The following is a 144,179-nucleotide window of genomic DNA, read 5'->3' on the forward strand; positions in this document are numbered from 1 at the left end:
AGTTGATTGTAATTTGAGGCATTATAAAAAGTTATAAGCATGAAATAAGCCATCAAACAACTGAATGATGTCAGCAAATGGGCACACAAGTAATATTTGACTGATTACAGACACTCAGCCTATTTGAAATTAGAACTCTTCTGAGCCCTGAGTGTATTTCTAGCTCTACTACAATAGGAGCAGTAAAGGAAAAGAACAATTCACCTGCCAAATGCAGCTGATGTGCTGTAGATATGTCTATGATTATAATCTGTATGGTTAAATAAACACACATGGTGACTTCCTGTTATTCTTGAGTGCATGGACCAATTTTTTAAATTTTCGTAGGATGACATGTTGCACTGAATACGACATCTCTAATGTATAAAGTAACTTCTGCCACACAACTACAAAGCACAAATGATGCACTAGAGGGCCAGAGGAGCCTACATTATAAAGACATAAAACGCTTTTAATAAATGTTAACCATTAACTTTGTCCTCCTTTTTCCACCTGAAAAGGTTAAATTAATAATCTACCATCCAACTCTCCCACTATAACAAAATGAGATTTGCCTTGTGGTTGAACAAATTATTTTGCTCTTACATTTTATGAGCAAATTTCAACTCTGGCTGAGGACTTTATTTGCATGTAAAAATCCTTCCTATCCGCTCAAATATTTCCTGCCTGTATCTCTACTAAATCTACCTCATAAAAAGGCAAAAGCCCCAAAAAATAGTCTTTAAACCTGAATTAATTGATTTGTTCTGCCACTTGGGGGCAGTTGAACAAGCTGCAAAGACAACACTGGCAAATTTTCACCTTATAAAGTTGTAGCAGCAGCTGCATTAGCAATCAGTTGGTTCTCATTTAGAGACATGTTTTTGAACACCTGGTGAGTGTAAGTCCAATATTCACTCTCCTCTTAGCTCTGCCAACTCCTGGGGGAAATATCTGGCTCTTTAGCTGCTAAATGCTCCATTAGGTTCGCCAGTCGCTAACCTCGTCTGTGTGCTGTTTTGTGCAGTGAGTCTGTCGAGGCTTTTTTTTTTTTTTTGCTGAAAGCTGCTGTCTGCTGTGGATGTGAGTAAAGCTGATGAGAGTGAAGGGACTGAACTAAAACAGTAAAATTGTAAAACTTGGAACAATTAGCTTAAAGATGCCAAAAAGCTCCATTGAGCTGAGGGTATCCCCAGAGCTGGGTGGTAACTTTGTCTCAATGAGAGATATATATATGGGTCAGTGACAAATAAGGGTTGGCAAGATGAGGAGTTTCAAAAATAGCTTAAAAAATTGTCTTAAAAGCAGCATCAGGTTTGTTAAAATGTACATTTTGTATTTTTGTTGGTTTTATGTCATTTGAAATGACATTTACCAAAAGTAAGACTGAATGCTCGTGAAAATGTCAAATGGTGTAACCACAAAAGAATGATAAATATTAAATATTTTATCCACCTACAGTGTTTTTAAGTGTACTTATACAAGTAATACAAATAATAACTTTGTACAAAAATAAATACTTTTTAAATTTAAATGGTTCTTGATTTATATGATTCCCAAAATTAAATTATTTATTTAATATAAAAAGTTAAAATGTAAGATCATGCCAAACTAATTGATATGGTGTTTTATTGAGAATTTAGTGTTTTTAAGCAAGTTGAATTATTTGGTACAATGTTTTTATGGTTACACCACTTAGACATTTTTGCCATAATCCTCTAATATATTCTCTCAAAATAGATTAAAAGCAGAAATGTTATGCTGGGTCATTTAACCCCTTTTAATTTGACTTAACCGCATGAACCCAAAAAACATCGTTGATCCATACATAGTGATTTGATCCATGCAGATTGTATATAAATGACACACTGTCCAATAATAAGTGTTTAAAAAGTAAATGCATATTTAAAGCACTACTGATGCTACGAGGATTATAGGAATACATTCAGGATATTTGATAGGGGAGTGACACTGCATTAGTGGGCCTCACTGCCAGCAGTGACCCCTCAAACCACTGGAGGCTCCATCAAGTAACATTTGTGACTGACATCATGAGAGATGAGTAACATTTTGCTGAACGGGGCAAGGTCAGCAATGTTTGGGTTTCGTGCGAACAGAATGACACATCTGACGTGTGTGCCCAGGAGCCATGCAGTGCGTGGTTAATCTAGCTGTGGCTGTTTTTTTACTCCTCCTCGCTGCTGGATGGTGATTCAGCACTGAAGCTTTTACATTTGCGGTTCTAAACGCCTGGCATTGGTCCTGGGAAAATTTCCCGTGGTGCGCGCAGTGTCACGACCTGGCTCAAGGGTGAGGACAAAGAAGAGAGGATGATGAACAGATGACTTTTAACAAAAGATTTATTTCACAAAATACGATATAGAAGTGTAGGGAACAAAGAAAAGAAATACAAGGAAAAATCTAACCTAACAACAAACCACAGAGAGAGAGAGAGAGAGTGATTTTATCCACCAGCCTATAGAATAACACATTAGTCTTTATACCACATCTTCTATAACAACCCATATGACCGTTCCACCTTAAGGACGTGGGCTACACACTTGCCTTTTAAAGATAAGAGTTTATCAAAAAATCTGACCATGTGTTGCACTCTACATGACATGTACTTTACGTGTCCTTTCTCACAAGAGATAAGTTAAAAATACATTTCCTCTGCTCGCTGAAATAAAAGCGTCCACAAAGAATGAATGTGAGTTCAGGGTTAATGTCTTTTGATCCTCTTTCTCTCTCTGTCCTCTACCCCCTGCCATCTGAAAGAGGGTCAAAGATGACATGTTCAAATGCAAGGAGCCACCGGGGGTTTCACCAGACACAGCTGAAATATGAACGCTGCATTATACATCCACCCTTGATGGATACTGTCACCAATGATCTGTAAAAACAGGTTTTACAGGGTAAAAACATGTGGGTATACAGAGTTCATACTGCTATAAAAACAGGCTGGGTGTTAGACATACTGTAAGTTAAGAGACGGTGGATAAGAAAAAGCTGGCTATATATCACAAATCCCATTTTGCAGATGACAGCGGCAATTGCTTTTATCAAGTGGTTCAGGCTTACTTAGATGTGCTGAATTCAAAGCTGTGGAAATTGTCAGCAAAAACACAATCCCACCCCACAGCAAATAAGGCGTTTCCCATTTCTGCAGTGTCAGTTGCATAAAAAACAGTGAGCAGCCCTGATGAATCTTCCTCTCCTTCATTGTTTTCTGTTCTCTCAAATCGCCTGTCAAAAGATCCACGAGAATTTCATTTTTATGACATTTGCAGAGGAGAGATTCAAAGCCCAGATGCTGTCGAGAAAAGGCACTGATATCCACAGAGATCCTGAGAATATGCTATTACTGTTTCCCCACAACCCAAAACACACAATTGAAAGTTTCAGAGAGAAGGGGGATGGCGTCAGACATAGCTCAGAGACATGGTTACTGGACTGTTCAATACTATACGAAGAGTTTTTCTCTGGAGACCACTGAACCCTTCCTGGAGAGCAGTGCAGCAGACTTCTCCTCTGTGGTAGCCTTCAAGGTGCAGAAGATAAGGAAAATGAAAAATGACACTGGGGAAGCTGAGACATGCTTTTTTTTCCAAAGCATTGTTTATTTGGATTTTCTGTCCTCCTCAGAGGTGGAAAATTTCACACAAAAATCGTTTCATATCAATATAATCACTGTGAGGCGGAGTAAATCTACATTCTGCTTTCACATAGAGTTTGACTTTGTTAAAGGCATAATATGTTATTTCTGCCTCCAGCGGTCTCTCAATCAAAACAACAACAAAAGACGGAGTTTGATGACGTTGTGAAGTAGTGTGGGATCATGGGAGTTCATTGTTAAATAATGGAGTCAGCTTCTCTCGGTTAAAATTCCTTGTGTAAAGTGTTCATTGTTCAGTTTTTTATCAGCAGCAGAATTATCTGCAGAGGTTTCCTCCTCTCCAAAACAAACGGATTAAAACTGGAGGGAAAAAAACACTGAATAAAGCAGTTTCACTTTAAAAATCAGTGTTTCTCTGATGCTGTTTGGCAAACACAGGACATCCGGAGGGGCTGCGAGCTGAGCTGCAGCTAACGTTTGCTCAGCTTGTTTCTCTGACAACTTAAGATCAAGATGTTCAGGAGGTTTTTACTGGGAGCTGAATTATCTGCAGTGGTCTCCTCCCCAAAAATAAATGTACAGGCGGATTAAAACCGGTAAAAAAAACTGAATTAAGTTCCAGGTTAAAAATCTGTGTTTCTCCAAGGCTGTTTGGCAGACACAGAATGTCTAGGTGTTTGCTCAGCTTGTTTCTCTGATAACTTAAAATCCAGACATCCAATGACTAGAATCCTTAATCCGGTTAGAAGATACCCCTAAAAATGACAAAGATCTAAAAAGTCTATTTACAAAAAAAAAATGTTGCTTTAAACTGAATAAAAGTCAATTTATGACAGTTTCTGGCAGATAACCATTGTCTACGCATATACTCTTTGATAGACGCCACTGTGGCAGGCAACCACAACACTGAAGCATGCACATAAGATCACCACCACTTGGTATGATTAATATACAAATATATATGAGAGGTCTAGACAGTCGACCAAATAAAACACAGCATTACCTTGATTAACATTAGATTTCTCTGGGTTTGAAAATTGTGTGAAACATTTGGGATAATGTAAGTACACAACTGAACAAAATATTACATAAGTCTAGTCTTTTTAAACATTGTAATGCAGAATTCCTAATTATCATAGCTTTAAACTTTGACATGTGCTGTTGACCAACTGCCCACTATCTTCATATCTGAATCAATCATTCATCTGACCTTGGACATTTTGGACATACCTGAATGTCCAAATTGAGAAAGCTATCATACTAGCTGTGCTGCTCCTTCAAATGTTATGTAACCCTTGTTAGAGTATAAACAGTGCCTCCAAAGAAATTTGGCATTGTCTGTAGTCAGTCAAGGATGAACAAGTAAGGTGCCTTAAAATAACTATGTTAACTTACTCTGGTTTGCAACCACTACAGTCACCACATCATCAAGTTCCCAACACCACGAGGATTTGCAAATGAATTGCTGGATTGCAGGAAATGAAGCGCTGTGTTAGTTCATGCAGGACATTAAAGTAATACACCCCAACCGAAATCACCCTGAACCAGAATTCCTTATAAGTCAAACACCAATCACAGCCATTCTCACAACAAAGAGGTCCATTTAAATATAACTCCCTCCTACAACAATGCTGCCACTCACACTGATGCTGGCAAAGCTTTGCCTCCACCACCTCAGCCTCCACCTTTCTGGTTTTAGAGTCCCAACATGGCTAAAAGGTCTAACTGGCATTCAATTTCTTGCCCTGGGTTCACTCTTGTATACGGAGGATTTCTGCAATGTGTTCCCTGTAGCTGTTTAGCTTGACATGCTGCTGGGTGATCCAGGGAGCATCTTAGTGTGGTATTTCAATTTGTTGCAATAAATGGTTTAATCTATGACGAGAGTATTCCTGACTGAACTAACTGAATTGAACTATACTGAACTACTACACAGAAATCGTAGGAAGTGGGGTCAAGAGTCTCTGGTCATGCGTGGGACCAGAAACCATGGTTCACTAATATATTCTGCAATTCCATGCTTTAACAACCAGTAATGATCTCTCAGCGTGTGTGAATGGAGTCTACCATTCATATGTTGGATCCAGACTGCCTGCCTAGGAGCAAGGGATTCACATGCATACATGTAACCCAGAACAATGATAACAGCCTCACTGTTTGTTAGCTCAACTGCTGCTTCACAGTAGAAGTGTTCTATTAGTGAACATGGGGTTTCTGTTATTGCGAAGCAGCCACTGTGTCACCACAGTCTGTGATCATAATGTGTCTTCAAAACAAGACAAAACCAATTATTTGGCATTTTTTCATCAGCGGATTATATAAAATTTTTGCAAAGGAGTGCTGGAACAGTGAGGAGCAGCCACAGTGAGCTGTTAGATCGAAGGTTCAGGCGACAGGCTGTACACTTCCAACTCTTCTGCAAGGCAGCACTTTACTGTGTGAAAAACTACTTTCACCTTGTGCAGAATGAAATATTATTGTGGTTACAATTATATTGACTGACCTCTTTTTGGTTAAATATTGAAAAAGTCATCTGAGTTCTTATTTAATGGACAACAAATCTCTCCCTAACCTCAACCAAATGCTTTGAGAATCTAACTGTAACCATAAAAATGTTCATCATGCTTTAGTTGCCAGGAATAAAATACTGATGGGGAGAAGAAAAAGAAGAAATACATTGTGCAGATGCATTCAGTATGCTTACATCCTTGTTCAGTTAGTTTCTATTGAAAATAGAACATTATGTTTAGGAGACAAGGTTGAACTTTGCAACACTGTCTAATTGTTGTGTTTTGAACAAGCTTACATCTCCAGACATTAGTGTCTCAGTCTGCTTATTGCTTCCTTAAGTATTCCGCATTTAAGCAAACTACTAAAAAAAAACCTGTATTTTTCATTTGTTCTGATGCTTAAAATGAGTCCTGCACACTTTAAACTGCACAGTATATTTTAAGCATTAAAGACAATGTTTTCTAACCTTAACCAAGCAGCTTTAGTCGTCTAAATCTCACCAGACCTTAACAATAATGTCCTTGCCATGACCAAGATTTTTCCCTAACCTTAATTAATTGGTTTGCTGTGTGTCCTATTATACTAATGTATAATGAAAATAATGAAAATAATGAAATGATTTTAGAAGCAAAACAACCTTTTTCCCTTCAGGTATGAGGACCTGCTGAAGGACAGAACAGATACTAGATGTATTAGCAGTATGAGGGAGTTGGCTGTCCAGAACATTCAACCATGCATCACATATTTATGTAATTCTAACTGAACCTCTATATACAGCCGAACAACAGACCTAACCTTCACCAAATTTCTAAATTCAAAGCTTGTCCAAAGTTCAGCAACTTTTTATTATCCCTAACTAGCACAACACATCATGACTTCTCTCAAGTTCAGTTATTTTATTATATTCCCATTCTCCAGTGGCCTCCCAATTAACCTCATTTCATTCAACCTGCAGGCAGTGATTATCTGGTGAATACACCCAATTAATAGGCATTTTATAAAAGTATTATTTTGGTTTATGCCTCATCTTGAGGCAATGATGCAATTATGCTTATAATTATGTGTTGTTCTCTCAGAGATATTCCACATGTCATTAGATTTGATGAATTGTGTTTTCTATCTTGTGCACAATGCAGCTGTGTCCACTCTACCGGAGAGACTGGAATAAAAGTTGTGGGAAAAGGATCAAAATCGGCTACCGAACATTTTCTGTTCAGTTTGGGGGCATCTCACCCACTGAGCGGCAGCCTGAGCTGGAATCACAGCTCTACATTTTGAAATTGGCTTCACAGAGGGTTTGGTGCTGCCTGTGTTGGTGATGGTTTCAAAGCGAATGGACAGCATCAGTCCTACCAGCTGAGTTGACTTAAGTCTCCGGCAAGCGTTTGATTCGGAGAGTGGCTGTGTTGGAAAGAACACAACACTTTCCCTCATCCACTTGTTTGCTTTATATTACATGGTTTGTTAAGTTTAAACTCCTGTCCTATCTCTTTTGGACAAGACTTGCAATGACAGAGGTCTTCTGAAACCTGTAGCTTAGCAGTGATGACTGTGGTCAAGTCAAAATGATTTAGAAACTCTGCTTAGAATTGTTGCCTGGCTAAATTGATTGTTTTTAAGGTAATTTTGATCTGTCTGGTGCCACAATTCTGGTTATCCACCAAGTGCTGAATCTCTGCTCAACTTTTTCTCGACCACATGTTCACCATCTTAGTTTAGCTTGTTAGCATTCTTGGATTTGCTAATTAGCGCTGAAAACAAAGTACAGCTGAGGCTTATAGGTAGTGTTGCAGGTGTTTGGTAGATAAAAAGACGAAGAGCCGAAGTCATTAGGATTCATGCTTTAGACCTTGAATGTCTGTTCAAAATTTCATTGCAATTCATCCAGTAGTTATTAGGTATTTCAGTCAGTGAGTGAAATAGTGGTTAAGGCATGGATGACATTAGCATCATCAATATGTATGAAATATAATTAGTCCAGTACTGGATAAACATCTTACATAATTACTGTGTATAAAACTGTGTGTTTGCTTATAGCTTACATTACATAATATGAACCCATCCATATTGATCTAAGGCAGGAAACTGCCATACATCAGAGATGAGGCAAAAAAGCAACTGTCTTCCAACGTACAGTACTGTATGAACTATTACGCCATCCTTATTGTGCGTTCTCTACAGTTTCATCAAGCCATGAAGGAGATTAATGATGTGTGAGGAAGCCCTGTGGAAAGCTCGGCTGTGTGAAGCAGTGGCAGCTCCGGCTCTGTTTACTGTGCTTTGTAGTCACCAGGCCCACAGCCATTTGTCACACTATTGGTGCATCGGCATACAGTAGAGCACACAGCCCGAACTGCTCTCTCATTCATCAAATCGAAAGCTGATGAAAGACTTTTGACTTAAATTAGACAAAACTGAATAGAGCCGTTGCGTTGTCCCAGCATGAGCATCCTTTGTCATTTAAATGCCTAATTTCAAATGACCCACATTGCTGTCCCAGCTCTCTGCAAGCACAGGAAAAATACACAATGACACAAAATTATCATTTAAATGAGAAGTAGTTATGTTATTTGTAACAATATCATTATCTTGAAACATGCCAGGCATAAAATTGCAATGTGATGATTTTCGCTCAAATGATAATTTAAACAAATTAGAATGAAACCAATACGAGCGTTTTGGTTTTAGTCAAGGCTGGAGTGTAAGTGAGTGGTTTGAGAAAATATGTTTTAACATGAAGAACAAAACCAGCCTGAACAATAGGATGACAACAACAACTACTGGAAATTCAATGAGAACAAATATGCACTACATGTGTGGGAGAACATTGAGAGGTTTTTATCCAGCTGTTATTTCTGAATAGACAGTTTTTGTGATCGATTGCTCCGCTGTGTGCTATTCTTGTGATTTTACACAAAATATATGTCCCAGCTGCTATTGAAGGTAACTGGGTCACAGCAACCTTCAAACATACAAAATCAAAATTACATAGAAAATGCTCGGTTTAAGCAACAGAAATAGAGATTTCTTCAGTGATAGAGGCTTTAATAGCTCCTAACACAATGCAGATAGAAAACTAGGCAATGCATTTTCATTTCCAGTCATTCTCTGTTTGTTGTTATACGTTATTCTGTGAAATGTTAATAATTTAAATCTGGAAGGCTTGCAATCAGTGCTGAAACAGATAACAACCTCATTATTGTTTCTAATATGGGATTCAATATACACAGCTTTTACCCTAAAGTAATTTAAAAACACTTCTTATTTTTGAAAGCAAATTAAATAAGACAAAGATTGGCATAATATTTAGCTTAATTAATGAATAAACAAGGCAGTAATTGAAGTTCATATAGAATACTAAATATTAAAATGCTGTTGTGTGGGTTGCAGATTCTCTTTACATCGAGGGATTTTAAAACTGGATTTATTAGTTTTATTGTTCTGTTTAGTTTTGGGAGTTTTGTGCAGGTTTGGCAGAACTCCATAACAAACTAAACTATGGGTTTGATATAGTGGCCTTGTAAAATTGATATCTAACTTGCAAACTATTGCTTGTTTAAACAACCAGCAGACAAAGGGCACCATTACAGTAGAATTCATACGATCCATTTAAGCCCAATATTCATTAATGTTCTAGCTCTGCTTTGATCTCCACCCACATTTTTTGAAATTATACTATTTTGGAGAAATTTCTCACTTACAATTGCTACCTGCTGCTGCTGGAAACAATGTTGTTGAGAGGAGAGCCTGAATTAAACAGTGAAAAAGCCAAAAAATCAAAGCAATGAATTAAATGAGGCTAAAAGCTCTGTGAAGTGGACAGAGACTCCAAAGTTGGGTGATAAATCTGTGTGAGTTTGTCATTACAAGCAACCACTTTCACATTAATCATCACCATTTGACTAATTGTTATACAAGAATGTAGATCAGTACAGATTTAAATCATTAAATACAGAGGAGGTTTTCTTTTCTGCCCCTCTTTTTCTGCCTGTGGAGTGTACAGATGGTACATGATGGAAAGGCTGAGGCTGAGGGAAAGTGGCTACAACCACAAAGTAAATCCAGGGATGCACCAAACATCACAGATCAATAATAATATGTGAAGTGTGTCAGGAGTTGTATTATTCCATCAAGATCATGCTACTGATGAATTCCCAGAGGAGGTGCATTATGAGATCATGTGTGTGCCAAGATGCCGAAATGCTATGCTGATTTAAACAGACACACACTGCATGACTTTTTTTTAATGCCAGAGCCTTGTTTTTTTCTTTTTTTTAGCTGTGACATATTATAATTTGTAAATCTACATTGTAGAGCCTCCATTTTACTGAACTTAAATTAACTCCTGCCCCCTTCCACGCTGATGCTTTAAGGTTGATTTCAAAGAAGGTTCAAGGTGCGAAATATTTCTCTACCCTACTGCTACCTAGAGTACACTTCATAGTCTCAATGTGCCGACACACAGAGAAGAAGAATAGGCCTTAATATACACACTAAACCTTGATCCAGCAAGAACGTATAATCAAGAACAATTCTGTTGTTGTGTGGGATTTTCAAACATCTCATGTGCTTTTCTTCTCCAGTGTACAAATGCAACTTGCAGTAAAGATTGCATGGTGCGCTAGAAATAGTCTGTAAAAATCAGAGAAAACATCTTATATACATGTTGAACTGGTATGCTGTTCAATAAAACTCAGCAGGAGTACATTATCTACATCAACACTACATACTGTAGTTCCTGTATAGGATAAAGCAGGACAGGACATTAAGGGACTGAAAAGGACAGAATACCTTAATAATTCCAAAAGGGGAATTTGTTGTCTTATAGCCAGTGTACTTAGGGACAGGGAACTAATGAATTATAAACAATGCACATAAAAGTAATAACCAACAAAGAGAAAACGGAGAATAGAAGAGCATAAAAGCAGGCTCAGAGGGGCACGTAACCAACTGCAGTGATCCTATTTAAGAGCAAAAAGTATAATATATTTTTTGCTCCTCTCCACATTTATCCTTAAAATTGTGATGTGATGTATGGGAGCTTCTTTATCTTGAGAGAGAGCAGAATTAAAAGCAGCTTTGAACAGAAACCCGAGTCTAAAGCAGAGGCAAATGCTGGAAACACTATCTGCTCCAGATCTCTCAGTCATTAGGACTTGACTGGGACAGATCATGCACATCATTTCGGCTCTCATTATAATATTTAGTGAACACTTTTGACTTGGTAACAGTCAATGTTCAGAATTCCTGCAAGTCCCGTCAGGGATGCTCTACCAGTATTCTCTGCTGTTTAGCCACTTAACAATTCACATCCATTGTGAATGTCTTAAGGCATTTGGACCATTAAGGTTTACATGGTATTGGTTGGCATCAACACAGTCACCTCTTTTTGACACAGGGACTGTAGATTTGTCTACCTTGTGGTGATAATGAAGGAATCCAATCCAATCATTCAATCCTTTCTTCACCTCAATTCATACATGGTAGATTGAGTGGTGTAACTGTTTTCTCTCCTGCAATCACTGTATGTTAGGTTTCCCCTCAGATATTGAGGAAGTGGTAGCACTGAACATTCAAAATGGACGAGTTAAAAGGTTATATTCTGTCATCTTAAGAAGTACATTTTGATGTATTAATGCAAACGCCAAACTAGACATTTTGGTCCAATCCACATTCCATACAAACTGTGCGTGGTATTTGCTGTTGGTATATTAATTGTGACAGCTGCCATTTTCTATCCTTTACCTTGATCATAAAAAGCAGAGATCGTGAGTATATTAAAACCAATTCTATGCGTGATATTCTCTCTCTTTCTTTCTTTTTTTTTTTACATGCTTATTTCAGCTTACTGTTTAAAATGTAAAGGGTATGAGTCAAATTAAAACCAAAATTGACTATTATTACTTTTATTAGGCTATCACTGTTGTTAGATGGTAAGCAGCGGTAGGCTATTTTTAAGACACTGGGCTAATGCTAAGCTAGCTTAGTTATTGAGACGCTAACTCTTATATAAAATAGTTTTAAGCTATTTCATCTAGAAGGCCGTACATTTTAATCTACGCTTCTCTTCTCAACAATGTTTCATCTGTCATTGCTGTGTCCTGCATGGGTGTAGACAGTGTGGCTATGAAAAGGGATAGTTAGGTGGTCCCAAGGATCCCAACATTGTGAAAGAAGTGCTGGATTTGAAACTCCACAACCAGTATCCTGTGTGGTTGACCAGCAGGGTAAGGTTCATCATCAAGAGAAGAGCTGAAATCTTCAGGATAAAGGGTAAAGGTGTACCATATATCATATGGACTGTTGAAAACTGTGATAATCTGCCATAGTAAATAAATCTAATTGTGACATTCAAACGATGTGGACCGGTGGTACATCTGCAGGCACAAAAGAAACAAGGCTAAGCACCTTGCAAAAGTGGTCTGCAGTACTAAAGAAGCCAGTGGAGAAAACCTACAGTGCAATTCTCAGCCAGTATTACTGGCCTGGTATGGAGGATGACATTCTCAAATGAGCTAGTTCATACCCTGAAAATAACGAGCTGGACTACAAATGTGTTCATTATAAGGGTGTATATGAAAAAAGCCTGTCTGTGGTTCTAACACTATTTTTTTGCAGCTGTTGTGAATTAATTTGCTGATAACATTAGCTGATGCTGTATGCTCAAAAGACTATTGCTATTTTTCAGCATGGGGATTCATTTGCAGTTTGTACTTTTGAAATATTTGTCCCTTTAGATTGCGAAGTGTCCTCAGGGCCAATCCATTAGGGCCAATGTTACAGGAAGAAAACATGTAATTCAATTGAGGTAAAGAACACAATGACATATTCTGTAAGCGTTTCACCACATCAATCGTAATGTAATATATTCATGTCTTTTTGTGTTGTTTTTCTCCAAGGTAACAGTGCCTCTTGAACCTCTAGTGATGGACCTGGTGGGTATATTCATACTAACACATGGTAGCAACCAGTACAGATGAGTAATGATTGAATATTTCACCTAATGGGCTAAGGCCTATCCACTAAAGAGCAAAACAGCAGATGAGGCAACACATTGAATCCTTGATTTCTCTTACTTATTTGGTGCACCCAATACAGACCAGGGCTCTGAATTTCAGAACAAGGTACAATAATGATAAATTATAAATCTCCAATATGTGGCAGTGGCAGTGCTGACTGATATCTTGTTTGCCAAACTACACATTTGAAGGTCAACTATGGCTTGTGCAAGAAGCTTGAAATCCAAAGGACCTTGTGCCCCCCCCCCCCCCCCCCCCAAATAAAACTCAAATAACTCAAGGTTTGAGTTATTAAATGACTCTATAGCTCTCATAGAATAAATGGAAATTAGTAATGATACTATCTCAAAATAGGTTTCATGGTCATATATTAGAACCCAAAATGTATCCTGCTTCCTCATGCCTGTTCCTGAATTCTACAATTTAAGGTCTTTAAATAAACTGGTGGCTGCTCATCCCAAAAAGTGGGACAGATTCCTACAATCAACTATGTATGGTCTCGGCTCTGAAAAACAACTGATGAGTTATCACAGCCCCTACTGATGTTTGGGAGGGTGGTGAGGTATCCCTCAGAGGTACCAATGGAGTACAAAGTAAGATGCTCTAACGTTTTACCATAAAAAATGTTCAGATCAACCTCCAATTTTTCCATCAATGTCCTCACTTTAATCTGTGTGTTTTGGCAGGTTACAGAAGACAAAGTCACAGAGCTATTGCTCAAGGAGGAGGTTTGCGAAGGCCTAAAGGAGCCACAATCTGTCTTCAAAGAGGTTAAGGACAATATTTAAAAAGCCAGCAGAAGAAAAGAGGAGACAGGCCAAGAGGAAAACTTCCAGGTGGGAGACCTTGTCCTACAAATGAATATCAGACAAGAATAGAGAAAAGTGGGAAAGATAGAAGCAGACATGCTGGAAACCATCCAAATTATATTTCTTGATGGCATGAGTGCTGCCTTGGTGTCTGAAAAGGGGAAAAAGACATTCAAAATAAACACTGATCACCTCACACATTACATCCAGCCAGAGAAGAGGATCCCTGCCAAATTGAGAAAAATGTTGGAACCCTCTCTTCTGGCTGGTCCATCACAGATAATTCTACCACATAGACACTCCACAGACATGCACCTCATTATACCCAATACCTTCAACATCTTCCCAGTCCCTGGAGCCCTATGATGATGCAGACACCTGTGTGTAAACTGACACCAATTACACCTCAAATGATGCATTTCGCATATGACCGACATTGATATGTTTATGGTAATCAGAAACAAATTAGCTGGGAGGAAAACTAACAACCTATGGTCAAGGATGGGACCGTATAAAATATATTCAGAGGAGATTATGGATTTGGCCCAAGGGAAAGGGTAAAAGAGTGAGGTACATGTTTCTAAAATACTTTTCCTGATGTTCATCTTCAGGATTGTTAGGATAACACAGATCACAATTTACTCTTGTGCTTCTAGATTGTGAATGCATACGTAATGAGAGTGGGAAGGAAAGTGGGCGCACTCATTTTGTACTCCTACTTGATGATTTCAACCCTAACACTATCATATAAATTCCCCTTTAGGCGAGTATGTGTGTTAATTTCTGTTCTTTATTTTTAATTGGACTACTGAAATATGATGTGGCGGCTGGAGCAGTGTGTGACCAAGGACACTGGACACTCATTAAAAGTAAGCTTAGCATATTCAGAGACAACCACGAGACCTTCCAGTAAGGCAGAGTATTGCCTGTAATGTTTAATTTTTAAAGATTCTGTATCTGAATGAGAGGGGGGTCTTGTTCTTGGACCCATTTGGAGCCACCAAAGAACAAATAAATTGGTGAGTGAAATTAATGTTTGTATTAGAAAAAAGCATGTTTTTGTACAATGTGAGAATATTTAGGGATTAACATGGAGCACATTAACATTTAACTAGGTTAATATGATCCTGTCTTTTTGAAGTACCTGATGAACTACTCTTGAATTGAGGTAGTAACATGGATTGCTGAGAAGGTTGGCAGTGATTTGGCAGTGTGGAAATGGGCGTTTTCCACAATCTGAAGCAGCAGGACGCAACATCATGCAGTGTGTTTGCGAGCTAAGTAACTAACTGATTATCTCTCTGTCAATCTGGCATTGTTACATTATAATTATACTTGTCCCAAATCCATAATGTGATGGCTTGCAGAGCAAATTGCGGAACACTGTCCAGTTCCCTGTGCACTAGGAGGGAGGGGGGAGCCAGGTTGAGGCTAGACATTGCAACATTTTTGTTAAAAGATTCAGTTATGCTACACAAGCTAAACCAAATATATTTATAATTAAAATGTCTGCAGACTTTGTTATATGCCTGAATTTTACCTGTACAGATGACCTGTCCTAGCTGTGTCGGGCCTGTGGGGAGGACAGCTCAGGCACTGACTTTGATGAATGGGTAAGAATATTAATTTAACTTCAGACCAACTTTTGTCCGAAAAACTGGGAAGAACCTTGGATGGATTACATCAATATCACAGGGTGAAGTCATATTTACACAGAAGTTTTATTGAAAATATATATTAACTCACCCAACCTGTCACCTAGCCTGCATGTTTTTACACTTTTGGAGGACACCGGAGCACCTGAGGGGAGCTCACTGAATTTAAGGAGAATGTGCTCACTCCAAAGACCCACGACTAGGATTTAAAATCAGAATCAGACACACACTGACATACAGGTTTGAGAAATAGTATGGTATTCTCCATAGTTCACAGGTTTTTCTTTTCCCTTTCACATTGAGTGCACCACATAAAAACTGTGGTATATCACCTCTCCTGTGTTGGAAGTCCAGAGAGAGAGACTGTTTATGCTCTGCATGTTGTCAAATAAAACATATATATTTTATTGATCATTATTGTCATCCTTCCTTATAACATGTCACATTATTGGTTAAGGCAAGATGCTTTTATGACAAGACACAAAGCTAGCATTTTAACCTATTTGTCTTTAATTCATAATATAAAACCCACACGATGGTACAAACACTCCAAGCATCATTCTTAAGGGTTTTAGAAGCATTAAGGTTGTATTATTGCAAGCGTTTCTTAATGATGTCACAACAAGATGGACGTGTGGATTGTCATTTCCTCATGCTTTATCATCATCATATCATGTGAAAAGCTGCAAAGATCAAAGATTGAGTAGTTGACTCCTGCACGAGTTTTCTGTGTTTTAATCCATGAAACCAGAACACAATTTCTGTAATGAGGACCAACGTTAACATTTCAGCAGACTGTTCTGTTGAAAAGACGAAGTAATGTTTTTTTCCTGGTTAGTCGACAATGGGTCCTGACTATCTACGCCCCCGACACATCTGTCTCACGCACCTGGTTCTCATCAGTTAATTCAAACACCAGTTAATCTGTCACACTCGCAATTGTAAGTCAGAGTATGTGTATTTATAGTTCAAATGTTTCTAATGTAGCAGAATTAAAAACATTGTATAAACATTAGCTAATGCATAGATAGATGATATGTGTCCAGATGGATGCAACGTTTATTTAGTCTTCAATTGCACCTCTTTTAAAAGTTTGATGTATCTCAAGAATGAATACTGTACTGTCATGTCATTATAATTGATAGGAATTAGCTTCTTTGCATCTCTTGACTCAACAACAGGATCAGTAGGAACCCCATTCAGAAAAATCATCCTTCAGGTAAATTAAGTTGCTATAGTGTAAATATAACCGTGCACCTGTTTTATTTGGCTACTATTCAGTAAAGCTTTAGAAATTAGGCCAGAACAGCCAAGATGGCATAAACAGGCCACTCTGTATTTTTCAGTTCATTTGTTTAGTAGGATACAAAGATATTAAATCATCACAAGAGGTGTGAAGAGCAGTATATATAGATCCAGACGTCTCAGCCAGACAGAGAGCATCATTTACAACAAGTATATTTTGGTCCATCAGAGAGCATTTGAGTGTAGTGAATGTTATTAATTTTCTTTTAGGCTATTAAAAAATAATATCTATTCATGATTTAAACAACTTTCAAAAGGATGTCTTGAGAGATTTGATGTCCCTCTCTTTATCTAGAGTCTGATGTTGTAGATTGCAAAATGAACAATGAAGAAACGCATTACATTACAAGCAACTGATTCTTTAAGCATTCATTTCTGTGGGTAAACTTGGTATGGGTTGTCATGTTCAACTGCTATGAGTAACCAGTAATTCAAACTAAGTTTGAGTCATCATATTGTATCATTTAAACACTTTGTCAGGCTATTTTGACTCTTCATCGTCATCATGTAATGAGGGAGACTAAATTGCTGTGGAGGATGATTCTGGCACTGAGGTGGATCAAAGTGTTTGCAGAATGATCCGCTCTGGAAGGGATTTGTATTGCCATCAAGGACAGTCATGGTAAATTAAAATAAAACAGCTTGGTTTTGTATTGCATTCACTGAAGTGGTCAATGGAGATGAAACCATTAATTATCTTCAATCTAGTATTAATATTAGCATATGAAATATTAAGACGCTTGTTAGAAAAAGGTTCAACTTAAAGTGACTGATAAGGGATTGAAGTAATGTCTTTGTAACATAACAATGCGGCATAGCAAAGTGGACGTTTTCTCTATTGATTCCTAATTGGTCAGTCAGGAAAGATATTGGCAGAGTTTCTCGCATGGCTGAAAGCAGGAGTCATGTCCAGTGCTGAATTCAATATCCACAATTCAACTGCAAATAAGGAGAGTTGCTTATATCTTTTGGCTTTGAGATTCAGGTGCATCTCAGTCATCACCTCCATCCACACACCACTACCCTCATCAGGTGGGAGTTTCCACTCTGTGCCCATCAGTGGCAGTGACAGTGACATCAAGACCACCCAAGCGAATTAGAAGAAGCACTGCAGAGTTCTATAGTCAGAGAGGAAAGTTTATCATCAGGTGTGTCCATATAGAAATAGTATAAATCATATCTAAGCTGAAATTGTTATGACTGTAAACTTTTTGATTAATTGTATGTATTTGAATGTTGTTTTTTTGCCATTAAACAAACTAAGATAAAAACAAACACGTAAATATGAAATAAATAAGAAAAACTGTATCCTTTCAAGTTTGGCTTTACTTGATCATCATTACCATCATGCTCTTGGTCTAAATAAGAACTGCTAACTATACCTTGAGATGGATGAGATTTTACATTTGCATTTTGTATGCGTATGCTTTCAGAATTACTTGAGTTTTGTACTGACTCTCATGCAACTCTGGAAAGTCATCCAAAGAATACAACGTTCAATTTTGATTATCACAGAGCCATTCCAGAGACCTGTTTGGCCTTGTTAGAAGTATACATTGTAATAAGCGTCACTGTAATTCATTGTTATCATCTTGGGGCTGAATTACCAGTAATTTGTTAATAATCCCTTTGCTGGATTGTGAAAGGACATCAGCAGTTGAGACTGGAGAAGAAAACAGTAATGAAAGGATGGGACTCATATTTCTGCAGTGAAGTGATAATTGTCCAATCCCTATGAAGTGTTGTCAGTAAGTGAGTAAAGGACAAGTTTCCTTTTTTTTTTCTTTTTAAAAAAAAGTTTTTTGCAGGAGAATTCTGGAACAAATTACCATTGGGAATTATCCCCTTGTTCAATGCATTAAAAGACCACATCTCACCTTCATTTCATTTCCTTTTTAATTCAATTTTTGCATGATGATTATGTCAAAATGACTTAGGGGATGCACTTGACACTGTGTTAGGCCCCTTGGATTATTAATGCTCAAAAACATTCTGTTGCCAGTTTATAAGGTCCACCTAGATAAAACTAAAGCAGTCTAATACAGTCCTTAAATAAATCCTCCCTCTCAGCTATTCTGATTCTTGACTTTAATTGGTTCTATAAACAAACTGTTAAAAATAGGTAACTGTTATTTGCTGATAATGAAGTTGAACCTGGATTATGTCTCTATATTAGCTACCGAACAATTTCGAAACTTGTGCCCAACAAACCAAAATCACAAACCGCAAGAGGAGATGGTCCAAGACAGAAAAGGGAGCTGCCTCTGATTGGCGGTCAGCTGGAAGAAGAGCATCATAAAGAAGTCATATATTTGATGAACCACACCAGTGACAGCGAAATCATCCTGCAAAGATGAAGGAGACCTCTGGGTATAGACATCGCCTCATCGCCTCATCCACAACCTCAATGAATCACACGCTACTCTCAGTGTTTCCAAGGTTGCTGGATTCTAAAGTGCTGGTAAGTATTATCCTTTTTTCTGTTACCACAATTCATGACTAAAAGCTCAACGTTTGATTGTCAGATAATATATATTGAACAAAAAATGTTCTTTTCTTTGTGTTGCTGCAAATACTTAAGATTTTCACCTTCTCTTTGTACCAGAGATAGCTTTTTTATTTCCAGCCCGGTGCTCCAGAGTTTGCTAAAGCCTGCCAGGAATCAGTACAATGATGAATCTTGGGGTGCTCCGAACCCTAAAGCCAAAGTCGCCTTCGTCGTTAGCGGCAACCATCCCATTGATGATGATCAGGAACATTCTGACCTGCAGTCTGTTTATCATGAGTTGTGGCAGAATGATAATGATTTCTGATGACTAATACTGGATGAGGATGGAGGATTACCTGCAGAACTAGATTCCATCTCTGCTACAAGCACCTCATGAATAAAATATTTTCTCTCTTCCTGAAGGGGCAGAGGGGGATTTCCTTTTGGAGAGGCTGGCCGCCCCTCCGAGGCCATGGTAGGGGCAACACTATGGAAACAGAGGAGTTCAGACAGAGGTTCTTCACCAGATGACCGCAGTGTGGATGGGCCATGGTGTGGGAGAGGAGTGCCTGGGGGTAGAAGAGGATGGACGGCGCTGGAGAGTTTCTTTCAGGTGGAATGGGGATCACGTGGGTACAGCCCTATGTATAATTGTAAAAATAAATAGGGAAATAGGGAAGATTTACAAGGACAATCACAAAATGGGAGCACAGCAGGAGATGAGGTAATAATATGGGAGAAACCTGGGGAAACGGGAGAGTAGATAGGTCTGTAGACGGCTAAAAAATTATCATTTTAGTAGATGAGAGCAGGATGGTAAAGACACAAGGCATATACCGAGTGAAGTTATCCTTTCACTATCCCTGTTGGAAATGAATTAATGATCTTGTGTTTTGGAGGGAATTTTACATTCATTTTAAGTTTGCAACATCATTTTAAGAGAAAACTGCATTACCAGTAATTTTATTTAATATTTTTTTCTCCATTCTTTGTAAAATATAGTCATGTGTGTTTTGTTTTGTTTTGTCGTCCTGCCATTCCATAGGACTGTTTGTTTTTCCTGTGCTGTCCAGAAGGTGTTGTTGGCGCCTGAACTCAGCATTAGCCGGGCAAGAATGGGACAGCGCCATTTTGAGGTTTTAATATTCCAACTAAAATCTAATCAAAATACGACACATGGAGATCTCCACAGGGAAATTCCAACCATGGACACATGAAATAGGCAGCAAAGACAATTCAAGCATATTTATTAGACTTGGATCTCCTACCATGGAGGTGAAATGCAGCTTGGATTTACAGTACATCAGCAAGACCATCTCTCTTATTTGGTGGTATGGTATTTATATTACATGACCTTGTACACTATGTTAAAATTTAACTTGAATTGGTGCACAAACCATACTGATATGCTCTTTAGTTTAGTTAAGTCATGGAACTTGAATGTCTTTTGTTTATAGACTATTGTTTTAAATATCACTCCATTGTTGGAACGTCTAGCCTGATAATCTGCAGCATTTGGCTGAATTTATCAGCAACACATGCCAACAGTAAATCCCACAGTTGCATGTTCAGTTTCTTTGTGACAACGATATCAGTCTTAGAGAGGATAAAGCTCTAGGCCTTTCCAAAGAAAGCTCTGACTCTTGCTGCATACATCTATTTTTCAGGGTAACACCCCACAAAAAAACAACACTCAATATTCATAAACTGATAAAGTAAAAAATAATTTACGAGGATGACAGGTAAATGTCTGTATTCAGAGGGAGAATGCCATGTGTTTGCCCAGCAGGCAAACACCGCATTGCAGAGAGTGTGATATTGTGGGTATATGAAGTTTATATTGTTATCACGTAGCTGCAAATATTTCTGTCACTTTTTTCTTTTCTTTTTTAAAAGATGTTAGTAAGCCTTTAATACGATTTAGAATCTTAATTATGACCTTTTGTATTAAAATGATTACATTATGCTCCTGTGTAAACTGGAGGATAAAGAAAGCCCACATTTATTCAAGTACAAATTCTTTATCTCATAGCAAACATAGCATTTGTCATTGTTTAAGGGTTTTGTTCCTTTGTCAAATCAAATGCCATCTGGGTAAACTGTTCCTCCACAGTGAACACTGCTTGTTACTTGACAGGTGGAAAAGGTGTGAAGTTGGCAGTGTGCCATGACATCACAGCCAGCAGGGTGTTTGCTTCTTTTGTGATTCCATACAGTATGTTACTGTAGAGGCTAATGAGCATTAATGATAATCAACATGATTGATGTCCGACGTTACTACAAACAATGACATTACATTTCACAAGACTATGTGTCAAAGTAGAGCCTAGTATTGTGAAGTTACAAAGTGTGATAAAATAATATCAACTTCTGGTTCACTTACTAGGATTTTCAGAGTTTTTGTAACATGATAACAAGTGAACATGTAAACCAAAACTATCCTTACACTTTCTCTTGATACTTTCTAAATAACCTACCCTGTCTGTGGCACTCAAGCCCATTAGTTCCTGATGAAAATGAAAATCGTTAAAAATGGGTCACAAATGTGTTATTTCATTTTTATTTATTTTTTTATAATGCTTGGCAATTTTCTAAAACGGCTGTGCAGTGTAGATTTTAGCAAATCTCACTAAAAAAGGAGTTAATGGTGCATTTGTTGGGGACAATTTTCAACTGCAGATTAACACATAAACATATAGAAGTCCTGCATTCAACATCTTCCTCAGTAGTACCATAAATGAAAGTGTATATATAAGTATGTGCAGTATGTGCAGTATTATTGGTTTATTATTATTGATGTATTGCTACATGAGCAACATATCCATGTTGTCTCTGGTGGAAGTGAAGCCACTCTTGACTGCTTTAGATGTTGGGTAGTTTAATCTATAGCAATTCCTCATATTTGATAAACTCATCATATATTTTGTACATAAAATCTGGAGTAAAAAATACAAATATTTCCCTCTGTTATCAGATAGATCAAATCTAAACCTTTAGAAACCTGCTGGTCATGTCTCATACACTACACAGTGTTCACGCCTTTCTGCACTCATATACTATCAGTTGCTGCTATGGTCTGCACAGCACATACACAACAACATAAGCTCAGGTTTTGTTTGCATATTAACACTCGCAAATTCACTCGAGAGGAAATGTGTGAAATAATGTAGGTGATGATGATTCCATGTATTTATTTTATTAAGAGCAAAGTGCTTTCCAGATTGAAATGATAAAAACTTTAAAATCAAGGAGCCATGTAGACCTCAACTGTCTATATAATTAAGCAAAATGGGGATAAAAGAAATCAATTTCACCTGCTTTAAAGAGCTTTAGTAAATAAATAAGACGCATATGTAAGAGATGAGCTCATATAAAGCAGATAGACGACCATTAAAGAACAAACTCTTTTGTATAAAAACAGATAAATGTGCAAACTATGTAGAAGTGCATATACTAAAATTATACTAAAACACACACAATTAAAATTCAAAATGACAGTAAAATAAAACAGTATAAAATAGTGAGAGGTGCAGTGATGATGGCGAGGAACAGTTTTGGCCATCTTGTAAAAGTGAGTTTTGAGGAGGCCACAAAAAGCTGCAGTGGAGTCTGGTGATCCGACACTGAAGAGAAAGCTGTTCCAAAGCCAAAAACACACCCTTGGTTTTCAGTATGGTTGGTGAAAAAGCTAAAAGTTTTTGATCAGCTGTTGTTAGAGGCCTTGCTGGGCTTTAAGAGCTTAAAATGTTTTTGAATATAATCTGGAGCCAGACCATGGATGACCCCTGTAGGTAATTAATATTGGAGTAATATGACAGATTCTTCTAGATTTAGTAAATAATCTTGCTGCTGAGTTCTGGATGAATTGCAATTGTGAGACAGAGTTTAAACAGGGGGAAAAAAGAAGAGAGAGAGTGACAGTAGACTGGGTATGATGATATAAAAGCATTTATGACTTTTTCTGTGTCATTAAAATTGAGTCTTGGAGATATTTAATTGCTAAAAAAACAGCTTGGATGATATTTCTGGTGCACTGCTCAAAGGTTAAGAGGCTAAAGGTTACCTTGAAGTTCTTTGCCATGGACATTGGTAGTAAGTTAGCCAAGGGAGGACTTTATCTGTAGTTGGTGATGTTATGGATCAAAGATCAAAACCTCTGTTGGAGGCAGAGATGGAGGAGAGTTCATCTCTCAATCCATCATCCCTCAAACCAATAAGGGATTTGTAGCCTTGTAAAGACAGCGCTGCGTACAGTGGAAGGCTCAGTAATGATGAGCGCTGGTCAAGAAGCCAGCAGAACATGGAGGCCTCCCTCTGAAAGTAGACTTAGATAAAGAGCTTTTGTATTAGGACATTATGAAAAATTCCTTATTTCCTTGGCAATAAACTGGTCTTTGCTGGCTCAGCAAACACGAGATGATAAAAGGATGGCTGATGCACATTTGATTGTGAACTCTCTGCTATAAAAAGAGAGGATAAAGTGATTTTGAACCGCCAACCACCATCAACCATAAAATTGCAGATGGTAATCCAGTGTACGCCAATAAATATGTTAAATGACTATCATCATTATTGCCTCTCCCTGCCTGACCCGTGGTATACATCATTACCTTATCAATGAGATGGAACTTCATCTTTCTTGGAGGAAAGTGTTTTATTTGATTTTTACAACAAAGCAGTTATTGCAACATTTTGTCTCATGCCCCCCCCCCCCCCCCCCCCCCCCCCCTTTTTTTTGTTTTATATGCAACTTATTTATATATTTAAAGCACAAAAGCTTGTAAGCAATACATTCATGTTGTAATAAGGCTGTAAACTCATATGCACTCTGTCACTCTGTGGTAAAGTTTAGTCTTTACTTTAATATTCTCAATGCACAAAAATACACACAAAGCCTCAAATTGATTTATAGACTGAGATCAAGTTAAGATATGTGAGCTCTGCAGAGGTAAAACAGTGGCAGCGAGATTCCGGTCAGTTGGACAATGAAATCAGATAATCTGCTCCAACGTCAGATAAGCGTCACCTGTTAGCTTCCTAACGTCTCCTCTCCTGTAGAGAAGATCAATGTCGACGAAGTCATCATTTCTGAGAATAATCTCTGCTGGCACTGTTGCTGTGTTATGTCATCTTTTGCGAATTTCCATTAAGAGTTAGGCCACAAAGTCGGACACAGTCAGATCACTACAAGCCCCAATGTGAATGTATCCTGGGTGATCTGACTGTGGGAGAAGATTGGGAGAGAAATGCTTTAAATCAATGTGCAAACCACTGCATGCGTGGTTAATAGATTTTGCCACAGAAGAAAAAAGGAAAAAAGGGTCACAATTGATCTCTAAGCCACATAAAGCAGATCCTGTAATGTCCATAAGCACATCTTACCAGGAAGTGCATTTGATCAAGGTCAGGTAATAGTTAATCTAAAAAGTGGTGCAGCTGGTCAGGAAGTTTAGTCTTTAGCAGCTGCTGAGATATAAACTACCTAAAAAACCAAAAAAGTGTTGCTACTCACATACAATATTAGAGAATGTTGTAGGTTGCTGATTCACAAAATGTTTTTTAACAAGCTAGCTACTTTCTAGCTTGCAAGTGTTAATACAGCCACAGTGAGAAGGGGCTAATATGGTGATGTGTGATTTGTTGGCTTGCAGCAGGTTCTAACCAGGCGGGGAGTCCTCTGAAATGATGCCAACGTGGAAGTAACTTAAAACTGCATTATATCAAAAGGCCACCAGGGGGCGACCGTTTTGGTGTCAAAAGGACTTCCGTCTCTATACAAGTCAATAGAGAATTCCTCAACTTCTCACTTGATTTCTAACCTCAGTAAACGTTTTCAAAATGTGTTTATGGTCTCAATCGCTAGTTTAAAGCCTTCTTCAATGCAGTATGATGTTCATTTGTGAAATTTTGGCCTCCCTGATTTTATATTTGACGATAAAGCAGGGTATGCATTAGGGCGTGGCTACGTCGTGTTTGACAGGTTGATTGGTTCACAGGTTCAGAGGGCGCCTCATGCCCCTGCCAATGCCCATATATGTAGAATCCGTGTTTTTATTTTATTTTATTTTTCCCGGCATGCACCTGAAATTTTCAAGATGGCGCTGCTCAGATCCGATACTATTGGCTTCCAAGCAGCAGTCCACAACCCAATGGGTGACGTCACGGATGTTACGTCCATTTCTTATACAGTCTATGGTTCTAACTGATAGTGGGACACTTTTCTAAAAAGATGTCTTGCTGCTGACTTTCCTACAAAATCTCAAAGACAGATATCTCCAAGTCTGGGCACACAAAACCGACACTATATGGGTGGCAGGATACAGTAGTAATAAATGAGATGTTGTGTTGGTGTTGTTTTAGGATTCAAGCAAACCCTGTAAATATTATCACCTTATTTGGTTGTTACTACAAAACTAGATTCAATCAAGTGTCTTTGCACATCCAGTGGACAACATTAGCATTCAGCATTGTGCTGTTGAGCTCAGCTAAATTAGCTTTTCAGCTTTTTTTTGTTATTGTTGCTGAAAACAGCTGCCTGCTGCAGCTGGAAAGGAGTATAACTACAGTAGCAGAGTTTGGAGACTGGTAAACCAAAAACAAGAGCAACTAAAAAAGTTGGGTGGTGTTTCTAAGTGGATAAATACAGAGAAGTGACATCTTTCATTTCTTCATTCCAATATTGATTGGTGTAGGATTAAGTTAGGATATAAGACATTATCATATTGTGTATATGAAATGAAGGATGCCTCATTACATCACTTAAAAATGATATACAGTAACTCAGCCAAAAAACTCAGCTTGCCATATTTGGTATGTCATAAACTCTTTGACATCTTGTCTAGAATTTTAAATAAAGTTCTGAGAGTTTGAACAACACTTATAGAGTATGCTCAGTGACTAATGACATGCTGTCGGGTCTGGCAGGGTCGAAGAAGATATTGGAAGAGAGGGATTGGAAGAGCCATGGTGTGAATGATACATTTTTGGTGAAGAAGAGAGAAATTGGATTTTAATGTTTATGCCAGACATGAACTATAAAGCCAGAGCAGCATGATAATGTCAGGTGGAAACGGTGCCACCACCTCAGTGTTTGAGTGTTACCTCTCAAACACTGAGAGTAAAGGACAGACAGTAACATTGAGTGAAGTTATCTTCATATTGTTTGTACACTATTGATCAAAAATCAACCTTCAAATCCCTTCAGATTTATTCTTTTGTATCACCTGTCAGCAAAAGTAAAATCTCATTTATTAGTTCTTTGCTTAATGTTTTATCCTCTTTCTCTTCTCTTCCTGAAGGTCAGACACAACAGAGCCCAAATGACTCTGACTGTAGTGCACCGAGGCTGATCCTCTCAAAGCAGGCACATTTCAAAGTGCCGTGTTAGGAGCTTGGCTCAGAGCTTATCCCACAGTAACTGGTGTGAAAAATGTGGACCGACTCTGTGAAAAGACCTGCTCCTGCCTGTGAACGCTGAAGGCCCCCGGTGAGGCGGCCCTTGCAGGTTGCAGGACTCGCAGTAGATAACGCAAGTCCTCGTCTGATTGGATCAGAGCGGAGGAGCCTTCCTGTCGGCGCGGCGGCAGCTGGGAGCCAGAGGGAAGGGCTGCTGCGAGGCTCAGGCCACTCAAGCCAGAAGAGTCATTAGTCTTACCCTGAGCTAAGACCGAGACCCAGGGGGAAACACCTCCTCTCATACCGAGCAGTGTGTCAGAAATAGGTTTTGTCTGATGGATTACACTACAGCAAGTTTTTGCAGGATAACATACATTACTGAAATTAAAAAGGACCGTTTTATAACCTGTATTCATCAGATGAGGACAAAATTGGCTGTACAATACGCTTGCTGACCACATTCATCGGAGAGGATGCTGGATTGATTTGTTGTTCAATAACCCTCTTTTGCACAATTAGTTCTATTTGTTATAACATCAGTATTTCACCCTGCTGCATCATTTTGTGTTTTAGAAAAGACAGGATTTTTCCTCCTGTTCTTTCCCTACAGTCAAAATAAACTCTAGCAGAGGTAAAATATTGTTAAATCATGCATTTTACCCCAGAATTCCTTGCTGCAATACAATAAAACTTTATTGGAGGGGATGGTTTCAAATGTATGAGGCAGAACCCCACATATCGCAATTCGGCGATCTGCATTAGACTCCCCCCAGATGGCCTGTAAATTAAACTTCTAGTGCCCTCTAGTTCTGACAACACATACAGTATATTAACGTATGTATTACTGCACATTTATATTAAAACATCTATTTGTCCTCTGCAGTGGATGTTGTGCTGAGGGTAATAATTGTCAAACCAAAGTATAGTGAAGCAGGATTTGCAAAGTGCCATTTGGACAATAAAGGAAATTTGTTCAGTGCCCTCAACAGCACTTCAATAAATAATACAAGAAGCTCTGAAATTGCATTGTTATTGAATACAAGCTCGGGGCTATTCCTGGATTACCCCCTTTTTTTCTCCTTGTGTATCAATTCACATTTCACAGAGATGGTTAGTATTTACTGCAGAGGAACTTTATGGGATTTAATCACTGTTTGAACTTTTGACTCTCTGTAATTATCCACTAATCTAGTCATTACATGTAATATGTGTGGTGATAGTGTTCTCTATGGTATCATGTGTAGGCCTGTCTCTCACATTTCAGGATGGATAAATCTTTTAAGTACTGATGATGAATGTGTTCTTCTTTTCTTAATTTACTGAGAACAGGTATGACTCAGGTCACCTTTTATTAAATCAGCACAACTGAATACATCACTTGATATTTAATTGAGTGTTTTTTAATTGTAAAGGCATTAAGGAGAGCAAACTGAGAAACAGGGAGTAGCAAGACAATGTGTACTCATGTGAAAATGTTAAGTATGACTTCAAAGCAATGAATAATGGAATAACTTAATGTCATGTGGAAAGTTCTAATAAATCCACAGAGAATTAACTTTTGGTTTCCAGAGCACAACAACAGCCTTAGTAAAAAATAAAAAAAAACAACTGTAAGCTACCTGCCCTGCACCAAACAGCAGATGTAGCTGGTTAGTGACTACGAGGTGAACATATGGAGCATTTAGCAGCTACAGCAAGTTATTTAAAATGCTAAAAGGAAGAGTGATTATTGGACTTATACTCGCCAGGTGGATATAAACACCTCTAAATGAATCTTGATGTTGCTCTGTGTTTGTTTGCTTGCTGATTGATTCACTGCCAAAATACTAATCAATGCAGGCTTAAAGTGAGACTTTGTAACTTTTTGAAAGGGAAATAACAAAGTCTTTCTCTTACAAAGAAAAGTTGAATTCATAGGCGGTAAAAGACTAGCTCAATTCAATACACTCAGGACTCAGATTTCTGCTATAGGCCAGACTGGTATGACCAGTAGTTTACGGTGGCTAACATTACCAAGTTAATTTAATGGCTTTTAAGGGGACATGTCATGTTTTTACTAGTTTACTACTATTTATATACTATTATGGTGTTGGATATTTATACTAAACATAGTCTTAGTTCCAAGACTTGAGATTAACGTATGTAGAAATGAGGTTGTTGTTAAGTGTTTCATGTGTTGTTTGTATATTTGAGAAGCTGACAATCTGAATAAAGAACAAGAAAAGGTAGCGGAACTTTGTTTCATGGTGTGACACATCTTCCAGAAGCTGACCAATCAGAACACAGTAGGCTCCTCAGAAGGGGGCCTTAAAGAGACGGGAGCTACAACAGCCTGTTATAGAGGCTGAACATTGGAGCAGCATGGAAGCTCAGTATCAAAAAAAGTTTTTATGAACTGTAAATCATGCAAAGATATTCCAATAGAGCCCCACATTAAAAATATAGACTTGGAAATGTGCGAAATGTGTCATTTAAGACTCCTCCCTGCTTCTGTTTGTGTTGAACCATTCTCAATTATCCTGTAACCTTTGTTATAGTTAAAAAATGAATGCATCATTGGACCAAAATCAAAAGTATCAGCTACCTTTCCTGCAAGAAAAAAAGAGGTTTCTCTTTATTTTGCTTGTCAAAGCAGTGCAGGACGAGTCGTGAAGTGAGGTCAAACATAGAGCCACCTGGATCTGAAGAGGCCATTGCTTCACTCTCTGACCCGGCAGTCTTGGGTGGTGTCCAGGGAGAAGCAGAGCTATCTAAAATATCTAATATAGGCCCATCTGCTGGCCTCCCCTGGGTCCACCGCTACCTTTGACCCGCCATGTGTTCCCCCATAGCCTACATTCCCAAAACGGTGCCAGCCGAGTCCGCATTCAGCATCTGTCTGTGCTAGATACGTCAGGCTCACAGCCCCTCCACCAAAAAATACTGAGAGGATATTCTCGCTCTAGGCTTCCCACACCTCTCCAGTAAATTATCACCTCCCCAGAAAGAGAGTGCGACGTTGCCAGAGTTTGGATTACACATCATCAAGTGCTGGGCCCGGACAGTTGACATTGCTGTGTAATCATCATTACCCTCACAACTGCCTCTCAAGTAGGGTCACAAGAAAGTCAGCGCTCAAGTGTCATACAATAAATGTTATGTAAATTCTTGAATGTTCAAACTGCTCCCAGTCTGAAGAAGTGTGTATTTAAGTGTCTCTCTAGCCGAGCTCTAGAGATTTGGGAAAAATTGCGGTGATAGATGCAGTTTGACTGAAGCATTGAAAAGGAAAATCTGTGTATAACTTGTTGTACTGCTACAGTTGTCATGATACAGTATATGATGAAATTTGTGTGTAAATTAAGAGAAATATACTGACTTTAAGTGACCTTAAATGGCATATGACATACTCTAATAGGAAAAATAATTTGTGTGTGATATGGCTTTTACACCCCAAAAAAAAGTTCAATTATCCTGTTAAAAGCCTTAAAACAAAAGCTGGTTCCCAATTCAGGGGCCTACAAAGACTTGCCCTTCTTAGACTATAAAGAACCAAGTGTTGTTAAATGAGACGGTCTTGTCTATGGATGATTTCTAGTTGTGTCACTAGCTGTTCCCATCCTTACCCTTGTGTCATGTAGTGCTGCTCCTGTCGCCTAGCAACTTTGACAGCCGCGGTTGACAATCGTGACAGACTTAGTAGAAATGGAGCCAGAACTTTAAATCTTATTATTGTGGCAGCCTATCCAGGTCCAGCCCTACCACCACCAGGGACTCCCTGCTCAGTTGAGCCAAAATATGCATTAACACATTTTCTAAAGATTAATATTCATAACATTGAATTTAAGACTGCAGACAACCTGTTACTCCACTTATGTACTGTATATGTGTCGTGAGTAGTTGTTAAGACTGCTGTTAATGAAATAAATAATGTGTTTCAACAATGACTTTATTTTTATTCATTTGTTCAATATCTTTTTAGTTTTTTCAACTAATCTCTTGAGTAGACAGAGAAAACCTGTCTATTCTCTCTCTGCATTCGTCTCCAGCCTAACAGATCCCTAGCTCCCCAAGCTCCTCCAGTCACCAGAGCCAAGTAAGAGCCAAGTAAGAGCCAGAGGTGGTTCCAACATCAGATATGGTTGGGAAGAAGGGATGAATTGCACATCAAAAAATTAAACATAAAAGATAGATAAATGAGTATGCAAAAAGTGAAAATGCATGTCTGTTATCTGATTCCTATCAATAATAATAACTATTATCATCATTATTATTTTTATCAGTTGCAGTAGTAGAAGTAGTAGTATTTTAAACCAATAAACAATAAATAAACAGTTGATTGTTAGTAGGATAGACTTTTTAATTGTTCTAATTGTTCTAAAATGGAAATAGGGAAGTTGGTCCAGCCGTTTCAGTTATCTTCTATAGATCAAAGTAGTGGTGTAAAATAGATGAGTTGAGTGGGGTATATATATAGATCCATTAATATGTAATATTTGGAGATGATAAGGTGATGCCAGCAGTATCTCCCAATGCCTTTATATTCATACTAAGTGTTAAGATGGTGGATTCTAAGCCATTCACTGAGTAACTGCTGCTTTGTAAGGTTACAAATAAGGATTTCCTATTAACTCTCTGTAAAAAGCCTTTTCTGCATCAAGTGATAGAATCAAGGTGTTAGATTTCTGGTGATTTAACAGCTGGATTAAGTTGTATAGTTAACAAGTGTTGATAGACGACTGCGTACCTTTAATAAAACCTGTCTGATCGGGATGTACTGTATGAGAAATGAGTTGATTGTTTTAATTCTGGATTCTAAAGCTTTACTTACAATATCAATGTCTGTATTAACGAGGGATAGTGGACGATGATTAGCTGGATGACCTTTGTCAGGTTTCAAGAGCGGGGTGATCATTGCTGTATTCATAGTTGGAAGTATTGTGGAGGTGACTGTGAGGTCTGCTATCATTCTTATTGACAATGGGGAAATGGACGTCCAGAAATGTTTGTAGAGCTCAGCAGGGAGGCCATCTGGTCCAGGTGCTTTGTTATTTGGCATGCCATTGAGTGCACTATAAAATTCTTCCAGGGATAAGGGTTCATCTATTGTATTGACTTGTTCTTCTGTGAGATGTGGTAGGTTTATAGTACTAAAGATTTTATGGATTACATCATTATTTGGGTGATGATATGCTGTACAATATTTTTGAAGAAGTTCTTAAATATATATTGCAGAGAGGCTTCCCTGCTGAGTCCTTACGAGTGAGCGTTTTTTTCTTTGTTTTGTTTGGTTGCATTTTCCAGATATTTACTTGATTTATATTGAAATCTGTTGTGTCTGTGCCTCTCGATAAGAAATTGGGGTTTTTGTTTATAAGATTGTTCAGTTCCAGTTTATATTGTCTTAATTTGCAGCATACATTCTTTATGGGGTTGGTGGCATGTGTGGTTTCAAGTTCCTTTATTTTCCCTTCCAATTTAACTTCCAATTTTGAGTCTCTTCTTTTCATAGGGGTATGAAATGATCCTGCCCCTTAACACAGCTTTGCCAGTTTCCCAGATAAGTACTAGAGAGATATTCAGAGAATCAATTACTTCCATGAAGGATGCCAACCCTCTCTCTTTAAGAAACTGTCCACATCTCGGTCCTCTAGCAGAGATGTGTGAAACCTTCATCTGGTGGTTGATTTCAGTGGAGTTGTCTTTAGAGTTTAAATGAAACTGTTCCATCATCGCTGATAGTGCTACAATGAATTTATATTTCTGGAATATGTGAATGGAAGAATGATGTATTTATTTTCATCTTGGTGGTTTAACCAGCTGTAAATGACCAAATAGTTGCACAGATCATGATGACAGACGTTGACTGGCATTATTTGGATAAACTGACGTCATAATGGGAATCTAGATGGTTACTTACTTGCCTGGGAAATTGTAAAACTTAATAAAGTGATATATTAACAGTCATACAGTGAAAATTACAAAATCAATACGAAATCTTGCAAAGGATGCATCCTCCAAAGTCATGCTGCCTTTCTCTGTTGTATAAAGAGCCTACCAAATGGGACAGACTTGGTCTTGCCGCAGTGATGCATTCGAACCCTGAATTTAGACACAGTTGACATCTAATCCTTAAAAAAGTCTGTTAATATGCAAATATTTTAACTCCATAAGTTTAACTGTTGGACATAAGATGTCTCCTACTTTACTGAAAAGTCCATTCTCGCTGTATGTGTGAAGGAGGCTTCAAGTTTCCTCATCGTACTTGTGTGCTTACTGGACCAGGATTGGCTCAAAACTAATCCTGCTTGTAGGTACACACCATGAACTTCGATTTTCAGTGTGTTCAGACAATAAGCAAAATACATTTTTGAGTGTTTTTGGGGGGTGAGTGTAATTTTTTTTTTATTCTAATGCATCAGTATTGCCTTTGTATTGGAGACAAGCAATTTTACTCCACTTTCTCTTTTTTTTTTAACCTTGTAACCTACCGTCTACCATTTCAGTTCAATGTGAGGTAGCTCATCTAGGGACTAAGCCAACAGAACTGAGCACTTGTGGTCTTCTGTCTCTCCATACAAACACTCACTCTGTTAACAGCCTAACCAAGTCTACAGTAGGGGAGTAAACAGTACTCCTATCCTGACCTGAAGCCTGGACCATGTCCTTCCATGTTGAAGATGTAAAAAACGGAAGAAAATGGTGGCATTGATATAATATATATATATATATATATATATATAAATTGTCTTAAGCTTACAAACAGGTGACTTTAAATTCAGTTTAAAGTTGTTTTTTTCCCCCAGAAACGTATGTTAGTTGAAGATATTTGTTAGTTTGGATTAGTGTCTAGTACGGGATTGTATAAGACACTATTTTTATATTTAAAATAAAAATTAGATAGCTTTGAGCATGGAAAGAAGTTTCTGGAAAAACTGCTTTCTGGGTAGTTTTCATAGACATAAGAATAAACAAGTGTTCAACAGGTACACTTTCTATTAATTCATTCCAATTCATGGCTGATTAATGGGTCTTTTAGTAAGTGCATTTGTCTGCAGGTAAGCATAAAATTCAGCACACAATTTCCAATAAAAATAATTGATATTTACTTTTTAATCTAAATTGTGCTTTCCTTTAAGTGAAACTAATATTTTCCCTATAATTAGTTCCAAATTGCTAAGTTTGTATTTCTAATTGTTACAAAATTATTGACACGTAAAATAAAGCATACACAGTGTGTGCACCCAAACGCATCATTCTTCTTTAACTTGAGAGACATCTAAACCATAAAGATCAGACTGGTAAAAACATATATATCAATGCAAATCGAGTACATTTTGCATGGGGCATAAATTCCCCCACATGCAGTTTTTCATGCATTTTTCAAGAGGAAACGTCGTCTCTGGAGGGGAGAACATTGTTATTACATCGCACCTGAGAAATAGCTGCCTGACGGCCACCAGTTTATGATTTAGTTCCACAAATGCTCAATGCCACATGGATATTCAACATGCCCAAAAAAAAAAAGGAAAAGTTTGAAAAGTTCTGATGCATTTTATTTCCCCCCCTTTTTTTTCCAAAAGTTGCTGCTCACAGGGAGGGAAAAAAAGTGTTGATGAATGAAGCTCTCATACAAAGTGAGTTGCTGACAGCTCTGGAGACCTGGGGGACCGATTCATTTGCAGCGCGAGTGCGATATGTTGAGATCAGTCCCTCAAATGTCCCAGATGCCCGAGCGCTTTGAAAGAGCCGCGGTCCTGTGCTGGCACTGGAAATTCAGAGGCGCTCCAAAATGAATCGGTGCTTCAGAAGAGCACCGAGCACTCTCTGCCACTGTAACGCAGGAATTCTCATTACCTGACAGCATGAATCAGGCCCGCCAGCTCTCCTGTACACAGATGCACAGACTTAATTTCCCCCGCTTATAATTTCTGATGTAGATTTGAGTCGACCAGTAAAGTGGCGTTTATGTCCATTGAAGAAACCGATTGTAATACGTCTTGCTTTGTGAAAGAAGTCACCTGGCATGAGGCAACAGTATAGGGATTTTTTATCACTCCCACACTGTGAAATGATAATTGGATCCACTGTTTCTTTTGCAATTGTGATGTCGCCCTAACAGCATTTTTTTTTTTTTTTTTTTGAAACATAGGAAGAAATTTATATGACAAGGAAAGGAGTTCATTGTTCCCTCTTTACTTAATGCAGCTGTATATTTTTTTCCAGGGTGGGACCTTCGAGGCAATTCGGACGTTCATTTGAGTTGTATTATTTATAACTCTGATTTAGATAAAATGCTGTTGGAGTGCTTTGTGGGAAAAAAAAGGCTTTCTCCTGTCATTGGAGCTCTTAAAAGTCCATTGACCCTCCCTCTCCTCTATTCATCGCTGAACAAATGGTGGAGCCCGTAGAGAGGCTCGCTTCTATTCCAGCTGCGAATTCCATTAGAGGTACTGACATACAATAGAGCATTTTTTAAGCTCTGACATTGCCACTGTAATGGACCGGGGTCACGGAAAGATATGTAGACTATAATGCATAAAATAGTGGTTAAATATATGCTACTGTACTGTATGGCTTTTACATGAGAGGCACATCCTTTCACCTCTATTGTAGGTGTTGCTCCAGGGTGAATAAAATGTATCATCGTCAAATTAACTACGTGACCCCCGTGACCCCAATGCACACAGGAAGGTCTTAGTGCGTGTTTGTTTGATAGTGACTTATATATGTAAGTGTATTTATAGAAAACCTCAGTGTGGGTTAAACTCTCCTGACTTGGTCATGTGCAAGATCAGCTTTAATTGATTATATAAAACCAGCAAGTTAAAAACATTTTATTCACTGCATGTCATATAGGACATGTTTTAATAAAAAAAATGTTGTTAGGTTTGCTAGATTTGGGTTAGATTTGTATGCCCACATTTTGGTTAAGTTAGGATGCATTATCACTAAAATAAAATACTATAAATAAATCATAATAAATAGGAAAAAAAGGGAAATTATAGACGTCAGTGTCATGGTTGTGTAGCGGGTGGACCCAAAAAGCAGACAGTCTCGGAAAAAGGGCACTTTATTAGCCAACTCAGGAGAAAACAACTAAATAACTCAGGCCACATGGGCAGCAAAGAACACATAGTAGGAACTAACTCACAGGCACTGACACAGGGAAAACAGGAACTAACTCACAGGCACTGACACAGGGAAAACAGGAACTAACTCACAGGCACTGACACAAGGAAAACAGGAACTAACTCACAGGCACTGACACAAGGAAAACAGGAACTAACTCACAGGCACTGACACAGGGAAAACAGGAACTAACTCACAGGCACTGACACAAGGAAAACAGGAACTAACTCACAGGCACTGACACAAGGAAAACAGGAACTAACTCACAGGCACTGACACAAGGAAAACAGGAACTAACTCAAGAGACCAAACAGGGAAAACATGAACTAACTCAGAGACCAAACAGGGAAAACAGAGATTCGGACAAAGACTGAACTGAAAAAAAAAACCTATATAGACATGGTGTAATTACCAAGCAGGACACAGGTGAGTGAAACCAGACAGGTGAAACACATGAGGCAATCAACCAAGGCAGGGGAAACACAGGAAGTAAAACTAACAAAATACACAAAGGGAGAATAACTTTCAAAATAAAACATTAGCTACAACAGGACGTGAAAGTCAGGCTATAGCAAAATATAATAAATACATAGAAAATTTAAAAAGTTGTTCTTACGTCTAAAACAATAGTTTAACGTTTTGGGGATGTAAGGGGCGGGCGTGTTTAGCCTAGCTTAGCATAAAGGCTGAGAGTAGTGGGGAAAAGCTAACCTACATTTGTACAGTTAAAAAAAAAAAGTTCTCTAATTAACACACATTCCTAACACCCTGTGTCTAATTTTTACAGCTAGTCTTATTTCTTTTTTTTGTATATCTGCTGTTATTTTATTGTAGTGTATTTTTCTTTTTCTCTGTATACGATTTTATTATTATTATTATTAATATTATTATCATTTAATCTGTGCAAACACATTAAAATGTATATCCTTAAAAAAACAAAAGTAATATATTTTCATTTATAAGGGTTATAGGATGAGTTTCCTTCTGGAACTACTTCTTGGCAAACACTGGCTGAATGTTGTGACTGTACACAACTTACTGGAGTCTCATCATCACAGTGAGGCTGTCAGGTTTGGTACCATCGTGTCTCCATAGAGACCAAAACCAAAACCTGTGCTTATCAAACATATTGGCAACTTGTGCTATAGCTTGTTAAACGCTGTACAAAAGTATCAGGCGGAAGGACACTATTGTTCCTCAAGAAATAATAACAGCACTTCACCTAAACTTCACCTCCAAATGCTCTTTTTTCATTCATGTTGGATATCAGATAAATGGGATTTATTTCTGAGTTTTAGAGAGTCTTTCTGTTATTTTCTCTCAGTTGGGGCTTTCAAACCTATGATTAAATGTGAATCATCTGTTTTGGTCTGAGAATTGCTTTGCTGAATCCAAGTTAAAAATTTATAAAAGAATTTTCTCCTTTCATAACACACACTACAAAATGCTGTTTATTCTAAATGCCATGTGGACTGTTGTCTCTATATATTACATGTGTATCATTAAACTACCTCAATCTACTCATGAGTCATTCTTAAGAGGACAACAAGACACCCAAAACGAGAATATGTACACACAGTAATTATTTAGGAACAACTGATGTGAAGCAAGTGGTGCAAAATTCCCTCCTCGGAAGTCTCTCTTGTAAATATTTAATGAGTAATTTTACTTCCATGTATAAAAAAATTTGTTTATGTGAGCTTTTTGCACTTTAGACACCGCTGCTATCATGTCGTACAAGTTAATTCTTCAGTCACCGCATTTAAAGAAGAAAAGAAGCTGAAAAACATCTGATGTAGAAAGTGCAACCCCAGTAAAATATCCCTCTCTCTCGCTCTCTCTCTCTCATACCGTCTATAGGGCTGCTACACACACACACACACACACACACACACACACACACACACACACACACACACACACACACACACACACACACACACACACACGAACCTAAATGCTATGATAATGAGGGCAGGGAAAGTTGTGAACATCAAAGACTCATTATTGCACCACGGCTGTTACAGTTTCTTCTTTTTTTTTTTTTTTTTTTTAAATAAAGGGATTATTAACTTCTCCTCATGCTGAAGCAGAGTGAGAATAAGAGAAGGCTGCTCAGCACTGTGTGGCATCGGCTCAGAACAACTGCTTCTTCCCTGTTTGACAGTGTTTGCGTGTACTGGTTCCACATTTCATGACTCTAACAACTGGCTTGTTGCCTCTCTTAATAATAAAGACAACCCTCAAATCTGTTCTGAAACAAGCAGGAGGATTTGGAAATGTGCTAGTATTATTTCCCAGCACAAAATCTTTATCTTATATGAAAGTAATCTGATATAGAGCTGCTTTCATCATCATGTTAAAGAAGAGAAATGTTTGAGTGCACTGGAATAACATCAAAAATGTGAGAAAGCCAGTATAAACAAACTGCCTCATTAAAACACAGAAAACGGAGTTAAAAACTAGAAATCTGTAACGATAGTGTAGACTTATCATGAAACATCAGTAAACAGTCACAGGAAAGACTGTGCTACATGTTTGACTGAAGGTATTTGTTATAGTGCTTGTCATCTGAAGTGTGTTTTCATTGTACACAGTGTTTCTGGAGCACAGCACAGAGAAAACACAGTCTGAGGGAACAATCCAAAATTCAAGTCAATAAAGAAATTGAAACAGCTGCTATCAATCACAGTTGACCGATATTACACCCTTTCACTGCTAATAAGTCCACATTTCACTTTTATATATTAAGATATTTGTTAGATAGAGGATAGGGATAGTGAGATATACTGTAGGCTTCTTCATGGTTGCCTTGTGTTTATGTGCTTGCTCAAACAATGAGAGTTCTCACCTGTTCTCACCTGGCTTGTAGTGATGCATTTTAGTCATTGTTCCACTGGACCACTAAGCACCCAGGAAGAACCCTGGGCTTTGAAGCCAATTTGACATAGCAGGCAAACTGTGTCATCACATTATGTGATGCTACTGGGCCCAAAAAGACTTTTCCTACTAGACTCACGTTGTGAGATGTCTGTAAATCAGCCGATACATTTTAGGAACGCACTGTGATTGGTACTCTCAGAATTTGATCCGTTTGGTCTGATCACATTTCAAAGTTGAAGAGTTGCATGATTAGATCGTTTTGTCTTCATTTAAGTTAGCTGGAGGGCTAAATCTGAAGCAGCTGGCTCGGTTAACTGAAGTCACTAGTGCGCTGCTCTATGGGCCCAACGATGTGGAAGCAAAGTGGAAGAATAGGAACTTTTTTAACTTCATGTGCCACTGAGCAGCTTTCATAGGAATGAGCAATGCTGTATCCACTTCTTTTGAAACATCCGTAGCAAACACCAACTCTTCCACTGATACAGAACACAGCAAACTAACTGTTGTGTTATGTTCATATAGCTGCTTGATGCAATATCTCCCATGACCCCAAAACTGTCTTACCTTGCAGGTTGTCAGAACCATGCTGGAAAGCTTTTGTCAACCCTGTAAGGCCTCTTTAACTCAGGAAAGGACCCTGAGTTCGTTGTGTCACATGTTATTTTATTCTGCTTTTCTTTTACTTGTAAAACCTTTAAGTTGTCTTGAGTCTCTGAATTAACTTAAAATAAATTGTAACATCAGTATTATTATGCTAGGCCTATTCAACCTTCTTTTAAAGCTACATGCTAAAGCTAGCAGGTGAGTAGCACTTAGTGAGGTAAATACCACTTCCTGTTAAGACCGTGAACTCTTCAAAATAAAATAAACATGTTTAACTTTCTTTTAACTATTAAAGAAACACATTTGAACCTTATTTAAATAACATATTTATCATGACATTTGTGTGACAATGTGTGCCATTATTAACAGGTTAATACTTATAATTAAGAAACACAAACTTTTTAATTATTTCTTAAAACAATAGTCACATGCTTAATGTGTGTTTGAAGAACTATTGGTCTGTTTCCAAAGACTGTAACTTCATTAATGTTCGAATGATTGATGTAACTCAGACTGTTGAAGCTTGTAATAGCTTTGGCTTTAGAAAGTCTTTTTACATGGGAGGAAAACTTCTGAGGATTCATTTTGATGAATACAATTTTGTCTGTATGGTTTATTCAAATCTTGAGCTGTAGCTCTCTCAAATATGCATATTTTAAGATAAATAACTGATATTTAGTGGATACATTTTATGGGAGCTGTGACTATTCTTTGAGATTTTTCAGGCACTGATCATGTATTTGGTTCTGATTGTGTCCGGTCCTACCATTAATTAAATAGGTCAGAATTATGTTACCAATTCGATTACAGCTGTTTGTATTTTGCTCTTTAAATGATGACTTTTGTCCCATTTCTCTAACACTGGAGTTGGGCATTAGTATTATATCAAGATAGACTTGAACAAATCTTTAACTTTGCACTAAGTTGTAATAATTTGTATCATATTGTCTTTTGTGCAGTATTTTCTCTAAGAAGCTTAGTTGCCCACACTATATTCCTCTGGAGGCTAGCTGTAATTCAGTTTCAAGAGTGATTGTTATATTGCAGATTTAAACTCCGTAAGTAGCTTCCCCAACACTGATTGCATGAGTACAAACACATCCAGCTGTTAGTATTGTTGCCCAAGAGCTGAGGACTTCCAACATGGCTACCAGAGGCTCCATTTCCCTCAACTGAAGGTCGTATATGTGGAAGCCGAAGCCTTTAACTGCAGCAGGCTCAGCCACGCCACAGGCAAACCTGGCTGGTGTGATGAGTGTCTGAGCCAGATGTGACCCACGCGGTGACACTCTCCACTCCCTACTATCAGCCATCAGACATGATTACAGCTCTCACTCCTTGATCCAGTGCCTGCCTGAGCCTCACTCCTTTGATTTCTCATGATACTGTCCTGCAGGCCGTAGTAATCAAACAAGACGCTCAGCTCAGGCAGAGACTTGACCCCGCTGTGACATTTGTTAAAGTCGTACGGCAAAATGGGAACAATTTGTCAAACATCTATTTCAGATTGAATGAGGACGTTTCACCAGGTGCTGCTTTTTCTCTGTGCACACTGGAGTTACTGTGAAGGCAGAAGAATGAGATTTAGTCAGTCATGTGTTTATATACTGTAATATTTACCTTCAGTGGTGGCTGAGACCTAACAAGCAGTCACACACACCATAATACAAATGTAAGAAAGTAAAGCAATTTAATGACATCAAAAAACACCAATTAACATTCTGAACATGCAATGGCTGAATTTGTACAAAACATTGCAATTTATGTGAAGGTGGTGCTAATGTTAATGTAGAACAACAAGACGGTTGTGTGTTGAATGGCAGTGTACCTATAGTACAGAAACAGAGTAAGGCTGTCATGTTAAGACCGGTGCAACACTGACAACAGAATGCTGTATCTCAGCAGGGTATGTAGCTGTAAATATCATGCAACCAGATTACAGTAATCTGATTACACAAAAGAACATTTTTAATCCATTACAGGTACTGTGTGTTTTCTTCTTAAAGAGGCACACCAACAATTTCACACCAGATAATTACAGAGAATACAACTCAAATTGGACTGAAAATGACAGAAAGCTTGAGTTATGAACTGTGGTTGTGGAATTTGAGAAATCTGAGTGTTGCATTATGGGAAATGTACAATTCAGCATTGAACCTTCACTCATAATAGGATAAAGTCATAAAGTATCTCAGCTGCTACTGCTGACTGAATGTCAAATCATGGAAGTATAATATTAGTGGAGGACCACTTTAAAAACTATGTGTAGGTCACAATAATTGCGTAATGGACTTGTCGTACAATAACGTAATTATCAATGTCTATCAACGTATCGTATGATACATGAACATGACCTTGATCATTTTTTGACCTCAATATTATCACACTTCACATTAGCAGCTAAGAGGCTATTCATGTCACATTGGCTAAACAAGTAGTGTCCTCCATTCCTCACTGTGCACATTCTGAGTGGAGACTGCAGAAGGGAGCAGTGTTGTTTATATGGAATTAAAGGTAAATAACTCTGTCCCAGCCCATAATGGCAGTCTGTGTTTTTACACAAGCGTGGTGCCCACTCTCAAATTCGCCCCCCCCCCCCCCCCCCCCCCCCTCCCCGCATTATTATTATATGATCATTATATCAGTGGTATAAAATAATCTTCAAATGACAATAATATCGTTTATCGTGATTATTTCTGAGACAATATATCGTCCAACAAAAGTAGTTATAATGACAGGCCTAACTACATGGCTACTTGTAAATATGAAACCTGATTTAGGAAGGAGAATTTCAGATGATTTGAAATACCAGCTGTTGGCACCTGTAGATAGCACTGTAAAAAAAATGTCTCTACAATCTTCACTCAGTTGTGATTGTAAATGTAGTTTTAAGTCAAAATGTTTTCCGACTGTTCTAATTAAACAGTGAATTTGTTGAAGTCTACTGATTTATACTGCAGGTCTGATCATAACCAGATAAACAGTAACCTGTAATGGATTATATTGTTTGAAATATCCTCTATATGTGGCATTGCATTTATGTATGATGGGCTGTTACATTTAGCACAGATTGAGATTTGCGATGACTACAAAACAGTGGTTCTAAATGCTCATAAACAAGGCAAATTAACTAAAATAATATTTCCTTCTATAACATCACAGGGAGATTCATGACTCAATCATCAAATGTTTATGATATGTAAATTTCCTTGTTATTTTTGTCAGGTATAAAACCACTGGAAAAAAATAAGTTAATAAGCAACCTTTATACACATCTTACATCATATTTAATGAATCCATTTCATATATAAAAAGGTCAGTAATATTCGCTCCGAATGAAAAATATCAACTTGATATCCCCGCGCGCCCGTGTGTGTGTGTGTGGGTGTGTGTGGGTGTGTGTGTGTGTGTGTGTGTGTGTGTTTGTGTTTGTGTGGTGTGCTACAAGATGACATCAGAGGCAAAGCTGCATATAATGATGTGCAATGGAGAGTGAAATATTTCCTACAAACAGTACTGCAGCTGAAGTAATGGACAAAAAAAACAAACAAACAAAAAAGAAAAACCAAGCCCTCTAATTTGTTTGTGTAATAATAATTATAAAAAAGAAGACACTCTGCACATACAATATACACTATATATACACAGTATTTAGTAATGGCCATTCTGTTGCAACTTGACAAAACAGAGCTTTATAAAATGAGGGATGGCAGTGTGCAGTTGGCAATGACGCATTACATTTGACACAAAACTTGTGCTCGGTATGGATAATGTCTTGTTTCCTCTGTCATTTGTTCCTCCCAGCAGGTTTAAATGAAAACGGTGTCCGGGGGAGGATTGGATGGCTGTTCCGCTCCTCACGCCGGGGTCTGAGCGGTGGCTTTGATCTCAGCGGACACCCTCTTGTCCTTTCGTCCCGCGTACTCGCCGATAAAGGAGCCGTCCTCGTTGAACTGAGCGTCCTCGTCACCGTATTCCACCAGGCTGTCCCCGCTGTCCCCCGCTTTGATCTCTCTGCTCAGCGAGCGTTGGCTGCCCTTCAGTGGCTTCTCGTCGTTGTCGCTGCGAGAAAGAGAGAGAGATGGAGAAAGAGAGAGAGAGTGGTAGCGGAGGATTTAGAATCACCTCATTTCACCCATGGCTTCACTCTACAGCTTATTGGAGAGGACGGGAGTGCGAGCTCCAGCTATCACTGCCTCGACGATGAGCCCTCAGTGATTGGCGTTTGCATTTACCTCTGGCTGACCAAAGGGAAACAATCACACGAGTGCACACGTCGAGACAATATTACACTTGTTACGCTGTCAATGCATCGATGCGTTGGACTAAGTGAATCCTAGTGGAGAAATGAGATATTAAACTGGTGTTGATGTTGAGGCTAAACATGACGTGATCCTGTAATAAAGTTTCAATCCAAGACTGTTGAATATGAAGTGCTTTTATATGATCAACTGACAACACTAATACTAGTTGGCTAATATACTGTATCATAAGATTTGAGGAGTAAACAATATGATGTAATATGGCTGACATATTTGACACTTGATTCAAATGCAGTTCAATGAAAATAGAAGCGCATTCGATTTTAAATCAAATATCAAAAAAATAAACACCATACCTTAAATTAGAAATTGCTATGTCAATATTATTCTGTTCAGTTAGTTGAATGAGATATTTCTCATTTGTTCTAAATGAATACTGAAACAGACTGGGAACATGTTAAAGAGGAAGGAAAGGAAGAAGAACCCTCTAACTGTTACTTCAGTTAGAGGGTTAAGAATTACCACATTTTCAGGGTGTCAGTGAACATGTTTTTAGCTTAGATGCTATGAAGCCTGTCAATCATTTCATTTTAGGTATTATTGATCATTTTAATCCAATATTGTTGATGTAATATCACTGCTGTTACCTTGTAACTGCGTGTCTTGTTATCATTAGGAGGCCCATTACTCTTCCTTTGCCTTTTGGCTCATGTCCAAATAAGGGTGAAGCTCTGAGTCTTGGGCGTAACAAGGTGTCAAGACTTGAGGCTGACTCTGGAGATGCTTGTTCTAGTGTAAGATGTGCATATGCAGATATATGTTCTGCTCCATGGTCATTTCCTATTGGGTAAAATGATATAAACTGACATGTTTGACCAATCACAGATGATTTCTCTCCTAAGAGACTATATTGGTTTATGTTGGAGCTATTTCTTGTTATTGTGAGATTTAATAATTAAATGTTAATGTATGTATTTTTTGTTGTTTGTTTTGAAGAATATAGTTGTGTTAGTTTGATTTTAATATTAGTATTATTTTTGTTCATTTGAGTGCTGGTTAATGCCTTTGTTTTGAAGGTACTGAGCAGCTTGGGTCACAAAAGTGAATCTATTTCTATAGGTAGGCAGGTAATAGACCAGTAGGCCTTGGGAAAAGTTCATGTTTTTTTGTTTTTTTTTACCAGGGCAAGATAGGTGGTAGCTTGCAAAAATGGTAAAATAAACTAAAAGTTATGCTCGCTTGGACACTGCACTTCCCTGCGTAAGATTCATTCCCCAGGTGCCTCAGTGGCTGTTTGATTTTGAGTTTCTTTATTTATTTTTCTTCATATTTTTTTATTTTTCTAGTTAAGTACAAATCGCCACTACAGATTATGTTTGTTCTTTGCCAGTTGAGAAGAGCCGATGTAACTCTATGTGTCTGCTGTCTCCTTATTGTGCAATAATAAATGTTTCATCTTCAACCCAGCAGTATTTTGTGTTCAGACAATTTCCACGACAGCTACAAAAAACTCCTAATTCCCAAACACACATTTGCTTTATGTATACATATATATATATATATATATGTATATATATATATATATATATATATATATATATACATACACACACTCAATGGCCTCTTTATTAGGAACACGTGTGCAATCTAATGCAATCTAATACAACAGCTATTCTCTAAATTCTACTTTTTTGAAGTTTAGACATTTTCAGTTTTTGTTAATATTGTGAAAAAGGTGATAATTCTACTTTATATTTATTATTGAGGTCATAGTGGGTGATGGTGGTGTATTAGGCTGCATTATATTGAATGGTGTTTCTAATATTTTGACCCACCGTTAACATACATGAGGGGGGCAAAATATTAGGAACACATTCAATATAACGCACCTCAGTACACCACCATCACTTAGTATGACCTCAGTAATAAATATAAAGTATAATTATCAATTTTTTGACAATGTGAACAAAAACTGAAAATTTAAATCAGAGCTGTTGTATTGGATTGAATGACATTGCACAGGTGTACCTAATAAAGAGGCGGGTGGCTGTATATACATAAAACAAAGTCACACCTACAAAACACAAAGGATTATATGCTAAAGGAGTAATTCAGCAATAGGGGAAATAGTACTCTCATGCTGAGTTAGATGAGAAGATTGACACAGTAAATATAAAGCTACCACCAGCAGCTGATCAGCTTAGCTTGGCATAAGAGACTGGAGATAGGAAAAACAGATAACCCGCTATATCTCTTTTTTGAAATCCATACACAAATGACACATGGTGGTTTTACAGGTGGATATGTGCCAGACTATTTCCAGCCCAGTTTCCAGTTTCTTTGTGCAGCAGCTCTTGGCTGTAGGCTTAGGGAAGAAGTATCTATCTCCTCATCTAACTCTCTGCAAGAAAGGCAATATTTGATAAAGTGCATTTACCTAAAATTTCAAAAATATCAAATATATAGTTTGGTCCATAAAATCTGTTATATTTGGAGTTTATGTTAACAGCATGTCATCCTGTATGTACACTTGCTACATACTGCTACTGAAACTAAAGCTGTTTCCAAGCAATGGATTTGCACATTACATGATTTTAATGGTGCGGCAGGATTTAGTTAATCACTAGTTTGAAAACTAACTGGTAGTTACTGAGAACACCGGATGGACAAACTTAGTGATGGATTTCGGAGTAGCTGCTGGAGTCAACACGAAGTCTAAATCCTGTCACACTGAGACACTTTTCACTTCATCACATCAGCGTTTGTTGTGCTGTGCAGATCCCACTGATTGGAGAATTATACTGGAGCTCATATGGCGGTAGGCTGTTATGAATTGGACCACTACAGGATTAATGAAACGTGCCCAGATATTACTGCCCTGGAGATGAGCTGCTTTCAATTACACTGATTGGTTTTAGCCTCCTGCTGCGGCGCTGGGCAGCCTGCGTTTAGCTCCATTCGGACAGAAAATGGCAGCATGTGAAATGGTGCGGCGGCTCCCTTTATGATCTGGAGTCTATAACAAACGCTAACACAACACAATATGTAAGAGCACAATGTTCCTATAAAAGGATTCTATCACTCTGACTAACACTTATGCTGCGGCTGTTCTGTACATATTTTCCAGTTACCCTGTCAAATGTCTCGCACGGAGGAAGCGTGAGGCTCGGCCTGAACCTCGTGCGCTCTGGGTTGTCTTGAGAAAAGCAGAGAGAATTATACACAGAAAGAGAGAGAGAGAAGAGGAGGAAGAGGAGATGGAAAAACGACCGCTAGCAGGAAGACAAATTTGCACTGTTGCACGTGAATTGCAGCGAGGTGGTGAAATAGTGCTCTGAGGGTTTTTCCTCCCCGCTTACCTGTATTCACAAAATGTGTCGTCATTCATGCCCTGGGACTCAACGTCTGGGTGAAGGTCTTCTTTTTCTTTCACTACTCGCAACATGAAGAGACAAAAATCAGTGATTTGCTCAAAAAAAGAAAAAAAAAAAAGAGGGCTGCAAATGAAGATCACTCTGTCCCCTGACTGTTAGTGTTTGAACAACTTACGGACTCCATCCCTGATTCACCTCAACTTACTCAGTCTATGAAACTTCAGTGCAACCCTCAGAAATGACAAAAAGATCATTATTTTCCAATATATACCGAATTTGATATAAAATTAAGCTTCACCTGGTAGAAACCAGTGTGTTGTGCCTTAAAAATAAATGTTAAATGTACGTACAGCTTAAATGTTAAATGTACACAAATGGAAATGTATAGTCCTATATGAGACGTTTAACAGGAACAACAGCAGACTGAGGGAGGTGGGGAAATGAGAGGAAAGGTTGTCGCAGCAGTGGGTGATAATGAGAACTTAATGACAAAACAAAAGGACAGAGCTTCATCTCGCTCTCCTTTTTTTCTTTTTTTTTTCTCGTGTGTTTCTGCTGACGAGTGTAGCGATCTGCCCAGACGACAACCTGATGGCCATTAGCTGTGAATAATAAAGCCGATAAGCACTCCGGTGTCCCCGACAGGAGGAATAACATTGAGATACCACAGAGCTTATGTCATCATTCCCCCCGCGTGGCGACCCCAGCGTGATGCATTTGCATTTTAGTCTTGCTGTGGGCTGCACTTTGTTTGGATTGTGGAGAAAAAAAAAAGAAGTTGCATGTTGAAATAATGCAAATTTCAAATGCTGGACACAGAAATAGTGATTTCCCTATCAATACACACACACCTATTTTATGTGTGAATTTGCATTGGAGTCATTTTTTCTAGGCTTGACGCACGTGTTAAAAAAAAGCAAAAAACAAAAAGCACACATACGCTTACATATTCCTGTAATGGCTTCTGGGATGATTGATAATTTCTTTCCCAGCAACAAACAGTGAAATGGAAATATAATGATGCTGGAAATGGCAATTAGTATTCGAGCAGGGTGATGTGTGTGTGTGTGTGTGTGTGTGTGTGTGTGTGTGTGTGTGTGTGTGTGTGTGTGTGTGTGTGTGCTTGTAAATAAGTACCTACCAGAATACTTCCCTCCTTTATTTCTGTTGACAAAGCAGGCGATCAACACAATGAGCGTGAGGAGAGCGATGGCGCACATCAGGCCGATAAACCAGCCCTGGGTTGATATTCCTCCGTGGATGCTGGCCAAACCTGAGGAGAACAATACCCGGTGACTTTGACACGCCTTGGCCCCTTTTTTTTTTTTTTTCTTCCCCCCATCTTTGATTTAATGTTTACATCAACAAAAGCCTATCTGATGCGAGAGGTGGGAGGTGGCGGCGATGGAAACGATCCAATATTAATATTAAACAGCTAATCCGCTTGTCTAATTAATCAAAGTAAGGGGAACGGTGTACAAATATAATTCCTCCCAGCGAGTCGGCACGGTTAAATTAAATGCTGGTGACACCGCAGAGGACCGCACGCCGCAGCTTGAGTCGCGCGTTCAAGGACGCGTCGGGCCCACCTGCACTCTGTTAAATGAGAGGTCAATTAGTTTTGATGCTTTTCCTTTTCTTTTTTTCCCCCCTCTGTTTTTTATACCTTGAGGCTATTTGTGGTCCTCACCTGTGGACCTGGTCTTGATAACATCTTCAAATATACTAGAATTATCGAGCCAGCGGTTAGGCATGAGGCGCACAGTGTACTCGGCCCCAGGTTCGAGGCCCTCAATGATGTGGAAGGTCTTAGACGTGTTCAAGGCCTCTGATATATTCCAGAGACCCTTACCTGTGTAGAAGGTGAATGATGAGGGAGGGTTAGTACTCATGACAAGACTATTGTTATTAGATACTGAAAGACATGAATGAAAAGAAGTGAAGGACACAGACTAGGGCTGGGCAATAAATCGATATTATATCGATATTGTGATGTTTTATAGATATTGTGATATTTTATCGATATCTTCTTAGATTTTGAATATTGTAATATCGTGATATGGATTAAGTGTTGTCTTTCCCTGATTTTAACCTTTAAATACTGTTTATATACTGACTCTCAATTAGTCTCTACACCAATTCACATTCATAAATTCCCCATCAGTCATAAATAAATATTATAAATCCTTCTGTTTGATTCATCTTATCACTATTCATAATCACTATTTAATGGTCCAGGAGAACATTTTATAGAATATGATGAATATATCATATTTGAATGCTGATTTTTGTCTTTTTTTTCTCCAATAAATCAGGTCAAATTTGAACATTTGCATATATAAAAATGTATGCTGCATAAAATTAAAAATAGAAAATTCAATTTCTGTATACTGCGGGTCACATTAGGACAAATCCAGCTAAAAGAAATGTGTATATGGTGTTTTTATAGCTCTCAAATGTAAAAATGGGTCAAATTTAACACTGAAGGGTTAAAAATGTACATTTGTACAGACTGTTCTATTATCTGCCTTTATCCACTTAGTCATTATATCCACATTACTCATGATTATTTATCAAAAAGCCCTGATAGTCATCCCTACAATATTATCAAAATATTGTGATATTTGATTCTGCCTACAGTATATCACCCAGCCCTAGACATAACACATATGTTTACAGATATTAAGCTACAGAGTCTACTTTGACAGAAAATCACTCTAAGAGAAGAACAAAAAAAAAAGAAAAAAGAAAAAAAAAGGTGATATGAGCTTACGGTTCTTCATGTATGCAATATAAAACTCTGTGTGCTCTCCTCCAGATATCCAGCTGATATTTGCAAAGCTGTCGCTAACAGCTGAGCTAACGTTCAATAAGGCCGGGACTGAGAAAAAGGAGAGAAAGTGGAAAGAAGGGTTAGTAAAGTAGTAAAGTAAAGTGAGTAAAAACGTCTGAAGCATGGCGGAGGGGTTAGGAGGAGGAGTGTTGTCATGACACCGTGAAGGATGTTTCCTCCGTCGTCTTCTATGAAACGGCCTTAGCTTGTGCTTGTGTTTCCTAACCGCTGTTGTAAGAGGCATCAATTATGTCAAACAGAGGAGACATCAGGTGAATCTCTCAACAGCACGCATGACAAGAGTAATGTGGGTATGGAAATGGAATCACAGATGGTGCCTTCAGAGCTAAATGAAAAGCTACAGAGAAGCTTAAAGGAGATGGAAAAACATGATGTCGATATAAATGATATAAATGTCCTTTTATAATTATGCTTTAACAGTCGTCGTATTATACTCTTACATTATCTTTCCTGCTTATTTATCTCTCTATATGATGATTTAAATGCTGCTTCAAAGCCTTCAAAGTAAAAAAATATCAAATAATTATATCATACTCTGCTTTATTAAATACTGTTTTGCATAACAACTGTGAAATCATAACAATAAAGAACAAAACAGAACCAACCTTTGAATCCTACCATGTATAATTATAGGATTTAAACCCAGGATGTTAAAACCCACAACACAGGGGCCATGACCTCAGTGCTCAATGGAAGCTATAGCACTGCTTCAACTCATTTCTTATCACACGTTCATGTATTTGGCTTTAAAAAGGCTTCATGTGTACTTAGCTCCATCTACATCAGGCATATCAAGTAATGTAGCCTTTTGATGCCCGGTGAGGGAAGAAAAAAAAAAAGAGTCTAATAATGTGGTGAATGATGTGCATCATTAGTATGCTTTGACAGCAGCTGTCTAAGCCAGTCAACAAAGCACAATCACTTCATTTCCCCACGGCAAACATGCAAATCTTCCTCCGTGGCTCCAGCTCAGGTGCATTATTTGGTCAGGTGATAATTCAGCACACAAGGACACCTGCGCCTGTGCTGCCCATCCCAACCACTGCAAATGACACCCTCTGACTAATGCTGATGGATTAGTCCGCAACTATGGTAATTCCAATCATTGGGACTGCGCGATAACTTCGACTGACATAGGCCCAGGCACTAAAAATATCTCCAGGCTGGCTGCCGGGGGTGTTTTTTGTCACGGCGCTCCTCGGCTCGCTATTAAATGCTGCAGAAAGCAGCTGCTCGCACAGCGGGGAGCTGATGCCCTGGAAGACGCCCCTTCAAAGTCAGGAGGCTTTTTTAGAAGGAGAGGCCAGAAAATATTCTGATATAGGAGCTTTTCAACAGCTTCCACTTATCCACTTATCTCAGTGTCCTGTAAATATCACCCTCCCAGTATGAGCTCACACCTCCCCTACGTAGCCCAGGAGGACTTTATTCCTCCTCTCCAGTTTTCTCTCTTCTCCGCTCAGATGCTGACCCCCTCCCACCCCCCCCTACAACTTCTTGTCCCAGAGCGATGTTGCTGTTTACCCACTTGAAGATTACATGGAAATGTCAGGTGACTGTTGGGTCAATACGCTGCCGTGTACAAGGGGGACCGAGGCCCCAACAAATCAATCATTGACAATTAGACGTATTTGTCCCGTTCGAGTGACTGCGCTCCACAGCCACACTGTCGGGGTCGGGATATAGATCTAGCATCCTGGATTTCCTGATGGTGCAGCAGGGAAATTAAAACCAGGTTTTTCCATCAGTAAGCACTTGTCTAATGATAAACAATAAAGATCTGTTTCATTCAGTTTGTGATGTCAAAAAACAAAAACAAACAAACAAATAAACAAAAAAAACAACATAATATTGACATATTTCACATATTTTCAGCCAGTCAAATGAATCCAGGGGTTATCTCATCATGTTCTAATACTTTATATAAGAGGTCACTAAAAGGCGGTCCGCGGTATGGATCCGGACCCAGACACCGTCCTATCTGGACCCGGACCTGTAACTGATGAAATATTGAGGATTGTTAAATTTTGTCTGAGCATTTCTATTTTAACAGGCGCAGCTTTTCCAGCTATTACGGTAAAAGTTGAGCGGCCCTCAGAAACTCACAGACCACTGTGTAACGCTAATCAGCCAATCAAATCTATGCATTCGGACACGAGGAGAGGTTGACCATCACTGAGATACACACGGAGAAAAGAGGAGAACAGAGAGGTGGCAGATGAGAGGGAGCTATTTCACATGATGTGCTCGAAGCTTTCTGTAATGCACTTTATTTTGAAATGCCATCTTTATTTGAGATAAGAAATGAAAATGTATTTATCTCATTATTCTTTTTTATTCTTATTTTATTTATTTTATTATTTATTTGAATCCCACAAGTTCAGTGTAAATACTAATAAATGAATTCATTTGACAGTCTACAACCTACTCACTAGACACAGATGCTGATGGAACTACTCTGAACTCTGGACCTTCACTTGAGGAAAATTTCACAAATTGGACCTCAGTAAATTTGAATGTAATTCCCCAGCTTTCTATCTTATCATGTGCTTGTTGTTGTGTTGGGATGTGCTGCGGCTCTACCTATGGTGGAACGAGTGGGTTTGGTCACTGGGGGCTTGCGAGTGCTTGGAGGTGAGGGGGAAGCTGACTTGCCTGAAAAGAAAGACAGATCTTGTGGTTATCAATTGGAGGAGAGCTTTGGGGGGGGGGGGGGGGGGTTAGCACGCATGCTGTATCCAGCTACACTCTAAAATTAGTAACTACTCACGAGGACTACTCGTCTACATCTACAGTAATAAAAACACATGTCTATCAGCAAGGTGAGATGTGATTTTTTTGTAATTGGATTTGTTTGCCTTGTACAAGTGATTTAATTTCTTTTTTTTTTATTGGACGTCATTAAAAGAAAGAAGGATGAATGCGTGGCGTGTCTGATACTCCTTCTGGTTTTAAGCTCTCAAAGCTTCATTTATTCCCTCAGCTTGAGTTAGACATGTTGCGCCGGCTCTGCTGTTGCTATGATAAAAGTCAATATTCGTTTACAGTCGCTAATGAGCCAAGATTAATACCAATTTATAATTAGGTTACTCATTACCATTGCTATTAGAGAGGGAAGCCGCAAACTTTATCTGTGAAGAAGTTGACGTTTTTCTAATGAAAGGAGGCATCGGAGTGCTCTCTGCTGATGGCAAGGGCAAAACAGCAGACAAGGTCAATTATCTGCAGAGGAGCTCATTTTTTTAATTCTCTACAGGCTAAAAAAAATATAATGTGTCCAACTGCTGAACAATCAAAACCTGATGATATATCAGAACCTATGGTATTCACACCTGTCCACATTTCTAAATCTAATCATGCACCAGCTACCTAGAATAATAATCATAACTGTTGAGCATGTCATACCAACATACGCAATATTCAAATATATGTTATTTTAAAAAAAGGTAAATGTTAGTTATTTTAGAGCGGTGTGAGATTGTATGTGTTGGTATGACATGCCGCAGCATCTATGAATACAGATCTACATACTGAGGCCGACTGTGGAAGCCGAAGTGGAAGCTGCAAGAAAAAAGAAAAAAAAAAGAAAAGAAAAAGAAGACAGATAAAGATAGAGGTGGGAAGCATTGCATTGCTAAGCAGGCGTTCACACATATTTATAATACACCCTCGAAGCAGTGTTTGTTTTAGTGGCGTGAGGGAGAGAGAGAGAATTAAATAAAAAACGATGCTGATAATTGTGTGACTTTCATGCTCAAATTTTAACACACACACACACTCTCACACATGTAACCGCACCACTAAATTTCAGTTCAATACATAAAATTATGTTCTTCCTGTAATCATTTTTGCTGGCTTTTGAGCATGCAAATAAACAAACCCCTCAGAACCAATTCAGTTTCTTTGTGATTGTGAGGATTCCTCTGCTCAACACACACTGAACACCTGCACTGTGTTTCAACATTCAGTATTTTTAGAACATAAATTGAACGGCATACTAACTTTCTTTATGGTGCGTTAGTAGTAATGTGAAAGCGCCCGCCCAATTATTTATGGCGACAGCGTCCTTTACCGCAGTGCATTTTTACTGACACTGAGGTAAATCCGCATTCAGTTTAATTTCCTGTCTAATCATTCATCCCGCAGCCCCACATGACTTTCTGTAGGAGCCTGGTTGAAGTATAGTGTGCGGTCCCTCAATGAATGATATATAATTGAAAAGAAAAGATTACATGCTACAAGCCGGCTCATTATGATGACTTACCCACCAACTCTTTCATGATTACACAATTCAGTATCAAAACCTTCAGTTTCCCTCGCTGCTCAAAGCAATTTTCTTTCTTTGCTGATTGTTCCATAGCTGGCGCTCTCCGTCCGATCAATAAGCACTTGCTCTCTCATGACAGTGACAAATGAAAACCTCCACTACGCCCATATGAAATTGTTTATCCACAAAAATTACTAACATGGAGATATGAAAAGCTTGGCTGCCCGGGCATATATCATATTTCGCCCCCCGTTCGATGCTGATTTTGAAATAGTGAAATGGCTTTGACTTCGCTTAGTCTGTATTCAACAGAGCTTGTTCTGTTCTTCAGAGCTCATCTGTGTTGTCATTGTCTCTTGCACTCGCCGACCTGAAACCCACACGCCCGTTGCAGTCGATTGCCCCCCCCCCCTCCGACCCTCCATCACTTACTTCCTTCTAAGGTGGTGGTACACTCCTCGCTGACGACCGGCCCGCAGCCCACCGTGGTGCAGGAGCGCAGGTACAGCTTGTATTTGCTTAAGGGCTCCAAGTCGCGCAGGATCCACTTGGTGGTGTCGGGATTGCTGATGTCTACCGTCTGCAGGGCCCCCACTTCTTCTGTGTCATTGACTATTGAATGGAAAAATATGGGGAAAAAAAGTTCAAACTTTACATGACAGCTCAAGCTTTAACTAAGTCCTTTTACATTGAAAGAAAGGAATGATTTTTATAGTCCTCACACCCTGGTTTTGTCCGAAATCACTCCCTTATTCAATCATTCACTACTCCCTATATAATTGAGCAGGGGTCGCAAACTCATTTTTAGCTCAGGGGCTGTATTTGGCCCTGAGATTGTTCTCGAGTGTGGCAGACCAGTAAAACCATTGTATAATAACCTATGAATAATATATAATATATATAATGCATATATTAACTTTACTATAATAAACCATCTGGTAAGAGATACTGATAAAATGTGTCCAAGCCCACTGAGGAAAAATGTGTCCCTCAAATCTGAATCATACAAGTCAGTTATCTATCAGAAGCCTTGACTGTGAATGCTGAGTGAAAATAAGTGCAGTGCATTTTATTGTGAAAAACTGGAATTACTTTTCTGCAGTTCTCACACGTTGCAAAGTTATCCAATGGGCCAGACTGGACCGCTTGGTGGTTACTAAATACTGAGCAGCACATCAAGACTAACTGTCATCATTTTGTTTCGTCACCATCAGCTGTAGAGTTGCGCAACGGTAATTTCCAGAGGGCTCTATATAGATATTTACACACTCAGCATTCGGACATTCAAATAAAAAGGCTTGGGGAAATGTAGTGCACTATATAGTAAACAGGGAGTGATTCTGGACATAGCCCCTGTGTCTACACTGTAATAATAACCCAGCAGTGTAATGCTTTGTCCTAATGGTAGTGTGCAGTCTCCAAAATGTATGGCAATTTTACTGTTACCCTTGCTTGTACCCTATAACTACTGTATTCACAAAAAGGGGTGACAAATGACTGCTTCATTGTACAGTCTGCATTCCCTGCATTACATATATCTTCACTTTATATGAGATTCATGTTTCTTTTCATAGTCCCTGACAAATAATTGTGATCTTTAAATCATGTTTATTATATGTAATCTCATCGGTTGTCAATTCATGTACTTTGCAGCATATTAAGATGTTAAACTTTCAGCTTGTTTTAGAGCCAAAAACTCTGCCCTGTCAAGATGTCTCCAACTGACAAGCACAAGACGTTTCAGCTATGTCAAAGTAATCAAATGTCACATGTCATTTGCTTTTTTGTTTTTTTATGCGCGACAGCTCATAATTTCGGCTTATTTGAATTGAACTGCACAGATGATACTGACTCTGCGCATCTACAGCGCGAATTTCTGTGTGCTCCTGTTGTCTGCACTCTGTCTACATTGTGATCTGAACTCATTTTTCACGACGTAAAGGAGCCCAGCAGGTAGAGGTGGCATTTATGTTCTTTATAACAAAAACAAACGCAGCAGGTGCCGAGGTGACCTTTGCTGTGAGAGAGGCGCTACGTCTCTGTGGTAGGAGGCAACAGAAACAATGACAAGTATGTATTGTCTCCTTTTTCTGCCTCTGTGCTGCCCACTGTTATCAGACATTATGGGGATTTTTTTTTCATTTTTTCTTTCTGAGGACAGGAAGGATTCATCCAGGATTCTGTAGAGAAAGAGAAGAGGCCAAAAGCATCATGTTTCTACCCTGTGGATGGATACTTTCTCACCAAACCCCCCAAAACACTCCGCTGACAGCTGGAACACATGATTCTGTAGAGTGAACTGGCTGAAGGCTGCAGACTTTGGCCTCTTCCACTGACTTCAGACAACAATATTTCCAAACACCCTTCATTCATATTTGCTTAGCCTTACGTAGTGTCAAACTGAAAAATGACCTGACGTCTCAAGTTAGTTTAATGGGGGAAAAAACAGAGTGAAGAGGAGCCAGGGTCACTTTAAAACTCCCACTCATGTAGATACTTTAGATCAGTGCACATTTCAATTCCACTTGTTCCTCTCGTCATGAGTTGGGTCTACAGTAACTCTAATACAGAATGTCTGAAGTGTCCAAAAAAATGTGCCTGGAGCAATCTGCATAAAATATCCTACTGCAAATCAAGTAGATACATGTTTCATTGTTTGGCTTTTTAAAAATACATTTACAGACATTTTTTCTGAGTGTGTTTATGATGAATATGTTTTTTTTAAATGACAGGATGGATTGAGCGTGAGCCCTAATCTTCGCTTTTCTGACACAATTATTTTTGCCCTGTCAAGTGTGACTAACTTTCTGAGAGGTAATCAGACTAGTTGTGTAGTTTCTACTGGGCCCGCTCTGCCCGAGGCTTTGGAGTGGCTGAGCGGCTCTTTAAAAGCAGCGTGACCGAACCGCCCACTCAACGACGAGCAAAACTACATTCAGCCTTCGCATTTAAGAATTTAAGTGGTTTAGAAAAGAATAGAGAATTAAAATATGCTCTTAAATGTGTAACACTAACTGGTAGTGTGCTGGTAGTGAGAAAAAAAACCCTCCATCATGTCCACATCTACTGTACGTATCCTCCATATCTATCAGCTATTTCACTGATCTTCCTCGCTGACAACTTGATGCAATGATCAAAAGGTTTTACACAGAAAGCGTTTCACTTCAAAGCGTGTTAGTTTAACTGTTTAAACACCCTTGTATTCCCGTGTGGTCGGCGTGCTACACAACATTACAGCCGACCTTTCCTGGGAGATGTGAAGCCATTAAAGGCTGCTGATGGGTGTAATCCTAAAACAGCTGCGCTGCAGCTTGAGATTCCACTTGTGTTGCTGATGATACGCTGACAGCTGGCTGCATTATCCTCAAAATTTCGCACATGACTTCCTTCAAGGGGACTTCAAAAAAAAAAGAAAAAAAGTCACACTTCAAAGAGTCCATCAGCTTTATTGCTGTGGCACAATGAAAATGTCCTCTCCTGAAATACCGGATGACATTTGGCCCTCTTGTGCTGCCGCCAAATCAAACTCAATTAGCCGGGAAATGCGGTGTTGAGACGTTGTCGGGAGTTGGTCGTTAGCTCGGTTTGGACTTTAGTTTAAGGACAGCGAATGTGGGATGCGCTCGGTGATGGTATCCCCTGGGACTGTGAGCTATAGTGGAGATGTCCCCTGTGGACAGGATGGGGTCAGTAAACGCGGACCTAAACAGACTGTGACACGGCGGCCTTGGTCAGCACAGGCCGAGACATGATCGTGACACGCAGGCTAGCCGACGTCACCCTGACATATTTCCTTTACGCGCGCTCTGACCTCACGGTGACCCCGCTCCTATTAGAGCAGCACAATGATTTTCCTTTCCTTGCTGAGGATCATGGGTAAGACAATCATCAGCAGGGTCAAAGATCCACCTCCTTTCTTACCTGATAGGCTCCTGAAGTACTGCACATACGTGTCTGTATCAGTACAGAACAACGCAGTATGAAAGGAGAAGCATTCATAACAGTGAGGCTATTCAAGATTGTGAGACGCACACACTGAAATATATAGCCTGTGTGTTTTTGTATAAACTCTATTTCCTTTTCTTTTTAAGAGGGTGCAAGCTGAAAAGCAGCAGAGGGATGTAAACACTATTAAACAAGGGAAAAAATCTACTTGTGGCAGGAAGGAGGCATCACCATTATATCTTAGTGTTGCGTATGAGCATGAGGAGAGTGTAGATACGTACTGAGCTGATACTCAAGGAGGTACCCGGTGAGAATCCCATTAGGCTCCAACGGTGGGGCCCAGGCCAGAGATACAGTGTGCTTCTGTACATCCGTGACCCTGAAAACAGGATTTTTCTCAGGGACTGTGGGGGCAAAGAAGGTAATACACAGAGTAAGCAGTTGAATTCTGCAACCCAGTTTCCTTTTTTTGCTATTATTAGATTTTCCCTTCAGTAGTTGTGAATCAATACGCCTCACGCTGTTTTTTTTCTACAATCCTACCTCCCTCTGGGGTTTTGAAGTTGACGGGATGGCTGCCGGGGCCGTTGCCCCTCCCGTTGAAGGTCATGACGATGAGGATGTACTCGGAGAACGGTGTTATTCCAGCTACAGCGGCGTGGTCTCGGTCACCTGGGAACGTCAGCGTGTGTTTCTCTCCGTGGCTTTTCTTTGAATCCGCCAGACTGCGCAGACGCCACCAGTTTATCTGCGTCGTAGAAGAAGACACACAGCGCCGTTCTCAGTAGAGAGATCATACATGTGCATACGTGTGAAAAGAATATCGAATGAGTTGAATGGATGTATTTTGTGCAGGAAAGCATCTAGGTGGTTGAGTAAAAGGAGAGAGAGCGGGTCGAGAGAAGTAAACGTTTAAGAGCAAGGTCAGGGCCATTCCTTTTAAACTGTGTCTAAAATAAAGGTCTGGTGTTGAGGTATTACCCTGTAGCCTCCCAGATGTCCATGTAACTTGTCCTTGTGCACACGCTTCCAGGTAACCTTGACCACGGAGCTGTTCATCACTTCCACTGCTACTTTATCGGGCGCGGCGGAGGGAACTGTAAAGGCAAACACGCATTAGAATCTACGGCATTCTGCAAGTAAAGACAAAGAGGAACTGAGCCGGAGCCCAAGACAACTTCAATAAAGCAATTTGAGTTATCATGATAAAAACGTTCAAATATTTATGCTGAACTACATCAGAAATAAAAGCAGATAAAAATACAGAAAAACTCTAAGCAACTAGCTACATTTAATACACACATAATTACCAGACTGATACCACAAAAAGGATTTCTACCTCACTGAACAGTTAAAGGAGCTAAAGGGGTCAAAGACTAGACTTCCTATCACCACATTTGACACAAGCGAGAGGGGGGGGTCATGACCTGATGTGACCTCCTGAGGGCAAGTCCAGAAGAAAGCTGAACACAGGACATACAGAAGGTTTTTGAGCTTTTTTCTTCTTAGGAAACTGTAACTTTTAGAGTACATAACCTGGAAAAGTCCAAGTCAATAAAGTTACAAAGCCTGCAAGTTCACCTGAATCCTGCAGCTTAAAAAGTGAAGCAGCCACACATTAAATATTAAATACAACATATTAAACCACATATTAAAAATATATACATAAAGCTACACTGACAACTCCAAACTGCCTTAAAAGTGGAAAAAAGGGGAAACTCTATAAGTTTATGACAGTAAACTGGAGACCCATGATCATTTTCATCCAGCTAGAATTTATAGAATACCAACAAACAAAAAAAAGGAAATCCAAATGTTTTCAGGCATTCTCTATGTATTACACTTGTTGCTATTAAGGAAACATTTTGTATTTTATGTGTTGGGCAGAGAGGTTTTTCTCAATAACATTTCATTTTGCCTTCAAGAGAAAATCTATAATGTCTCTGTTTTGTTCCTCTAGTGCATCTTTGTTAGATTTCTTCTTATTAAATATTTGAAGAACAATGTTGTGAACAATGTTTTTTTTTTTTAGATGCATTGCTGATTCATTTGGTCATTTGGGGTTAGAGGATTTTATGATGTATCGTGCTGAAAAACACAACTTCGGACATATGGTAGTTGTTAAGGTAAACAGTTGCTTATTTATACACCCTGCAGACAGGGAGCAATATTAAAGTGAGACTAGGTAACTTTTGCTACTATTGAACAGTGGCCACTGTGGCCAAAAGTGGTAATTACAGGATAATGAAACCTTTATCTGTGATATGCTAAAATGTATGAGTAAGTAATCATCTCAAGTCTTATTTTTCCTTACTCCTCACTTGAACCAAACTCATTCTGATTTGTAATTTTGAAGGTTGTCCCAAAGCGATTATTTCATTAACTTTTATTATGAATAAAATTAACATAAGGAAGAGTTTGTCTGTCAGCAAGAAACACATTTTAAACACATTTTCTATTCAGCCACATGTGAGGTTGAAATCCCTGAGCATCATGTTTCATATGAGCTACATCATTTCAAAATTCCCTGAAACATTTAGCCTAATAAATAATTTCCAGTGTTCATGACAATCTGATCATATCTGGGTTATTAAACAATGAATTCACAATCAGAATATCAATAAATACAAACGCACATAATGAATAAATAATATAAACACACTGTGCCTGTAGAAATGCTTCCTGTGCCTCTGAGCAGGACACAGTACACAGTATAAATACAGAATGCAGTATTATATTCATGTGCAGGTGTTTGTCAAACAGGTAACTGGCTACAGAGAGAAAACAGCTGCTGCTCTGGAAGTGATAACTGTGCACCTTTATTAGTATTAGCACAGTGCACATGTGTGCAGATACAAACTCCATCAAAAGTCACTCCAGCTGTTAAAGCCCACTGACAGCTGATCCAGCTGTGATCAGCTGCTGCTGTCATCAGAAACAGACGTCGCTTCACATGACGCTTCAGAAGAAAGGACGTCTCATTTCTCTAAAAACATATTTCCTGGTCTCCTCTCTCCTCGCTTCTCTCTGTGTGTCCTCAGTGGGAGGGATTAAGACTCGAATGAGGGAGAAGTGGAAGCAATTAAGAGACTTGAGATGTACCCATACTCTCATTTTAACATTTATTTGAAGTTGTGTTTCTCGGAAGTTGATGATTGGAAGTCCAATATTCCCTCAAAGTTGTTATAGTCTTCACCTGCTGCTGGAAACTCCTATTGGAAATATTTGAGTCTTTAACTTCTGAATTCTAACTAGCTGCCAACTTTGTTTGGACTTTGGTGCTGGGCAGGAGTACAGAGGGTTAATCACAACTTTCTTTGAAATGAAAGTTACTGCCTGCTGTTGCTGGAAATAAAAAAAGGATAAAACCAAACCAGTGAGTTAATGTCCAGCTGAGAGGAGCTAGCTGCAGACTTTGGTCATAATTCTCTGTGGGTTTGTCATTACTAGCGATTCCTTTCACATTACAGTCATTTGATCCATTGCTGATAAAGACAAATATTAATTTGCGCAGCATTACATAACTAAATGAGAAAGAATCGCTACTCACAGTCTTCTCCAGAGTAGCCGGTCACTATTTGTGGCTCGGGGCCCCAGCCCTGGTGGTTCCTGGCTTGGATCTTGATCTCGTAGGGCACGAAGGTAGGCGTGTTCACCACCACGAACGAGTGTCTCTTAACGACGTGTTCCTTCCAGTCCTCCTCTAAGTCTTGCCGTCTGTAACTCACCTTGTACTCCAGACCGGGGCCGTTGTGTTCAATTGGCAACAAAGGCTGAAAAAAAATGAAGAGAACAATGGTGCGAGGGGGTTTCATGGAGACTTTCACAGTTGCATAAGACGTCGCGCCGCTGTATTTCACCCCTCAATGTCACTGACTCGGTGGGATTAAAATGACAGGCTAGCCCAGTGAACTGTGCTTGGAACACTGGCAGTGTTTTATCCTACTATCTGCTAAAACAATGGAACAATTGACCTGGTCTAGCAGCGAGGCTTTTCTTTGATATAGCTAAGACATTGTAGATGAAAAGATTTATCTCCTCACAGAAGTCTGCCCGTGAGAAATAGAATGAGACACCATTATCCTCAAAAGCAAATCATTAACAGTGGTAGAGCTCATGAATCCAGGATTCAGGGGGCTACGCTTCCATGACAGGGCAAGCAGATAATAAGTAAAGGAGAGATTCATCTTTCTACAATAAAGCAGAATATATTACTGTACGTGTCAAAAGAAAATGTTCCTTTTCATAACTTTCTCTTTCTCTTTCTAATCAAAGCTGCTAAACGAGAAGCTTTCAATGGAGACTCTTTCAGGGGTGATATAGAAAATGGCTCTGAACCGCTGAATGAAATATCAAAAGAGGGCCATTTCTGTTTCTTAAATGTCTATTGATTACTGCTTATGAAACATTGATAAAAACTTCTTCTCTGTTCTCTTACAGTAATTCTTTGACTTCCAAAAACTGTAGCAGATGTGAATATTTCAGTATGTAAAGGAAGCCCACAATACAGAATTTGAAGTAAGGCAATAGTAAAAAAAAAAAAAAAAAAAAAGCCTTTCTTACCTCCCAGTTGATATCCATTTCATGTGGCAAATGACCTTCGATTTTGATATTTTCAGGGTTCTTGTCGGGGGCTGCGGAAAAGAAAGAATATGGATTTTGTCGGCATTGTTAGTGGAAGAAATCTCCGGTGAAACGGGCGCACAAGAGAGCACATTTTCAACAAGAGTGGAATCAATTATGTAGCAGGTCTGAGTGTTTTAAAGTTCATAGAGCAGCGGCGTCGGCAGCTCGAGCGGCCTGGAGAGACCTTATCGAAAAAAATGTAAACAATGAAAGGAGGTCGCCGCATACCTGACGAAGGGGTTTTGTATCTGTCTGTGGGCTCGCTGGGAGAACCCTTCCCTACGGCGTTGATGGCGGAGACGCGGAAGCGGTAGTCCACGTGGCCGTGGAGTTTGAGGACGGCCGAAGCGTGGTTTCCCGGTACTCTGAGCAGCTCCTTCCAGTTCCCCGGCTCCCACTGGCTTTCCTCGTACTCGATAATAAACTCTGTTGACAGAGAGAAAAGACAATCAGAGCCGGTCCCTCATTGCTATGTCTCTTGCCAAAGGATTGCTTATCTAACCACCAGCTGTGCAAAAAAAACCTCAAACCCTGCTCTGGGCTTGTGTATTCCTCAGGGAGACTCATCATAATTCATGCTTGGATGAATCAATAATAGATTCATATTGTACAAGATGATATCAAACAAATGTATTTACATGCCCAAAAACTGTGCGTGTCATATTAAAGCACACAGACTTGGTGGATGCACTGACTCATGTTTGTCCTGTTTGTATGACACCTCCACACATGGATGCTCCTTTTTTACCTGTGGTTGAGCTGTTGTGATCGTCCCCCGGGATCCATTTCAGTTTCACACTTTTGCCTTTGTGTTCGGAGAGGACCAAGTTCTCGGGTGCATCGGGGACATCTGAAAAAAAAACCATCACAACAACACAGCTTTGGAATAAAAACCTCAAACCACGCATCAATCTCTGCAACAACCACCAAAATAAATAAATAAATAAAAAAGGGGAGGAAGGGGAGCAAAATGTTCAATCAAATCATCCCCGAGAGCCAGAGGATGTGGAACGAGCTGCATGGGTTGCCACGGTTTCTTTTACATCTGGAGTCAAAGTGCTATTGGGGGGCTATTGAGACACTGGCAAGCACGCTAATAAAGTCACGGTTTGCATGTTCGTGCTCTGCTCTGCCTTCCTGACATATCGATCCGTCCGTGAATGCGTCATACATTAATGTAGCATCAGAGGTCTCTGATCCCTTTTTGGATCCCAGCAGAAACATCGCTCACACGTTCTCTTACCTAACACCATGAGCAACGCTGAGGCCTGGTCTTGGTCCACTGGAGTTCTCGCCACACATGTGTAAACACCCTGGTCCCTGTGGCTCACATTGATGATCTGAAGGATACCATCCTCCACAAAATACCTGTTGACAGAAAGGTGGAGATACAGTATTGATTGACAAAACACTGAAAATTAGAATGACTTCGCGGTTGAGATTGAGTGTGAGAAATATAATAAAATCCAGTACCCTACCTTGTATTCTCAGTGTAGTTGAGGGTTATCTCCATATCATCTTTTTCCCAGAGGAGCTCAAAGTCGTTGCTGAAGGACTTGTCGTACTCCGCCAGGCATGAGAGCTGGGCCGTGGTACCTATTAAGATCTGCAGGTCCTCAGGGGCCACGGCTATTCTAGTGGGATCTTCAATAGAGGAGGGGGGTATTAGTTACATTCAAGGACTGAGAGCAGCAAACACTTCTACAGGTATAACTGTTTACCTTTTACATAGAGCGTGGCGTCGATGGCGGACGTGCCCTCTGTGTTTTTGGCGATACACGTGTACTGTCCCGAGTCTTCTTTCTCTACGCTGTAGATCTCCAACGAGCCGTTGTCGTGAACGGTGAACCTCGGCCCCTCCACGGATTCGGAGGAGTCGTCCCTGCTCCTGTTAAAAACATTCAGTGAAATAAAAAGTCTCAGAGTTCTCTCGGGTCAAATTAAATATGAACACCTCGAGCCGTCAGAAGGGATAAAACGCGGCACCGCTGCAGGAAAGATGAAATAAAAGTTTTGGAATAGAACATTAGTGTTGAGTGATTGGGGGGGGGGGGGGGTTATTTTTGCATGTTTTAAAGAAACAGCAGGTCACAGATGAAGAAGGGGTGTACACTGAAGAGGGGCTGCATGCATCCACCGGTTTACATCTACTGCCCTCTCCTGGCGTGTTGGAGACAGGACAGCACTGCACACACTCACCATGTGATAGTAGACGGGGGACAGCTGAAGACCTTGCAGTGCATAATCACTCCCTTCCACTTGACAGCAGAGTAATCCTTCCCTTCGCTGGTCAAAATCATGGGGGGCAGATCTGCAAAAGAGGCAGCAGTAGATTGGAGTCATCAATCTGAGGTTGTTAGGAAAGCAGCATCCTCTAATGCTGGAGGAGAAAAAAAAAAGGTGGCGGCCCTGAACTCCTGATAGATCAAGTCTGCAGTTTTCAAACCAGATACAAACTAGACTGGAATTGCTTGATAATGGCGGGTTAAATGAGGTGAAATGACTGTTTGCCTTTTGCTGTGCTTTTAATTGCGGCCTCCTTTGTGTAAAAGAAAAAATGATTCGGCTGTCAGGTTGTCAGAAATGCATAAATGTGAAAATCAAAGAAGGGTGTAAAAAAAAGACAACAATGAAATAATGAGTTAGCCAAGCGTGTGCATGTTATCAGTTGTAGCCAAAGCCTCCCATTAAAATGGTCTGTCTCTCCTAATTGTTTACAAAGGAAGCAGCTGGGACTTAGCATTCAGACACTGTCCGGCTTTATTAACTCCTGTGTCACCGAGAACAAACTCGGCATCATTTGTGAAAAGCAACATTCTCTCTTTTGCTCTATTTTTTTTTTTAATCTGCATTTATAAAGTAGCACATGTTTCTCTTATGGCGCTGAAATCAGTATAGAACTGGAGGGGAGGGGTAAGGGTTGGGTGGCTTGTTAGCATATAAATGGCAGGGAACAGGGCTTGTTGCTCCACAGGGAGAGCGAGCCAGCCTGGAATGGAGGAGTACAGCTTGCAGACAGCCCTCCTTCCTCCGGCTCCTCGCTGCTTTATGAGCATACGCCGACACAAGCGCCGGCTCTCTACCCTGACGCATCACTCAGCCGGTCTCCTGATAACTCACCGCAAACTGTGTGATGCCTATGAACACTGTGAGACCATTATATAGATCCATAGATTGTGTTCTAGTGCGCTTGATGAAAAAATGTGATGGTTCTGATGAGAATCGCGGCTCTCAGTGTTAAATTCCGCCTCGCTTACCCATGATCATGATGTTTGCATTGGACAGGAGGGTTCCGTGTCTGTTGGAGGCTTCACACTGATAGACAGCGCTGTCAGATGCTTTGGTGTTGTGTAAAATGATGGTGTCACCCAGTACCTTCCTGTTAGCTGCAGGGCTCTCTGCAACACATCAAAAAACAGTTCAATAATAAATCAGTGTTAAAGGTATCATTCATGCTGCAATACCATGTTTATATAAAAGATAATACATGAATAGATATAAACTTGAATCTCCCCTGACTGCTCCTCTCTTCCTCCTAAAGTTTCCAAGCTAAAACCCATCACTTCTAACTTCCTTGACCTCCAGTCCTCCAACTCCTCTCTGGTTTAACTTGTTTATTCCAAGCCAGGATCCTGCCAGGATCCTGATTTTTTGTGTCCATGAGGTTTAGTCAAATTTTAAGGACTTAAAGCGATGGTTCGGCGTAATTTCGACCTAGCGTCATATGCACCATGCGGTCTATCTAATAACCGCTCTGCTTTTTTTTTCATTTTGACGCAAACTGGTAGAGCCGAAATCTCGCGCAATCACTGAAATCATGTGTGGTCTCGTGAGATCCCGTACAGCACATCTAGAGATCTGTGCTGGGATCTCACGCGACCACACGGGATTACGACGATGTTTACAGCTTTAGCAGTAGCAGCAGAGTAAAAGCCATCAGGTAAGTGTTTAATTAATAAACTCCTGGTGTATTTGCAAACTTTCCAATGCATCGATTTATGAGTAAAGACCCTATTTGTACTACTGTAGAAGTTTGGTAACAACCCAGGCATTATTAGTGGCGTAATTTACGAGATACACTGGTGGGTCCGTTAGCGCCTGTACTAAGCCATTCGGCTCATGGCTGTAACTCTACCAGTTTGCGACAAAATGAAAAAAAAAGCAGATCGGGTGGTTAGATAGACTGCATGACGCTAGGTCGAAATTACGCCGAACCATCACTTTAAATGTTGCAAATAAATGCATGAACAACTTGTACGCATCCTTTTTTTTGGGGGACCCAGCACAAAAGTTCAGCTTTTAATCCATTTTGAGAGAATATATGGTGGTGTAACCATAAAAACATTTTTATACCAAATAATTCAACTCAATAAAACACCATATCAACTAGTTTGGCATGATCTTACATTATAACTTTTTATATTAAATAAAGGTAATGGAATACAATTGTTCTAAATATTACATTTAATCTGGGGAATCATGTCAATCAGGAACCATTTACATTTTATTAAATCAAGTCATTATTTGTATACGTACACTTAAATACACTGTAGGTGGATAAAATATTTAATATTTATCATTCTTTTGTAGTTACACTATTTGACATATTCAGAAACATTCAGTCTTACTTTTGTTTAAAAAATGGTGCAAATATAATTTCAAATCACATAAAAGCATCACACCAGTGGTTTATGGTGCGTCACCCCTCTTGACAAAGAGCTTCTACTTGTGGCCCCCTCTAATCAGCTTATTTCTGCTCATTGTGACCCCCCCCCCCTTGCTCTATGAATCATTTTAAGTCAGAAATTTAGAGCAATTTAGTGCAGCGCAAGTATATAATTCTGCTTTCCTTCTCTTGTTAATCATGTCAGCAGCAATCAGCCAGTTTTTATTTGTACAGTGTAAAGAAAGAAAATGACCTGTTGCTACTTTATCATTACAGAGTTTTGAACATTTCCAGCCACTGTCTTTACTGTATGGCATATAACCTGCACAGATCTGGCTTCAAAATAATATTTTCATCAGTGTGATCAGTGTGACATTGTTTCCTTTTTCCTCAATATCAGCTGAGGATGATGTAGATTCCTTCATCATCCTTCTGAGTATGACCTTGCTGCCCAACTCATATCTCTATCCTTATGTTGTATATTATGCAATATGTTGTATTAAAGGAAAGCAAAGCAAAACAACATTGATATTTCCCTTTTTTTAATTTGTCATTTGAGAGGAAAGCTTTTAAACGGTGAAGTGAATCTACATGTAAACTGTGGTGGGACTAACCCTGCAGAGGTAGGCCGTTCACCCTCCACGTTATAGTCGGCTGAGGATTCCCGCTGGCGGAGCACTTTACGAGCACCTGTGAGCCGATCATATTGAGCTGACTCTCGGGCTCAAACAGCCACTCTGGAGGCTCTGGGAAAAAGACGAAGACACAGACAGTATGATGTTATCAAGCTGATGAGTGTCAGTGTGAGAATATAACTAAGACACTAAGCAGTAACACACAGCGGACATGATCACAGGAACAGTTGTGCAATGTATGTCAATACAATAGCCCTGCTGCAAGAAGTTCTACATTTCCAAGTTCAACCATGACACGAGGCATGAGAGGCTCTTCAGATCTTTACTATCGGAATTGCCACTGGCTTATATAAATCAAGTTTCTATCATACATTGTTTTGGACTTACAGACACAGATGGCATAAAGTCCACCAAAGCAGAGCTACGATCTTGATTAGTGAGTCAGTTGATCAAGAGAAAATAAATTGGCAATAATTTTGATTGAACTGATTAGTCGTTGAAAAGTCATTTTTCAAACAAAAATGGAAAACATTCCCTTGATTTAGCTTCTCACATGTGAGGATTTGCAGTTTTTCTTTGGTTATGTGACTGGAAATCGAAATATTTTGGGGGTTTTGGACTGTTGTTAAGTCAAGGGTTAGGGTTAGGGTTAGGGTTACAAGCAGAAAATGGCAGTGTGAGTTTTATAGATCAAATTACAGATTATGGACAGTAAATTTATCACCAACTATTTTAATAATTATTTTATTCATTTTTTTAATAACGGCAGAAAAAAGTCTGCACACTGCAGCTCCCAATGCAGGTATAATTTGATGGGCTATCAAAAGTGATTTGAGCCTTCTGCTTCTCTTCAGACTCTTAAGACAGAATGTATACCATAAACCATAAATCTAGCCATAGTGATGTTATGAGGGCTAAACGGCCTGATTCTTTGCTATTTTGCTCTGGGGGTCCCATCTATATGTCTATGAAGGTTTTGTACATATATGAAAATGCATTTCATTATTTATATATTTTTCTATTTTTGTTTATTATGTATGTTTTATAGTTCTACTTTGTATTATCTTTTCTACACTTATATGTACACCTGTTAATATAGAGTGGGATTGAAATAACATGTGACTGTCAGGTGACCTGGGTCTTTGTGTATTTAAGTTGTTGACTGTACATTCTGTCTTTAGTCTGAAGAGGAGCAGGAGGCTCGAAATGTCACTTTTGATATCCCATAAAATAATACCTGCATGAAGAGCTACGGTTTGCGGACTTAATTCTGCTGTTACAGATTTAGTTATTTGGTCCAGCATCTACAAAATATTTGCTGACTTGAAGATATTGCCTTAACATTATTATTATATTATTTTTCTGACAGTTAATAGACAAAATGATTAATCTAGAAAATAATCTACAGATTAATTGATAAAGAAAATAATCATACATGCAGCCTTTATACAGCAGGAAGAAACTAAATGGCATTAGACAGTGTGATTAATTACACAATGTGAGATGAAAAAGGCACAACTGCACATGACTCCAAGTTTAATCAAGAGCCAATACTACAGTCTTAAACACATTAATGTCCATCAGCATGTAGCAGGCATTATTCCTCAATTAGCTTTACTTATCTATAGAGATGTGCCACCTTTCTTAAACAGATGCATCACACCTACAATGTACTCTAAAGTTAAGGTTGCTGCTCTTAAAGGATCATAAACAAATGATGGATTGTCTACTATTGTGAGATGTACATCAATCAGAAGTGATCATAGCATTACAACCTCATGGAACGTTGTCATTACCTTCCACTGTCACTGTGAAGTAATGGACAACTTGTCCGAGTCCATTCTTTGCTGTGCACATGTACTTCCCACTGTCTTCCTGTTCAACTCTCGGCACGACCAGCAGCTTCCCGTGACTCTCAATGTTTGCTTTTGTGGGAAGCTGATGACCCATTTTCACCCACTCAACCTGTGGAGTTGGACTAACAGAAAAGGGACAAAACATTTCTATTTACATATCTGTTTTTGTCTATACATGACAGAAAAATGCAAGATTTCATGCTTATATATGCAGAAGCAATATTACTAAATGTTTGAAGTTTTTTACATTAATATAATAAATCTGAAGCTTCAGATCTTAAAAGCAAATCGCCTACAGTCATCCAAAAAATGTATAAATAGTTTTGGTTTGTTTTTTGACTAAAATTCTTAAAATGAGGATTTCAAAAACTGAAGTTATGAAGTGAAAAGTTGGCATTACTCACAATCCTTCAGCAATACACTCCAATTTCAAATCCTCTCCTTTGACCAGCTTTGCCTCTGATCTGACACCAGGGGGCATCAGAAGAGAGGGTTTCCTGTCCATGATTGCATTTGCTGCAGAAGCAGAACAGAAAGTATGAATTAAAAATCACATCAGGAGTTGCAGAAATCACAATGTGCAGTTATTTTTCGCTATGTTTAGATTGATGTTATATATTCATTCATTTATATTCACACATCTGTCTTGTGCACACATGTATCAGAATAAAAGTGCACAACACAGCAATGTGTTACTCTGAGAACTTCAAACTCACCAGACTCAGGACCCATGTCACTTTTTTCTGAAATGGAGTTGGATGAGATACAAAAAAAACAAAAAAAAACAAAACTATGAATATGAGGAAAATGTAGATGCATTGTGACAAACATCAAACTCAAAATCACAACATAAAACTGAGGAGATGCACATAAACAAGACAGAGTGACGCTCGAATGGCTTTTGAAGTGTAGCTATGAATATGTATATCAATGAGAACGTTGGAAATGATCAGTGCTCAGAAACACAAATCAAGGTTTGCATCATGCTGGTTGGAGAGGAAAACAAAGAAGCTGGGCTGACACCTACTCGTCTTGACGATGACAGACATGGCGGTCTTCTGAACGATGGTTCGTATTCTGGGGAAAGCTGCGAAGCAGCAGTAGTCTCTCCTGCTGTCCTTCTCCTCCGCATGAGAGAAGTAAAGGTCTCCATTCAGGCCCATAGACACCCTCTCATCCTGCTCTATATGCTGCAGATCTGAACACAGAGAAATGATGATTTCATTTATAGTTTAGCTTAACGTTTTGGTGATTTATCTTAAAAAAAGAAGTTAATAAAACAAAACTGAATATTGAATAAATGTTATTGTCTTATTGTTTAAATACATTTGAAAGTCTTTCTTTTTCATTTGTTGTTGAATATTAGTGAAAATGTTGTTTTTTTTATTGTAAGTTACTATTTTTTATTGTATAATATGCAGAATTTTCTGATCTTCAAATTTGGCTTGTTTCAGCTTTTAATTTTTTGACACTGTGACCCCCAGGAAGACTAGCCAAAAGAAAAAGAGGCAAATATCAGCCTGACAACATTAACCTCTAGTTGAACCCTTTTTTTAAGTTTGGAAGGAGGCATTATATTTCAACATGTCTAATACTATCATATTTACTTGTTTTGCTTAAATCTTGTTCCAGCTCTTAACTGAAGCTATATTATGTTTGAGCTGAGTGAGTGTAAAAAACATCCAATAAATAACATTTGGCTGCAGTATGCCATCAAACGGAAATATTCTAGATGTTGTGTACATCATTTCAAACAAATTTCCCCAACATTCAACCTGGCATATTGGCTCTCTTTAAAATCTCTGCTAGAATTTAAAGTTACATTTTGTGACTTTGAGTAAGAATACATGGGGTCTCAACATGTGATTTGAGCTCAAATGTGCTCATGCCATTAAAATTCAAGCAATATCGCTTACTGATAGTCATCCAGTAGATTTGCAGAGGGGGTATTCCTTGAGGTGGTTCACATTTCAAAGTAAAAGGCTGACCTTCCTCCACTTCAACAGGATCAAGCGTCTCTTTAGGAAACTTGGGGACATCTAGAAAAAAAATCAGACATGAATGAATAAAACAAATACTGCAGTTCTCTTTCTCTACCAGCAGATGGCAGACACATCATTCTTGAACTCATGTGAGTCATAGTATGTGCTTGTTGTTGGGTTCCTTGTATCATTCAGTAAATTCTATGGGTTTTTTCCCCCACTTCTTGGCCTGCAGGAACAAAACAGACATCACTACTACAATTGTGTTGGGCTTGTCAACACTGCTGAGCAGTTGAGGCCCCAGCCAAATTTCGTCAAAGTCTCCCTTGGAGTGGATTTTTCTTTGAGAATTTATGGGCCGTCCTTGGGAACAAAAAATGGAAAATGTCACAAAGGGAAATGATGGAGAGGTTGGATCACATTGGTTGACTTCTCCAATACAGAAATATAGATGAGATGCTGCGAGGGGTGGAGCGCTCGGGAGCTTCAATGACTTTCTGCCACGTCCCGTACGATGAAAAGCTCACAATGGTGAGGTGCAATCATTACGAGGGACTGTTGGCCCCTGAATCACTTTGAAAGCACTGTAACAGAGCACCCCACACACATACACACACACACAGGCATACACACACACAGATGTATGTTACTCACGGGGCACAATGAACTCAATCTCCTTCGATATGGCGGTTCCCAGTTTGTTTGAGGCGTAACAGCGATAGGTTCCCTGGTACTCAGTGAGGTTCCCATTATTGGGTATCACAAAGGTCCCAGAATTCTCCTCTTTCACCAGCCGGGGGTCTAGGAAGGGGTCGAAATCCAGGCCATTCTTTGTCCACCTGAATCTACATAAAGAAAGGAGGTATTGAAATGTCAAGTACCTCAGCTAAAGAGAGCAGGATGCTCTTTTTTTTTTGTCAAAGTGGGTAAAAAACCAAAGCAGCAAAATTCAACATGCTAAGAAATGGACGAGGAATTGTTGTTTGTTTGTTTGTTTGTCTGCTAACAAACTCTCCATCCTCTCTCTCTTTCTCTCCTCCTCCTCCCGTCTGACGTGATGGTGCACGGCTCGGTACTCACTCTGGCTCGGGATTCCCTTTCGCTTCGCACGTCATGGGGAAGCTCTCGTCGAAAGGGAAGGCGATGAGAGAGCCGGGCGACTGAGCGGTGATGGTGGGCAGCTGCTCGACTGGACAACAAACAAACAAGCATGAAAATGTGACTCGACATTCAGAAGTATCTGGTATTTGACATGATACTAAGTCAGCGGTTCCCAACCTGTTTTTGGCTTGTGACCCCCTTCAAACAAAGCAATATCTAGTTGTGGCCCCTCATCAAAGGTTATAAGGTCTTAGTGAGGACATGGGCTGTGAGAAGGCTGAGCTAATAGTAACTTTTCCTTCTTTGATTGTTTCATTGGAAAGATTTTTAGAAGCAGAAAGTGTTCAAAGTATTTCACAAGAAAGAGAAAAAGTCAGATTTGTCTTGGGACCATTTGGGTCTTTAACCAAGGCTTGGGAACCACTTTATTATGATGTTGTTCATGTACAGAGTTTTATTCCAAAACTTAATTCTCCACACAATATTAATAACTTTATTAATCACAATCTCTCAAATATGATTGTTATTGTCTAATTGATGAGAATCAGTAGGCCTGTCACGATAACTACTTTTGTTGGACGATATATTGTCTCAGAAATAATCGCAGTAAACTATAATATTGTCATTTGAAGATCATTTTATACCACTGATGTAATGATAATATAACAACATATAATGCAAGGGAGGCAAGGGGGTGGGATTGGAGAATGATTGTTATGTTTCAGTAAAAACACAGGCTGCCATTATGGGCCTGGACAGAGTTATTTACCTTTAATTAATGGCGGCAACTACTTGCATAGCCAATGTGACATGAATAGCCTCTTAGCTGCTAATGTGAAGTGTGGCAATATTGCGGTAAAAAGTGATCAAGATCATGTCCATGTCTTATACAACAAGTAGATATATAGACATGATAATGTCAATAGTTATGTTATTGTACGGTAAGAAGATAATTATTGTGACAGGCCTTAGAATCAGTCTCTTGTTTTTTGATTGTTTCATTTTGGCAAAAAACTTTGGTCTGGTATGATTTTATGATGAGAGTTGTGACATGTGCTAAGGATTAAAAAAAAAAAACACACACACACACACACACAACACAAGGCTTTAATGGTCTGATTAAGTATGAAGGGAAAAAAAACAAATGCCACGACTCCTAGGAGCTAAAATAGCAGTATTATGGAATCATGACTGATGACACATTCAGATCCGACACATATGGCTGTCAGTAAAGCTGCCGCTGTGCCTGACAGCGAGCCAGGAGATTAACAGAAAAGAGCTGAGGACGTCACTAATACCAGCTACAGTATGGCAGTGTGCACTTACTGTTTACATGACCTAAAACTAGAAAATCCATGGCAGCGGGGAGGAAAATAAACAAAACAAAACACAGTCAACAGTTTGGGAATTATCTTTTGGTGTCACAAGCTTTCTCTCTACAAACCTCTTTTAAACACACACAATTAAAGCTGAACAGAGGACTGAATTAAAAAGATACTGTGACATCAGTGAGCCTGAAAATGCTTTTGTCTTTTTAGTTTTTATCAAGCTCTTTAGAGATATGTCTGAATAATTGAGAGGGAGGGGTTTGATATGTGTTTCCAAGGACACAGGAGAGACGCAGATCTGACACAAAAGAAACAAGAAACCTGATTCAAACAAGATAATAGCTGTAAATATATTCCATTCACAGGATGTTTGATGGTTGTAACTCTTCACCGTGCTGTGATTTATTCACCTATAAATTATTCAGCTGTTCTTACTGATAAGAACACTTACAGTTCAGCCAAGGGCAGGTTTTTTATCTGTGGCTAAGCATAAGAAAGTACAAGATTCCTTATACATAAGATTTTCTTCTTCATACACTAGACTGTATCACCTTGCTTCAAACTTGACTTTGTTGGAGTAGCTTATAATGTATGTCTATGAGGTATATTTTCATATCTATCAGGTCAACATTCAGCCAATTCATATTGATAAAAGATCATACTGCAGCTTGGTGAAATCAACTAAATTAGCTTTTCTTTCTTTTTTTCACTTAAAGGAGCAGTGTGTAGGATTTAGTGGCCTCTACTGGTGACGCTGCAAATTGCAACTAACTAAATACCCCTCCCCTTCCAAGCATCCAGGAGAACCTACGGTGGCCACGAAACTTACAAAAAACAGGAAAGAAAGAGGACCCGCTCCCTTTGTAGATATAAAAGGCTCATTCTAAGGTAACCAAAACACAAGTATTATTATTATTATCTTATTTTCAGGTGATTATACACTAATTAAAACATATTTGTCAATATTATATTGCATTTCTGACAAGTTTGTTCTGCTAGATGCAACCAAATTCTACACACTGCACCTTTAAAGTGTTGAGACTTGGAATTAATGATTTGAATGAATGTGCTACTTAGTGTTTATTCATCAGTATATGTTCCTAAAGAAGCCTAATCAGCCTAAAAGCTGACTTCCCAGCATGCTTTGCATCAGGGATATTTTACTATGGAAACATTTATGTTAATTAAAAGATATGTTAGGTTGAACAAACCCAAGTAACTTAACTCAGTTTCACATCTTCACAGCTTGTGATCTAACTTTGAACCAATTATTCAAGTTATCATTTAGTTCAACTGACTCACATTTCTAAGGCAACATATTTTCTTACACACTATCTATCAAGATAGTTTTAAATCACTTTTGAGATCTATTTCTCTGAGATTACACACTATAACAACAACAGTGGGAAAAAAATCATCAGCATAAACAATATCCCTGTTTTGGTGGATAATCCAGAAAATGATCTCTTTTATATAAAGACTATTTCTACACATAATGTAGTGTGAAATAATAGAGAAAATTAGTTTTTTGTTATTTGAGTGAACCACACCTTTGACCATTACATTCATTTGTGAAGATGTATTCATTACTCATGTCTAATATCACAAGGCAGCACTCACCTTCCAGTGGGATATCAATGGCTGTAGTTGTATGAAAGGCACAAATAAAGGTGGCCAAGCCCAGCACGACAACCAATCCTGTTCTCTTCTGCGACCTCATGATTTTTTTTTTTTTTTTTTCACTGTAGATCTCAAGACGTCTTCAAAAGGAAACGAGCGCTCTCCTCCTTATCCTCGTCCTCAGTTCATGTCTCTGGCGCGCTGAAGATGCTCTACCTGTGGGAGAGAGAGAGAAAGAGAGAAGGCCCCATGAATCCGCCCACGTGTTGGCAAACCCCAAACATAACAAATCCCCCCGTGACTGGGAGCCCGGCTGCTCTTGTGCTCAGCCAGGCATAACAGGCACATTTTCGTCTGCATCAACAGGAAACTCAGCGCTTGTTTCAAATTGTGCTGTGACAAAGAAATACTCGCATTAAAAGCCTCCTATCATCCTTCTTCCCTTGGGGACTCAAATTGTTTTGTAGTTTGATGTCTGCGGAAGTGTGTGGCGGGGAGTCTATTTTTCATGCAACAATGGAAATAAATAAATAAAAAACTAATGAAGGGGCCTGTGGATTTATTAATGCGTGGCAGATGTTCAGCACTAGTGAGATGGGTGGTGGAGGGTGGTGGTGTTGAGAAAGAAAGGCATTTATTCCAAAATAGAGCCGAGATTGAAATCAACATCCAAATTACCATCAAAGTTAAGATATTCAGCGGATTTAATCGTAGTGCTGTTTTGATCTGCGCCTGCATGTTTCTGATAATAATAACTCAAAAAAGAGATTAACAATGCAGCTACACATGTATCTGTTATTGCAGAAAAAATACTGCAGCCTGAGGGGGGTGCCAGGCATAAATAAGCTTACATAGTTAACAGTCAGACGGAGTAAACTGTCTGCACACATGGAGCTACCAGAGCGCTGGATCATTTTCCAGCTAACAGACCAGAGTCTGGGTCTTAATGAGCACATGATCGGTCCGGAGTGTAGAACTAGAGGAGGGAAGGAGAGGTTGGGAGGGGGAATAAAAGGGGGCGATGTATGGGAATTTTAGTGGCTGTAGTGGTGCTCTGTAAACCCTCCGGGGTGTCAGTTCATTAGTCTTCCTTGCGTTGGCCGTGACCCAGCACAGCAGGTCGCCCTGGAGTAATTAGCTCGACAGCTAACACGCGCAGCATAATAACAATAAGAGGAATATCAGCTAATCGTCAGCGTAAGGTTAAATGTGGAATTATGATAAGGTTGTTGATCTTTGGGGAGTTTTGCTGGTGTTCATGTAACAGAAATGGTTTAATATGCCTCAAAATGACAAAAGAAGTAATTTGCAAATATTAGTGTTGAAAGGGTGTCTAATTATTGTTAAAAAAGGCATGTGTGTGTGGTGTTAAGGACTTTATTTAGCAGCAGGATCCAGGACATGAGATATACAGTAACTGGTGCATGCTCGTCCAGCTGTGCAGACCCTAGAGAGGTGGTCACTTTGGTGCTTCAATCCAACTCTAGCTCTTTTCTAATCTCTCTGCTTTCACAAACCCGGATAGGAAACACTGGGGTCAAACTCCTGCTCCAGAGATGTAATTGAATAATTGACCAGAGAACAAAAGAGTCGATTTCATTCATTCGGCGCGGCCTGTTTTCAGACCGACGTGCACTCTGAACTTTTCAACTGTGCCTTATGTTAATGGAATTAGCTCTGTCTGGGGTCCTTATGACTCAATACTGGCCCATTCTGAACCAGCGTGTGACCCCTTCGCCACCCACCTACGGCATTACACCAACAAGGTTTGAAACTCTTGAGTGTGTTGCACATTATATGCATCCACCCCACTCAATCATTACTCAAGCCTATTGACTTTATCTCCAACTGGAGATTGGTGTCTCAGTGCTATAAGTCATTGAGAAAACTGCCTAAGGCTTCCTTTTGTTTCAGTTTTTCCCAGACATTTTGATTTATGTTGCTAAACTCTGATTAAAATCAAAAGGTAAGGGCTTTGTGCTAATTGGCTAGAGCTTTGTTGGTGAGATTGGCCTGGTTAAGGGGGAGTTGGGAGGGGGGTTACAATCCCCACAAGACAATGTGTTCTCATTGTCTTATTGTGCCGGCCAAAACCCTTTACCAGCCTAACACCACTTTAGATGGATTACACCTTGTTCAAACTGTGCTTGATCATTTGCCTTCTGATTTAATTTGTTCTCCCCCTTATTAAACATTTATTGCAAAGCAACTCGGCCATCTGTTTGTGGGAGGTGAGCTGAGGACTTAACTGCTGTGAGCGGTGATGTCTACATTGTGGTCCTGGGGTATGCTGCCTATTGGACCTATATGATGCGATGCACACGAGAGAGAGAGAGTTGGGGGGGGGGGGGGCCTTCGAAGCTCGCCTGATTTAAAGACTGCAGGCTGTTCCTAATCCCTACCCATTTCAGCAGCGATCACACCAGCCTGAGATTGATGAAGCTGGCAGGAGGTTAAAAGCTGCTCACTGTGGGAAGGCCAATATGAACCCTAACCTTGCTTAGCCGAAGCTCAGAGGGGACAGAAGCTCTGCAGTGGTGGTGGGGGGGGAGTGAGGGAAGTGAAACGATGTGGGCCAAGTGAAATCTGCCACCCCTGCTTCAAAGTTCTCTCTGAGTGACAGATGTAGAGCAATTACTGACAAACTTTCTCCTTGTCAACAAGAGGGAATCATCTCAAAATTGGACCACTTTGGTACAAAAACATTGTAACCTAATTATTCTCACCATCAGTAATGTCTTACTGTCACATTAAAAAGAAAATTACCCAGCTAGTTTTCAGACTTGCAGCTTTCCCAAATCCTGATATGAGCTGACATGTTGCCTCACTTTAAAAGCTTTATCTTATGGCTAGACTATAGGGAAAAATCTTTTAATGTATTCATCATGACAGAAATGAAGTCACTTGAGCTTAAAATGCCCTAGTCGCCGATTCAAGAATTTGGAAAGTGACCCAGGAATTATATGGGGAACTGCTGTTTTTGTATCATTTAAACTAATAAATAATAAATAATAGAAAAAGATAAACAAATATATTCACTTATGTCAATCTAAATCATTAAATCCACTAGTATGAAATGTCTAGTCTATGATTCTAGTTCCCATAGTATCCAGCATGTCTTTTGCCATTAGAGAAATAGCTAGATCAAATGTAGTTTTTCGCAGGGGAAAATCTAATTGCTTGTGTCTGACACTGTAAGTGCCTGGCCAAACTGGGCCCAGACTTATTCTTACTTCATTTAATCACAACAGCTCTATTGCAGAGTTTCTCAGACAGAGATTTAGACTGGTCCTAGACTAAAGAAATTATGATATGCACCCATATCATGTATTATACTCTGCCTAAATTATTTATACTCTATATTTTTATTCTGTTTTTAGGAGGATGCATTATATGTCTGAGTTTTGAATGGTGAGCCACGTCTAAGACGATTTTCTGTCATGACACAGTCACAGACAACAAAGTTTCTGAATGTGAATCTGAAGTCAGTAAAAATATCCATTGAGAAACAAGTGTAGTCCTGGACTAGACTTAATCCTTGCCTACGAAATCATCCCTTTAAGTTTAAGGTTGTGGTGACCATTAAGTTTTTGTTTCCTGCGCTAAGACCAACATGTTTTTAGCTAACTCAACCAACCTCAATGTGCCCAAAGACTTGCCACTGGTTTGAAACAGCTTTATTTCTGTGATTGGTTGTTAGTACACTGCCAAGAACGTAACCTATTGACAGTATATTGAAGTTTCTGGCACAAAAGGTCTCTTGTTAGTGTATGAGTTCCAGGAATCTTTCAGTTTGTCTTCACACTTGTAAGCATCTCTGATCACTGAGCAGCTTCTGTGGCCTTTTCTCCTTAAGGAAAAAAATAAAAAATGTAGCAAACTTCTGCTATATTACTGCCAAGCTCTGCCTTTTTCTTGACTCTCATATTTCAACCATCTGGTGTGGCGTTAAACTTTGACTTTGACCCTAAAAACAAGACAAATTTACAACACGGTATCACACACATCACACACTGTTGAGAGCATGTATGCAGTATATCAAGAAAAAGAAGGAAAAAAAAAAACCACAACAGCGACGCGTTGCTTTCCTGGAACATTCTACACACTTGTGGATGCGTTGTTTAGTAACCGGGTGGGGTCCGAGAGCGGGCCATTCAAAAGCTGACTATACAGTAGGCTCTTGAGCTGGCACCAGCTGCTGCTTTCTCACACACAAAGACAAACAGGCGGAGAAGTGTGGGCCTACTGTAGTTTAATGTGCAAGCCTGTAATAGGATTAAGCAGATCCTCGTCTTGTCAGGCTGGATTAAAATTTTCCCTCCGCTAAAGACCTGCGACGGGAAGACGGCGGCTCCTCGCTCCCCTCTCGCCGTCCTGATAATGCCTCCACACTGATTCCCATTTGATCGTTCGAGAACAATTAAAACAACGACCCAGCTGATTAACACCGGGCGCCCATTGACTCGCGTTGCTTTTGATGTTTGTAATGAGTACACTGTTTTTTCTTCGTCGTCGTTTTATTCCTTTTGTCCGATGAATGACTCATTTAGCATACAAAATTTGACACCCGATCTCACTTGGTAAAAAAAAAAAAGCTTAAAAAAATAGATTTTTTGTTGTATTTCATGTATAATTGAATTTTCCTCTGCGTTTAAACCTACCGTCTTGCTTTTCAATATGTAAACTGTATTTTATAGTGACCTTTAACGGTGATAAGCGTTATCAGTATTCTACAACAAGCGTGGCAATTCATCTATTATTAAAATATTAGCGGCGAGGGGAGGGGGACACAGAAAACAAGACGCTAAATGAGATTAGGAAGTGGGAGCAATATTAGATAATATGTTTGTGTAATTGAGATTTTGCTCAATTTTACTGCACTTCGGAAAGCATGACAGTTCAATTATCGTAGCATTAATATTTCAGGGGTGTGTGGCTTTAGCGGGCGGAGGGGGGGACTGGAGGATGGAGGCTGGAGGACTGATGGAGGGGTGGGGTAGGGTGGAGGAATGATGAGGGGCTCAGATGTGGAGGAATGAGGTAGATATAGAGCGACTCGCCCCTGATGAACTGAGGGGGTCTGTGACCTCTGTGTTCTATATGAACTAATGAAGAATGACCTTGCTGACCCTACATGAACTTTCCTCACCAGAGAGAGAAAGCAGGATCCAGTGTGTACATCCCATAGAGCCATACAGCCTTATGTAACTACATTACTATGTACGTACAGTAATAAAGCAGCATAATCATGTCAACAGTTGGTGTTAGACATCCTGGAATAAGTGCCCTTTTTTTTTTACATTTTACTGTACTTCATTTGAAAACACAACTCAAGAGCTTTTCAACCACTAGAGGTTTTCATCTTTTCAGTTGTGCGTTTTTCTAAAGAGCCTTCCATTTTCTTTCTCTCATCAACAAAAGAGCATGCAGGCTTTCCCCAGCCTCTAATTAGCTGCTCTTTTGTGTGTGTGAAAGCGGTTTGTCTCAATAAAAAATATGAACTCGTGCTGAGCATATTCAAGTAAAAACAAACCCTTCTGTAGTATCTTCATATAAATTAACTATCATGTCTGTGCCACATTATGTTTTTTAATTCTAGTGTGTTGCATAATGTATGAGAGGGAAGGAAAAACATGTCACTTGACTAATAAATCATGTAGAATGTATGTGCGATGTATGTTAACAGATGAGCCAGAGTCCTCACTTTGAACCTGGTAATATGTTTAAGGCCAGAAGAAGAGGTTTCATAAAGTGCACTGCACCTGTCTGCATCACAGCTCTCCTACATCTTTCTTTTTTCTTTCTAGTTTTTACTCTGATCTGCTCTCTTTGAAGTCCCGCAGCAGTGTGGCCCTCTCGCCCAGGACAATAATCACATTAGTGTGTGATCCTCACTGAGTAGCTGGGGCAGAGAGAGAGAGAGATGAATTCAGGAGTCCTGGAATATTATATTTGTGTGTGAACTAACGCGGCGTGCTCCTCTCCGGCGTTCGCTCACTCCCGTCTGACTGATGCTGGCAATTTCCCCGGATGAAAACTGTGCCGCGGCCAGACATGATCGATGGCTCTTCTATCCCCAAATCCTTACCTCCATCAGACCCCGAAGCAATTTATTTCTGCCGACAAACCGCCAATTTCTGATGTTCCCTACAGCACTCTCGAGAGCAGCAGCAGAGCCATAATATTTTTATAGAAATGCCACTGCTGCTTCATCCTTTCAGGTGTCTGAAATACATACAGTCAAATCATCATTTCAGCCTGTGAAATCAGAGGGTTCTGCGACTCGCCCCTGACTGTAATTCGGCATTTGGATTTCCTGTCCTGTCCTGGAGCTGAGCATCTGGACAGTGTTACTCCGGGTAAGCTGTTTGACACAGCTGTCGGATATGTGGCCCACTTCCTGTGCCTCTCCATCGCTCTAACAGGGTCGAGCTGAGGCTGTGTTGAGATAAATGGAATGGAGCGAGCTCCAGGGACCAGACACTCCAGATTTAAGTTTTTTAAAATATGACAAGGCAAGGAGCCTCAGTATTTATGAGCAGGACACTAATGGTCTATAAACACGACACTGTGAAAAAATACTACTGAGCCTCAGAGTGTTGCGTTGTTTAAAAAACTTTCGACAGCAATTTCAGTGGTTTGCAAAGCGAGATTGTCATCCGCTGGAGATGTCTGATCAAAGCTGCTCCCACATGTAACCCGGTTATAAACTTATACATTTTAAATCAAATGTCACACTTTCCTCTCTGTTATCTTCTCTCAAAGCTAAATCTAACTTTTAACTAACAGCTATTTTTCTCAGATGTTCCATTAGGATCTGCCTAGTACACAGTTCTTTTTAAGGCAACAAACCAATGAATAGCATAATAAGGCAAGGGGGGCGGGGGGTGGGATTGGAGAGTGGGTGCTACACTTGTGTAAAAACACAGAATGCTATTATGGACCGGACAGAGTTATTTACCTTTAATTCATTATCAGCAGCGTCGCTCACTTCTGCAGTCTCCACTCAGGATGTGCACAGTGAGGAATGGAGGCAACTACTTGCTTAGCCAATGTGACATGAATAGCCTCTTAGCTTCTAATGCAAAGTGTTGCAATATTAAGGTTAAAAAAAAAAGATAAAGGTCATGTCCATGCATCATATGATGTTGATAATTACATTATTGTACGATAAGTCGATAATGTAATTATCGTGGCAGGCCTAATGCCAAGCTCCAGTAGCTCATGCTGTAGGTCTGAGACACATTCATCATCTTACTTAACAGGATTTCAGTACAACTAACATGTTCCTGTGGATAAATTGCTTCCTTTGTACATTATCAGCAATAATAACACAATTATCAGCGTAGTGAGTCAGGTGTGTTTACAACATCACAATCTGAAATAAGTTATGTTATACTATAAATAGTGAATGTACAATAAATGGCTTGGTAAATAGAACTAATTACAGTGCCAGTTTGACAGGAGGCCTTGACAGGAGGCACGAGACGAAGTGAATGTGGATAGACACAACACTTCAATGAAGTCTAAGGCTTCTTGTAGATTAAATACTTCACTACACAGCCTGAAAATACAATGAATGAATCAGTCTGATTATGTAGAGTATGAGTAAAAATCTCTGATTCATGAATTTGAGTAACTTTTGTCAACCAGTGTATTTATGTAGTTAATTATCTCCAATCTCATGAACTACCTCTGTTTGTTTAGTTAATACACTGTATTATCTGATGTATCATTACTTATATTGTATGAATGATTTATTATTTTAATACGCCTTGCACACTCCTTACATTACATCTTATTTCTCTGGCATGAGTTCAAATTTAGTCTTCTTCCATTAAACAGTTGCAACTTGTCGGGTTGATCAGGAATGTTTGAGACGTCAGAGTAAATAAAACAAGCGTGTCTCATGAAGTACACATTTTTGCACGGGTTGTAAACTGTTGATTTTTATGTGACTTGTTTAGAAATGCAAAGAGTTGATGAGTAATTTGTTTAGTTATAGATTAGATTAGGGCTGGGCAGGGTCGACAAAATGATGTTAACAGTGAAACATGGTGTTGGAAGAAGATGATGGTGGGGGAGGGGAGAGGGATGTCATCTCATGGACTACTCCTATAGGGATATTATAATATTTTTTATACAGCCTACCCTTTCTTTTATACTTTTTATGTTTGTTGGATATTAATTGCTTTTTTAAAAAATGTTTTGGACATTTGAGCCCATTCACTGCTCATCCTCACCTACTCACTCAGTCTTTTTCACCCTTGTCCACCCTTTGATAGGCTTCCTCATTAAGCAGATGTAAATTAAGTGATGTAACTGCATAAACTGAACTAAAAAAAAAGGTCAGTCATTTAATCAACTGATCTCAGTCTTCAGATAGCTGATTGGTCAAATAGTGTGCTCTTCATTGGATGGAACAAAAACCTGCAGGCACACGACCATTTATGGAATAGTGTGGACATGCCTGATTCAGCAGATGGGGGTGGATATTGATCAGTGACGGTTGCAGATCGTCACGCATCATGATGGCGACAAATATTAAATCTAGTGTCCAGTGTTTTTGCTTTTAGAGGAAGAAACTTCTTGAGTGTCTCCCTGCATGTGGAATGACCCAAACATGCTTCACCCAAATCCCAAAAGTATTTGTATTTCATGTAATTTAAAGCTCTGGCCCCCAAGGTAATAACATCCAGAATCAAAAAGAAATCATGATAGGAAAAATCTGATGTTTACAAAAATGTGCCGAAACTGTTCTATGAGGAACAGAAGCACTGTAGTCACATATGTTGTCAAAGCCTCTAGCCCGGCAAAGACGCTCATTAAGCCGCTGACAATCATTCCCACAAAGCCCCATCTAAAGGCTATTCACCGGCTGTGTACAAAGGAGAGTGGAGGAATGCAAGTTCCATCTCGCTCACACCCCCCCACCCCCACTCCCCCCGTTTTCCTCCTTCAGTGTGCTGCACCTGAAGGCTGAGCAGTGAAAAGTATTTATTTGCAATGATCAGCTGAAGAGACACATAAACAGCACAGTGGGTGGGGGGCACCAATCTCCTGCTGTGTATAAATCTGTTGAGTTTTGCTCCTGCTGGAATCTTCTTCCAGTCAGACAGTGACAATCCATTTAATTGTTAATGCTGCTAAAGATTTGTCAGCCAGCATTAGTCCAGCATTGTTGGATCCTAACTGTCTTAGCTTTTTAGAGGGGAGAAAAAAAGGATATTTGGGTTTGGTTGGCATGTTGGATGTTGGATGTGAGCGTACCTGACTGTCACACGCTGCTGAACAGAGGAGCTGACTGCATGACTATATAGATGGACTGAGTGGAGGCTGGGCGACATGTCAGTGCTGAAAGTGTCGATAAGAGAGCGCAAAAAAAAAAAGAATAAAAGAGCAGCCTCTCTCCCACGACACATTGAGGAGAGGAGAGGATGGGGGGGAAGGGAAGGGAAAGGAGGAAGCGCCCTCAGTCTGGATGATGTATGGTTGTGTACCCTCGTCTGAGACTTGGAGGTTTTTAACGGGGAGAAAAGGCAGAAAATGAAAAGGGGGCGGGGGGACGGGGAGGGAGTAAGAGGGTCATGCTTGAATTATGCTGATGCAGGTCGTAACCGCTGGTGGAAAAACCTACCGAAGGCAAGGCTGCTTCAACGGAACTTGCAGCTACAAATAACAAGGTTATTATCACTGGGGTCTCCAGAATGCTGACAGATAGAAAACGGTGGAGGTGGAGATACAGGTAGAGGTGGGATTGTGTAGACGTTTACTGGACTGAGCTGATAGATTCGGTCATTTAGTGGCTTGTTATGGGGATGGGTGCACATTAAAAAAATGTATTTAATTCTAACCTTTTATTGCCTTATGATTGTGACAGCTTGGATATTTTGATTTAGCTTGCTTTGTTTAAGGGAATGAACTAAAGTGAATGGACTGACTTCATTTTATTAAGCTCGGAGCTTTTTAGGCTATAATTTGTAAATTGGGTTTAAACAGAAGATGGAGAACATGATGACGCAAAGGCTGACACTGGGGGTGGGGGGGAGGCTGAGATTTCGGAGCAGTCGGGAGACAAAATGAGCCAGTCAGCCAAAGTCAGTAACTGAGAACACTCATACGCCTCTGCGATGCCAGCTCCCGGCCCTCAGAGCCCATAAGCGCTCTTTGAGCTACAACAGGATGGAGCTGCCATTATGGCCACACAAACAGAGGGAAGCCTTATGAACTTTGCACAAATGCTTAGTGCTCCGGGGGCTGGACGGCTCTGGAAGCAGGGGGAAGATGGGTAGGTACCGGGGCCGGCTGCCAGTTCCGAAAAGCTTAGTGTTTATGCACTGGGGCCAGACAAACCTGACATTGTCCTGAGCGCTGGCCCCGAGGGGAAGGAAAACCTCTTTTTTTTCTCTCTGCTGCTCGGGCGCTCAATTCACACTTCCAGAGTTGATTCACTGATTCGGACATGACTTACAGAGGAAAGAAGACTAACATTTATTCACACTTTGAACTGATTGTCGAAGGCGGTAAAAAGGAAGTCACGGAGAGAAAGTGGAAGCAGTATTGTGCAACTCAATAAACTCTCATAGATTCTTTTGGCTTATTTCTACTGTTATTGTGCTTCACTGACACCTGATGGGTCATTTATCTGACTTCACTAGAAAACTTCAATTAAAAACTAGATAACCCACTGTACCCTAGAGCTGCAATGATTAATTGATTAATTGATAAATTACAAACTATTTCAATAATCCCTTACTGATTTGAAGTCATTTTTAAGAGGAAATCGTCCAAATTCTCTGGTTCAACTTTCTCAAATGTGAATATTTGACAGTTGGATAAAACAAGAACATTCCACTTTGGGCTTTGGGAAACAGTGATGTGACATTTTTCACCATTTTCTTACAGTTTTTAGACTTAACTTGTCAATTAATCAAGAAAATAATGGTCATATTAATCAATAATGAAAGTAATCATTAGTAGCAGCCTCACTGCGCTCCCACAGAAAATGTCTTTAATTTATGACACCATCTCTTATCTTCCTCCAGCAGCAATCGCTAAATGTTATCTGACCGCTACAAGATGGAGGTCTGCAACCGTATCGTGTCAATGGAATTAAAATAACGCTCTCTTGACCTGCTGCCCCCCTCTGCTCGGGCGAACCAGAGCAAATGAGAGGGAAAAGGCAAAAGGCAAAAGAACAACACAGAGCCCGGTCAAAGCCACGCTGCTCCCCCACTGTCTGAAAGAAAAATGCAGGTGGTAACATCTGCGGTTCGTGGCCCCACTAAAACCCCTCAAAATGTCCCCATGTGTTTCCAAAGCAAGTACTCATGTGATACCTAAAACTCTCCTCCGAGCTGTCAGGATAAGATAAATGTTATAGCATTAAAGTGAATAGTAAAAAAAAAATGAGCAAAGCCATCAATATTCCTGAAGGACAACCAGACTGCTGAGGTAGCATGAAGAGTGATTTATACTTTTCCCACCATTTGGTATACATGCTCGCTCCTCTCAGTGTGAGGCGTTTAATTGAACTTTGGGCATATGGCCCATTTCACCAAAAAATCGTCTGTTGCTCAGTCTGTCAAAAAACGGTCAATAAGCCTCTAACCTGGCACCGGCAGATAGAAGCATGGGGCAACCTGCCTTTCGGCTGATACAGTGTGCTACCATGTGCTTCGTTCTCTGAGCTCTGAATCAATACGGGAAAAACCAATGCATTTCTATGTGTGGTTTTTCTTATAGGTTGCCATGGTAACAAGTGGCCCCTAACTTTATTCTGATCACATTTTTGAGAAGTTTTTCCTGGTGCTTTTTTTCCAGAGGCATGCTATGCTATGTTACTGTGTTTCTACATTTAAGTCACATCACACTTTAGGAATTTCATTACAAACAGCTTCAGACTTCAGCCAGAGATGTGACTGGTACTGTTTACTGCAAATGAAAATCAGACTGAAATTCCAGCATTGAAGATCCCCCGTTATCCGTGGCGCTTTAATAGTCTCCTCAATTATTCCCAGATCCATGTTGACGGCAGATTTATTCAGCACGAAAAAAAACACTACAAAAGGACCTGATCAAACAACAGATAGCAAATAAATAAATAGAAAAAACCGAGGGGTCAAACGCATTCTGTGGTGTATCCGAGCTACACAAGATGTTTTATACTAATAATAGTGACTGTGAGCAAGTGTTAAGTGATCCCAAGTGTTTGAAGTCGAGTAAAAACGGCACACACAGAGAGAGTGTGAAAGCGGAGCCCTGACTGCAGGCCTGTGAGGACATGGAGAGAGAGAGACTGAACCAGACTGTTGTCCAGCTCTCTCAGCCAGACTGCTGGCTTTCGGAGCATCACAGATGGTGCGCTCGGCGATCATGGCAGTGATCAGGGGGGATCTCTACTCCTGATTAGCACACCTACTGAACACAATGTGCACAACAACGTCTGTTCCCTCTCTGACCGCATGATACCTACCTACAGTAAGCTGGGTTTGTATGGTAAACAAACAAGACTTTTACAAGAAGCCAGGCAAAATATTATGTGATGCATGTCAGTATGATGATGTCAGTGTCATGATGATGATGAACAGTGACATGATCCAAGTTCAAATTGTTGTAAACTGTCAATAGCCTTCAGGATATAATGATTGCACAGTGTCAGTTATAAATTTAAACCTGAATATTACATTAGAAATAAATAAATAAATATACATTTAAAAAATAGAAGGGAGAAATTCACTTAACAGCATTAAAGGGGAAATAGCAGAGCAGGACGTGGACAAAAGCAGATTGGCTGCTGTACTTTATCTTCTTCCTCCTGTAGACAAGTTCAGATGAAGTGTCCACTTAGAACTCAATTTAATCATGCCCCCCCACCCAAGAATCAATAAGCTATTTCCCCCCAGGTCACTTATAGCAATGGGAAAGGGGGCCTCTACTCCGCAGCTATTTAGAGTGTGTACACAGCTGACGGAGGATACAGCGGTAAACATGAGCTGGAAAATGAATTCATTAAGATAAACGCAGCGTTTCGTAGTAAAATCGTGTAGGCATGGTAACCAGCCTTTCGCTCCGCTTTTGAGATACACCCCTAGACACACAAGGATAGGTTAAAGGGATCGGCATGCGCACGCTGGCACAGACGCTGTGTGCACAAACACACACACGCACAGAGAAAACCCGCTCGCACAAATGCACACTCGAGTCTGAATCAAATCCTCTTCTCCAGAGAGGGTGGCTCGCTTGTAATTTAATGGGAAGGTCCTGCAGGCGGTAAAGCTAAATGAGAAGATGATCATCTCCATCAGCAGCAGCCCACCTGTCAGAGGAAAAGGGGGGTTTTCAACACTTCCTCTCTTCAATACTATTATGCCCACAAGTAGGATTAATTATTTCCAGAAAACAAGCTTTTTTTTCCGCCTATAGTCTTGTGACAAGAGAAAGCAGAGCGGATGATTTGGTTGCACGCCCACTCATAATAAGCAGTGAGGATCTAATAGCCTTTTAAGGAGTGTCCTGCTGGCCACCTCTTCACACACACACACACACACACACACACTCACACGTCTCGGGGTCAGCCCTTTAGGCCCGCTGAGGCGGAGCAGCCCGTCGCGCTACACGGTTAATCCTGCGGCGGAAAATGTCGGTGGGCTCCGTCTCGCATGGGCGCCCGGCAAGAGACAAGGGGGCCAAACCAATATTTGAGACGAATTAACTATATGACTGTGTGTGTGGGTGTGTGTGGGTGGTTGTGTGTGAAGGGTTGGGGGGGCTTTTGAGGGTGCGGCCTCGCCTGTGTGTGTGTGTGTGTTTTTACACAGGTTTGCTCGTCAATAGGCTGGCTGGCCGGCCAACTTTTCAAGCCTCATCCTCATGGCCATTCACTGAGCGCATAAAAAGAAGACTGGCAGATCTTTAGACGTGGTGTGTGGGCTGATGACACTGTTTGGATGTTACTTTTCATTAGCAACACTAAGAAATCCTCTTTTCTCCGATATTTACCTAAAAATGTGTCAGTTTAGAAGAACTTACCACATGCTTCTCACTCATCTCAACAGTTCACAAAGGCAGCAGGCACTAGTGGGAAACCCGTAGTCTTATTATTCTCAGAGCCTCTCTTGATAGCCAATTATCCCACGTCAGGTGTGGTAGCCCACAGGCACAATTCTATAAAGTACACCAGAAACTGTAGTACCATGCAAATATCCCTTCTGGTTTCACATGATGGATTGTCGCACTGTCGTTATATATTTTTAAGCTACATGTGTTCCCAAGAAAATCAAGCAAAGTGTAGGATACGTGGGACTCAGGGTAGTGGTAGCTTATAAAACTTAAAAATCTGTATAAATCATTCATATGTCCGGAGGGGCCGGTTGAGGAAGTGCAAGAACCTGACGTTTGCCTACAACCAGCTTAATGAATTACAGAGTAGCTGGTACATTTATGGATGAGCATTAAAGCAGCACCTGCTGGCTCGAGGCAAGACAGGTACAGTTTCCTCATTAGGTGTCATATTGAATGGACAGTCATAAAAAAAAATGGTTGTTTCCATAATTGTGCTATACGTGCATCAGTGGTAAAGTAGAAAGATATAACTGTGGAAAAGGATAATACAATAGGAAATGTAACCACACACTGTGCTGAAATATATCTCCCGACATCAAACCATACAGACGGATGTGTAGTATCTCACCAAATCAAGGGCTTAATACTCTCAGTGTTTCTATGAGCTGATGCCACTTGAAAGGATGCTCGAACAAATGACGCAAATGCCGGCTTCCAGCTGAAACACACAGGCACACCCAGAAAGTCATCTTTTCACTACTTGAAAAGACACATGGGGCATTAAAAAATCCAATGAAAGGGGGCTTTTGGAGTTGGCTTCTTTGTCAGGCTAACATCAAAAGCTCTGCCTGAAGACAGAATATGGCTTTGTGTTTCTTGTGTGTGGGTGGAGGTCTGCTGTTTGTTGTAGTAAAAGTCACATAGAGGAGACCTAACTGCTGTGTTTTTCCCACACATTGGCATTTGTATTATGCTGGTTTGTGGCTCGACAACTTTTTTTGTCGAGCCACAAACCAGCAGTGTTTCAACAAGTACTACAGTGTGAAATATGTTAAACAGATTTTCATCCAGACTTGAGGTCTGGTTTAATGCAAAAAGACACTGTTAATTATAGTTTTCAGAAATCAAGGTCCTCTTGTGGCAAGGACACTACAGAATGTGCCTCATGTAATAGAAAATGAAAAGAACAATGGGAAAAAAGGAAAATATGGTTTTACAAATTTCCACTCACTCACAGTAATTGGAAAAGATTAAACTGTGCAGCCTTAGCAAAACCAAGCAAAAAAAAAAGCTTTTAGTTTTCATTGATACATGCTACATAGAGGGTTAAGCGGTGAGAGGTTGAGAGATAAGAGTAGTAAAAGCTCTACGTTTCAAATGAGCAAAGAGGGAGTTAATTCAGGTCTCAAGAGGTATCAAGTGGTCAGAGCAAAAGGAGACCGGCGTCCTCAGGTTCTGAGTATATATTGAAGTGCTGATGCAGTAACAGCATTTAGCTGCGATACTGCGGTCTATCATCTGTGCTGAGTGGGATCAAATCGAATTTGCTTAATCATAAAATCGAACCTACAACAGAACACGGGGAGGAAAGAAAATGGGAGATAAAAATCACTAGTGCTGGCATGCTGACATGACGCAATTTTTTTTGTGTCCATGTGGTTTAGTTAAATTTAAGAAGATTAAAATTGTTGAATAAACTTACAAATTACTTGAATACATTCTTTTTTTTGTTGAGGACCTAGTGTACGATTTCTGGTTTTAATCAATTTTGACAGAATACTTGGTGGATAATAGCAAAATTGTCAATGTGGTGTAACTGTTTGTAACAAATTATTGAACTTCTTTAAAACACTATCAGCTAGTTTGGCATAATCTTACATTATAACTATTTGATATTTGAAAAAAGTATCTGAACACCACTGTTCTGAATATTATAATTAATTTGGGGCATAATGTCAAACAAGTAACCACCATCCAAGAAGCCATGTCGTTAATATTGTGCAAGAAGACCATTTGACAGGAAGAGAAGGACCCCTGATGACTCTCACATAATTTGACATTAGGGTATGGTCAGGTATGCTTAGGTTTACATGTCAATTGTTTTACCCATTAATCATTATAATTATAAAATGAGTATTTACTTTAAAAATGTATGTTTATGAAAATATTCACAGTGACCATGATAATACCTGTCAAATTTGATTTTAAATTGAAATGTCAAATGGTTTAATTGATTACCCTGGTCAACACCCGTAAAAAAACCTTTTCATTCTTAAAATAAAATAAAACACCAAGTTCCGTTGACTTAATTGACTGTCATGCTTTCTTTTCAGTGTCAATTTCTTCAACAAACACAGGCCTTTGACTGAAGCAACATAAAGTGGTAAAGTGGTATAACTGGTTTGTGTCAATTGGTATGACCAGTATTATCATAAAAATAAGATCATATATGGGGATAGGTGGATCTCTAGGTTGATCAAAAAGATTACACCACTTAACATACTGAAGCACATTCAGTCTTACATTTTGTAAAAATAAATGGTGCAAATGTCATTTCAAATGAAATGAGACCAACATAAATACAAAGTATTAATTTTAACAAACAAGCTTTAAAATGTTTTTTTTCCTAAAGATCTTAGAATTGTGCATATTGCCAACCATTCTTTGTCACTGACCTGACTCAGCCATTTGAAAAGAAAGGTGTATTGTAATCATACATGATACTTCAAATGCTGGTCCAATATAGATTTTTTGTGTGGTTGGAACCACATCCCACTAACAGGTTGGCCAGTGGTGAGCTGGGCACACAACTGACCTCCCTGCTCCATGTGGTGGCTTTATAATCAGGTTAACTGACGACTGAACACGCAGCATTGGGAACTCGACATCAAGCTATCCAAAGGCAAACAAGAAAAGAGTAAGGAGGTCTTTTTCACTGAAAGGTACCAGCAACCTCAACCTAATGATTTCTTTTGATGTACATGTCAACAGATTAAGAGTGCAAATGATGTAATGGTCAACATGCAGTGTTCACTCTATACTGAGTAAGAAAAGAACTGGGGAACAATGACAACAAAAGGTGGGTCATCAAAAAGGATGTAGCATTGACTGAGCAATGGTACAGTGAATCAGATGTTTGTAAAGGCACAATGGTGGTCCGTTTGTTCATGGCAGGATGCCCAAATATTTGACTGATCTGTTCTAGACTATTGGTTTGAACAGAAGCCTTTTGCCGTTGTGGGAAACATACATGTATGCTGTATAGATTTACACTCAGTACTTACAGCTCATCATTTTTGATTTTACAAATATGGGAATATATTATTTTTATTCCAGCTAAACTAAAATCAAAAATAGAAAAAACACTGAATAATGAAGAACAAACACTGATACATAATTGGGTTGCTATAAAAGAGTTGGTGTGTTTCCTCAAGGACACACCTTAACACAACTTTTGACTAGTGGGTGTAATTACGGTCTTTGAATTGCTTAAATTATTCAACAGAGACACTGCTGGAGGAAAGACATTGAGGAAATGTACTCCCACACGTTAATTCAATCCTGTTGAAAAGCGGCATCGATGGCAGCATGTCACTCTGTTGTCCAAGCATTGCAGTCCATTTATGCTAATGTTAATTGTGCACTTTCTATCCAATCATCAATAGCACTAGTGGGAGTGTAGTCTTGAAAGAGTGCATCTCATCATCTGGAGTTGAGTTCAATAATGTCAGTCCAACAAGTCTGTTTCAAACGGCTGTACACTCGATATCGTGAAATGACATATTGAAAATGGAATTAAGAGTTGAGAAAAAAGTTTGATGTACTCTGTTGTCTAATCATTTGAATTGGTCAATACAACATTGAACCCGTTCCACAGGTTTGCCAGAATGTCACTCAAGAAATACCTTTTGAACGGCTGACATAATATCAATCCAGAAAAGAGCTGAAGGCTGGGTGGCTGGCTCGGCAGACTGCCTTCCAGCACACAACCTGATAAGGAGTAATTGCTTTCCCCTCGCAATCACTAAACCCTGCCTGCCCTTCATTTATTTGCTTGCAGAAAGTTCCTCCAATACAGGACCTCGTGTTAACATAATTTACATACAGGAGCACATAGTTACTGGAATTCAATACAACCCACTGGAACGGTCAACAATGTTCCAGTGACAGCACCTGCGCTATTGGTCATTTTATTGCCTCTTTTTTCCCTTCAACCACACCACAAACTCCATGACTACACAGATGTGGGGGTTACAGTAACAAAACCACACAATGACACTAGCTTTGTATAGATATTTTAAATGTCAAGGCCCATACTCCATTTTTAACAGAGGTTTCAGTGACCAAAGACATTGTGAACAAAAGAAACCTCAACGTTCGGTGTGACATAACATGCTTCTGCGCATCTTCTAGAAGGAAAATAGGGTATTCAGATGACCTATTCCCCAGGAAACCAGCAGTCCTGTTGTCATATTTTTCTCATGTTCTGTAATGTGTCTGGCTTTTTCATGCAGTCCCAAGCCACAGCCACCATTAGGGTGGACTATGCCATGTCGTGACATGGGAACCCTTATAAGCGTGTTAAGAGCCGGAGGCATTAGCATTTTGGACTCTACTGAATAGGGGCATTTGTTCCTCTTCCTGTGCCTCCCTGAAAGACTCTATTAAAGAGAGGTTTAGGAATTGCTCTGTTTTGGACATATTGAAGTTAGGGGAGCATGGAGAGAACATTTGACAGTAGACTTTCCTAGAAAATTAGTTGTTTTTGTTCAGCAGCGTTGCACAATACTTTTTAAATTTAATATATATATGGCAACATATAAAAAGTCACCAATAACAATATATATATATAGTAAATATAAGCACCCTTTTTGTTTGCTGCCAGTGCCTGTAAAAGTTTGGAAGGCAACTTTTATTAGACTTAAACACTGTACGTTGAATATTGTTTGACCTTCTATAAAGTTACTGTGTGACTGAAGGGGTTTTGAAACAAATAGAACAAGTCAATACAAGCAGACCGTGCTTCATTTATGACCTATAACCTCTAGCTGTGACAAAGGACAAAATCGACCACACAACCACAAGAAAATTCATACTTTTAATATGATTATTTAGACTTCGATTTACACTCTCTTTTCACATGCTTACAGATGTAAGATGTCATGGAGAGAGACGTGGTAATGGATTCCAGCTTGTTGCTTTTTAGGAAGCTGGTAACAGACCAAGCACAATTCCTCTCTGCTGTAAGCTCGATTAACGAAGGCTTTGATTGATCTCTGATTCTATCTCATGATGCGGTCACAGCAGGATGTGTGGTCAATCTGACACATTCTCTTCACTCTCTGACATCCGAGCTTTCATCTCAAAACCATTAACAGTTTATATATTACATTTGGAATGACTACATTCATCCATAATGCATGTTTCTCAGCTGTGCATAATGATGAACGATGGTGGGTATGCTGCATCTTACCAACATGTGTACACCTCTCAAAAGGCAGTCCTGACTCTGTAACACCAGTTGTCTGCAGTGCTCAGCTGCTAATCCAGAATGAGGTTATTGAAAAACAGAATTGATCTACATGCAAGTGAACTAGATATAGTATACCTCCCTAACCGGATATTATAAACCCATGTCAAAGCATTTAATTAACCTTTAGAAGTGTTTTATGTTGTTGGAATAAAATCTGTGATATTGGTTTTATTTTAAAGTAAGCAGACTAAATATTGATACTTGTGCTCCGTGGATTTCTTCCTGTAGAACAACCCTCTACCTTTATTTCAATACACTGATGCCAAATTCGAGCATGTCTAAATCCCATCTAATCTGTAGCTTGGCAACTGTTTTGAGCCTGCATTTGTAAATAGCAAGGCAGCAGGGAAAAGACTATCAAAGGAAAAGTTTGTCAGAGGACATCTAGAGAGAAACTGTGAAGCAAAGGGTTACTTCATACCATTTAACTACGTTGGACTAGTGAATGTAGCCTTCAGCCAGACAGGACTGAGTATCATTCCAAAATGTTCAATACCAGTGCTGATACATTGACTTCCATACTGATTTCTGAGCGTTAATTTTTTTTATACCAATTTTATAAAAAACAATTTTAACAAAAAGAATATTATGTTACAATGCACATCTTTAGTTCTTCTTGGCATTGTACTCACTCGAATCAGTTACATAAAAAAATATAAACCTATTTACCATAATCCCTTTGACACTGACACTATCAAGCAAATCTTAGTATAACAAACAATTCAACCCATAATGTCATCTAATGAAGTCTGAATGTGGCACCCAGCATGTGCTGTGACTATAATGACATTCTTACTCACTCACAACCAGCAAAGTTTAAACATTGGTTAGTTTTAAACAGAAAGTCTGTTCAGTGTGTCTCCAAAGCTGATTAACATTAACATAAATCATTTTATCAATTTGCTTTATGAAAGTTGTTTTGTGCACTATATTGACAGTTTAAAACATAGCTAGTAGAAGCAGCAGCTTCTATAGAGGCTTAATCAGTGATAGGAAGTTGGACCAAAACATGTAACCTGCAGACGAGACAAGACAAATCTTTTATTAAAATATCGAAGTTGATGATATCATCAAAAACGGCGGTGTTTCAGCAGCTGGCAAACAGCTGCCAACTTAGTGAAGCAGTCTCTATGTGACCATACCACTGAACATCACAACATGGGAGTCCGCAGCTTATATTAGTTAATATTAGCTGAGCCTTACAAGGTGTTGTTGTTGTACTCACCAGCTGCCGAACCTGCTGTTACAAATGATAAGCAACATCATCATGTATTTGAATGCAGCTTCATCTTATCATACCTGCAGGTTACATGTTTCGGTCCAACCTCCTGTTACTGATGAAGCCTCCACCATTGCTGTTTGTGTTGACAAACTACAGCCGGATGTTCCAGACAGCTTGGCTCCTGCTAAGTATTGAAATATGGTGCTGAATGACAAGGCATTTTTTGTACTAAAGCAATTCGATTGTTGCCATAAAAGTATTGAAGTTCGGTACCCAGCCCTACTGGCAGCACACCCATTATGTGTTTTTTATTTTGCCATTTGCAGTGCAGTGCATCTGGATAAGACTAATGAGATTACTCTTATTGGTCGGGAATCAAAGGTAATATGATTAAAACGGGGAACAAATTTAGAGGCAGGCTGATTTATCGGAGGCTTGATATTATTAGCGGATATTGGCTTAACAAAGACAGATTGGTATCACAGTTCATGTGAGCTGGTCGAGCAGCATATTACAGATGAGAACATAAGGAAAAAGGCTATTCTTCAACTGTAAAATATCCTCTTTTAGCGTGGTCTTTGTCACTACTCTTTGATAACCAAGACTAAAGAAGCATTTGCTCATATAGTGTCCTTACAACATTTTTCTCTAGAAAATCATTATCAGGATTGGCCCCAAAAGTCCAATTTTGGTCAGGATCCAACCAAAAATTAGCAGGAGAGAGAATCCCAGCCTCTGCTCCATAAGGGTAATTGATCTCATGGAATATGAGTATTGATCGGCATCAGGTAGGACAGTGCAAAGCCATTGAGCTAATCATCATCAGTGGGTGTGTTCTTACAGAATCATATTGGAATTATAAGCCAAAACATAAATCATGATCTAGTTGGGTTGAAATCCTGATAAATCCAGCCAACCCACATAGAAAAACAAGTTCTTTCTTCCTGCAACCAATTTGATTATCATTATAATTGACTCGAAATAAAGACAAATGCATGAGGTCTGTGTGCCATGGCATTAATGAACCAACCTTTCCAGTGGCCAGGACAACAGGGAACCACAGTAATATAATTCTACCAATGATATGCAGTGAATTTACCACAAACTCTCAGGGGCGCACAGAGTTATATTACTGTGAAAGCTTATTGATTAGTAAAGTGTACATTTGGAAAAGGAGGGGATGATTATGTCTAAAACCAGCACAATGACTGCAGGCTCGTCAGTAAAGAGTTCATTTCCACGGCTAAAAATCTATACCACCACTACAAAAACAACAAAAGAGGGTAAGACTATGCCTGCCTTTACATGTAATTGGAAAAAGATGGCCATGTAAAGCTTTCCACCACGACTGGAGAAATAAACAAACTTGATGAATGTGCCTTGTCATGACCCTGTATTGATTTTCAAATATGGCGTTTAACATTTTTGTTGAGAAATAGAGGCAATAAATCTTCATTGTGAGAAAACATGCATGCAGATATTTACTGGCACACCTTTAGATGCTTCAACATGTTTCCCGTTGAAGACGCTCGTGTGGCGATTCGAAATCTTAAAACACAATTAGGAGTCTGGGGATAGCACATCCACACAGCACATCAATTTTGACCATCCCCCAGTTTAACAGTGCCGCCACTGTTCGTCTTTCGTCCCCGCTCCCCCTTCTTTTCTCAATATTGAAACGAGTAAACAACGCCATCTATTCCAGCCTTTAAATGAAGATAAATGAGGACAAACTCCCCCGATTAGCCTCCTTTGATGACTTGAGAGTGGTTGAAAGAGGACATCGTGGTGGCCTCCTGGCTACAAACGTTTTCTACATCCTGCATCCAGCTTTAAAGCAGGGATAGGAACTGTGAATTCATCTCTGTTCAATTAATTCATGTGTTCATACTCCTCAAGTCTCCGATGAGCCCTGTGAATGTGCCGAGGTAGCAGAACGGGGACAGCCATTAGTGTCCACAGCGGTGCGGCTTTAATAATGATGGTTGTGGACTTGCTGCGCTCTGCATTCTAGGTGCAGAAGCTCCAAGCTCTCTGGTTGGACGGTGAAAGGGTTCCTCAACATGCTCTTATCTGTAGATAGCAACCTTGCTGCTTTTACTGGGTCAAGACAGGAACCAAATGGCTCAGAACAGCGTCTCTTTGATGCACTGAAGCACATACAGCTTTGATCAAACCTGTTTGTTCTGTCTCTCTTCCGTGTAAATGCTTTACATGGACTTGTTTACACCCTCAGCCTTACATCTGTGTATATAAGAGCGGGCGTTCTATGTGAAGCTTAGCAGAGAAAGCGTCTGCGAATGTAGCAGATCGACCCCAGCCTTCAACCTGGGTGATGTTTACCGACACTGACAGAAAAGCAAGTTTAACAGCCCCGCCTCCTGCTTTAACGTGGCGGCAGGAAACTGGAGACGTCCGGACTTATAAATCTGCCTTTTGTGTGTGTGGAAAGCATTTTGATACCACTTTGACCAATTATTGAGCAAAACAAATCCCCCCCCTCTGGTTGCTGCTGGAGCCACTGTGGGGTCTTTTCAGGCTGAACATCATAATGGAATCCCCCCACCTAGAGCTGGGCTTACGGTTGGCTTGATCAGAGCCGGGGCCCCCCCCTTTCACAACTCGCTAAGAGAGGAGATGGATAGACGTGACTCCACTGGCAATATGTGCACTCCCGGCGACAGTATGCTCCTCCAGCTACATACAATATGAATCACCAAGGAAGACAGTCCCCATACAGTAGATGAATATCCATTACTCACACTAGTTTCCATCTCTCCGGGGTAGTAAGCAGGCAAGTCACAAAATGATGTAGGAGGGTACAGACCTGGTAGATTTTTTTTTTTTTTTTTTTTACTAATTATTTCAATCACAGCTGTTCGGCCATCTGTGTCAGAACCCCATGCAACAAAATATAGATTCTAGTTCCAATAGCAGCCACTATAAATGTTTAACATTAACAGACTACCACTGTGAAATTAAATATTAACTACTCTCAAAAAAGAGCCTCAAGTTAAGATTATATGTTGAGAATGTTTGATCTGTGCATGTTTAGGAAAATGCTAAGTCTTAACGCAATAAAATAACTTTACTGTAGTTACTGGAAAAAAATCTGCCTTTTTTTCTTCTCACTGTGATGCTAAAACGCCTCCTTCAGCCTACAAACTGAGCATCAGTCTCCCTTTGTGAAGCTAAGACACAATCCCACACACACTGGAGAGGACTCATTGTCTTTCGCTCTTTTTGAAGAGTTCTTTGCACTCTGGTCGTGTAGCGAATGACAGGAAGGATGTTGTTTACTTCATGATTGAGATAGCTCGAACTGACTCAAAGAGAAGGAGCTTTGGTCTAAACAGTGGTGAAAAATGAAGTGAAGAAAAAGTGTGTCCACTGTTGCAAGATCTGCATGAGAGCCCCTTTGAGAGCCAGCAAACTATGTCCATGTTAACTGGAAGGAATGTGGTCTGTTCTATTATGAACACAGGGGAAGAGTCTGCCAGTGGACTGCCCTTCATAGAAAGGCACAATACACAGGGTTAATAGCGCTCTTTTTTGGCACGCTTTAGACCCCGGCTAAAATCCCATCACACTCCAGGTGGTAAAGAAAAAGAGGGGCTCGAGTATTAAGGAGGCCTCCGTGTGTCAGTACATGACATTCGACACGGAACAACAGAGGAAGACCTGCCTGTGACCTTCAAACCTTCTCCTCTACCACTGGTGAACCACAGGAAGAAGGGAAGCCATCTGTAACTTTGGTTTGGCTGTAAATGGGGAACCGGGGAGCTGCTCATTGCTCAGGGATATGATCCAAATGTTTCGACAGCAGGTGAGTTATACCACACGGCACAGCCACGGGGCCTGTATAGCACTGGTTTAAGATGTTGAGAATTCGCACCCCGGGGGAATAAGTCCTGTGGACAGACTTGCATGAGGACATGTTAGCCAGGGTTTCACCCACTTCACACCCTGATAAGGACGATTGTGAATCCATTGACACCTGGTGCAAAACTGTGGCTCAGCTGGGCCGAGGAGCTGTTAAGAAAGGGATTACTGAGGTGTAAAATGGTTTTAAAAAACAGGAGGTATGAATTTGTTATCTACAGTGGTGGGTGGGAGGGGGAGTAGAGGGGGCACGTGAATTCATCAACTGTCAGAAAACTGACAGACCTCGAGGCTAATGGTGTCAATTATACTTGCTTTCTGGAGGGATCTCAACAAACATCCTGTGTCAAACTGTCATCCCACAAGCGCTACGGCCTCCGAAATTATCATGACCCCTGCAGAGCCCGCAGCCTCTACTTCCACTATTTTTGTGAGGTGGATGAATCACAGACGTGATTCAATGTGACTTGAAAGAGCTACAGTTTACTGAATATGTTTTCAAGTAGAATCACACACAGGTGTCATTTACCCTTTTAGTGACACTGGAAATATGGGAAACAACAAAGCAAGTTTTAGCATTGGAGCACACGTCCGTAAGCATTACAAGTCAATCTAGGCAATATAGTGTCCCCATGTAGACGCATGTTTATGTTGTGGCTTCTATAAATGTTCAACTCTCAGGAACACCAATCTATATTTTTTTTTAGTTTAATTTTCTCTCCAAAGTACAGAAATCCTTTTTTTTTTTCTCTCTCTACAACAATTAATTCATGAGAAAAGCCGTCAAGCATGACTGACTGGAACTTAATCTGCAAGTTGTGAGAAACATTTTTGAGACACAAGTGGTCTGAGGCTGGTGTGTGGCTCGAGTACACTACGAAACAAAGTTAAGACTGCGATGTCGCCGAATAATAATCCTGCCACTGTTATCGTACACGTGGCAGATGCGAGAGAATTGGAGTCAAAGCCGTCGACGAAACTCTCTGTCGCTCTCGAGAAATAAATCACAACGGCATGAAAGTCAATTTAAATGCAAATGTCAAATGTTTAAGACAACAAACTGCCTACACTACTGTATCTCTGGGTATTGTGGTGCTGAGGGTGAATCATATAAAAGGAAGACCACCCTGATGTCCTTACCTGAAAGATGACACGCCGCCTGTGGCTTGTGACACACCGCAAAAAACCGGAAGGGTCAGTGGAAAAAGCCATAGAGAAGTGAGCATCCGTGCAGAGAGAAAAACCTGCGTTACATGTCAGATGAAGACTGATGGGAGCATTTCCAGTCTGAAAGCCGGGGATATCAAAGCAGGATTTCTCCTGGATCACCTCTATTGATCTGTTTCTGTTTCTCAAAGCCGTCCCTCCAAGCCTTTAAGTCGTTTCAAACTGGCATAGAGCTCACAGTGAAATGGTGAAAGGTCTGTTCATACACACACTGAGCTGAAAAATTCTGGCTCTGCTCGCCCAAATTGTTGTGCATCCTGTTTTAACCTGACCACAGCCTGAACCGCTGAAGAATTTAATGAAGCCAAACCAGATTAAACCCAGATTTTCACCGAAGCCCACAATTGTAGAGCTGAACTATGTGTTTTTGGAGCATGCTCACACTCACGGATATATGAGGGATTCACAAGGCAGAATATAATCAACTTTAAAATCTAAAACTAACTTATAGACTCAACAAAACACAAATTCTGAGAATGATTTTCATTTCCAGTTTGCACAAAAAACTCTACTTTGATGTTGGAACATTGTCACATGAACATAAAGTCTTCCTAAAACAATTTGTTAGGTTGAGTAATAACAATGCAAACCCAGATAAGAGGCTTCTAAACTACTGATTGTAGGTAGACAAGCCAAAATAACCAATTAGACGGCTGCAGGGCACTATTTTTATCTATAAAGCATTCGTTCCTCTTAATATCAACATAATTAGTCTGAAAACAAACATCTGTTTCTTTCTCCCAAAACATATCTGTCTTACTTTGACATAGCAAATGAGCTTTTGGCTGATAATCATGCATTGCCTCTGCGACGGGATAACGTCGTCGAGAAATGTTCTTCTTATTTTGTCAAATTCGCTGGTTTTCACATTCTGTACTTGTCTCTGTTGTTAACAAACACAGTTCACACACATACAAATCTGGTCTATTTTCACTGTTGGGATCATGACCAATAGAAAGAGCCTGCAGCTGTATTTCTTAAGAAACAAAGTGGATAAGCTATTTTGAAGTAACCTTGAAAGCATTGTAGAAAACAGCTTGAGTGAGTCTAACTGTGAAACTATTGATTACTACTGTAATCTATTTGCTTTCATTTTCTACTGTACTACAAAAGAGAAACTAGATTCAAACAGATAAACATTCACAAAAAACATCAAGAGTATTCATACATTATTTTATCTATTCACAATCCTCTGAAAGTAAAACAATGTTAGATGCTTACAGTGTTTGCATGCTGTTTTCTAAAAGGAAGATCATTCAGATTGTAGTGTTTGCTACTAGGCTGGTATTCCATAATGAGCACTACTCACAAGTAGCTGTGTTCAGGAAAGCCTGCATTACACTGATTAGCTAATGCAATTAAATAGTATTTACCCCTCCTGCTGCCCTCCTGTGTGTTCCAATGAGACAATGTGACTAAAATGCTTAAAATTTAGCACCAAGCTACTTCCTTTAAGCCTCAACATCTCAACAGCTCTACCTACCCAAAGTGAGACCTCGTGACTGTTCGCATTCTTCCCCCTGATGCTCATTAAGACTCCACTGTAAACCGCACAAAATGTTACAAGGTGAGATTGTTTGCAACCCGATACGGGGCTGTAAAAAACATGTCTTGGTTTCCACCCAAAATATCTTAACACTGTAAAAATAATGAGGTCAACAAGGTCTGTGGTTCATAGCTGGTGGTCTGCAGGGTCGCACTTGTAAAAAAAAAACAGAGTGAGGGGCTCCCCCAAGCTGATGAATTAATTTGGATTTGTACCAGCTTGGCAAGAGTCTTTCGCTCAACATTTGCTCAATCTGGGGGTGAGTACATTAAGACGAAGACATGCTGAGTTCTGGCTCTTTGTAGAAGTGCCTAAAGGGCAACTGCAAAGACTTTCAGAAACTATCCTGTCATTCAAAAACTGCTGGAAATAGTATGTACTAGAAAATAAATACATTCTCACACATAAAAAGACTTCTTTGGCGAATAGATGATCTCTATTCAAAATATATTCTGAAAAAGGTCGATGAAATCTTGTATCCCCATGAGGAAGGGAAGATTAGGTCATTTGTCGCTTGCAAAATCTCCGATGATTGACCCTGAGAGACAATTTGGGACAAATGGATCAATGCAATTGCTGCCACAGAAAAACAAAAGAAGGATTAGTGTCCCACTCAGGTGTTAGCCCACTTAGCAAATTGGCCACTCAGCAGCTCAGCCTTTTTTTTTTGATTCACGATTCTAATTGTGCTTGATCTGCTCTCTAATCTTCAATTTGGATGAGAGTGCTGTGTTTGACCCGGGGCCGTCGTTGGGTTAGCTGGTAAACAGGCTCTTACTATGCAGAGTGGACGCCGGGGTTCACACGATCGCACCAAATCATACATACGTGGAGCAGAGCTGGCTAGGGGGCTCCCAGTCGTCCACTTACAGCACCCAGCAGAGCCCGGCGCGCTGTAATGAGATCCCGAGGGAGGCCTGTGGACATAGAGCACTGCTGGCCTCACAGCAGACCCTGTCACACACACACGTACACATATTACTCACCTACTGCTAGACACGCTGCCAGAACACTTGCAGGATGTATTATCTCGTACTAGCCATCAAGAACAGATTTTGTACACTAGGACATCACAATTTTGAAAACAACCATGTTTTCGGAGTATTTTGAGCCCCTTTCTTAAGTTTGATGAGCTTTTAATGGCAAATGTTGTGAGAATGTGGAGTGAGCTGCCTGACCTTATTTTCTCTCCAGGTGAAGTTGGTTCTAATACTAGTGTCAATATGATACTTGATTTCCAGTACTGATTAGAGCTAAAACAACCAATTCCTCTACCAATTCACATTTTTAAGCAAAGGTGGATACCTTCTTTGGTTACAGCTCTTTCAGTGTAAAGATCTGATGTTTTTTTCTGTTTTACATAACTGCAAATTGAATAAACTTCAGGGTTTGAACTGCTGGTCAGGAAAAACAAGCAATCTGAAGATGTCACCTTGCATTTTTCACAATGTTATCACTATACGATTCATTTTTTTACTTCTCAAAGGCTTGACTTCACATAACACAACAATGTTTAAGATGGTGAAAAAATAAGTTAAATAAGAAAATATCTGATTTAAGAACAAGTCAGTAAGACTAAGAATATGACCAAACATTTAATACCAACTTTCAATACCTGACAGTGTATTGATGCTTGGACAATTCAGTCTCAACCTCAAAAGTACTCAAGTTCAGTATTCAGCCCTACAGATGACTGTGACAACATTATAGCAAGAAAAGCAGCTATTCTTTGTGCAGATGATCACTATGTGCGCATGAAATTCAATACCTATCTTAAATCAATTGTTTGGGGGTTAACACGATATCTGAGGCAAAAACAATAAGGCTATGTCTACTTGATATCATGGCCTCTATTACATATCTTTGTTACTAATGTTTGATAACCACATTTCATAGAACGAAATGTGTGTTTAAGTATATAGTCTGTACATATAACATTATCAGCCAATACATGGATATACACCGGAATTTTTTTGCTACCTAATATCAGTATCGGCATCAGCCCCTAAAATCCAGTATCGGTTAGGCCTAATTCAACTTGCAAGTTCCTTCTTCTCAACTAAAAGAATTTGCTGCTTTTTTCTGTTTGAAATATTTGGGCATTTTGTAGAAAACAAGCCATGTGAAGCCAATATCTTGTGCTCTGATAAATTATGATGGGCACTTCTATCAAACAGGACCAGCATTGTGGTATGAGGCGTGTTTCACTTGTGTCCCGGTACGTCCTCTGTGTCCCCTGCCTGTCACATTTGTCCTCCCTCTTCCTCTGTGCCCTTCACTTTCAAGTCCCAAGGGTCCCCTCTTGTAACCTTATCCATGCAGCCACACACACACACACACACACCCACACACACACACAATACCCTTCATGGGACACAAAGCCTATGATACTGCGCTCTCCTGTTCTATTCTTTACATTTGTCACTTTTATTCCCGAGCTCTTTGTTCGCCTCACCTCTGTATGCATGACTTATCCCAAATTGAGCCTGCAATTGAAATGGAAATCATCCCTGTGTCCCAGTGACTTTAAGGCAATAACTTCTTCCTCTTCTAGGCATAGCTGTCATGTTTGTTGTTCCTTGGAGAATCTTATGGTGCTGTTGCCCTTTTCACCAAGGTTTTTAACATAAACATTGAATTTAGAGGATATGTACTCTGTGATACGACGGCAGCGTTATAAATCTGAGCGGGAGCGCAAGAATCGGAACAATAAGATTGGGGAAAATGAGTTTGAGGCTGACAGGGGCGCACAGCGGGATTAGAATCCCTCTCATAAAACATCAACCGTATTTGGTTCCCATTATTGGTTTTCATGCAAGCGTCATCTAAATTGATTAATTAAACATCACACTTACAATTTTCTAACGCAATAGGAGGCGGGAATAATAACCACGAATCATATGTCTTTCACTAAATCCAACAGTGGAATGAATAACACATGGCAGCCTGAGGAAGGGGTGCGAGATGTGTGTAAATGTTGTTGGACAACAGTAACGAGACGCTCTTATTTTTTCTGAATCGTGACACGTACACTCAACATTCTGAAAGATTGTGAAATGTGTGCAAGCTGTGCAGCTGGCAGTAAATGACAATAAAATGTTCTAGCTGTGGGAAAACAGCCTCAGTATCGCAACCAAAAAAAAAGGACAATGAGTGACTAAAATTATACCTGCAGGCATTGCACATGACTGGTGTTGGATACTGACCTCATATCCCCTCCTGCTGGGAAAAGAAGCGCTGAACATATGTGATAACATTGACCCGGCTGCCAGTTTGTCCTTCAGTATTAACTTTAACTGATTAATTGCCTGCGTGGCACGAGAGGCCATTGATCACGTTCGCCCACTGGCCCTGATGATGCAGTGGCCTGTTAAATAAGAAATAAACCCTGATTCTGATGATCAGCATCAGCACCTCTTATCTTTGCTTCCACCCCCCGCCCTCATCAGAGGCTGCAAGGAGGGGAGAAAGGGGGGAATCATGTATCTCCTCTAAACCGGTCACAGGTATCATAAAAAAATGTAAATAAATATTCACATTGCCAGAGAGCAGGCGAGGAAATGAATATTTCATGTCGCCAAACACATTTCCAGAACATTCTGGCTAGAGAGTGTCTTTTCCGGCTGTCACCGGTGACAAACATGAAAGAGGAGGACTCAGGTACAGCGCGGTGCTGCAGCACTTTCAGCTCAGCCTACAGCACGGAGAGCAGGAGCCGTCACTGTAATTGCTTGTAGAGCCAGAGCCTGAGCTGAACCTCAATTAGGGCCTGGGTACTTGCTAGGCTTCCCACCTACCCGCCGTGTCTGCCAGCCGTACAGGGAAAGACACTCTGAACATATCAACACTAGCAGGTATCAATGTGATGTGGTTTATACTTTACAGCCATGAATCAGCGTACCTGTTCACAAGGCTATGATCCAGATTCTTAGAGATCCCGGTTTTGGCGTTACCTGAGGCGACACATTCTAGATGTGGCTGATGATGGCGGCGATTCACTCCTGCTCACTGTTGTCTAATCTCTAATAGCCATCTGATACTCCTGATTCCAACAGACAAGAGAAAATTATACCCTGAAATTACATTGCTGATGCTGAGAAAAGATACATCTGCTACAGACTGTGCACACCGACACAGAGAAACACTATGGAGCTGTTTAAACGAACACATTAGCAGAATATCTGCACCCAGATAATTCAGACAACTCCTCCACAGATTTTCCACCAATTTTCCACCAATAAAGATGTAAAACTGAAAATATTCAGACCCAGTGAAATGAAAATGACTCCCCCCCCCCCCCACACTTTTAATCCTGTGTCCCTGTGTTAATTGCTTATTTATCTCCTATTATATGCCAAATATATTCCATTAAAATCAGTATCAGAGTATTTTTACATTGTTAAAGTCTTTTCTCTTCCTGCTAAAAGGTTTCAAAGGTTTGCTCATAATGTACTCAAAGGCTTTTAGCAAAGATGCAAGAAGCTACATACACCACATTTCATTATTTGTGGGTCATAATAGCTAACAAAGCATTATGGGGAGAGGCAGGAAGAGACGTGTGTTTTAATATCAGAGGAAAAAACTTTGTTATCATCTCCGGAACAATGTGGCCGAGGTGGAGGGCCTCACTGAACCTTGATACATACATCTCTCAGTGTGCACAGGTGTATACAGCCCAGCCACAAAGAAAGATCTCTCTGTGTCTCCCTCCACCTCTCCTTCTGCCATGGTGCAACACATGCTATAAGCACACCTGTATGAATGGATAAAGCCAAAAAATTACACAGACAAAAAAAAGATTAAAAAACACAGCACAGCGAGGTTTTTTATTTATTTTTTTATCATCACACGTCTGTTTGAGTGAATTTCAATCGAGGGGCAACAAAGAGAGCCAGACTCCACGCTGCGTGACGCCCCACTGATGTTTCAGGTACAAGTCTGATCTGTGCAGTTCCAGCTACTGTGACGCGGAGGGGGGGGGTGAACATGCGAGCAGACATGTGTTGTGTACATCCGCAGTCAGCTTTCTAACATATGAAGAAGGAGTCTTGTCCACAGCTACAAAGGCTGTTCTGTTTTCTTGCATTTTGTAATCGCGAATGATTCTGAAAAGGATGAAAAAAGGTCCATGAAATGCGTCGCTTTTGGAGCTGCATATTAAGAGGGGGGTTTGGCTGACACGGAGCAGGCCTGGTGGAGATGGTCGACACTTTTGCTTGTCCAATTATTGGCTCCGGCTCAAATTGTTTGGTGAGAAGCATTCGACCTACTTCTGGACACAAAGCACCACTGCCCTGAATACAGAGAGGCTGGGGACCACGTGTGATGACAAGTGCCATTAGAGGCTCTCGTCTCTGGCCTAGAAATTCAATTCGGGAAAGTTACCTGGTGTGTGATAATTACAAGGAGGGAGTGCTGCTGTACCTGTGTGTGTGTGTGTGTGTGTGTGTGTGTGTGTGTGTGTGTGTGTGTGTGTGTGTGTGTGTGTGTGTGTGTGTGTGTGTGTGTGTGTGTGTGTGTGTGTATGTGTGTGTGCGCGCGTGCAAAGCTCTGCTGGGATAACTGTGAGGACAACATAAATAGGATCTGCTCTTCTTGGAGAGCAGCTTGAGATGATTAGATCCACTAATGGCAGCCTGACCTTCAGAGGGTCTTTGTGTTTAAACATTAACAGCAACATGACCACTATCAGCACTACTAGAACTAACAGAAGTGATATGAGGAGTGGCCACAAACTGTTACAGACAATAAAGGCTGAGCTGATTCTATTGAGAACAATAGAGCAATGCATCAAAAGGAATACAGATATAACATTATGGGGTGAATTATGAGGCATTTCTGTTTCCTGGGATTCCCTCAAAGGCATCATCTGTAATGAGCCCACCACACAACAACAACACAACACAGTTGAGGAAATCAACATTTGAATTTGCAGCACTTACACACCGTGTGCGATAATCATTTGCATACATTGTAAATATTCATACTGAGGGAATCGCTGTGTTCACCGTCAAGTGAGATATTTCCGGTATATGAATGCAACAAAGCATACAACTGTTCTGTTCAATAAGCACACCGCCCTCCCACCCCCCCACCCCCATCAATTACCACAGCTATAGGTAACAACCACTGCAGCAATCTTCTGATTTTAATGTGTTTTTAATCACACTCATCAAAGTTTCATCAGTCATTCTAATCTTCTGTCATGAAAGCTGTAGACTTTTTCAACAGCACTGCATCTAATGAAGAGTGTTTCCTTTAAGTGTGGAAAACGAGTAAAGAAATTGAAGGTATTTTCTTCTCTAAAAAGCATTGTTAAAACTTTATCAGAGACGGAAAAGAATAAAAAAATCACCTTCTTATGATTAAAGTCTTACAGACTTTCAAGGCTGCTTCCAGAACCTTGTGACACCACTTACCTCTTCCCAACACAACGACTAAATCTGCTCAAATGCACTTTTTTCTCTCTATATATATATATATGAAAACAAATCTTCACCATCTCCTACTATATACAACTATTCCTGTGCATGCCACTCACAGGATGACATGCCAATTCAGTATGAGATAATTGCTATTCACCACACAGGGATGACGAGGTATGATTCAGTCCTGCGGTTCAGTTTTCAGCATGAGAGCCGCTGATAAGCAGGCTTGGATCACTGCTGTGATATATGGGCAGTGTGGTGGGTGAGTAAAGGGGGATGGCAAAAGTGTTAATCCTCACTCAGTGATTACTATCAGGCATTGGGGCAGGCATTTAAATAAGACAGAATTATCTACTCAAAAAAAGACATGCATACACATACTTGTCTGCTGTGATATCCTAACATGATTTAGTTGATTTTCAAATGCTCTGAAAGCTTCATGAAAATGTGCTAAAAAGAAATGAAAAAAGAAGTGTGAATGGTGCTCTTGCTAGGTGGGGTTAACCTGGTTAAGCTAGGTTAGCCCCTTTACTAGTTCAGCTCCCACCTCTCAAGGTATGAGCAAAAATGCAGCTAGTTATTATTCCACTCATGACAAAAAATTGACAATATTAAAACATTAAAACACCAGCCCGTCACCACATCTCCCTCCAACATATTCTCCTCCTTTTTCTTTCAAATTTGCCAACCACCTGCCACGAAGAGGAGAGGCGCACACACACACACACACACAGGTGCTTGCTCTAATTCAGCTGTGAGCTCCACCGTTTTGAGCGCTAGCTACATTTTCTAACAAGTGCCGCAACTATAAACTAACAAAATAAAGAGGCGTATTTTTCTAAAGCGACGTAGAAAATGTCAGCAACTCACCTTCAGACGCAACTCGTGTAACAACAGCCGTTCAGAAAGTTGAATTTTCTGCGCTGCTGGAAGAGAGAGGGCAAAGAGGGAGAGGTTTAACCGGCTAGGCTCGCAGTTGGGTCTGAAGCGGAGAGCACCTCCTCCTCCTCCCCTCCCCTGGATGCTGCTACTACCTCTCTCTCCTAACCCTCCCCTCTCCCCGCGCCCCTCTCCCCTCTCCCCGTTCCCTCTCCGCCTCTGCAAGCAAAAAAAAAAAAAAAGTAATAGCGGTTTCTTCCTCCTCCTCCACAAAGACAGACTCAAAGAAAAGAAGGGACCCTATCGTAGTCAATAGGTTTTAGAAAAGAAGAAAAAAGCCATGGCAACGCAGAAAAACGGAGCGCAACTTAACCACGTTGTGACCGGGTTAAAGCGCTCCCCCCCCCCCCCCCCCCCCAAAAACAGTGACAGCGACATTATCCCTAAGCTTCAGAATGGGCTGGTTTTAATGGGAGGAGGAGAGGAGAGGGGAGCACTAAACTCCACTAGGGAGAATGCTGTTCAAATATGAATGGGAGAAAATAGCATTTAAATAGCAAATTATTTTTTAAAAATTGTGTTTCTGCTACTCTCAGTTGTGAGCATCATTATATTATATGGTGTACAATCTGGAAAACCCTATCCCAATTACTTTTAATTCATATTATAGATTTGTAGTTTATATTTTTTTATTAGATTTAATATGAGAGTCCACACAGTAAGCTGCACATGTTTACACACACACACACACACACACACACACACACACACACACACACACACACACACACACACACAAACACACAGGCTACAAGGACACTGGCCACTGGGAGCTGCCCAGTAATAGCCCACTATTTGCTTTGGGCTTCTGAGCCACAGTTGGATTATATAAATGCCTTGCTCAAGGGGATCTGAACAGTGCAGTAATAACAGAGAGGGGAGTATGTGTCATTTATTCTCTCTCTATCTCCCCAGCTACTCAAATCCTATTTTCTAACCTTGCCTGCTGCAGGATCGCTGTTGTTGCTCAAGATATAAAATAGTACAAAATAGTACTTACATATAAATAGTCACAGGAAATAGTAGTGAATACAAGTTGGATTGTGTTCAAACTTGCATTTAATATCCCTATTCCAACCGCTTTAGACACTTTTTATACCAATAACGATGCACTATATTGTCCAGGTTTCTTTTTTTTTTTTTACATAAACACATAACATAAATAGACACACACCCTTATATTTGGTTATCCAAGCGTTGTGACATATGTACTGGGTGTCACATTTTACTGTAAATAATACATTTGGCAAAAACACAGATCTAAAGGCAAATACAACTGTAAATCTTAAAGAGTACATTTTTCTGGAAACAATGTTAGTACTAATATGAATAACAGCAATAAAACAATATATCAATGTTGAGATTAGAAAAACATAATTTAAATAAATAGAGATGCACCTTTGTTAAAAACCACATGACAAAACCAGGCATTTCAAGCAACAAGGTAGTCACTGCATGGCTGTTGCACTGGATTGCATTACATTAACAGGTGTCATAATGTTGTCAAGCTGTTGTATATCAACGGTGTTCACTTCAGTCATCATAATTCCAGCCCATGTATTGTAGACTAATAGCGTCTGTAGGGATCTGTGATTTCAGCACCTCTGACAGCACCAGATCATTAAGAACTCTTTGCATCAGAGGAGCGGACAGTAAAGGTCAGCAAGAAATCAATTTATCCGATGACCTCAGACCCACAGACAGAAAGTGAGTGGATTGCCAACCTGGAAATGATGTGGTGAGAAGGGTTTATCACCATTACCAGTAATGTTCAAAAGCTCACTTCTCGCCATTTCTGACTCGCTTTAGTCAGTGGTATACATCTGTTTGTGTTATCATTAAAAGAGACTGCATTCAGGGCCAAAAATCTGAATATTTTGGATTTGCCATTAGAATTCAAGAACCATTATGACTCAAAGAGTGGAAAGATATATTTTTAATATGCTGTGCACGAGGCAACCCCTCCTCCTAGACAATGTCACGTCTCTCTGCTCACATCCATCTCCTCCACTCCAGTCTCCAGTCTATAAATGGCTGTCAGTGTGTGGAGACACCTGTCACTTGTGCTGTGGGCTGTGATGAGTTTCTGAAACCTGGACAGCCAGGTTGTTATTGTGTTTTTTCCCCCCCTCCAGAACTATGTGCCATATGGATTGCCAGTCATTCAAGGTGCACTTCACTTATTTTACAAATAAAGGTAAGTTAACGTGTCAAGAGGCTTGTATAATGTCTTCTATGGCTTATAGAGTTGCATTACATGAAATGTAGAATCCAATGTTTTGGCAGCTTGTTCCATGCAGTAAAAGTCAGGATATTTTGGCCTCTGGTGTCTCTTTATGGAAGTGCAGTACTACGTCGCTAGAGTAGTGTGTTGCAACATACTACTACTTGTAATCCCACTGGAACCACAATAAAGGTTTCTAAAATATATATATTTTATATTTTAGTTATTCAGTTTCCTTTCCAATTATATTTTTGGTATATTTCATTTTCCCAAGATGAAAGTCAGTGCTGTTTCAAAGCCTTCTCCACTCTGCCAGGAATAACATTTTGGTGGAGAAAATGCTGAATTCTGTATCTATGATTAATATATTGTCCTATAAATAGTCGAATTTGAATGTGTGAAGTGTAAAAATTCTGCAATCTGTCCATAAAGCATCCATAATGTATAAGTTGGAATGTGTAGCATAAACTCCCACCAAGTAAAACCACTGAATTCCCTAAAAATATCAAGCAAACATGGCTTCACTTTATTCAATAAAAATGCATTGACACTGTTTCTTTCTAAACTGTTCAGAGCTCAAGTGAAAGAATTTTCCTTGCAAATATATAAGATATACAGAAACAAGAGAAACAGGGACTCTTCTGTGGCAAACTGGTTTATATGTGCTGGAAACAGCTGAAAAGGAACAGGTCAAAACACAATGGAGCTAAAGTTAACAAAGTCATGAGTCCTGAGCCAGGTCACCTTCCTGGCTTCACCACTATGGATTCATCTTCATCCAACTGGCACCACATTGTAGAGACTAAGACCTCTCCGTTACACAAAGAAGGGAAATGAACAGATTGACTTGAATCCAAATAACCTGATTTAGGGTATCATAATCTCACTGAATGGATTACACAGTGGCTTGACAGAGCAATAAATGTAACAAGATACCTTTGTGAGGTGCTCGGCGTTACAGTGAGTGCTCTTATCAAACCAAATTAGATTTTGTGGAACATCTGCTTCCTTTTTTCTCGACAGGAACTGCCTCATCTGCGAGTGGTAAACATGATACAGTAGCTCAAGGTCTAGTTATCAGCTGACCTTACATAGGCACAGGTTAAAAGCTGCAATTATGTGTAAATTGATTCACTATATGTTGTAATTGTTTACAGATGGTACCATCCTAAAAGTTTGCTCTTAAAGCAAGCTACACCAAAACAAAAGATAATTTATTCTCAGTATCATTATCTTAAAGTTGTAAAAGTAAATTTAATAGTTAAAGCACAAGAAAGAACTGTTTGACTGAACTGCTTAATCATACAACATACACAAAACATGGCTGACTATGTTTTTTTTTTAATCTACTTATATCTAATATATTTTATAATACAAGCTAAAATGATACCAATGTTTAATAAGGCACCTTTTGCAAGGGTTTTAAACATTAAATAATTCATTAAATATTCAATTATTCACTAATGCATTATTGGTTAGTTATATTCATCATTATACCATGGCAAATGAAAATTCTGAAATTTCATTGGTTGGTAGGTGTGGATTACATTTTAATATTCTAGCAGTTTAACCAGACACCTGTGATGTATGTGTGTTTGCCATTCCGAATGAGGGTGCCTGTACTTAACTGCAGGTAACCATGGCAACAGTACTGAAGCATCAGAATCTAGCAGTTTGATAAAGGGCTTTATCATAGTTGGCTACTCAACACAAATGACTCTTGAATAATAAAATAAACACCAGAATGGAGGAATTTTACATTTCATTTAAGCTATATGGTAAATATGCAACTTTTAATGGACTTAATGGAAAACTTCAAGTCCAATGAGAGAAGTGAAACATGAGGAGCAAAAAAGTGTTAAATCGTGCTATTTTAATGTGAATACATTTTCTTGAACAATAAGGGGGGAAAAAATGTAAATCACAGACCTGTAATTTTACAGCATGGATTCCTTAAATGAAATGCTGAGGGAGTTTAATGCCTCGGTCCAGCCGTCGAAACCAGGGATAGAGTTTTTACAGACTGTCGAGTCTAACTAGCTTCAGGGCAGGCATCAACTGACATCTTACTGCCCTGAACTTAATTAGCGTCACCAGGTTCTGCTCATTAAACTTTTCAAATCTGTAATTAAGCGCTACAGAAAAAAACTAACAAGATGTGTGAAGCGTTCAAACCAAGTGCTTTTAAGTGTTGTAAAAGCCTCTGCGCTGCATATATTACAACCATGGAATTTATGCCTCATAGTGAACACATTTTATTATGAAAAATCCCATTGGCTGCTCTTTTATTTTGTAATAATACAATTATAATCATTGGTAAAGCATTTATAAATGCTCATGGCTCTCTCAGTTTCCAATAAGCCACCAAGTATGCACTTATAAATATTAATAGGTCATTAATACATTGCTTTAATTAATCAAATCTGCAGTTGTAAGTGTGAAGAGGTTGTTAATAATTGGATTTTGATCCAGATTGTGTACAGCTTTTCCAGAACCAAAATAAAGCATTAAACACCATTAGATTATTTATTAACCATTAATAAAGCTTCTAACGGGTGCTTTATGAGACTGTGGTGCAACTAAAATATACCCTGTAATTATTTCTCTGCTTCAGAAATAATATATGTTCAGACTGCTTTATTTCTCAGGTGACATGTTTGTTGGCCATATGGACTATAATTACTGCAGGGAAGTAAATCCAAGATATGAAATCATCGTCCCTCCCCAGCCAGACAGGGCAGGGCCTCATTACGTGAAAGTGAATGTGAAATTTCCAACGGAGACTGAGTGAGGGGTAAAGAATGAGCTGGTGCCGTCAAAGCAAGGCCTGGAAACAGAGGGTACCTCTGTCAAAGGTGTCAAAGTTCACGGGCAAAGCATGAATGAACGCACCCCCCATCGCTCTGCTTCCGTCTTGTTTTTCCTGATATGTTCCCCCATCTCTCTCTCTCTCTCTCCGGCTCTCTCTCTCTCCTTGTGTATCATGGAATATCACTGTGGGGCAGAAATCCCCTCACTGACGTCTGCAGGGCTGCATAATGAGAATAAATGAGCTGGAAGTAAATATGCAGGCTGTGTGCTGCTTGCCAGTCTATACCAGTCAGCCCATAGGCTTTCATCAAAAATTAAGATGGATTGTGTTGCCAAAAGCTCAACAACAGTGCTGCGCAGTGTTTTATTTATCTAAAGCTGAATTCAAAAGGCATTTCAAAGGATTAAACGTTCAAGTACATTCATTCCAATTTGAAACATATTGTTTATATGTGTAGCTGATATTTATTTGAAGAGAATAAGATGGTGATGATCCAATACGCTTGTTTGCATTTGCAGTGTCGTTTCATATTCGACATAAACAATTGGTTAACATGCTTTTCGTCACAATGAAAAGGCTGGTATTGAACCTTGTTAAGCAGTGGTGGTCCACTGTTGGGAATTACAAACCAGCTCATTTATATAGCTCCTCCCCCAGCCTCTTGTAGTTCAGTTGGTGGCTTCATTATATGTAACACAAGCCACACAGACACTCTGAATCATCACTTACTGCAGTTTCTCCTGAGAAGGCAATGCAAAAGGGCAAATAGACAGAAAAAACTTTCCTATATGCAGCACAATGCTTCAAGTATTCATGAATATCACCAAGGAAAAAATGACTTGGTGTTGTGACGCATGATGAGTTGCTCTGCTAGTCTGACTGAACTCCAAACACAAAATAAATTCTAAGTTTTTGCCGTGAGAATGAAAACAGCACAAGCTAAAACTCACACAGCGCAGATAAAAAACAATAAGTTGGCAGGATGGATTAAAGTGCTGCTTGTCAGCTCTGAAACCACTGGAGAGAGAAAAGACAAATCTCCTTTGCGAAAGAGTGTTTTATCAAATGTGAGAGTTACGAGGTGTTCACACACACATCTGCCGGTTCGACAAACGCACACACGTTCACTGGCGAGAACATGCAGGGAATTTAATTGTTCTGTCACATATAAGCATTCACAGGAATTACACAAAAAACAGGGCTTTCAAACAGCTAATTAGGTGAGGTTGCTTAGCTCCTCTTTTCCTGTAAAGGTTGAGAATTTGTTATGAAGTAAAAGGTAGTAAAAGATTAGTCATATCCTGGCTTATTGTGTCAGTACAATAAGCGTTTTATTATAAGAGTTTTATTTCTGTGTATTTTGAGTATCAGAACATCTTTTCGATCTATCATGACAATTTGACACAGATGAAAATTAGTTATAAGCTAACTCTGGTACAGTAGCCAACATCAAATGGTAACACTTATGTTTAACACGGTACACGGTCCCAATGAATAAATTACCACTACTATTACATGTCACTGTAGGTGCAAATGATAAAAATAGAGATGGCTAAACTTCATTTAGCTGCTTCAGTTTCAGTGTCCTGATATTGTGGCTCTCTATCATACTGTAATGGCTTACTGGGGCACTTTAATAGAAGGGCCACTGGTAATTTCATTGATGACAATTGTGCTTTTCCTACAGTCAAACAGTCAAAAAGTCAGTATAGGGCTAAATCTAATATTGTCTTGTATGTTGTTGTGTTGTTGTTGTTGTTGTTGTTGTTGTTTCTCGACACCATTGTAAATCAGGATTCCTCAATGGTCTTTCGAGGTAAAATAAAGGTTAATAAATAATAAGCACAGGCAGCTAAAGGAACCACTTTAATGTCTGTGCGTTAAGTAGCTACAGAGCTGAAGTCAGACCAGAGTTAGCCTAGCTTAGCATAAACACTAGAAACGGGGAAACGGTTAACCTGGCTCTGTTCAAACATAAAGAATACATCTGCCAACACCTGCAAAGCTTGCTAATGAACATGTTATATCATTTCTTTTTGTGTATGGACTAAAAAAACAACACCCAGTCGGCTATAGAGGTGTTAATAAGCATATTTTTAGCTTTGGGTAGCTGTTGTTCCCAGCTGCTATGCTAAGCTAGGATAAATACACCCAGACTCAGGCTCCACAACGAATGCACAAACATGAGATCTATCAATCTTCTCAGCTTACTCTAAGAAAAAAAGCCATGTAAGTGTATTTCTCTAAATGTTCAGCTATTGTACAATAATCCCCTGCACAGCAGATGTTTCAGAATACAGATTGCATAAAGCTGTCATATGCTCTGCCAAATATAGCTTTTATTTATTAATGTGTTTAACCTTGTGGGCATTAGACTGCTGAATGAAATAGTGCTAAAGCCCACAAAAAGAACCTTAGCTGTGATTTATTGCATGAAGGATTCCTGCTCAGACTTCCAGTGGCTCGCCTCTTATCAACCCACCTGCAGCAAAGAGATCAGAATAAAGCAGGAGCCTCTCCCACTTTCTACTATAAGAATGTGCGAGCAACATCTGTAGCTTCCCGGTGGCTCCTGACGAGCAGCCTCACAGCCCCTCCCCGCCCCGCACAGGAAGCGCTGGAGGCAAAACTGTAGTATTCGCTTCGTAATTAATATCAGCAGCAGGTTGGGAGAGGGCGTTTTCCTCTGGCAGATTGCTGTGTGTAGGCGCTCTCCCCAGGGACCATGCGTTGCTCTGTTAGTGAAGCTTCATCATATGCCTTCGTAGAATCATTTTCTCTTTATGAGTGCGACAAGGAGCATCCTCTCAACCAGTAAAGGCTGGGAGATACCGTGGTGTCTGGATGAAGGCAGGAGGAGGCGGGGGGGGCTCACAGTATGAAAGCTGTTACCATAGCAATCCAAATATTGCAGCTATGAGTTTGAGCTGAGATGGGAGACTGGTGCCAAACAGGCCGTCAATCATTTAACAAAGGAGGAAATAGGGAATAAGCTTTCCCTCTCTTCCTTCAGTAATATAACTGCCAGACCATTTGATAAAGATGAAGTGCTGTTATTTGATGTGAACATGTGTGTTTTTTACGAGTGTGAATGTGTAGTTTTCTGCTGTCCTGTAGCATTTTGTGGCCACTGTGCTGAGACGAGTGATTTGACTGTAGTGCTGGGTCCATACTCCAAATCTATCTCCAAATGTATTATGTTTTATTGTTGAGAATCAAGGGACAAATCAGCACAGTAGAAGCTGTGCACTTCACAGTCACACTTTTCAGCGTTATACAAATGTAACCAGCGAGTAAAAGACTATTTCACACATGGGGCAGCTTATCTTAACACACAGTTTCGAACACTTAAAAATGCGACTGACCATGCTGTTGCGGTGAAAGACATGAATCGGTACAGCAAGAAAAGATGGGGCACTCTCCTCCTGTGAAAGAATTTACCATTAGATAATTAAATTTCTATGTGGTTGGATGCAACACAATGACTGTGTGATCATGCAAATAATTACCTTTCCGCTTATGCTCAGGCAGAGAGGTTGACAGGCATGGTCGTATCAGATCTATGGGAACACAAGTAAGAGCTCCCATTTACACACAGCAGTGTTTGTATATTAATTTATTATTGGATGGATAAAAACATCATCAGCTTTTCTGATAAGGAAGATGTCATACAGCAGCTTTATAACAATAGGAAAACACATCTCCAGCTCTGGCAGGGCCTGCAGGCTGTTTGATCATTCCGAGATGAGGTTTGGAGGTGGGAATGATGCACCGGTGTAACACTGTTCTCTCTCTCAGGGGACGTGCATATGGAGGTAATAGAAACGGGCCCACGGGATAACAGGGGTGTTATTTTGTCTGTTTCAATTAAATGTCTTCAGGAGCAATCCAAGGGGCGACTAACATGTTTGGAAGCGGGGCAAAAGCTGCCCACAGGGGAGCAGGAGGGATTGATAGTAACCAGCAGAGTGTCTTTAAAGTAGTCTACCAACAAATCAATAACTTTAGATCCAGAACCCCATCTAATCAAGATTAAAGCCCTGGGGCTAATTAAAAAGAAACAATGGAAATCAATAGAAAATAATCCCTCACATTTGCTTCAGTGTCTTCACACCTTCTCTTTAATATTGGGAAAGAAAGAACTCACACAATCTCTTATTATCTGCTAAGAATGGAGATATATTCAAATGCCACACGTGTTGGCATATATACATGTTGATACATGTTATGTTTGCTTAAGTATTTCCTCCCCCTCCATCTGTAATCACCAGCAGCTGTCTGAGTGCTACATGAGACTTAAGACATTTGCATCAGATATTGCACACGACGTGACGTTGTTTTCAGTGTGGTATCGTGACATTTTCAAGTGTGATAGTGACATTTTCAGCTAGAGGCAAAATCATTTTAGCAATTAGAAGACATTGCATCAGGATTGCTTTCCTATGTTTTTGTACTGTGCCACATTTTAGGTCCCAAATTTCTCAAGGGAGACATGTTTTTTGTATTACATTTTTAAAAGCATGGAGCAAACCCATATTGATTAAGCAGAAATTATATAGTTGGCCTTAACCTATTTAAAGGTCGATTTACTAGTCACGGGGGGCAGCTATGCCTGAGCTGTTTAAAAAGTGTTCATTTTAGAGGCATTTCAGTGTATATCAGAGATATTTTTGGCTCATTTTCATTCACAATAATTGCATCATATTCACATTCAGAGGGCACAGTTGACACAATCTTCATTGTGTACAGTTCACATATTTAATGTTGTTGTCTGTGGTAAGTTGAGCGGAAAATGCACCGTTTAGCCAACATTTAGCCCACATTAATCCTGCGCTCATTCCGTTAACATAAATGTGAGCACAAACATGAAAGGAAGCCAACTGAAAGAAACATTATGTACAAGTGTACATCCAAATACACAACCTTTCATAAATCTAACATTAGCGTACCTTTATATACATTAGTGTTCTGATGCTGGTCTATTTTCCAGATGGACTGTTAATGTATTTACTCCTTTCACTTTTTTCCTTCCAAGAAATGCTAACGTTAGCTAACAATACTGACAGATGCTGAATTCACCAAATGAAAGATGCTGGTAATTAAGGAGCAGGTCAAACAGCTAAATCAAAAACAGATATTTGGGTGGCAGAGAATCTTTTGAATATAATGTGTCTGCAAATGCATACTTTATCTGGTCCATCCTTTATCTGTCCATCCTGCCATCTTTCAGATGATTTAGATATTATTGTTAAATTGGACCATAGTTTTATCTTGGGATGGTAAGTACAAAATGATGTCAAAAAGTCATAATAACAAGAGGTGTGGAGTGTGAATGATATGGCTGTTTAAAGTATGCTATTGGTTGCACTCAGTGTTGGGGAGTAACTAATTACATGTAATGGCGTTGCGTAATGTAATTATTAATAAAATGTAACTGTAATCTGTTACAGTTACTGAGAAAAAAATGTGTAATTAAATAACAGTTACAAAATGTTGATGATTACAAAGGGGGTTACATCTTAAGTCAGACCTTTAAGATTTTGCGCAGGAGGGTTTTTTCCTCATTTTTAAAATATTTAACATGTTAATGAATACATATATTGCTGTTTTTAATTATTTGAAATCAACAGAATACAATTTTGTATTCAGTAGATAAATCATAATGTGGGCTTATTTGGAACGCACATGGGTTTAAATTGTGTCACAGTACCAATTAAGCCCATGTCAGACCTTTGACTTTTTCATAGAATGTCTTTATTTTATATTCCAAAATCTACATGAACTAATGAATACATTTTCAAATGAGAGATAAATCTTGCTTTATAAGAAATGATCTCCCTTATAAATCATGTCAGTATCCATGAAAAACACCTGAACTTAGATTTTGGTGCTTAATGGGTACACTTACCCTAACAGCTGAAAACATTCATTAGAAAATTAGAAAAGTAGTCAAATGTAATAAGTTACATTACTGTGATAAAGTAATTGAAATAGTTACATTACTTATTACATTTTAAATAGGGTAACTAGTAATCTGTGACCTATTACATTTCTTAAGTAACCTTCCTAACCCTGGTTGCGATATAGGAAATGTAGGATGCAGTGTTTTTTGGAGCTTGACTCACATTTGGGTTTAAATCAGCATTGCTTTTTCAGCTAGTCCTTTCAATTTTAATAATTGTGTTTGAAATCTGTCTCTTCACAATCTCTTAACTATATCGAAGCACAATATTAATTTGCTGAAATACCACTTTAATGTAAAAAATCTCCTCCTCCTAAGGCTGAGAAAGTTTGTGTGAAATATAATATATGTGTATGTTTAAAATTGTTTATTCTGATGTCAGCGTTCAGCATAATCAGAGGAAATGAGGTCTAAGGTCTGAACAGCCCAGTTTAGTAAAACCAAAACCAAATCAGGAGTTTGTTTGGAGGATCTGGTGTCTGCTGCATGTTCTTGTGCAATTTACAGCATGTTCCCGCATATTTCCTGTGTCTCTGCAGTTGGACTAGACATTCTGGATCTTGTTACCCGTCTGATGTGGACACATGATCTGATCTATGGTGGGGGTCAGCGTGTCAGTGAGGGAGAGGGATTCACAGAGGTGCCGTGAGGAGGCCGGCAGCAGTGATTCAGGACTGGCTGATGTCACTTTGACAGAGAACAGAGAGGGCCATGTTGGTGTCAGCAGGGAGCCAGACACTCAGACAAGCCCAGCTCCTCCTCCCTTTCCCTCCACTACAACCTCTCTTTTAGTGGCCTTTACTTCACAGTCTCTGTCTTTCACAATCCTGCCTTGTACATCGGAGGCATTAATACTACTAACAGATATAATCTGTGTAATCATGTGTCGCATTGATTAAACCTCATTATTTCTGTATAATAACATTAGCTGGGAATGAGTTTAAATGTAATCATCAATGTATTATTCCGAGAAGAAAAGAGAACAGAGTGAATGGAGGCTTTAAAAAAAAACTTTTCCCCTTTTCCGACTAGTATGAAAAGAGGTGGCTGGTTTAGTTGCCATGGAGATATAGGCTACGTGGAATTCAGGAAGTCAATTAGCAATCTGGCTGCATCTCATTAAATGTTGTCTGGCAGCGGTGAGAGGCTGAGGTTGGGATTTATTTTTTATCAGGGAGAATCACTCTTATAAGCATTCATGGATGTCTTATCCCTGCAGTTTGCTCTGACGAGCAGCGGTCAGTTAACAATCCGTGCATCTGTGACCTGTCACCAGTGGGAAGGTTGACGACCCAGGGCTCCATTTAAATGCTTTAATGCGGCTATTGTAGATCTCCAATGAGGTATAATCTGGATAGAGCACATGTGTTTGTCTCCACTCCCTTTGCTGTAGCCAATAGGTGCTGGAGGATGGGGGACGGTCACAAAAGGCCCCACTGATAAATCTGTCTGTGTAACAAAGTCCACACACACACACACATGCACACACACACACTGCCAGGCTTGATTTGCATGAGCTTCCAAAAATACTCTAAAGAAGTTGCTTGCTTTTCTGTCTTGCAGCTCCATTGTGTCTCTGAGGATCAAGGGTGGAGCATGAGCAGTGAGCAACACTGCCGCTGCACCAACCCCCAGATGCACCCGCGTGCAGCTCTTGATATTGCAATGTGAATCCCACACAGCATTACACCACCAAGCACTAATGAAAAGCAATATGGAATTCACCAAAGGCTGATGCAGAGCTTATCATCAGCACAGGATGTATCATAGCGCATATCAGGTCACGAGTATCCATGAAAATGCTAATGCGTCCTCTGTCCATTATCGCTGCCATGACCAGTTTCATTGTAGGACCTGATGAATCCACCAAGCAGAGTCAATCCAGTCACCCACTCATTCATTTTACGTGCGGATCCCGTCGGCAGAGAGGCTTCCTGTCATTGTGTCTGACAGGCAGATGACATCAGCATGCCCTCAGGCCGCTCCGGGGATGCGGCATCTCTTCCTCATCAAGCAAAATAAAGGAGGACTTTGATGGTATCATCTCAGAGTCGCGGCCCCCCCACACAGTCACTGTCACACGACAGGAGACTTCCATTTCCCAGTAATCGAGTTTCTGTCTCGCCTTTTGTGTACAGATGAAGCTGGGATAAAGTCCCCTCCTCACCAGCATCCCACAGTTCTACATATAGAATGCCACCCACCCCCTCCACCCTAACCCTGTTTGTGTCTACTTATTTCCCACTTCAGTACACATGATGAATATTTATTACCAAAACTTGCTGTTAGGAACCTTGTGTTGCAATGATGGGCTGACAATTTTTTCCCGATAACTGTGTTAATTTTGAATAGCTGATTGAGAGCATATTCAATAAGAGTTTATTTAATTAACCTATATGTTCAGTCAAAAGAAGCATTTTGATTTAAGGATGTGTACACACCACGGGCTGAGTAAATACTTTCTTTTTTTTTTGGCATGTGCTTTGGTGTTCATGCTCTAACAAGTGGGAGGCTTTGATAAGTAGATTTGCATTTGCCCTATGTTAATAATTTGTACCACAGAGTGACCTTGCATCAGTGGTAAGATCAGTGATGTGCAAAGGGGATTAATGTTTAGCAGTCTACTTTGTCAAATGTTATCTTAATCCTTTAAAGATAATGGAAATTTGGAGGTGATACGTGAAGCAAAGATAACCTCAGATGTCTCCTTACTGGTCAATGACTGACACGAATCGATTCATGGACTAAGATGAACTCAAACTATCAAAGATTGCAAAACACAGACTCTTTTCTCCAAGGCTTGGTCTGCTTGTAAAAGTTGTGCTCTGCTCCCCTCTGTTGGTATGATTGTGAATTACAGCTTATAAAGCAAAACCAGTTTTTCTTTGTTTCTGTTGTCTCAGTTGCCCTCTTCTGGCTGTATTTGTTCAGACATGCTTGAAACCAGTCCTGCAAATCCAGCATCAACACACCCCATATGAGGTTTAATTTCACATATGTTCACAGTGCTTAAATGACTGGTTCTACAGTTCGTTCCAACACCCACAAGCCACAGTACAAATGTATAACCCCTTGTGTCGATCTTGGTCAAACGCCTGAAAATGATCAAGCATTATAATTTATTAACACCTGCCCACAGAGAGGGAAAAGGGGACTCTCACCATCAAAATGTAATGTTTTTTAATTCAATATTCTTTTCAAGCTCCCCTTGACTTTGAGCTCCCCTTGCCACTAGGGTATCCCATTATTTTCCCTACCATTTTCTCTTGAATATATAATTAAAGTCCTTTTTTCTACTGTGTCAGCAGGGGGTATTACACAGGGTCAAAAGCTGAGTGATTCAACACCGAGAAGATGAATCCAAAGAGCCACTCGTATTCACGCCCTTGAGCAAGGTTCTTGTCCTTAATTGCCCCAGTAAAACTACAGTTGGTCCAATGTGCTCCTATATGTATAAAACGCATCATATTTCTTAAAGAGTTATGGGCTGGGTTTGTTATTAATGAACTCCAGCAGCAGTATCATCCTACTTTATAGTAGCAATAACATAAAGAAGTCTATTTTTCCCAGCGCAGCCGTATGCAAAGTAGGGCTGGTCAGTGATTACTTAGTAATTCATCCTGTTATATATAAACTTCTGGCACACAGTTCAGTCCAGAGGGAGAAATGGAGCATAAGAAGCATACAGTACTCTGTGCTGACTGTTTGGATTCTTTTAAGAGAAAAAAATGTTGCATTTAACATTTTTCCCCCGAGGGGCCGGAGAAACACTGTCTGAAGCCGAAGCTGGTGATACAGACACGTATGTAAATCTACTCCTCCTCAACGCTAGTGCTAATTCCCATGGAGAACATCTCTGAACTCCACTCTCACCCACAGCAACTTCACACCACCACAGCCTCCTGCCATGTGTCAATGCCAGTCTAATCTCATACCCACACCATCTGCCGCCAGCCCCCCGAATTTGGCATCCGCCGCTCTGTTGGGAGAGACCAAACATGCATTGCACGCCTTTGCACATATTGACCATTTTTACTGATTCTGACTGGAGCAGGCAGGTTATCAACCAAGAAACACACAGCTCATCCTACAACAAATGCATCAAGCTATAGCATGTAAAGCTCCTATTATCACGCTTTAATGAGTTAACTGGGTCTCCGACAAATATGTTTTGATAGCAGATGTTTTGTGTTTGTCTTTTCTTTTTTCTCGCCCTGCAGCTTTTGCAGATCAGCTTTTTTTTTTTTTTTTTTTTTCCTCTATTTGAAGTTGTGCCTCTTCACAATTAAGAAACAAGGCTGGCCGCACTGTTGGCCCTGGAGACAGTCCCTCTTTACACTCTGTGTAACGCCAAAGTGGCTTGGACAAACAAACAGACATTGCTGTCCTCAGTCTGACACTGTGTTCACAGCCATCCACTTGCTTAAGGAGTTATTGACTTTGTGCTTTCAGTGTGGATGTTTAAGTATTTGATTTCTTATCAAAGTGAATAAAATGTGATTCTTTTTATTGCTACTATATTATATTTTGAATAAATAGCCATATGTATATGAATATATTATTAAAAAAGTTTTAAACCAATGGCATGTTGCACATATTAGATATACTATAGCCTACTAACCATACTCACATAGTGCTAACAGGTCGTGGAAGAATGGAATTACATTTTAAATAGATGCTTGAATGGTATACAATACAGTGAAAACACACTTAGCCACTTGATGGGCCCTGTTTACACCTGCCATTAACATGTGTCTCGGGTGGTCAGATCACAAGTGGAAAGCAGAGACACACTGCTGTTCACACCTGTCTCTATTATGCATCTTGAGCTGACCACTTGTGTCCAGATGTCATTGCTGTCATTTCTTCTAGAAGGTCAAAGGGGCCCGAGCCGATCATGCCAGACAAGCACCTGATTTGTGTTCCAATAACTGATGTACAGACTATTCCAACTATTGAGATTACCCCAATCCATTTTTTTTCTACTGCTGTCCTGCTTTTACCAAAATTACTGCCAGGTCCTGCACTGATGATACATTTTCCTGTTATGTCCTTGATTGGAAGCAACATGACACATTAGCATTTACACTACAAAAGATGTGTGGTGAAATGCATCTTAGACCATTTTGGCAAGTGGTTTAAGTGATTGGATCACAATGCATCTTTACATGATTATTTACAATTGCATTTAGCGCTGTTCACTTGTGATCGGATAACCCAAAACATGTTAATGCCAGGTGTAAACAGGGTCATAAAGTTACCTTGTATCACAAGTATCCAAGTAATTAGAATTATTGGTACTGGTGTGTCATTGTGGATTGAAATGTATCTGCAAACGTTTGGAACAAAGGCATTTATTTTATTTTATGGCTACCAATATGGTGTTTTCAAGGTATAATTGTTTGAAGTGCAACAGCTGATGCTGCTGAAGTGGAACTAACATCTGTAAGGATAACGTTTGGTGCTCAAGAAACACTCCATAGAAAAACGTATTTTGAGCAACACTCACTGTCTGTATGCTTGAAAGGTGATAGTGAAAGAGATGTGTCAAAAGTGCTTCAGTATAATCCACTTGCATATTCATGTTTACCAAAAATGGAAACAGTAAGTTTTTGTTTGTTGCTAGCACAGATAGCTGTTTAGGTACATGTACATGACCAACAGAGGGATGAATGCAGTGGTGTTTTACTCAATTACAAGTAAAAATAATTCCAAATTTAACTTAAAATAGAGATTTATAACACAGACTGTCGTCAACAGCTTATTTAATACACAGGATGTGATTAAAGTACAGGTTCACAATTTTTCAGGCCCTCAGATGAACACTGAAATAGGTTTTTCTTGCAATAATACACCCTCCTACTTACCATTAGAAGATCCCTTCATAATGCACTTACAATGGAAGTGATGGGAGACAAAATCCCCAGTCCTCATTCTGTGCAAAAATGTATTTAAAAATGTATCTGAAGCTAATATTAAGCTTCAGATGTTCAAATGATCAAGTACATATCTTTCAACGTTACAGTCTTTTTAGTGCCAAAGTCCCTCTTTGTGTTACTATACATCCACCACAGCTCAACAGGGAAACACAAAGAGGGAATTCAAAGGCACAGATTATGTTAATGTGGCAGATATCCACTTGATATGATTAATTCAGACTGCTGAAGTCTCATATAAGCTTTGTGGACACACTGTGGATTTTGGCCTCCATCACTTACATTGAAAGCACATTTGAAGGAGATCTTTTAACAACCAGTATGAACAGGAAGAATGATTACAGTGAGGAAAACTCCTTTCACTGTTCATATGGAGACCCGACTGTTGTTTTCACGCAGACTTGGAGAAACTGCAAACCTATTCAATATAAAGTAAGAGCTCAGACTTACCTCTGATCTATAGGGAATACGTGAATGACTAGGTGTTTACTCAAGGACCTCCATTTATTGAGTGACATTCAGTATTATTATTACTTGTGACACACTTAGTGAGCTGCTTTTATGCTGCTGTGTTTTTTGCATTGCACTTAGAGATCAGCATGGTGCTGTCTTTTTTCTCATACTTTCTGTTCTGTTCTGTTCAATTCTGAGATGCTGTCTGTTGTTGGTGCTCACAACAAATAAGCCTCTGTTTCTACAGCAGGGAACACACAAAATATTATTATTTTTCACAGTCCCAATTGACTTTTCCTTGGAAAGACACAAGCAAATAGAAAACTTTTCATCAACTGGGCTGAATCATCAATTTGTGCTAAATTATTCTTTAATTATTAAATGTTACAAGATTGACTGAACTTGCTTGTACGCTGAGGCCATGTGAGAATGAGAGCATCTGTTCATTTGGACTAATTGAAAACAGCTTGTTTGGCTGGAAGGTTATTTGTAAAATCTGTACCGACAGTAGTGACTGGCAGCTAAAAGTTGCTGAGTTGTAACCAAATACATCGTCACAAACACGAGACAACGGATCACTAGTAAGAAGGCTTTTCACTAGTTTTAATGGACCATTCACAGTCAAAAGACAGAAGATATGTTTTGAATTCCAATCTATTTATTAAGCATGCAGTAGGAGCTTTCTGGTCCATCATTTGGTTCATCCTGGAACATTGCTGTTGCTTATTACTGGAGCCTGGCTCTGGCTACACACAACCTGGAGGCTGTAGACTGCAATATGTGGTCTGTCATGAAAGACAGCTCAGTGAACCTTAAGTGTCTTAATGCAATAACATGTGTCCATAATCTGCATGTGCGCAAACACTGCTGCTGCTGCAAATATTTAATTACAGCCTGTGAGCACATTCGCCACCCTACTTTAGCCTTGCTAACAAGGTCAGCAGAGTTCCCAATTATTACGACGTCAAGACTGCTTCTCAAGGGCTACAGTCTTCTTTAAAAAAAAATGTAAAAGTGAGCAGCAGAAGGCCTTATTTGATTAATCGGTGCAGCCGGTGTAAAGTGTGTGGCAGGCCCGGAGGGACTGGGGCAGTGTGTAGGGAGCGAGTAGCCCGGCTGGCTGGAGAAGCGTCAGGGAAGGCTGTTGACAGTCCCCAACCTCATTAGAGGGCTAGTCAGAGGCAGCTTGTTGCAGTGCAGTCTGGTGGAATGTGTCTTCACCGAAACACTGGAAGGGCTTTGAAGCCTACTGGTGCGTTGTAGCCATGTCAGGCCGAGAGCGGAGCCGAAGTCTGTTTGTACCACTGCACTGTTTTGACATTAATTATCCCTCCGCAGCCTGCAGGTTCAAGCTCATAACCAACTATTGAGAATGTGTTCTATAGCGGTGTTTTTAATTTCTGATGCTAGTATTAAAATAGTCCTCATAAACAGTTTTTGCATTTGGGTTTTTTAGCATTTGTGTCTGTCTAGGGAATTTTTCACATCCTGTTTTGCTAGTAAGACATCAGCTGTCTTTGCTTTGCAGAGCTGTGTTGGGTATATGTCACCAGCCAAGTGCAGATCTTGCTAGTACTCATGCTGTGATGCAGATTGAGACAATCTTCTCAAGAGTGAATGTGTCTGAACAAAACAGATATTAGCAGATGTACTGTGGTGCACTGGCCTGCGCTCCACTGTCCCAGAACGAGGTTGAGCCTGCACAGCACTGGTGACACCCTGCAGCTAAGGTAATGTGAGATAAAACTGACAGAGCAATAACATTTCCATCGTCCCTAAACGGCAGCAATGGGAGTCAGGTATATCCAGAGCAGCAGACGTGGCGGTGAAAGCGGCACTTGGGTACTTATTTATCTCAGACTTCAATAAAATGGGTTGGAATCAGCCATGCCTACCTCATATTCCCCGGTTTAACCGCAGCAAAACAAATTAACGCAGCTTCACCTGAGAGGAGACACGTCACCAGTGTATAACCTGTTGCAGTATAAAAGTACTGTAAAAACAAATAGAGCCAGGCTTTCATTTTTTTATTATTATTTTTTTTTTAACCAGTGAAAAATAGTGTTGCGATGCTCCCAGATTGCAAGAGTGAATACAACAATGCTTCAGTGCTCCCTGGAGAGAGAAACATTACACTATTTACAGCCCTGGTCTGTCCCAAGAAGCCGCTTGAAAAACAACCGGTGTCAGTTGCCGACTGGGATCTGGGGCCAAAGTGATTGCAATGCAAGGCGCAATTATCTGAGCATGGCGACATGTAGAAGCAGCGTGGCAGTTACAGCAAACTGCCCTCCGTAGTCTCTTCACCACCGGATGCACAGAAAAACATCTTAATAGTGATATATATATATAGAGGTATATAAAAACAGTGCAGTCCAGTCAGGATTAGAACATGAACAAGTATATTTTTAGTTGTCTTTTCTATGAGGGAATATGACAGTAATATATAATGATGTAGTAAAAATTGTAAAATATGGTACATAAGCTTTAAAGCTGCACTAATACAATATTTTGTAAGTAACAAAAATAATAATTGTCATGTGTAATATGAAAGGGGTCACTGATAGTGAGAAACCCACAGATGATTATTATCCAGCTTTGTACTACAACTTACGCAAAATAATGGTGTTTATGTTTTCCATGAGGGAATATGAACCACACTGAGTAAGTAAACAAGATTAGATATTGTAAAAAAAAAAAAAAAAATAAGAATCACATATGAGAGAAAGTTCTGTAGGTTATATGTAAATAAGTTCCTCATATATACAGATATAAGTACAGTATATGGCAGTAATTTATGGTCTATTTTCTTGTACATGGTTGATGTGATTGACATTGTTTCATGGTTCTTTGTGCCAGTATTAAATGTCTTTAATGCTGCACTAACAGCTGCTTTTTATACTAAAAATGGATATAATCATCATGTATAATGTGAAAGGGGTCACTCGTACTGACAAATCCACAGGGCATTATCGTCTGTCTTTTCAGACCCTGCTGTTATGGTTTACAGTTTGTGCTTTTGCTCTCAAGTGGCCGCACAAATAATTAGTGCAACTTTAAATGTCAACATTTTTAAGCAAGAAATTCAAGGATTCTATGTCTAACCTTGTTTGATGAAAAAGGGTCAACAACAATCAGTTTCAGGTACAGCTTCTGTCACATGTTCAGAACACATGTGCTTTCACATACAGTACGTTGCTGATTTAATAATTAATCCTGTCCTAAAAAATTCACCTTGATTTAATAACTCTCAAGGTAGCAAATGAGTTACCTCTGAGGCTTATTTTGGCTCAGGAGGTAGAGGTAGACATCCACTAATTGGAAGATTGGCGGTTCCCCCTGATGTATGAATGTGTGTGTGAATGAATGAGTGTGACAGCAGTGTCAAAGCGCTTTAAGTAGTTGAAGGGCTAGAAAAGCGCTATATAAGTACGGTCCAATTTATCATTTACCATTTATTCCTTTCCTTATTGTGAGAATCCTATTACACTTAAGTATGTGCATGTGTATATTTGACTTTTAAATAAAGAGTACGTATTACATATAAAGAATATATATTTACATACCAAAGAGATTTACAAATAGATTTAAAAAAAAGGGTAGATCTAAAATCTAAAGAATTGGTTGTCTTATCTGAGAAATAACAGGAACATCTTGTGATTAATAAAGGGCTAATATGTTGGCAAACTGACTGTCTGGATGTTGCCCCGCTAGCTGCAGCACCCACACCATCACCATCAAATATTCTCTCTGTTCTCACACACACCTTCTCACATTTCATTGAAAGCAATCAACACATGAACTGTTGTACATTCCCTTTACGGTGACAGTGAAAGGACTTCATGTTCCTGATGATTACATCATCACCAATTGCAAAATGCATGGAATTACCTTAAAAAACGACAAGTTATACTCTACTACTAATTCATGTGTGTGCCGAAATTCATGATGAATAATATCAATTTCACTGCAACACACTTGGGCAGGATCCCTCATACAATTTCCAGTGTGTGTTCTCACAGTCTCTCCTTGACCATGCAGTCTCTTACACCTTGCTATGTTTCACCAGGTCCAGGAAATACAAAGAGAATAGACAAAGATGAGGGGTCCAGGAGACTTGATGATCCACATCGATGTTTGAAGCAGGTTTTTCCAGCCATGGCTGTCAAACGCAAAGTCTGGAATGTGGAGGTGCACCTACATCGTTGCACTGCACTGCAAGGAACAAAGAGACTAAGGTATGAGACTTACTGTACATGCTACACTGAGGAAGGCATATGGCTCTGGAGCAGTATTAGCATCCCATGACGCCCTTGGCCAAGGTCTCATAATTTACTATTGATGCAAACAGCATTATTAGCATCTTTACTATATATTATTTCTAAACCACAGGCCAGAAGATGCTCCATAATGTAGGCTACATCAGTGTACATACTATACAGCAGAGCCCACTATGGAAATGCAAAATCAGGCACCCCAGGATCATTACAGTATATTATCCTAACAGTGTATCACTAGACATCCGTTCCCTTTCACGGCAGCACTCAACGTTCTCCAGACGTTGCTCTCACAGTAACTGATCATGGTTGTGTGCACATATCAATGTGTCAAGCCCTTTGTCCTTGAGCTGCACCCTGGAACTAATTTGCAGCTGGTGAGGAGTGTGCAACGGGAGCTGCAAACACACCAATTAAACTGACATTCGGCTTTCTGCTCACTTGTCTTTCAAAAAAAAACACACACAAGGGCTCGTGCTCCAAAGCCCAATGAGAGGACGCTCACGAGTGAAAACCCTGGATCCCTGAGAGAGAGTCGAGGCAATAATTACTGGCCAACACATTTGATTTATTGTGGCTCTGGATTCCCTCGATGTGGTTATAAAATATTCCCAAGACCTGACTGAGAGACCTGAGTGAGATTCAAAGAAGTATCATCAACCCACACAGTCTTTGGTGGTATAGTGTGTTTCTGGCTTAATTTCATGTCATGAATATTTAATCCTGCTTTGGGTTTACAAAACTGGATACTAGCAGTTCAAAAGAGATATGATTATACAAATATGAATTCAAGGGATCACCCTTTCTCCTTTTCTTGAGCTCAGAATGCGGAATGGACACCGTAGACATGGGGACATCTTGGGACAGACAGCTTGACGACATTATCGGTGCACTGAGAAGGAAAAAAGATTGAAGACAAATCTGATATCCCACTGAAATCTGTGATTGAGTTCTTTCTTGGCGTATGCCGACAGCTCAGCCACTCGCGAGCTTTAAATATCAGCCAGTCAATACGGTGTCGAAATAATGAAATAAAACGGCAACAGAATATGTATTAACATAGAGAAGTACAGCAATGTCATTTTGAAAATATGATACAGACTGTGCCAAGGCCTGACTCAGTCAAATTTGAGATCACTATAAAAATCCTTTTACCGCAGATCAATCCTGAGCCATAAGGTCAGATCACGTCTCTTTAAGAGCTCTGTGCTTGAATACAAACATCGCTTGGGCTCAGTGCTTCTCTAACTGCGCTTAAATACAACAATATTTCCATTTCCATTTTATAGCTTGCCCAATGCACAGCGTGGAGTACACACAAGCACTAATATGGCATTTATAAAACAGGCATTTGCAAAAAACATGTGGTTTATGAAGGTTAACCAGCCCTAATGTGTAATGCACACTGCAATCATGTAAAGGTTACAACAGATGATCATTATCTATCATGTGTCCTCACTGTTCCAGCACTGCAGCGGACACAGCTGCTTACCTTTTAGTTCACAATTTGGGGGTAGTAACTTGCATATTTAATGTAAATTACATAACAAATTAGGCTTACAAGTTTTATAGACGGAGTAAAAGCTCAGGGACCTCTCCCTCTTTACTTTTTTTTTTACTGTCGCCTACCAATATGTATTACATTGGATTATGGATAAGTAGTGCTGCTTTAAATAAAGGAATGTCTCTGCTTGCTGCATTAATTCCCACTTGTGAGTACTTACTTGCATATTTTAAATGTGAAAGCACTTTAAGTAAAGCAGTGTCACATAATATATTTGGTAATACGTTTAATAAAAGCAGAAAGTCTTCCCCTATCATGTACATGTGGATCATGCAGAGGTGAAAACTAACACTGAACCGTGGTAGTAGTAAGAACATTTACTCCAGTTTGATTTTAAGGTACTTGTATTTTACTTGAGTCTTTCTATGTGATGCTACTTTATACTTCCACTCCACTACATTTTAGGGGGAAATATTGTACTTTCTACTCCAATCTACTAGCCTACATTTATTTGACAGCTTTAGTTAGTTTTCAGATGCAGATTTGACACAATGAATATTAATCCAACACATTGTTAAAGATGAAACAAGTAGTTTACAACCTTTTTGGCTTTTGATGTCTTACAAAGGTTGAGCCGACCCTAATGCTAACTGCTAGCTTGGTTAGCACAGTGCATTTAAAGCCCATGGTTAACGGTGATGATGCCAATGCTAATTTTTGCTTGCAAAAAACTAACTTAAAACAAATAAAACAAAATGTGCTTTCAAGAAAAGCTGAGCTCTTCTGGATGTATCATGTAAAAACTTAGCAGCTTAACATCACAGCAGCCCTCCTCCACAGTCCACACTCTCTAAATGTTAGTTTCTGATTCCGCCTCCTATCATGACACTTGTTTTCTTCCAAATATATTGATGTTTTAAAGTATTTAGTAGTATGATATTTTAGTGTTTGCTTTTCCCTTTGCACACCTGTTTTGGGAAACCAAATTTTACCGTCCTTGAAGGCACCACTACAGACAATGAGGAAAGTAGTTTGTAGTCTAAGGCAGATTCCACTGGATCATGTGTTTTGCATCACCTGGTTGGCTTTTGCCAGCAAATGAGCAGGGACCTTTGGGTGCAGGCTACATGCAGGGAAGTTAAAAATGTACCATTTGCATATACTAACCACATTGGAATGATACAATGCTAGTTGAAATCAGCAAAAGTTTCTTTTTAAAACATTAACAAGTTAACAAGTGGCAAATACTGCTTAGGGAGACAAATAAACTTACTATGGCCTTATTGAGGTCAATTCTGTTGGCGAACCACAATGTTGAATACTAGACAAATAAATAAAAGCAAATAAAAAATCAGAGCACAACGTCCAAATCATTATTTCTGAAGCTTTCTGTCACATCTTGTGTCATCTTCTACATGTCGCCATGCTCAGTTCTCAAGGAGACAGTTTTCTTATGATGTGACCACTTTCTCTCATGTGATAACAGCTGGTCTCTGTTCAAAGATGGTCTGGCGTTGGATGTGAATTTCCTCCTTGATCTTTCTCCAGCCATCCATATATTCCTGGTCAATGACCTTAGACCTCTTTTCAGTGGATGCTGTGCTGGTCTGTTGTTCAGCCACATGATGTGTTTCCGGAGGTCTTTGTGTCTCTTGTGCCGAGCTGTAGAAAGAGAGAAAAAATTAGGTCTAGCTCAACTTACTGTATGTCCCAACAGGCAGCTTACATACCGGTAGGAGGAAATATATAGTTCTTTCTTTGTTTAGGTTACTTTGTGAATCACATCACTGTACCCACTCAGTGCTCAGGTCTGCTGTCAATCTATAAGCCTAAAATATGTTCAATTACTTACATAAATATTACCAAAAACTGAAAAAAAGTAAATTTTGTTATTCTAGTGCCTCCTAAAACAAGTCTGCATTTTAAAAATATTAAACTCAGTATTCCTCCTCATATCGGCATGTCTGCTGTCATCTGTACACTGAGTATGTTCCAAAAAAATGTTCCCTAAATATGAATAAATTGTCTCCTCTCTGTCCTCACACACACAACCTGTCTAGCTGACAAGCGGGCACACTGGTTGATTTAAACAGATTAGAGTAATCACTCCTGCTTCTCTATTGGTTGAAAGAACTACTCTTTCCTGACTTGCTGATTAGAAACCCTGACACGGAACTTACCTTGATGCAAGTTTATGGATGAAGGTAAAGTGAAGTGACAGGCTTAATTTGTTAGGCTAATTTTTCCTGATTTCAACTTTCTGACTTGCACATGTGTAATGTTATTTATTGTATTTATTATATTTTACATACTGCTGCTGCACAGCATTTTACTTAATAGATTTTGTGATTTATTTTGCACTTCATTCGCGGTGCGTAATACTAGAGCTTGTACAATCGCCATCTTTGGTTTTTCAGCCTCTGATTCAATGTGGTAGAAGTGTCTTTGTTTTTACTTGGGCTGACAGTTTATTCCAGGATTTTTATTTTTATTTATAAGGGTTGTTATTATCACTGCTTATATGTCTCTGTATAACTTAAGTGTTTGATTTTTGCTGTAGATCAAATTTCCTTTGGGATAACAAAAATGTAATCATGTGGTAATAACTGAGATTCACGCATGGAGCCTGAGACAGCAGTTGTGAAATTAGATATTTTAAATCACGGTGTGTTTAGAAAACTGGTGCAGAACAGAGGAGGCTCTACTTACATGCTTTTACTCGGTAAGAAAAGATATATAAGAAAGACTTGTTCTTTCAACCCTGGGTTCACATCTTCTGATTTCTGCAGTCATTGGATGACAGGGTTGCTGACAGGAATTGGCAGGACATCTGGCATTTGGATGGATTCATTTTTGTATAATTTAAAGATATATTAACCTCTTTATTGAAAACCAAATCGACCAGCATTATTATTTCAAACTGTACCTCAAGGCAATATGTCCATGTTGAACAAAAGCTCCTTGCCCTGCTTCTTCTGGTTTGAGAAATCTGTAAAAATCACGTAAATTGTTAATTAGTGTAAGATTTATGATTCTGAAAAACAAAACAAAAAAATGACATAATTCATCTTAGCATGTGTGAATCACCCACGTATTGGCACGGATGTGCTTGGGTGTGCCTGTGCCACCTTAATCTCAAGCCAGTATAATCATAAAAACCACAGCCAGACCAGGTCGCGCCCCCTCATCGGTGTGTTTGAACACTGTGCTTGCTGACAGCTGCCCAGCCCCGCCCTGATTGATGTAATATTTGACCTGTGACTGGCTCTCACAGCTTGACAGCCTGTTGTGATGTTTAAGTGATCACTGTTGAGTTTTTTGGCTAAAATGAACACCAGAAATTGATTTTTTTTTTAACTGCACAGGAGCAGGAAAGTTAATGCTACATCATTTCTGTGAACGATTGAGCATGGACTTCAAACATGTGGGTCAAATACACCCCCTCTCTTTGTCTCTTCACTCGCTTCGGTTTATTTCCTTCCCGCTGGTTAAATGTCTCACTGTGGCTCTCTGTATGTAACGTTATTTAACTCTTCGCTGTGTTGTTGTTGATTGTAGCTCCCATTTTGTGCTGTTTGTGTTGATGCTGCTATCTGAGGATCCCGCCGAGACTTTGAGTAAGCTGTTTTGCTGGTTTTTAAATCACCTGTTGCTGCTGCTTGGCTGTGATTTGTGATTGTTTAAGGCCTGTGCAGGAAGTCTGCCGGTTTGTCCTGAAAATGTCTTCATTCACAACTTGTTTTCAAGCCATCTTGTAAAAATATTAGTAAGTAACTATAGTATTGTAGGCTACACCAGAGATATTTTTTGCATGTCAAGCATATAAATGAGGGTGTGTAAGTTAGGTATCTGATATGTGCATTGATACTTTTTGATGTGAACATTGGTATGTAGCTTCAACGGTTAGTTTAGCACACATACATACACAGGTGGACGGTTAACCCTTAAATACTTTTCATATTCCAACCCTTTATAGTATGAAGCAGGTAATTTTTTATTTGACTCAAGTATCACTTTATAATTAGTCCCTATATCAAATTTTAAACCACAAATGTATTTTCACTAATAAAGACCACAACAACTTAGATATGAGGTTTATCGCAACAATAGTAGAAGGGTTAGTGGTGGAGGGATGAAGGGATGAAGGGATGGAGGGATGGTGGTGTAGGGTAAGGGATGAAGGAATGAGGTCAGAATCAGGGTGCCAGTTGGATGGATGGACTGATCTCATGGTGGGTATAGAGAGGGAACCAGTGTGGGGTGAGATTCTGGGTGGGGGAGCCATCTCTTCTTCCTGTCCTGGATTGAGCCCCCATGGTTCTGAAGTCAAACCAAAGAGAGAGAATGTGAGAAAGGATTTGGGAAGGAGGGATGTGAGAATTGAGAAAAAGAGGAGAGGACTGGATAAGGAGTGACTTAAGTTCTTATTGTGTGAAAAATAAGGGAGGTATGAGGCGTTGTCTTTGCTCCTGAACTTAGTTTTAAAACTCATTTGTATCCAAGAGTTTTCTTTAAGTTTAACACTATTTGATTATAGAGAAAATACTTAAATCATCACACTATGTTATGATCTCATGTTAAATAAAACAGGAGAAAAAAAACCAACCATAATTATTTCTACGATTTTTTAAAGTGAGGGATGCCACATCAATCAACACTGCCCCCAAACCACATGCCCTCCTTTTCTGTCAATTGTATACAATCAACTCCACATTGAGTGCAGATGAGTCATAAAACAAAACAAATTGGTTTTCAAAATGAACTGCAGAAAAAATATGACATTACATTACAGTCCTCTTTTTGTTATGCAGAAGTTGCATCACCGTCTCTTTTGTCACCTTGTGGCAACTGACTTTAGGAGTGCAGACTGATCAGGGCGAGATTTGGACTGCTGTGACTGCTGTGTAGGAAAGATGTAGAGAAATCACAAGCACCTTTCCATTTAAAAAAAATATGCTGTCCTCTTCTTGTAATACTTTTTTAAAAATCACTATCATTTTTCATTTTGGAATAACAGATCCACCAAATTACAATTTTTCACTCCACCAAATAAGTGTAATCTGGGTTCAGGTACTTTTTATAGTTCTATGAAAGCTGCCCATCACTACGGGGAGGACTATGTTGGACAAGCACTATGTTGGTTGCCTGGGAATTGATGGATTTGATTTGTTACTTTGTACAGGCTTGTTTGCAAGAGCAGATGCCCATCTGGGTGGGAACTCTGACAAGTTCCCATTGGCAAGGGAACATGGGCGGTTCTTGTGACAGTGTCAAGGTCCCGTTGAGCTCTGTCCCCACTGTCCCAATGACAAAAATACATAGACATGCCAATTTATACTTTCACTGTTTCAAGATTTCACATAACCAGTATAACCACATAGCCGTTGATCACCTCTTGTGAAAAAAATACCTATAAAATACCTTTGAATAAACATAGGTCACCCTCTATGTATGAATATTTATACCAGCTGCACAAAAAATGTATTTTCTAGGCCATTTTAAGAAACGTTTTTTCAAAATCACGTTTAAAGAATGTTATTTAGGTCTTTACTGCTTTCAAATGTCAAATTTGAACCTGAACATTATATAAGGGTTAAACAGGTTTTATTGGTTAACAGATAGCAACAAAAAAATCTGTAAAACGAGTGTTCCCCTCCTGACTGAAAGGAGACACTCTTCCTCTCAACTAGCCTACAGGGCCAAGGGCCAAGGGCCATAAAGATGGCTCCTGACAGCATTTTGCTGTCATTTATAGTCGTGCTGAGTTTCTTTCCTCTCCTCTGAATTACTGCGGGCGGGGCTGCCACTTCACAAACATACACTCACACTCCGAGCTAAGCGAAGCACTCACACACTTGTGAAGTGATACATATTAATCTTCGAATCATTTTTAATAGCATATGCGATCAAAACTGTTGCAACATACAGCCTCGAGCATGAATATTTTTGTTGTGTGGAGTGGAACTGGATACAGGACACAACAGAACAGACTGATTCGAACCAAACAGAGGATCCAACGAAACTGATCTGCCAGTCAAGACTTAAACACAGACAGAACTGATAAGGGAATGGGGAACAGGTGACTAGACACAAGCAAGCTTGGAGTTGATTGACTGGGAAGACACTAGGAGCAGGAAAGAGCTGATGAGACTGATGCAGGACAGGTGTGAAGATAACAGCAGGCTGGGGAAAAACACTGAGAGAAGGGCAGGGCTAACAACATGATGTTAAATTAATTAATTAGCTAACAAAAGTTAAGTGAAATAAGTAAAAACTGTAAGAATAAGACACATAACTCTGATAGTTTAATATTTAAATGTTCATGCAAATGCACACAAACTTGATTGAAGTTATTTAAATTATAATTTAAATGTGATAATCATTCACAAACCGTAATACATTCATTAAGATTAATTATAATGTATATTAATAATACAATAATGGATAATCATTCATTAAAATTAATTAACAACAGAACATGGAAACATCAAGAACAAGAAACATCAGATATAGAAATAAAAAAGCAATGTGTCTTGGTGTATGTGTGTGTCTGTGTGTGCGTGTGCATGTGTGCACGTTTTTATTACCACACTGGGACCTTGTTCAGTAGCAACACTGACCTTGTCGGGACTGGTAGCCCTCATGAGGACCAAAACCTAATGAGCCAAACGTCCTGGTCAATTTTGGGGGTAAGTTGTTAAATCGAGGGGTTTGGTTAAGGTTAGGTTAGAAGGGATGGTTCTTAAATTGCCAAAGGTTCTTCTCTGGTGTACCAGCCCCGTAATTACTCTCAAACAAACAAGTGATCAACAGTGCCCCTGCAGTCCGGGAGTAAACCTGTTGGGAACCACCACAGCCTCCACAGCCATTCCCCATCTGGAGCATCATTGAGGTCGACACAAACGAGGTGAAACCACAGCTCACTGAATTTGCACTGCACCCAGTCATTCAACTCTGCCTCAGACCCTGGTGGTGTAATGATCCTGTACACTGCACAACAGCTGCTGGTTTTTGCAAGATGATTTCTCTCTCTCTCTTCTTATTTTCCTTTATCCTGGCCTTTTTCTCTTCTCTCTTTCTTTTCTACTCTTCTTTCCTCTTTTTCTTCATCTTTCTATTTCCTTCTCTGCAGCATCCAGGTTTAGCAGGACTGTGTTGTATTCGCCAATGGTGACCACCCTTGCTTGCAGGGGTATAGGTTTTCTGCCCCTTCTTGTGGTGCCAAAGGTGGTTGTGCTGATCTTGGCGAGGGAAGGAGGGATGAGACCTCTGTGAACCAAATCATTTTTTGCTGTCCATTTTACATGTAGGGCAAGTTTCTGGTGTTGTGTCAACAGCCTCTCTGGACAGCGGGTACACTGCTGCTTTCCATGATGCTGTCTGAAGTCATGGCCTTTTTGTGGGCATGTTTCTGGACATAGAACTGTCTCTTGCTGTCCCATGTGAGTTGCTTTTAGTGAGTTAAAAATGGTGTTGTCCAATGTGGGTCATGTGTGGAGGAAGCAGCAACATTTCAGTTTTATTGCTCTAGATGTCAATGTTCTGGTGGTGATGGTGGTTTTCATGTTGGTCCATGATTAACAAGATAGGTATTTCTATGGGTGCACGTTTTACGAAATGATCCAGCCATTTTATATAGAGCTCTGTGGTCGTGTTTTCCCTCTCAGAATAATCATACAGGCTGTCTGATGGACCATCCATAGTGTACGCCAAAATTGGAAGGCAGTGGGTAAAGATGATGAAGGATGGCATACTGGTCCCTGCTGCTGCACTTACACAGCAGTGCTGGCAGTAAACATGTCTCTTTCCTTTCTGGCACAGAATCTTTTACTCAGACTTATCACCAAACCCTGTTTCATCACAATTCCATACAAGGTGAGGCTTGTGTGTCACTGTTGATGGTACATTTCCAAAGCCAGACATTTTATGATGCTCCTTGTAAGAGGAAATCTGTGGTCTGCAATCTACACACTGTAGTTTACTAAGGCTTCTTCCTCTTCCAGAGTGATTGCCCTATTTGGATGAGGACTACAATCATGTTTCCTGCTTTCTTGTCTGCCAAGATGAATTTAGGTATCCCATCCTTTCATTAGGACTTTCCTCACACTTTCCAATGATTTTACTCTCTGCACCAGCCAAAGTGTTTCTATGCTGTAAACCTTTCCTATTTTCCCTGACACTCTTCCTTTACCAAAGCAAACATATTCGCCGAGTTACAAATGATTTATTGTTTTGATTACTGTAATGTTACGCTGATATAGTTTGTATTATTATTTTTTATAACAGTGGAAAAAAGAAACCCAGGCAGGAAAAAAATGCTGAATTCTGGGGGTTTAACAGGGAGGACCTTTCAGAACTTGATAGGAGGTTGGATCCATTTAAGGGGCTTACAAATATAATAAAAACATATATTAAGCGTATAGTGTGTGTGTGTGTGTGTGTGTGTGTGTGTGTGTGTGTGTGGGTGTTGACAAGGGTGAAAAAAATGAATAATTTAAAATGTGATGAAACCAAAATAATTTTAATGGAGTTTTTTAATCGTTGTCATATATGTCACACTAACATAAATAAACATATAATGGTTTACTATTAATTTATTGTGTTATTTTTTGAAAGCAATGTAAAACAAAGCAAGTCCTTTATTATTTGATATCTGCCATCACACTGATGTCAAATGTCATTTCTACATTAATATGGTGACAGCAATCTGTCATGCCTGCCAGAGTAACTTCTAACAGTTAGACTTGTTGAGTGAATAACTTTATAAAAAAATCTTAAAATATTTTAGGATAACTTGAGTAATTATTTTTGTTGGGTTTAATGTTCTTTCTCATGATCAAATTGAGTATTTTGCTGACACAGGTCTCTCTCTACCCCTGATCATCCTGTCACAAAATCCACGTTTTCGCAGGGCACACATAGGAAACTCACTCAGAGTTACTGTATGCAACACAGAAATGCATTGGTCTCTGAGATTGCAAAGCAGGAAGGAATCTGTGATTAAATATGATATTTTATAACCAACCTGTTAATTTTAAATGAGATATATGTCAGTGTTGTACAATCTGAGACTAGTGGAGTTCTGTTGTTTTATGACATTAATGTGGCAAAACCAAAGTGTACCTCAGCTTTGAATGGTACTCCAGATTCAAGATGTACATTGGTCCCTTCAGCGGCATGCAAGCCTTTGCTGTGTTGTCACATTTTGTCAATACCTCATTGCCCTTGATAAATGATGGCAACATCAACTGGATCTTCATCTCTGGCAGCCTGGACAACAAGAAGCTTCAGTGTAATCACCTCCTGTAGTCCTCCTTTATACATACAACACAATTGCTAATATATACACACTCATTAACTACAGAATTACTAAGGAGGCAGCATTTTCAGGGTATAGTTTAGAGCCACTAATGGAGAAATGAATGCAGTCTACAATGCAAGCTGTGGGTAATTGCATTAGACGTCTTCCCCCATGTTTGACTTAATTTGATTATTTTGGTCTACCCTGAAATACATATTTTTGTTCATTAATGACTGAGGGTTGCACTATAAGACTGAGATTTTTGGCAGGAAACTGACCTCAGAATAGTGCGCGGGTATTGAGTGTGAAATTAGCAAATGTATGTGATTTATTTGTAAAAGAATAAAAGCGGAGTGCCGACAAGCACAAAGCCCCACTGCATGGACTGGAACCATGCCACTGGTCCAATAGCCCATTATTTCAAAACCCCCAATAGTATGTAAAACTTCCCACTGAAAGCTCATAGTCCAACAGCTCATTATCCCAAAAACAAAAACCACTGCTCCAAAGGCTTGTTGCATGAAATGATATTTTCCAAACCAAGCTGTTTTTATGCCAAACCTAAGAACAAGAAAACCGTGTTTCTCACTCTGGCTCCATATGTATTTCTGTTTTTATTCACATGATGACATTTAGGCCTTCAGTCCTTCAAGGTCAATAATCCTACTAGGAAACAAGCACTGGTATGTTCTATAGGTCTGATGGTGATTAGGTAATCAAAGCCATCAAGAGGTCTTCAGCAAATCAAATCTTTTAACAATGACAGGACCTATAACCAATCAATTGTATTCAAATGAAGTAACAAAAAACACTATGTTACATACATAGAATTTAGAGACATCTAGCAGAACTTATATTCATATTTATTTCTTAATTAGTGTATAATCAAAAAAAAAAGAGAATGTTTGTTTTTTGATTAGCATAGAATTAGACCTTTATATCTATATAATGAGTGGTTGCAATTTGCAACCTCACCACT

The 144,179-nt window shown here is 39.6% G+C and overlaps 1 protein-coding gene across 1 annotated transcript; it reads right to left on the minus strand.

Annotated features, from left to right (window-relative positions):
- Nucleotides 1-42,413: 42,413 nt before the first annotated feature.
- Nucleotides 42,414-110,960, minus strand: chl1b (cell adhesion molecule L1-like b). Its single transcript, XM_062443501.1, has 29 exons — nucleotides 110,663-110,960; nucleotides 75,891-76,106; nucleotides 74,269-74,286; nucleotides 72,922-73,030; nucleotides 72,496-72,686; nucleotides 71,776-71,898; nucleotides 70,887-71,057; nucleotides 70,576-70,602; nucleotides 70,264-70,375; nucleotides 69,800-69,981; nucleotides 67,983-68,114; nucleotides 65,960-66,100; nucleotides 64,902-65,013; nucleotides 64,424-64,590; nucleotides 64,181-64,346; nucleotides 63,946-64,070; nucleotides 63,451-63,552; nucleotides 62,931-63,128; nucleotides 62,640-62,710; nucleotides 61,627-61,849; nucleotides 59,058-59,173; nucleotides 58,620-58,824; nucleotides 58,358-58,480; nucleotides 54,564-54,743; nucleotides 53,396-53,425; nucleotides 52,448-52,519; nucleotides 48,152-48,283; nucleotides 46,996-47,068; nucleotides 42,414-43,436 (listed from the first exon to the last, which is right to left on the minus strand). Exons 2-29 carry the CDS (start codon nucleotides 75,988-75,990, stop codon nucleotides 43,232-43,234), a joined length of 3,606 nt encoding a protein of 1,201 aa, XP_062299485.1. The 5' UTR covers nucleotides 75,991-76,106; nucleotides 110,663-110,960; the 3' UTR covers nucleotides 42,414-43,231.
- Nucleotides 110,961-144,179: the final 33,219 nt, after the last annotated feature.

The sequence above is a fragment of the Scomber scombrus genome, chromosome 3, assembly GCF_963691925.1.
Source record: "Scomber scombrus chromosome 3, fScoSco1.1, whole genome shotgun sequence".
NCBI classification, from domain to species: domain Eukaryota; kingdom Metazoa; phylum Chordata; class Actinopteri; order Scombriformes; family Scombridae; genus Scomber; species Scomber scombrus.

Excerpts from the sequence above, each read along its gene's own strand:
- chl1b (XM_062443501.1), bottom strand. The coding sequence starts at position 75,990 with ATGAGGTCGCAGAAGAGAACAGGATTGGTTGTCGTGCTGGGCTTGGCC. Across the intron at positions 65,014-65,959 it reads TGCAAACATCATGATCATGG|ATCTGCCCCCCATGATTTTG; the intron begins GTAAGCGAGGCG and ends CCTCTTTTGCAG. Across the intron at positions 61,850-62,639 it reads AAATGGATATCAACTGGGAG|CCTTTGTTGCCAATTGAACA; the intron begins GTAAGAAAGGCT and ends ATTTTTTTTCAG.